Raw genomic sequence first — 137,097 nt, forward strand, 5'->3', positions numbered from 1 at the left:
GTGGCCGACCAAGATCGCCCATTCCACGTGGTGTGCGATGCATCCGATTTCGCGATCGGATGCGCACTGATGCAACTCGATCACGAAGGTCGTGATCGTGTGGTTTACTACCAATCGCGTCAGCTGAAGCCAGCTGAGCGCAATTACCCGGTACATGACAAGGAACTCCTTGCCATGAAGTATGCACTCGCAAAGTTTCGAGTGTATCTACTTGGGAGTAGACCATTCGTGGTCTACACCGACCACGCATCGTTGCGTACGGCGATCAAGTCGCCGCACATATCACAAAGAATGGCACGGTGGCTGTCATTCTTTGCTGAATACAACTTCCAGGTTGAGTACAAACCTGGAAGGTTGAATGTCGTGGCCGACGCGCTTTCGCGTCGACCAGATTATGCGGTACAAGAGGCCGACGCCAACTGCGTTGGCGTCGTCAGGACGACTACACCCTCGTCGTCCTTGCTGGACGAAGTGAAGGCCGCATACGCACATGATGCGGATGCGAAGCAATTGGTGGAGTACTTCTCCACACCTTCTGACAAGTCTCGTCAGAAGCTGGCCAAACACCTTCGTGCCCGTGTACACCGTTATCGTGTACACAATGGTCTGCTGCTTTACAGCGCAGTCGACGACAACGCAGATCGCATTGTCGTGCCGGATGATCATGAGCTGAAGCTCAAGATCATGTATGAGTACCACGATGCCCCGACATCGGGACATCCTGGCCGTGAGAAGACATATTTGCTTCTCACGCGTGACTTCTACTGGAGTCACCAGTACAAATGGGTACGCAAGTACGTTCGTGCTTGCGAGGTATGCCAGCGCGTGAAGCCTGCGCCCAACTCGCAGGCTCCGCTTCAATCACTACCGACTCCGTCGGAGTGCTGGCAGTCCATTTCAATGGACTTTGTTTTTGGTCTTCCGCAAGACAACAAGCGGAGGACTGGTATTGTGGTCTTTGTTGACCGCTTCAGCAAGATGGTGCATCTTGCTGCAGTACCAGCCGAGGTGACAGCCAAACAGACGGCATGTCTGTTTGTTGACCTGGTGTTTAGACACCATGGTATGCCACTCGACATCGTGTCGGATCGGGATCCGCGCTTTACAGCGCGATTCTGGCAAGAAGTGTTTACACTTCTTGGGACGCAGTTGTCCATGTCGACTGCGGATCACCCGCAGACCGACGGACAAACAGAGCGTGTCAACCGCGTGCTGGTTGACACCATGAAGAGCTACGCGCACTCGTTCCATCAATGGAGCGACTGCTTGCCGATGGCGGAGTTCGCCATCAACAACTCGGTGCATGTCTCGACAGGACACACACCGTTCTACGTGAATGCCATGAGGCACCCACGCGTACCGAGCGTACTCGGTGCGGTAGCTCCTTCCGTAAGTGGGGGAGGATATCCGGTTAATTCAAAACAACCGGATAAGCACGCTGATACAAGCAATGTATCAGCTGTGACGACTCGCGCACGTACTGCGCGCAGTCATGACGACAACAAGACAGTGTCTACGACGGGCGTAGACACTTTAAACGACAACGAACATCACGCGCAGGCCGGGCCTGCTGCGAACAAGGAGCACGAACTGAACCAGGGGTTCAGCTCGGATGCAATGGACTTTGTCCAGCGTCGACAAGCCGTAATTCGGTTTGTCCAAGATGCAATAGCAGCTTCTGTCGATCGACAGAAGCTGAATGCCGATAACATCGGCAGGGGAAACACAAATGAATTCAAAGTTGGTTCATTAGTTCTGTTAGCTACTCAGAACCTAGCTAAACATGCAGTTTCCGATTTCGGAGCAAGCAAGCTTGCTCCGCGCTTCATTGGGCCATTCACCGTGTTGGCGAAGCATGGCAACGCGTACACACTGGACATACCGTCCAGCATGCGCTTGCACCCAACGTTTTACGTTGGGCGACTGAAGCCGTACGTGCAGCACGAGTCACCTACGTCTGGTGACTCGCCAAAGCGCTCTCGAGCGCGGCGACGCGCTTCGAGACGCCAGAGAGTCTCGTCCCGACCTCGACCTTTACGTTCGAGGTCGTCTGCGCAACCTCCGCGAGCTGAGCCTTCAACAAGCTCAGCTCCTGACGCAGAGCAGCGAACTGCGACGCTTGGAGACGCTCAACAGCCTCCAAGCGAGACTCAAGGTTTGGTTGACCAAACCCGGGGCGTCTTCCCGCCCCCCCCACCCCCGTTGCGAGACGCACGCGGGGCAACTCGCTGGATCGTCCAGCGAATTGTTGGTCATCGGAACCAGACCCGAGGTCCGGTTCATTTTCGTATTCGTTGGAGAGGATTTCCTCCCCAACACGATACGTGGGAATCACGGAATGTCCTGATGGAGGACATTCCGGAAATGGTGACGGCGTACGAAGGCCGCCACCGCCACCTCCGCCGAAGGGCGTAAAACTTGGGCGAGCGCTGTAGTCGCCTACAGCACTCGGATAAGTGCTGCGATTATCCGCAGCACTAGAAGACGCCTGCGCCTGAAAACTGGCGCGCAGGGTCTTGAGGTCGTCAGGTACACACATGGACGTGTACCCGTTGACGTCCCGCTCGGTGATGCGTACTGCTCCGGGGTAGCAGTACTCACAAGCAGTGTCATAAGGCACTGCGCAAGGAAGTCCAATACCGACTGCACCATGGTGCAGTCGTTCAAGTTTACCACGCTTCGAGAATTTCTCGTAGCGCTCCCGCGCCTGGCTAATCCGGTCGCGATAGCCAGCGGGGTTCTTGTTGAAGTTTTCAACAAAGGCACTCCAACTTTGACAAAGTGCCTGCCACTCGGGCACTTTGCTTCTGCGAGAAGTCTTCTTGCTCGCAAACCATCGGAGCTCATGGAAGAGCCCGATGTAGTAGTCGCGCCTTTGATTCGTTAACGGATCAAAGTGTACTCGCTTCGCGACGTCATCGTCAACGATGGCGTTGCACGAGTACAGCGCGTACAGATTCGGTGGCGCGGTCGCACCGAATCGGCTGCCGATCTCAGACTGAGACGGCATCCACGGCTCACGCACTGGTTCAGTGCGCGAGGCCGCAACAGCAGCGGATGGAGTGGAGTCATCTCCATCCCGCGGAGTCGACAAGGCTCCAGCGGCAGCGAGCGGTGTTCCACTGCCGCTGCGCGAACGCTTCGAGCTCGAAGCGTTCGGGTCGTCCTCGCGTGGACGACGCAGACCCACATTGTGGTCAGTGTGGCCCGGAGACAAGATGTCCTTGTCTCCTTCGAGTTCCCCCTCCTCGACTTCACTTCCGTAGTCGAGGGGAACTCCCTCTCCACCCGGAGAGTAGATGCCCACTCCGGTTTCGACAGCAATGATCTTGCCTGTCTTGTTTCGGATGGCATGTTTCTCATGCCATCTCGAGTGGTATCCAGCAACAGAGAGGCGACTCTCTGTTGCCGCGCTTGTCGGCATCACCGTCGAGGCGATGCCAGTAGCGGTCGTGGCTGAGGCAGCGGCCGTCGTCGCCTTGGAGGCGACGACAGCACTTGCTGTTGCCGAAGCGGCCGGCGTCTTAGACGAAGACGTCGTTGGCGTGCTCATTGGGAATGAGCACGTGTTCTCCCGAAGAAAATACGGATTGACGTGTCGAGACCGGCACGTCAAATCCTAACGGGGGGATGGTGTAGCGGGGCTACACATTCGGTTCACCTCCTACCTTAGTGCAACATGCACTAAGGCATACATTCAGGTGACCACCACAGGGTGGTCCACATTCATAGCAAAAGGCATATGACTGGTAGAAAGTAACACCTTTCTACCAATGAGAGTCATTCAATAGATAGGGGTTCTGCCAGCCATCCAATGGCAGAACCTCTCATTAGAAATATCAGTTTTAGGAGGAAACCCCATTTACAATCAATACAGTTCTCATTTACCACCAAAGCTTCCGTTTGGTTCTTTTATCTAGGTTTAAGTATACTTGTGGATACAAGTATACAGAACTTAAGTAAATTACTCCTACGCTTCCTCCTACACGTGCGCACACGTGTAAGCTTAAGTAGTGGGTCTAAGCAGACCCATTACAGATGGCAACCCCGGCAACATCGCGCCGGCGACCACGGAGGGGGGAGAAGCGTCGGAGCTGCTTCGCGGCGTCGGCTGGACAAGCTGGAGGAGTCTCAGACCAAGCTCGAGCAGCGCCTGGAGCCGCCCAAGAAGGACGCCAAGGCCCTGATGGACACGAGCCTGTTCGCGTCGGCCCTTGGCCGCGGGTCCAGAATGCACATCGACTCGTTGAGTGGCACGCCGCACACGCAGACCCCTCGCAGGCCGACAGCGGCCCCGCAGTACTTCGGGCTGCGCCATGCGGACGTCAGGTCCCACGAGCCGGGCTACGGCATGTCGGAGCTGCAGAGGCTCTACGCGGCGGAGCACGCCGCCCAAGACGGACAAGGAGGGCAGCAGCAACCAGCGGCACCGGCACCAGCACCTCGGCAGCCTGAAGCTCAGCCGCCAGTCGTCCCCGCCCAGTACTAGTATCTGCAGCAGAACCAGGGCGAGGCGCTACGATACCCGGACGCCCGCCAGAAGAAGCTGGCGATCCGCCCGTTCGACGGCAAGGAGTTGTACGTCGGGCTGGGCTCAGGGTTCCTGGACTGGGGCAGGCGATTCGAGCGGCAAGTGGCGCTCGGGCAGTAGGCGTGCGACTTTCCGTGGTCAGAGGACGTGAAGGTAGACCTGCTCGGCCACTACCTGTCGGGTACGGCCGAGCGGTACTACAACAAGCAGGTGGACACGTGGTGGAACCAGTTGCCCACCCTGCAGTACGTGATGGAGCGGATGCTGGACGCGTTCAAGACCAACATCACGCCCGATCAAGCCATGAAGCTGTTCACGGCGCCGAAGGACATCAAGAGGTCATGGCCCGAGCACTACATGTATCTCCGAGGCCACGGGGAGCAGCGCCGACTACTTGGTGCTGAACAACATTGTTCAGTACGCCTCCCCACCGCTACGCACGGTGTTGATGGCCAAGGTGGGCCAGTCGCGGACCGACTACCTGCAGCACGCCGAGGAGCTCGCGCACTTCGCGCAGTCTTGGGAGCCCTCGGACGTGATCATGACCGCGCTGAGCCAGGAGTGCACGGAGTCTGCGGAGGTGTCGGGCGACGTGCAGCAAGGCACGTTACTGGACTTTCACAAGCGGCTGGCCCATCTCAACTACGATGCGGTGGAGCTGCTAGCCAAGGACCCGAGCTCAGGCATCTGCCTGACCGACCACAAGCATGTGAATTGTCTCACGTGCGCCGAGGGAAAGCAGACCAAGAACCGGCGGTCCAAGAAGGACACCGGTACCCACTCACCCATCGGCAGGGTGGATGGAGTCATCTGCTCAGACTTGAAGGGGCCGATGACCCCCAATTACCGCCTCGGCAACCGATACATGGTGAACTTTTTCGACTTCAAGTCGAACTATTGCCGCGTGTTCCTGGCGCGCACCAAGGACGCGGCGGCGAAGCTCTTGGATCATTTCCTCGTCTACTTCGAGAAGGCGTTCGACTGCAAGATCCACGTTCTGCGCACGGACTCCGGAGGAGAGTACGAGAAAGTGGACTTGTTCTGCAAGCGCACGGGCGTGGCCAGGCAGCGCAGCGAGGCGCGGGACCAGTCCAGCAATGGCAAGGCCGAGCGCATGCACCGCACCATCATGAACATGGAGCGGTGCATGATCTTTACGTGTGGGCTTCCGCTGAGGTTCTGGGGTGACGCGGTTCAGTACGCCGCGTACATTCTGAACCGCGCCCCGACCAACTCCAACCCAGGACGTGCGTCGCCGTTGAAGGTGCTGACGGGCAAGTCTCCGCCGCTTGGAGAGATCGTGGTGTTCGGTTCGCCTTGCACCGTGTACCGCGCCCCGCGCAAGAAGAACTTCGCGCAGCGCGCGCAGACGGCCATGATCGTGGGCGTGGGCGAAGAGACCAAGGGGTACCGAGTGTACTTGCCCAAGGACAGGGTGGTGGTAACCGCGCAGCACGTCAAGAACATCGAGACGCTCGACAAGGAGCAGAACCTGCAGGTGCAGAGACTCTGCCTGCAAGGCGACGAGACGCTTGAAGGTGACGAGGCGCTAGAGAGCGAAGCTCAAGCGTCGGTGGCTGAGGCCACGAGCGCAAGTGGCGAGTCCCCGCGAAGCACGGCGACGTGCCCAACGCGTACGTCAAGGCCGACAAGGAGGCGGAGCTGGACATCTTCCTGCGCCTGCCGCGCGGAATGGTGATTCCAGAAGACGTGCGTAAGCAACTGGGCGTGACCAACGACTGCGAGTTGGTGCTGGAGTTGCTGAAGGCTTTGTACGGCCTCAAGCAGGCAGCCCGCCTCTGGAACCAAGGCTCTCATCAAGTTGTGCTTCGCCCAGAGTCTGACGGACATGTGCGTGTACCACAGGCGCCGGGAAGGCGTCCTGGTGGCTGTCGGCGTGTATGTCGACGACCTGCTGGTCACGGGAATGCAGCAGCAAGCCGTCGACGCGTTCTTCGGCGAGCTGACCGAGCTCTCCATCAAGGACCTCGGCCCCGCCAGCAAGTTTCTCGGCATGAGGGTGTCATACGCCGAGGACGAGGGCTACGACTTAGATCAGGAGCTGGCCATCGAGGAGATGCTGCGCGAGCATGGGATGGGGTCAGTGCACAGCGTGCGCACCCCGATCGGCGCCGAGTGGAACGAGATCGACGAGGCGTCAGTTGAGCTTCTGCCCACAACTGGAGGAGATGGCGTGGTGACAGTACGCAAGTTCCAGTCGCTCGTGGGGAGCCTTATGTGTCAGGGCGCGTTGCACGGGCCCTGACATCGCGTACGCGGTGCACAAAGCGTCCCGACGCACCCACAGCCCCACGATGTCCGACGGAAGCTCGGCAAGCGCATCGCGCGCTACTTGGCAGGGACCAAGAGTCTGCGGATAAGCATGAAGGGCCATGGGGCTTTGGAGGTCATCGCGTACAGCGACGCGGACTTCGCTGCCGACAAGACGGACAGGAAGTCCGTGACCGGCGGCCTTCTCACGGTTGACGGGATGCCCGTGTCGTGGATCTGCAAGAAGCAGACCGGCGTCAGCCTCTCCACCATGGAGGCTGAGTACACTGCGGCCTCGGTTATGGATACAGAGTTGCTGGGCGTGCGCGAGTAGCTTGGAGAGCTGGGCATCACGCATGCCAGCCCGATGTCGCTGCGTGTCGACAATCAAGCGGCGCTCAAGCAGCTCGACGGTGAAAGCTCATCGAGCAAGGCGAAGCACATTGATGTGCGCATCAAGTTCGTGGGCGCGCTTGCGAAGCGCGGGGTGCTCAAGGCCGAGTACCTAGGGAGCGAGAAGATGCCAGCAGACGTCCTCACCAAGGCCTTGGAGGCACCGAGACTGGCTAACCTGCGGGACATCGTAGGTCTCCATTGAGACGAGAGGGAGGTCGCCGCTGCCGGCGTGGAGGAGTGTTGAAATCCCTCGGATCTGGCGTCAGGATCGTGAGGGATGGGGCGCTCTGGCGTCGGGATCCGCCGCTCAGCTGTGACCTGCATGACGACGGGTAAGTAAGGATAAACTAAGGATAGGCTAGCGATAACACAGAATATCACTTTCCTTTATACTCTGAAACGTGCAATTAAACATGCTGGAGGCCGTGTGTATCCCTGAATGACTGGACGGAATATCACCATACCGGTACCAATAGTAGCTTGTTTGTATCGCTCAAATGGCGCGCTTGGCACCATTCAAAACAAGGCACTCCCGTATGCTGAAGCAAACTTTGTGAGAATTATATTTTCTATTTTAAGCCACCTATTAGTCAAATCAAATGCAATATTAACCAATCAAAGTGATAAGCTGTAACGAAGGTCCTTTGTAGTTTGCGCTTGAGCAGAATCTTTGTAAAAGATCACGTCTCTGTCCGTAGGCCATATCTTCCGTTGACATGTGTGGCGAGGTCGATGAAACCTTTACCGCCCAGGGGGGTTCGTATAGCGCGCTCCAGGATTTCCTCCTCTAGGATTGAAGAGGGAAGACTTGTAGGAGTCAACAAGTATCCAAGATCTCACCGCGAAGCGGAAGCTTGGGTTCTTGGTGGCGTGGGTACCTTGCGGAATCCCTGTCGGCTCGTTTGTCTTTGACGAAACGGCACTTCACCGAGCAGGTGGCCTTGAAGTTGTGCCGAGCGTACGTTCACTTCGGGATGCACTCTCGACAGAAAGGCAGAGTGTAGTCTGGATTTCACACCCAGAGTATCGGGAATTCAGGATGCACCTTTACCCAGGATGCACCCCAAACACCAATAGCCAACAAATACAGAGTTATAAACAATACAAATAGCCGTCACTTATTCTTATCGACCCTTGGCCAGTGGGTCACTCGCTAGGCTCACTCGAGTCTTACAATTCAGACACCTAGTCAGTCCGAACACTCGTATAAATCGCGCACCACTCTCAATCAAGAGAGAAACTATCAAATAATATAGTCAGTCGATACACACAGCAGTTAAACTATCACTTCGGGGGACAACTGCTAATCAGTCACCTCAAATAGCAAGGGAATATGAAATGGGCAAACACCAGCACGCTAGCGACCCAACTAGGATATGAAATAGGTGGGTCAACCCAGGGTGCCGGAGCGCCTCTGGTCACCACCTAACTGGACTTGATGTTATGAGGTGGAGATGCCACAGACGACCCGTCCTTAATGGCCGCAGCGCCCCTTGTTGTATCGCGGTCGTAGTCTCGGGTCCTCCAGATTTCCGTCGGCAGGCTTGGCCGAATTCACTTGCGCAGTACGGGGTAAAACAAACTCTGTTGTTGGCTGTAAGCCTTAAACTATCAATTCTTTCTAGATCTCGGCTCTGGGTGATTTATCTTGATTTCACTATGGCTTGGGTCCAATTGTCTTCGCTTCAGTATGGTCTGGGTACATTGTCTTCGTAGCTTCAAAAGTGTCGACTCGACAGTTCTGCTGGGTTCTTTGGCGGTAGTTCAATTGCGTTTCACTTGATGACGTACCACTGTCTTCGAAGTCAAATAGTCAGTGGTCAACCGTCAAGATTCTGGTATTCTGGAGTCAGAATTTTGGAGTCAGGATTCAGGATGTACTTGACATCCAGACTCTTGGGGCTTCCAGCGCACGATTTGGGTGTTGGTAGTGGATGATCTTGGTTCAGTATCTTTAGTAGTCACTTTGAACCACAGCAAGATGAGGTACAATCTGAGATACGTTCTCAACTGCACTTTCCGCCAGGCTTTAGGCACTCATCGTAAGGGAAAGTCCGGGGGCTGGACATAATGCGGGTTTGCAATCGTGGATTTGTACACACACTTCCAGCCAGTTGGGCCCATCTGTGGTTGGGCGTAAGATCTTTCCATAAATCAGTCGCACTCCATACGTCACCCGTGTCGCACGGGTACAGCCGAGTCACATTCTCCATTTCATCCAATAGTATCCATGATCGAAATTTTAGACCAGAGTCGCGACGGCGGTGCGTCACAGAAAAACCAGGAACACTTCGTGTCACATGTGTACACCTTTTACCAGGCAAGTTGAGCACTTTCACAAGCAAAGCGATCAATCGAGGTTTTATTAATTCACCTAAAATAAGGTTTTATAGCCAAAGTGGTTTGGCGCCATATTTTTTCCAACCAAAGTGGTGTGGAAGCAACGTGAGCCACTCGATACTGGCAAAACCGCCCATGGTATCCATGCAGACACTCCTTCATTTTCGTGTTCACCTCCTTCCTCCCAAGCCTCCCCAAGCAGCTCTCCAACAATGACTCCGCCGCCCACGTCTGTGACGCCCCAGACACCGCCCCTTGTATCGCGCGAAGCCAAGCAGTTTGAGCGCAACAGCGCACAAAAGCGCGGAATCGACGCGTTTTTGGCTGGCCAAGATTGGCTGGGCGTTGCGATTAGCAATGCTGTGTCTGTCACTACTGCGCGGCGCATCGCAGCTAAGTGCAGCATCGAGCAGCAGCCCCGTGGCGGTGTGCGGACTGCGTGCATCAAGATGACGGTCGAGGTCATGTCCAAGCTCGAGAAGTACATCAATGAGCAGGCAGACATGACCATGGCTGTCATGAAAGACAGACTGCTGAGCGACTTGTCGGTGGACGTGAGCATCACCTCCATCCACCGCGCGCTGCACGGCATGTTGTACACAGCCAAGGGACTTCGAATTGAGAAGGCGCCATGAATAATGCCGTGAACAAGGAGAAGCGAATGGCGTTCGCGAAGGCATTCAACGCGCACGTGGCGGCCGGGGGGATGATCGTCTATCACGACGAAACGAATTTCAACATCTACCTGTCACGCAACCAAGGCTGGGCTCGTGTAGGCGAGCGTGCCGTCGTGACCCTTCCGGCGTCGAAAGGCAAGAATCTCCACGTTCAGTGTGGTGTATCACCAGGCAACGGGCTAGTATGGCTGCGTACATACGACGGCTCCGTTCACATGGAGGAGAATGCACGCTTTGTCGCGGACCTGTTCGCTGCTGCTCTCAACAGCGACGAGTACAAGGAGTGTTGTGTCGGCAAAAAGGTCGTCGTGATTACCGACAACGCCCCCGCCCACAGCCAGGTAGAGACAATGGCATGCGAGCAGCTTGTCACCGATGGGCAACAAGCTGGTTATCCTACGGCTGGCACCGTACAGCCCGATGTGCAACGCAATCGAAGGGTGCTTCAGCGTGCTGAAGGCGCGCATGAAGTTGCATCTCGCAGCCAAGCGGCGTGAGTTGCTAATACGAGGCCAGTATAACTCGCTGACTGCGAACAGAATGGCGCTCATGAAGGAGGCCGTAGAGAGTTGCAAGGAAGTCCTTACCCAGCGACTGGTCTGGCGTATGGAGCGACACTGCTTCAAAAACATTTTTCTTGCCGAGCGTGGGGAAGACATGGAGCTAAGAATGTAGTTTTGATATAAACCACTTTGCCTGACAAGAGTCCTTTTTTCGTTAAATTATTAAGTTGCACAAGCTGGCCAAATCCGTTTTGCTTGTGAAAGTGCTCAACTTGCCTGGTAAAAGGTGTACTCGGAGATGCATACAGATACTGCCGAGCCTTTTGAACACTCGATCAACAGATGCCCTCTACTAATTGTTATAGTCTCCATATCAATTTATAAAGGGTACCGCGTACCCACTTCGCATTCAAAGCGAAATTCGAAAGTCCCGCGCAGAGCGTACAAGCGCCATGCCACGCAAACCAAGGGCGTGTGGATATTAGTCAAGCAGAAATGGGAGATCGTTCTCACAGACCCTTCGCACTCGGAGCTTGTGCGTTAGGCTCAGTCTACCTTCTCTCGGTCGCGCCTACCCTCCCGGTCAAAAACACACCCCACAAGGCAGAAGACATCGAGCGCAAAACCCGCATGCATCATCGAGCTCGCCAATCTAGAGTGTAAACATGTTTACGAAATGTTTTGGACTTGCAATCGTCATAATCAATCACAGGACCGATCCCCAGATTATCCTGAGACTCAAACGAGCAAGTTACTTGTAGTGTGCCTTTCACTATTTAATTCTGCCACGATAATTCTGTCGTAGTGCGTTAATTCTTCCTCCTCTCAGCTAATTTTATGCTTAATTATGGACAGGCGGATCTTGGGCGATTTTAAGCATGTGGCGGGAGACTGACTAAAGACGGAATAAACTAATCCTTCCCGAATTAGAGAGAAACAGGGCCGATTGGCGGTTGGCCATCCATCGCTACACTGCCTTATCTCCATTGATGACATGTACATGTTAATTGCTGATCGAGGGAGTTAGGGGAATAGCTCACAATCGTAGGCATCGTTAGCACACACACAAAACAATGATAGGTCGGCTTTTTATGGATCTAATTCGGTCTGAATTAGCAAGCCACCCGCCAAAATGTTTGCAAGACAGAACGTAATTAAAGTAACCACATATACTCACAGCCGCGCAAGCAGTGACCTCATTGCAATACATCCGGTGTGATGAAGCATGGGACTCATCTTCCAGTACTGTATCGACTGTCATTGTCCAATTTCCTCTCCAGCCACCCAGTGTTCAAAGCTAAGAGCGGCTACGAAGCCCAACACACTCATGGACTCTCGCCATGTCGTGCTGGTGACCGTACCGCATGCATTGGTCATGTTTCAGCATCCACAGTCGCGAAGTTCGTGAACACACCCGATTTCCCTGCAACAGGTCATGCACTCACTGAAGATCGGAACGATGCACCGACCATGAGGCTGTTGAGAACCGGTAACTTAGCGAGCGAGGACACTGATGAGAGAATAATTGGACTCGACCAGATCACGAAAGCAGCTAAGTCGGCAACGGCGACGATTCGGCAAAAGTTGAATCTCCGAACCTGGCTGAAGGAGGGGCAGTCTGCTGACAACGTTGCCAACCTCTTGAATCTCGACGACAAAGTGGATAGTGTGCTGTCCAACCCCAACTTCAACGCCCTAGCCAAGTACATTTCCAAGTTTAACAAGCGGAACCCCGAGAAAAAAGTGTCGATGATTGAAGTGCTCACAAATCGCTACGGAGAGCCTGCTGTGTCGAAGATGCTCGTGGCGGCCAAAAACGTTGAGAGCAGAAAAGTGTGGGCAACTAAGCTTCAAGGCGACCAGGTTGCGGGCTGGATCAACAGTGAAAAAACTGCAGTCGACGTTTTCAAAATCCTCAAGCTTGACGATGCTGCAACGCTTCCATTAAAAACTCGGAATTTGGAGGCGTGGGAAAACTACGTGACTATCTTGACTAAGCGGAAGCTTGGGCCGGCGACGACCATGTTCGAGACTTTTCGAAACGTTTACAAAGATGACGGATTGGCAAAGTTGATTGAGACGTCAAAGATGCAAGTCGGCGTTGGACCAGTCGCCATGGATTTGAAGACCTCTTTATTTACAAGCTGGAAGACGGAAAAGATCACGAAGAGCACTATCAGCACCAAGATTTTCGGTCTGAAGAACGGTGACGACGGTGACAAGGTCACCAAGCTCATTATAGCCCAGTACAAGGAATACCTCAAGACAGGATCGCTGTACCTGGTCAAGGGCACTCGCTGAGTCCAAATATCACAAGCAAACACTGAAATCAATTTCGTCACTAAAATCCCGCGTCGATTCTCTTATACACTTGAACTTTGCGATTTGAGACAGAATCTTCTTCATCGGTTCCAGTAAAGCTACAGACCTCACGCGTATCTTCTGGATTGTAAACCTCGTCGGCGACGAGTTCGCAGGGGTCTCCACTCTTTTTTTTTATCAGTGTGACTATAACTACAAGACGTTAGAGGTTTCACTCTTCTCGAAATGAAACGAGATCCCGCACAACGCTGAGTGCAATGAACTGTGGCGAAGTCATGAACGAAGCTAGCAAGGAACACCAAGTAAACGCTACGGAGGAGGCTGCGGGGGGAGCTACAGATGAATATTCGGTGTTTTCCCTCGTAGCTCAAACGGATGATGTCGCTGAACCCGGAGCCTGCAGTACGCAGACGCGTACGAAAGGGAGGGCATCAAGACCTTCGATTTTGAGGCCGCGGATGTCTGGGGTGTCGGACTCCGGGCCATCGGAACCCAGACCGTCCTTAATTTTCGTTGTAGCTGCCGAGGTGGCCACTTTCTACGACGTGTTTGGGTTCCTGGGAATTCCAATGGTCGTCGTATTTTTCCTATCAGCCGCTTGGACCTTCACGCTAGCGGTGATTCAAGCAAATGCGAATGCTATGGCGAACAAGATCATGAACACCACGAATTTCGACAAGGGCGAATTCTGGCTGCTCCCCGAGCCGGAACCTGCGATAATCGTTTCCTCGGTGGTCTTGCTCGCACTTTTTGGGATCGGCTACACTGCGCTGGCAATCAACATGCTGTTTTTTTATCGCTCTCGGCACCCGAATGAGGAGAATCAAGCGCAAACTAATGCTTCCTATCTCAAGGAGGAAGCTGTACAGCAGCCTACCGCTGAAGCTGTTGTGACCAAGCGTGTTCCCAGGAATACGTTTGATCGCCTGATTATCTGGATGCAGGACTGGCCGGTTGATGTTCGCCAACATTACTATGTAAGTTTGATATTAGCAAACCTTGAGATTCTCTGACTCACGCATTGCTGTGTCTTACTTTAAATCGTAGACTGCGGCACTCGACCTACCGAAACTCATTTTCCAGAGTATCACGCTCTATACGTACCTTCAGGATGGATTTCCAACTGCGATCATATTTTGCTACTCTGTTTTACTACTTCTCAATTGGCTCGTGGCTTGCTATCGGAGTCAGCATTACGTGGTAGACCCAGACTTGACTATTGCCCGACTCTACTACACGTACGTCGCGAATGGTTTGTGTTTCAGTGCTGTGTTCCTACCACTAATGTTTTGCCCAACATTTTTGCAGCTTTGACCTCTTTTTCGCTGTATTTGCGCCCTTCGTGGTTCTCGTTTACTTTGTTAGTAAATTCCAATTTGATCGCGCTGAGTTCATGACAAGAACAGAGACTCTGAGTCCGAGTACATTCGACAATGTGGCTCGAATATTCGGAAATCCGTCCCAGATATCGAGCTTCTGCAACGCATTTCACTATCTGCAGTTTTCATCGGGCACAACGCTATTTTACAAATCGGCGCTGAATCTTTTATCACTGTACAAGTGGCGTAAAATTATCCTAACTCTGATAAGGAACCACCACGAGAGACAACTTGATCGAAAACGTAAAGCTCTCGTTGAACCAGTGTCAACAGATTTACCACCGAAAACGACAATCAGAGCTGCAATCACCAAGAAACTTTCGCCATGGGTGTTGATGTCGATATCAAAGCCGAAGATTGGGAAGAATTTTCTGCCAAAACTCTTGCTCTCACTGGTGTTTCTGGTGTGTGGAATCTTTACCTTCGTGTACTCGATCGGATCTGTTCACTCCACGACGAGGCTGTGCAGCAGGTATGACAAGTGCGTCGTTTCCAGCTATCAATGGAATTATGCCAAGGAGCACTGTACGTGTCTTGTGTTTGCGGACCGCCAAACAGAACCAAGAACATACGCTGAGTGGACAGACCCTACGGATACTACAGCCAACCTCGCTGATCTGGCCGTTGCTGGAGAACTACGAATTGTCCAAATCATTAACCGTGCTGTCCCCGAATTGCCAGAAGAGCTGAGAGAATGCCACGATCTCCAACAGCTCATTCTAGTCTACACTAAGACAGAGAATCTGCCAGAATGGATGGTGGAATTTTCTCATCTCGAATACTTGTAAGTGCCTCGTTATTTTGCATTGCTGAGAGTGTGTTAATCCTTCTGTATTCGTTTATGCCATTGTCATAGACACGTCGAGGGAGACTTTACCAGCAGAAGGCTGGAAACGATAGCGGACGGTATATTCGACAATATGCCGCATCTCGCGTTTTTGCACTTGGGGAGTCTCCCGAACGTGGAAAAGTTACCATCTCTATCCTCATTGAAAGGCTTACGCTATTTGACCTTGGCAGTGCTGGACTCGCTCAAGGAGATACCTAGCTTTGAGGGCCTCTCAGCAGTGAGTGACTTGAGTATTGTCCACGCTCTTCGTGCAGCAACCTTGCCTTCGCTAGAGCCTTTGACGAGTATGAAGTCCGTGGTGATTCGGGCCAGGAGTGCCGTGTGCTGCAATGGATTCATATCAGGAACGTGCAACATGACCGAGTCTCAGTGCCTACCCATTTCAGGCGAAACGTATCCACTTACTTGTACAGACGAGCGTATTTCAGCGATTGACAAGAAAACTCTGGACGCGGTTGAGAGTGCCGTGATTTGTCCCCCTTCGATTCCTCTCAACAGAGAATCATCTGCACCAAGCCGGTATTCTACGGATGAACTCTGCGGCGGCATTAAGTACAAGCAATGCACTCTTGGCGGTATGCAGGGCATATGTTACAATACGCGCATGATGGTCGTCAACTGTGAAACTACATCCGGTTATATTCCCATGCGCAAGCTGCAGATCGAGCGAGGTGTCGGAGAGCCATGTGACTCAGATTTGGAGGCGTGGCTTGGCTGTAAAAGTGCTTGACTATGCCTCTTTTTAAGCCGTAGAACCAAGCAGAGCTAGACTGCAGCCAGGAGATCTTTTCATTTGATGAACCTTTAGATCAGCCCGTGATTATTCGCTTAAGTATTATTTTTAACAAAACTATATATGTTGCATTGTATCCTGAGGAGGAGCATGCTGGGTTAAGACCAACTCCTTCCTCATTTGGTAGTTCTTTGCTTGTGCTGGATGATGACTGCCTCAACTCCCAAAAGTGGACTCGAGCAGAGAAAATTGAAACGAACCAATTCCGTTCACATTATTATGCCTCCGCAAACTGATCCAGGCGTCGTTGATCTTTGATTGATGAGAACTCGGCCGATGTCTCCCCAGTGGCCATCGGAGACATTGTGCCATCCTTCGTACTTCAAACCGACAACGTCTCTGGGTCTGAAGAATTCAGGGAAGACGCAAAGCAATGGAATCAGCAGGAGAACCCAGTCCTCCGTACATGCTACCAAGGTCGTCTCGATCTTCCTCATCAGCACCAAGGCCATCCGTTGTCCACATTGTATCTGTGGCAGTGGCCACGTGCTTGGCGTCATCCAAGTATTCGACAGATGAGCTCTGCAACGCATCAGATACAAAGAGTGGACTTTCAACGGAATGCAAGGCATTTGCTACAACACGCTGATGATGGTCACCAACTGTGAGCTTTCAACAAATTATATTGAAATGCGAAAGCTCGAGATCAAGCGCGGCGCCGGAGATTCATGCGAACCCGGGTTGTGCCAAAGCTGGGTAGTCTTTACAGTAGTTGGTATCATGTCCATCGTAAACGAATATACATTCTTTTGTTTAACTTTCTCGACAACTAATGGATGTAGATTCCTTGATGTTTAGTTAGCAGCTAATGGATGCACATTTTTTTCTTTGATTCGTTGAATTTTAGTTACCAGTCGGGAGGTTTCACGACGACGAACTTGGATCAGTGATGAAACCAATTCCTGACACTCGCCAGCCGCCGAGTTATATTCTTGGTTCTGCGGTAAAGAGCGAGATGCCAGGCGAGGATGAAGAACTACCACAAGAGCAAGTGGAGAGTGCTGGAAGCTTGGCGGGGGTGGACCCTGTTTCACTTTTAGTGTCTTTAACTGATGACGTTGGCGGCTTGAAAGACCAGCAAGGTGGAGATCCTAGTTCCTCTCCCAATCTCGAGCGGATCAGGCCTTCCAGACCGTCGATACTGAAGACACTCACGCCAAAAACCTCGTGGACGGGGTCATGGCAGGAACCAGGGCACGTCGTCCATATTGTAGCTGCAGAAGTGGCCACATTTTACGATGTGTTTGGTGTCCTCGGAGTACCCATGATCATCATGTTCATGGTTTCGGCTGCCTGGACGTTCATGACGGTTGCCATCCAGGTCCACGCCGACAGCATCGCCAATGGCGTCATGAAGACGACAGATTTCGATAACGGCGAGTTCTGGTTGCTACCAAAACCTGATACTTCAGTCGTAGTGTCAGCGGTGATTTTGCTCACGATTTTTGGGATTGGATACACGGGGCTGGCAGTCACGATGATATTTTTCTATCGCGCTGGTGCTCCAAAAGAAGGCGATGAATCGCTATCGAAACCTACCGACTCGACTGAAATTGCTACTGCCCAGGTTGTGACTGAGAATAAAAGGATTAAGGGGAGCGTATTTCAACGTGTTGTCGTGTGGATGCGCGAGCTGCCAAGAGATATTCGTGAACATTATTTCGTAAGCACACACTTGGTAGAGTAGAACTTATCGTACTTCTGAAGTACTAACGTAATGTATTTTGTCATGTAGACGGCAGCATTGGACCTTCCTAAGCTCGTGTTCCAAACCCTCACACTTTCCACGTACCTCCGAAAAGGATTTCCAGCTCCGATCATATACTACTACTCTGTTCTGTTGCTCTGCAACTGGCTAGTAGCTTGCTATCGAAGCCAGCGTTACGTTGTGGACCCTGACCTGATTATTGCTCGACTCTACTATACGTACGTACATCGTCGCTCAGTGCATACGCATCATAACTCATTTCCTTGTTCGTCTTTGGCTAGCTTTGATTTGTTCTTTGCTGTGTTCGCACCTCTGGTCGTTCTCATCTATTACATCGAATCGTTCGAGTTTGATCGCGAAGAGTTTTTTACTCGAATCGAGACCCTCCGAGCCGGCTCATTTGATGTTGTAGCTCGGATTTTCGGAGACCCGTCGCAGATATCAAGTTTCTGTAGTGCGTTCCACTACTTGCAGTTTTCATCAGGCACGACACTTTTTTACAAGTCTGCGCTCAACTTGTTGTCACTGTATAAGTGGCGCAAGATCATCCTGACTCTGATTCGAAACTACCACGAGCGACAACTCGAAAGAAAGCGAAAATCGTTGGTGCAGCCGGCGGAGAGGACGTCACGGACAGGAAGTATCAGAGATGCCATCACGAAAAGTTTTACAGGGCCGTTATCGACACCGAAGGTCGGGAAGCATTTCGCCCCCAAGCTCTTTCTTTCGCTGATTTTCCTGGTTACAGGTATCTGCATGTTTGTGTATTCAATCGGCTCTGTGAAATCGACAAATGATTTGTGCAGCAAGTACGACAAGTGCGTGGTTGCTAGTTACCAGTGGAACTTCGGCGAGAAACATTGCACATGCCTCGTGTTTGCCGACCGTCAAATGGCACCAAAAACCTACGCAGAGTGGACGGACCCTGAGGATACGACGGCTAATCTCGCTGAGTTGGCGACATCCGGAGAGCTGCGAATTATCCAAATCATCAACCGGGCTGTTCCAGAGCTACCAGAAGAGCTGAAGAAGTGTGTTAATCTGCAGCAGCTCATTCTAGCCTACACCAAAACACAGCACCTACCAGAGTGGATATCCGAGTTTTCACGCCTTGAGTATTTGTAAGTATCTTGGATTATCACACTGAAGTGTCGAATGTTTTCCCACTAACGAAATGTGTTCGTGGCAGCCATATCGAGGGAGACTACACGAGTAGAAGACTGCAAACTGTGGCGGACGGGATCTTCGACACGATGTCACATCTCACATTCCTTCACATGGGTGCCCACCCAGCTGTCGAAAAATTACCGTCGCTTTCGTCGCTCACGAGCTTACGCTACTTGGCCCTGGTAGGCATGATTTCACTCGAAGAAATTCCCAGCTTCGACGGTCTTTCGGAGCTCGGTGACGTCAAAATTGCTCAAGTGCCGAGAGTCACAAGGTTGCCGTCGCTGGAACCATTAGTGCAACTAAAATCGATGATATTGGCACCTCGAAATGGCATGTGCTGCAACGGATTCATATCGGGTACATGCAATATGACAAAGCCCGACTGTTTGCCGATTGCAGGCGAGAAGTACCCTCTCACGTGCACTGATGAGCGCATTTCGACGGCTGACAAGACCACATTATCCAAGTTTGGTGGTGCTATTTGCGCCGATGGATACTCTGTCGACCTTGCACTGCTAGCACCGAACAAACATTCTACTGACGAGCTCTGCAACGGAACCATGTACAAACAGTGTACCCGCTTCGGCTCGGAAGGCATGTGCTTCAATAATCGGCTGATGGTCATTAACTGCGATATTTCAGCCGGTTATATTGCTATGCGGAAGCTGCAAATCCAGCGCGAGGCGTGGGAGACCCATGCAACCCGGAGGTGGAGGCCTGGCTCGGCTGCACTTAGATGATTGAACCGAGTATTGAATTTCATGAAACAAGAATGCATTTAGCAGATTTTCATCTAAACACCTTCTTCTTAGTCTCGTCAGTAGGTGTTGTCGGGGCAAATTGCCTGGAGATGTTTAGCAGGCGTACTCACAACACCGCTTATGTTCAGGTTGCACCGAGGCAATGGTGGAGCCTGGTAAAATCTCTTGATGCCGGATCGGCAAATGTGGTGGTCGCATACTTCGCTTTGCCTTGAACCGGTAGGGTTAGAATGGAACGGGTAGATCTTGAAGGAACTCACTTTGTAGCATAGGGTGAGGTAGCTTGACATGGGGTGCGACTCCGAGATGCGGTTGATAGTTATCAGCTGATCCGCGCTGCAATCGGTTGTTGTAGCAGAAGAAATGGTGCACATGAGTACTACGAGTGTCAGTGTTTGAAGTAGTCGAGCAAAGAACATAGTAATTTTCGATGAGGGCTTTGAATTTTGCAACTGGGCGCCAATTGAAGAATGGCGTTCTAGTGCCACAACAAAAGTGTGAGTACCTTCATAAATACCCACCCATTCTTTGTCGAGCTCGGCCTCATTAATCGCCGATCAAGTCTGACTTATACTTGAATTTTTTCGAACCCACCTAGATATTTGGGCTGGTTTCCCTTCGGCCGACGGATTGTCGGCATCGAAGGCATGCAGAAGCCGAAGGGGGGGGGGGGAGCCACCGCTGAAAACGGCGTAGTCGCCGCGAACGATTGCAGAACGCGGCAGAAGTTTGACCAACTCGATTCTTTCGTGAAGTTGTACGTTCGTGCTTGCAACGTTGGTTAAGACAAGAGGTTTTGAGTAACTCAGAGTAATTCATCGACAAGACTGGAGTCATTGACAACTGTTTCGGTGGTACAGATCCATACTTCAGTCTGCATTCGCTCTTTGCTGTGGTAACGCTATGCTTTACTCATCGACAGGGTGTCGATCACGTGGTTGAGCTGTCCCACTGACTGATCTCACGTCTCCTCCCCACAGCAGTCAACAGCTCATAGTTTGACGGGATGATGATATGCCGCCACCATAAACACAAACACGACCGATTTGAGGCCAAACATTGAAGCTCCTGAGCATGTTCCCAGGTGGCAAGGGCCTAGCAAACTTCATGCCAAAAGGTCCACTCACAAAACTCTCATGGCTAGCCCAGTTACTCGACATCATGGTAGAATCACAGGAAGCTGACGGTTCTTGCCACACTTGTCTCGATCCATTGAGCGGGAAGGAATTATTAATACTTCAGTATGAAGAATCCGTGGCACGGATAAGAATCCCGGGTGGTCTGGGCGGGGCGTCCTTCCCTTTTAACTCTCTGCTTGTCCGTTTACATTGAACTCAAGCAGCTGTAGGTATAAACAACCATTTGTCTGGGCAACGCCACGAATGCCTCTCTTCCACACCGCTCCAGCCGCTATTCCAGGTCGAGCGTGCCACTGACTGACTGACACTGCCATTCCTCAACCGGCGAGTCTCTGCTTTGCCGATTGCAGGTCTCCAAGCTCGCGAAGCTCGGACCGTCTCAACCTCCCGAGGTCAACTTCATCGTCCAAGATGCCGACGAAGGGCGAGGTCAACAAGACGTGCGTGCAGGCCGTCCAGGCCAAAATCGCCCACCACTGGACCGTGCCTCGGAAGCTCTGCTCACCGGAGCAGTACGACGCCGAAGAATGGCTCTTCACCTTCTACCTCGGCAAGGACCGGTACTACTCCGCGCACTGCCTGCGGTTCTCTCGCTGGTACCTCTTCTTCGCGAGTTTCCTCGTCCAGTTCTGCATCGGCTCGTTGTATTCGTGGTCGGTCTTCAACAAACCCATCGACAGCCATGTGTACAACGACGCCAGTGCCGGACACGCAGTCAACGCGTTCTACATCGCGGTGGGCACGTTCGGCACGACGACGGCTATCATGGGTCCGTGGATCGAGCGCAATGGTCCGCGCTACGGCGTGGTGCTGGGCACGTCGGCATTTCTCCTGGGCCACGCGATTACCGCTATCGGCGTGGCGTTCAAGACCATCGAGGCCGTGTACGTGGGCTACGGTCTGTTTTGCGGCTTCGGCATGGGTCTCTGCTACATCGCGCCCGTGTCGGCGCTGCAGAAGTGGTTTCCGGACTACCGTGGCACAGCAGCAGGTTTCGCCGTCGCAGGGTACGGCGCCGGTGCTGTGGTGTGGGCGAAAGTCTACCGTCCGTGCATTGAAGCGGTGGGGGTGTCGTCGACGTTCCTGGTTGTCGGGTGTGTCATGGCTAGCACGATGTACCTGTGCGCTATTGTCCTGCGCACCCCGCACCTAGAGTTCACAGTCGGCGGACTGAACATCCACGGCGAAGCTGTGGACGAACCCGAGATGGCCACGGACCCCGTGGGGCTGGTCGCGTCCAAGCACCGGTACGAGTCTGCGGCGTCGGAGAACGACATCGATTTCATCATCAGCACGAACTCGCAGGTGCGCAAGCTGTCGCTGATCGACGCCATCAAGACGCCCGACTTCCTCTGCATGTACTTGATGTTCTTCGCGAACCAGATCTACGGCTTGGTGGTGCTGTCCAAGCTGTCGAACATGTGCACGGACATTTTTGGTCGCTCGGGCGACGAAGCGGCCAACATCGTGTCGATCAACGGCGTCTTCAACTGCTTCGGCCGGCTGTTCTTCTCGCTGACCTCCGACCTGGTGGCCCGCAATTTCAACGTCGAGCACGCGTTCGCGCGCAAGTGCGTCTTCTACACGACGCTGGTGCTGCAGGTGGTTATCGTCGGCACGACGCCCACTCTCATCCGCAACAACGAGTACTCGGCCTTTGTGGCGGAGATCTTCATCCTGACGGCGTGCTACGGCGGCGGGTTCGGCACGATCCCGGCGTTCCTGACCGACATGTTCGGCGCCTTCAACATCGGCGCCATGCACGGCCTGATCTTGACGGCGTGGTCCATCGGCGGGGTGGTGGGTGGCATTTCGTTCAACAACGCGTACAGCAGTCAGATTGCTGCGGGCGTGTCGATCAGCGAGGCGTATATCACGACGGTGAACAACATCTTCATCATCATCGTGGCTGGCGTGGGCGTGCTGCTGTTCGTCCGCACGAACCCGATGGATCGCTTTGAGCCTGGCTACCACTTCAGCATCTTTGGCAAACGTTTGATCAGCGTCAAGCGCCAGGAGGAGTCTCCGAAACGAGACCCGCTCCTCCAGGTCGTTTAAGCGCCTCGAAGACTGCGTGCTTTCGTTGGTGTTGATAGAAGCGCGTGCAGCATTGCTGAGGGGCAGTGGTGCTGATGTGAATGATGCGAACTCGTCTAGTATTAGCCTAGCTTGTCGCTTGTCGGTTGGGTAAATGTATGCTTCTGCTTTGTTTGCGTGGCATGTGTATGCTGTGGGTACCGCAGCTTATATGCGATGGTTTTGTCCAAGTAAAAAAGCGCACTCAGAATCTGCTTTTTATGCACGTACCTAGTACAGTAACTTCGTTGCGTGTAATAGCATGCAACTTAATTGGAATATATTTCGCGAAGATTTCTGGGTGTACGAGAACTTGTATTATTTTCAGCGTGATAGTTGTTTTCTTCACTTTCAGACGGCACGCTTACGACATATGACACGAACAGTGTTTGCATCTTAGATCTCGTTCTGAAGCAGATCCTCCTTGTCCGCGGCCGCCTCCTTGGGCTTGATGCTGATGACGCGCTTGCCGAACAGACTGTAGTGGTAGCCCTTCTCGAACCGGTCGCGCGGGTTCGTGCGCACCATGACGATGAAGATGGCCGTGATGCACACCACGATGAGGATCTTGTAAATGCTGTCCACGTACGCGTCCACGGGCGTGGTGCCGTCCTTGATGGCCGCGTTGTACTTGGCGTTGAAGCTCAGGCCTCCGGCCACGCCACCCAGCGACCACGCCGTCAAAATGAAGCCGTGCATGGCGCCAATGTTGAACGCGCCGAACATGTCCGTCAGGAAGCACGGGATCGTGCCGAAGCCGCCGCCATACGACAGCGTCAGCAGGAAGACCAGCACCACGAACGCCGAGTAGCTCTCGTTGCGGATCAGCGTCGGGAAGATGGCGATGATGGTGATCTGCGAGACCAAGCCGTAGTAAAAGAGGCACTTGCGACCGAAGGCGTGCTCGACGTTGAACTTGCGCACGATCACATCCGAGATGAGAGGGAAGAGCAGACGCCCCACGCAGTTGAAGACGCCGTTGATGGACACGATGTCGGCGCCCTGCGCGGCCGTCTTGCCGAATAGCGTCGTGCACATGGTCGACAGCTTGGACAGCACGATGAGCCCGTAGAGCTGGTTGCCGAAGAACATGATGTAGAGGAAGATGAAGTCGGGCGACGTGATGGCCTGGATCAGCGTCATCTTCTTCACCTGCGAGTTGGTGCCGTGCGAGTTCGGGTCCTCCATCGCTTCCATCTCCTTGGCCGTCGGGGTCATGATGGACTCGTACTCGTGCGCGGACATGACGCTCAGCTTCTCCCCGCGCTGGAGCGACTCCTGCGCCTCGCGAACGGCTTCACCGTGCATGTTGAGGCCGCCTACGTGGAAGTCGAAGTGCGGGTTACGCAGGCACACGGCGCAGCAGAAAAGGATGAACGCCATGACGCAACCGATCACTATGAACAGGTCGGGAACGCTCGTGGCGTCGATGATGGGGAGGTAGGCCTTGCCCCACACCACCGAGCCAGCTCCGTACCCTCCCACTGCGAAACCAGCAGCAGCGCCGCGGTAGTCCGGGAACCACTTCTGCAGTGCTGACACCGGAGAAATGTAGCACAGACCACTGCCAAAGCCGCAGAACAGTCCGTAGCCGAAGTACAGACCCGCGATCGACTTGGCGTGCAGCGAGATGCAGCTGATGATGCAGCCGATGAAGAACGACGTCGCTCCGAGCATCACCCCGGCGCGAGGACCGTTGCGCTCGATCCACGGACCCATGATGGCCGTGGACGTGCCGAACACGCCCACCGCAATGTAGAAGGCGTTGACGGCCATGCCCTTGGTCTTGTCGTCGTAGATGAGCAGGTCGATGGGGTTGTTGAGCACCGACCACGAGTAGAGCGAGCCGATGCAGAACTGCACCATGAAGCTCGCGCAGAAGAGGTACCAGCGGTTGAACTTGATCCACGGCAGCGTCATGTACCTGCCGAAGAGGTAGACGGTGAGCAGATACTCCTCGGCCGCGTCCTGTTCCTCGGAGCGGTGCTTGTCGGGCACGGTCCAGTGTTTGATGAGGACACCCGTGACCTTGTTGCTGCAGGACTTGGCGGGAGGCGTGACTTGCTGGACAGACGCGTCGGTCATCTTGGTCGCAGGAGGTTGGTAGTAGAAGGATGAATCCGTCAATTGGAAAATGAGACGGATTCATGTGTCTTCCAAGTGACTTCTTCGCTATTTACTAATGCCTGTATTTTGTTCTGTTGCGGTAGTGCTGCAGACACGGGATAAGAACACCATGTGGCCATTCTTTTATTCGAGCGTCGTACAATCGCTGCCAACTTCTCGTTTAATTCGGACACCTTTCACATGTTCAACTACCAAAGGGAAAGCGCCACGTGCAAACAACTCAGATTTTCATGATTTCCAGAACGCATAGCGGAATAAGCGTCACCGTATGGGTTCTCAGGGCGATTCAACGACAACATATCCTAGAATTTGTTTACCGTCTTACTTGCTGAGCAGCACGGTAAACTAGTACTCACCTCACACGTGCGATCGACACCACAGTCGACATTTATGCAACGAAACCAACGACTTACGCCGTTCGTGTCATATGTCGTAAGCGTGCCGTCTGAAAGTGAAGAAAACAACTATCACGCTGAAAATAATACAAGTTCTCGTACACCCAGAAATCTTCGCGAAATATATTCCAATTAAGTTGCATGCTATTACACGCAACGAAGTTACTGTACTAGGTACGTGCATAAAAAGCAGATTCCGAGTGCGCTTTTTTACTTGGACAAAACCATCGCATATAAGTTGCGGTACCCACAGCATACACATGCCACGCAAACAAAGCAGAAGCATACATTTACCCAACCGACAAGCGACAAGCTAGGCTAATACTAGACGAGTTCGCATCATTCACATCAGCACCACTGCCCCTCAGCAATGCTGCACGCGCTTCTATCAACACCAACGAAAGCACGCAGTCTTCGAGGCGCTTAAACGACCTGGAGGAGCGGGTCTCGTTTCGGAGACTCCTCCTGGCGCTTGACGCTGATCAAACGTTTGCCAAAGATGCTGAAGTGGTAGCCAGGCTCAAAGCGATCCATCGGGTTCGTGCGGACGAACAGCAGCACGCCCACGCCAGCCACGATGATGATGAAGATGTTGTTCACCGTCGTGATATACGCCTCGCTGATCGACACGCCCGCAGCAATCTGACTGCTGTACGCGTTGTTGAACGAAATGCCACCCACCACCCCGCCGATGGACCACGCCGTCAAGATCAGGCCGTGCATGGCGCCGATGTTGAAGGCGCCGAACATGTCGGTCAGGAACGCCGGGATCGTGCCGAACCCGCCGCCGTAGCACGCCGTCAGGATGAAGATCTCCGCCACAAAGGCCGAGTACTCGTTGTTGCGGATGAGAGTGGGCGTCGTGCCGACGATAACCACCTGCAGCACCAGCGTCGTGTAGAAGACGCACTTGCGCGCGAACGCGTGCTCGACGTTGAAATTGCGGGCCACCAGGTCGGAGGTCAGCGAGAAGAACAGCCGGCCGAAGCAGTTGAAGACGCCGTTGATCGACACGATGTTGGCCGCTTCGTCGCCCGAGCGACCAAAAATGTCCGTGCACATGTTCGACAGCTTGGACAGCACCACCAAGCCGTAGATCTGGTTCGCGAAGAACATCAAGTACATGCAGAGGAAGTCGGGCGTCTTGATGGCGTCGATCAGCGACAGCTTGCGCACCTGCGAGTTCGTGCTGATGATGAAATCGATGTCGTTCTCCGACGCCGCAGACTCGTACCGGTGCTTGGACGCGACCAGCCCCACGGGGTCCGTGGCCATCTCGGGTTCGTCCACAGCTTCGCCGTGGATGTTCAGTCCGCCGACTGTGAACTCTAGGTGCGGGGTGCGCAGGACAATAGCGCACAGGTACATCGTGCTAGCCATGACACACCCGACAACCAGGAACGTCGACGACACCCCCACCGCTTCAATGCACGGACGGTAGACTTTCGCCCACACCACAGCACCGGCGCCGTACCCTGCGACGGCGAAACCTGCTGCTGTGCCACGGTAGTCCGGAAACCACTTCTGCAGCGCCGACACGGGCGCGATGTAGCAGAGACCCATGCCGAAGCCGCAAAACAGACCGTAGCCCACGTACACGGCCTCGATGGTCTTGAACGCCACGCCGATAGCGGTAATCGCGTGGCCCAGGAGAAATGCCGACGTGCCCAGCACCACGCCGTAGCGCGGACCATTGCGCTCGATCCACGGACCCATGATAGCCGTCGTCGTGCCGAACGTGCCCACCGCGATGTAGAACGCGTTGACTGCGTGTCCGGCACTGGCGTCGTTGTACACATGGCTGTCGATGGGTTTGTTGAAGACCGACCACGAATACAACGAGCCGATGCAGAACTGGACGAGGAAACTCGCGAAGAAGAGGTACCAGCGAGAGAACCGCAGGCAGTGCGCGGAGTAGTACCGGTCCTTGCCGAGGTAGAAGGTGAAGAGCCATTCTTCGGCGTCGTACTGCTCCGGTGAGCAGAGCTTCCGAGGCACGGTCCAGTGGTGGGCGATTTTGGCCTGGACGGCCTGCACGCACGTCTTGTTGACCTCGCCCTTCGTCGGCATCTTGGACGATGAAGTTGACCTCGGGAGGTTGAGACGGTCCGAGCTTCGCGAGCTTGGAGACCTGCAATCGGCAAAGCAGAGACTCGCCGGTTGAGGAATGGCAGTGTCAGTCAGTCAGTGGCACGCTCGACCTGGAATAGCGGCTGGAGCGGTGTGGAAGAGAGGCATTCGTGGCGTTGCCCAGACAAATGGTTGTTTATACCTACAGCTGCTTGAGTTCAATGTAAACGGACAAGCAGAGAGTTAAAAGGGAAGGACGCCCCGCCCAGACCACCCGGGATTCTTATCCGTGCCACGGATTCTTCATACTGAAGTATTAATAATTCCTCCCCGCTCAATGGATCGAGACAAGTGTGGCAAGAACCGTCAGCTTCCTGTGATTCTACCATGATGTCGAGTAACTGGGCTAGCCATGAGAGTTTTGTGAGTGGACCTTTTGGCATGAAGTTTGCTAGGCCCTTGCCACCTGGGAACATGCTCAGGAGCTTCAATGTTTGGCCTCAAATCGGTCGTGTTTGTGTTTATGGTGGCGGCATATCATCATCCCGTCAAACTATGAGCTGTTGACTGCTGTGGGGAGGAGATCTGTGGACAGTCAATGGGCCAGCTCAACCGTGTGGTCGACACCCTGTCATCTGACGAAAGCATCTTTTGCTAGGTAAACAGCTGTCCAGCGTCCTTCTCCAATCAATGAACTGCTCCGAGTTACAGATCATCCTGTCCTAACTAATAGTTGCCGTGGACCAGACCACTATCAGATATAGCAATAATATCAGATAGAGGAGGACGGGTAAGAACGCGAGGATGGTGTCCTCTTTATTTGGCTTCTATACCTCGCGAATAGCTCCGTTAAATGCTCATTTGGTATTTTACCATGGGGAGGAAGACAAAGCACGTCGGCAACCTTACGTTTGACCACAAGAAGAAGATCTGTCTGTGGAAACGCGATTCTCCGTCCTTAACGCAGGAGCAACTAGCTGAAAGGGCGCAGCGTGAGTTCGCGCTTGTGAAGCAGCCTGTTCAAGGCACAATATCAGCGATCCTCAAGCAAAGTGACCGCTTCCTGAAAGTTCGGGATGAAGATCGCGAGACCAGGCGTGCTAGGCCGCTGAACTTTCCAGAGCTGGACGAGGCGCTTGCTAACTGGGTGTTGCATTGCCAGGCTCGCCGCATCATGCTTGATGGCAACATGGTTAAAGCAAAGGGATTGCGTCTCCTGGAGAAGCTAGAAATCGCTGAGGACCAGCGAATTGGATTCTCAAATGGGTGGCTTCAATCATTTCAAAACCGACATGGTTTTAAGAGCTTTCGTGTGCATGGTGAGAGTGGATCAGTGGACACCTCCTCGATTCCTGATCAAATCAAGCGCCTCCGGGATGTTATCAAGCCTTTCGCGCTGGCAGATGTGTACAATTTTGATGAGTCGGGACTGTTCTACAAGTTGTGTCCTGACAAAACCATCGCAGCCCGTCAAATCGAAGGTGCCAAAAAAAGCAAGACTCGGATTACTGTGGCACTTGCGTGCAATGCTGATGGCTCCGACATGCGCGAACCATTCTTCATCGGGCATGCCAATAAACCAAGATGCTTCAAGAAAAAAACTGGTGAACAACTGGGCTTCCAGTACCGCAACAACAAAAAGGCGTGGATGACTGCCGTGCTGTTTCGTGAGTGGCTGCAAGCTTTTGATAACAACATGGAGAACCAAATGCGCAAAGTGTTGTTGCTGCTCGATAATGCGTCGTCGCATATCATTACGGGACTGGAGCTTCGCAGCGTTTCCGTTCATTTCTTACCCCCCAACACTACCTCCAAGTTGCAACCATTGGATGCAGGAATAATTGCTGCACTAAAAAGACGCTACCGTCACCGCCAGCTACAACATGCCCTCGATAAAGAAGAGGAAGGCGTCGACAGGGACATTTACGCAGTGGATCAATTGCTGGCAATGAAGTGGGTAAAGTCATGCTGGAGAGAAATCAAGGGGGATCTTGTCCTCAACTGCTTTCGCCACACAAAGTTGATACTTGGACGATCGTCTTCGCGTCGTTCCTGCCGGGAGACTGACGAACTGATTGCTGGTGAAATTGTGTCGTGCATGCAGCGTTTGCGAATTCGTGACCCGATGCAGATTGACGAATTTATCTGCAACCCCGCCGAGGACAACACTGAAATAGAAACAGTCACCGACATGGAGCTATTGGACGAGTCATCAGATGCATTCTTCATCGAAATGTCATCTGGGGAGCCACTGCAGGAAGATGAGAGTCACGACGACGACCTGAATGTCGAGGGTGATTCGTATGAAGAAAACACTGAGCAAAAAGTGAGCGCAGTGCGCAGTGTTATCTTCATGCTTGCTGATCATCCAGACTTGGAAGACAAACTCATGAGAGATCTTCGCTCCCTTCAAAGCCGAATGCGGGAGCAGCTCAGACTGGAGAAGGAGGAATCGATGAAACAGACTTCAATCACCAGATTCTTCATGGCCAGTAGCCAGTAAAGGGCTCAAGAAGGGACTTCTAGATGCGCCTTAACCATAATATTGCTCATCAATTTTCGGTCGATGTGATATCAAGTTTAACATTTGACAGGGATATCAGCTGTCTGTATACTACTGACTGGGAACGAAGTCGGTGGATTGAAACCATATCATTTATAACAGGATATCAGCGATGAGAGGGACCAATTAGGACAGGATGATCTGTACTATGAATTTCTCTGTTTGACCTAGACTACATGCAGGAGCACCACTTCAGGAAAGAATGCCACATTCTGTACGACGAATACGTTCGATCGCACTTACTACGCCGTTTCCAGCAGCGGTTCCTCCTTCTTCGGCTCCTGCTTGCCCTTGATGTTGACAATTCGTCGGCCGAAGATGCTGAGTTGGTAACCAGGCGCGAAGCGATCTGCAGCGTTGGTACGCACGAAGAAGAGGACAACGAAGCCGACAATAACGATGACGAAGATCCGGCGCACCGTGTAGATGTAGGCCTCGTGGATCTCCCAGCCATCGGCGATCTGGTTGCCGTACGTGTGGTTGAAGGTGATGCCGCCGACGACCCCGCCAATCGACCACGCAGTCAGGATCAGTCCGTGCATCGCGCCAATGTTGAAAGCGCCAAACATGTCGGTCAGGAAGGCTGGGATGGTGCCGAAGCCACCGCCATAGCTGGCTGTCAGGATGAACACCTCGGCCACAAACGCACTGTAGTGGTCGTTGCGCATGAGAATCGGGATGGTGCCGAGGATGACCACCTGCGACGCCAGCGCGTAGAAGTAGAGGCACTTGCGAGCGAAGGCGTGCTCAATGTTAAACTTGCGCACGAAGACATCGGATAGGAGCGGGAAGACCAAGCGGCCGCAGCAGTTGAAAACGCCATTGATGGAGACGATGTCGGAAGCATGGTCGGCCGACTTATTGAAGATGTCCGTGCACATGCTGGAGAGCTTGGACAGCACAATGAGGCCGTAGAGCTGGTTGGCGAAGAACACGACGTACATGCACAAGAAGTCCGGGGTTTTGATGGCGTCGATCAGTGACATCTTGCGCACCAAAGTGTTGGTAGCGGTGGTGGGCTCCACGATCTCCTGTACGTCTTGAGCCGTCGGCGTCATAATCGATTCGTACTCGTGAGCTGACAGGACGCTGACCTTCTCGCCGTGGTGGATGAGTTCGTCTGCCTCGTCGACTGCTTCCCCGTGGATGTTGAGTCCGCTCACGACAAAATCGAGCTGGGGCGAGCGTAGCACAATGGCGCAGACATACATGGCAAACGCCATCACACAACCGATGAGGATGAACATGGACGACAGGCCCACTGCGTCAATGCAGGGGAGGTAGACCTTGGCCCACACGACCGATCCCGCTCCATACCCTCCCACTGCAAAGCCCGCAGCGGTGCCTCGGTAGTCCGGGAACCACTTTTGCAGCGCCGACACGGGAGAAATGTAGCAGAGCCCCATCCCGAAGCCGCAGAAGATGCCATAACCGATGTAGATGGCAGCGATTGCCTTGAAATGCACGCCGATGGCCACGATGATGTTGCCGATGAGGAACGACGACGTGCCTAGCACTACACCCGCGCGAGGACCGTGTCTCTCGATCCACGGGCCCATGATCGCTGTGGTCGTGCCGAACACACCCACTGCGATGTAGAACGAGTTGACGGCTCGCCCGGCTTTGGCGTCGTCGTACACGTGCAGGTCAATGGGTTTGTTGAGGACGGACCACGAGTAGAGCGACCCGATGCAGAACTGCACCAAGAAGCTGGCGAAGAAGAGGTACCATCGCGTGAAGCGCAGGTATGGGAGCGAGAAGTAGCTGTTGTTGCCGAGGTAGCAGGTGACGAGCCACTCCTCGGCCGCGTCCTGCTCGGCGGTGCGGTGCTTGGGTGGGACGGTCCAGTGGCCGGCGATCGCGGCCTGAGTGGTCCTCAGACACGACCTCTTGGGCTCCGAATCGACGACACTGGGATCTTCCACGCCCATGGCGAGAGCTTGGCGAGCAGGGGCTGGTTGAAAGGCGGAGGTGACGAGGTTTGGCTTGCGGGGGAGCAAGCCGATTGAGGAATGAGAGGAGGCTTGGCCCAAGTAGGACCGACTCCTGAGCGACGACGATGGGGCTCGCCATGGACTGCTAGCAGGCGATCAATGGCACTTTAGCACCCTCACGTCCGACTTCAACGTGATGGATGCCAACTTCAACGATCAAAAGCGATATATTTTGCGTTTCGGCTGATGGCGGCGACTTGAAAGCTGTTGAATCTGGTGCGAACGGATTTGCACGAAACCTAGTGCTTTGTATTGCGTTGAACACCCTCTGTGATTAAAATCCGTCGCGGTAATGGTGGCGATTAAAACGAGTTGAAGACACGTGAGACTATTTCCAAGACGGTCTTGGGGATCGAGTACAGCGCTACTGCTGTGCTTCGTATGTATGAGATCCCTGGCGAGGAGAGCGATTTAGAGCTTCCAGCCAAGCAAACATTAGCCCTGTACTCGTGCAGGAAGCCTGCCGTAGTTTTACGAGTGGGATCGTCTAACCTTTCTGCCAGCGTTCGAAGCGAGGGGATGGACCCGTCAACAGGAAGCGCCGGTAGAACTTGCGCTTCAGGCGATGGCTGCCGTGAATATCAGAGTCTATGGTACGGTAACTGCAATGCCTTCCTTCCTGAACCCTGCCGTTGGCTTTGCGTCGATCGTTCGGGGCTCTCTGGTCAGCACGATGCAGCGATCGAGAGTGGCGACGTGGGTCTGGTCGGGATTGAATGAGGCATTCTCGTACCGAGCAACTCGATGCCAACGTTGGGGCCACGCCGCTTTCCGGTGACCACTTTTCACGTTGCTGACGCTCGTGGGATTTAACACGAGGTGATCATGGCCATCGTGCGAAACGCAAGGCGATTAATGCCATCCTTGACTCAAATGTGTCAACGAAAATGCTCATACGAGGAAACGCAAGCTGCCTGCCGCCGTTTAACACTCGAGTCGAGCCGGCGCACCGCATCGCTACCAAGAGCAAACACGTCGCAGAGGGGCTACAATCCAATGGCGGGCACAGTCATCCTTGGCGTGTGGTTGCGAGCACACAATCCTCCGGCGCTCCACCGGACAACCGCAGCCTACACATATCGGATAGGTCTGCGAGCGTCGTGCATCTAGAGGTTGCAGCAAGCAAGGGAAGAGCCACACCAGACAAGAGATTGTGTCTCCACTGCGACTTCTCGATCTTGCTAATAGCCGTCTTCAACAAAGACCTCCAGAATGCACACAACCATTTTCATTTACTTTGTCGGCAGCTATCCATATACTACGATCGTCGTTTGTATCTTAGGCCTCGCTCTGAAGCAGATCCTCCTTGTTCGCGGCCGCCTCCTTGGGCTTGATGCTGATGACGCGCTTGCCGAACAGACTGTAGTGGTAGCCCTTCTCGAACCGGTCGCGCGGGTTCGTGCGCACCATGACGATGAAGATGGCCGTGATGCACACCACGATGAGGATCTTGTAAATGCTGTCCACGTACGCGTCCACGGGCGTGGTGCCGTCCTTGATGGCCGCGTTGTACTTGGCGTTGAAGCTCAGACCTCCGGCCACGCCACCCAGCGACCACGCCGTCAAAATGAAGCCGTGCATGGCGCCAATGTTGAACGCGCCGAACATGTCCGTCAGGAAGCACGGGATCGTGCCGAAGCCGCCGCCATACGACAGCGTCAGCAGGAAGACCAGCACCACGAACGCCGAGTAGCTCTCGTTGCGGATCAGCGTCGGGAAGATGGCGATGATGGTGATCTGCGAGACCAAGCCGTAGTAAAAGAGGCACTTGCGACCGAAGGCGTGCTCGACGTTGAACTTGCGCACGATCACATCCGAGATGAGAGGGAAGAGCAGACGCCCCACGCAGTTGAAGACGCCGTTGATGGACACGATGTCGGCGCCCTGCGCGGCCGTCTTGCCGAACAGCGTCGTGCACATGGTCGACAGCTTGGACAGCACGATGAGTCCGTAGAGCTGGTTGCCGAAGAACATGATGTAGAGGAAGATGAAGTCGGGCGACGTGATGGCCTGGATCAGCGTCATCTTCTTCACCTGCGAGTTGGTGCCGTGCGAGTTCGGGTCCTCCATCGCTTCCATCTCCTTGGCCGTCGGGGTCATGATGGACTCGTACTCGTGCGCGGACATGACGCTCAGCTTCTCCCCGCGCTGGAGCGACTCCTGCGCCTCGCGAACGGCTTCACCGTGCATGTTGAGGCCGCCTACGTGGAAGTCGAAGTGCGGGTTACGCAGGCACACGGCGCAGCAGAAAAGGATGAACGCCATGACGCAACCGATCACTATGAACAGGTCGGGAACGCTCGTGGCGTCGATGATGGGGAGGTAGGCCTTGCCCCACACCACCGAGCCAGCTCCGTACCCTCCCACTGCGAAACCAGCAGCAGCGCCGCGGTAGTCCGGGAACCACTTTTGCAGTGCTGACACCGGAGAAATGTAGCACAGACCACTGCCAAAGCCGCAGAACAGTCCGTAGCCGAAGTACAGACCCGCGATCGACTTGGCGTGCAGCGAGATGCAGCTGATGATGCAGCCGATGAAGAACGACGTCGCTCCGAGCATCACCCCGGCGCGAGGACCGTTGCGCTCGATCCACGGACCCATGATGGCCGTGGACGTGCCGAACACGCCCACCGCAATGTAGAAGGCGTTGACGGCCATTCCCTTGGTCTTGTCGTCGTAGATGAGCAGGTCGATGGGGTTGTTGAGCACCGACCACGAGTAGAGCGAGCCGATGCAGAACTGCACCATGAAGCTCGCGCAGAAGAGGTACCAGCGGTTGAACTTGATCCACGGCAGCGTCATGTACCTGCCGAAGAGGTAGACGGTGAGCAGATACTCCTCGGCCGCGTCCTGCTCCTCGGAGCGGTGCTTGTCGGGCACGGTCCAGTGTTTGATGAGGACACCCGTGACCTTGTTGCTGCAGGACTTGGCGGGAGGCGTGACTTGCTGGACAGACGCGTCGGTCATCTTGGGTCTGGGGTGGTGGAGAGGAGAAGGAGACCGGAGCAAGAGCGCGCGACGCCGCCAATTGGAAAGTGAGAGACTCGATAGCACGCGGCGGAGCTGCCTGCACGGTGGTTCCCTCGCGCTTGTACAAGGGACGCAGGCACGTTGAAGCGATACAAGCCGCCCGGTCTCTGATCGTTAAACCGGTCAAGCGTGGTGCGATGACGTCGATGGGGTGTACAACTTGCACCTTGCGTGTCAGGCGATGCCAGACCGATTAGCGGAAGGCTTCGCTTGGGGGGAAATCAGAGCCCGGCGCGGTGACTCGGTCAACTTGACCGGCTGTGGACTCATATGGAATCCATAATGGATCGGTGCGGGACAACGCGCGATTAAGCATGGCGGGGTGTTCATTTCGCTGAGTGCATTGAGTGCATTGCACTCGCACGTCGACTAGAGTGACTTTCAGCAATGCATGCAGCGCTTGAGCCGGGAAGTCTATCTCGCCGAGTCTGAAGCTGCGCTTCAGCGCTGGTATCTTCATATCCGCCAGCCGTCGTTATAATATACTTTGGCTGCAAACAAATTGACGGCATTTTTCAGACCTTTCGTGGGGATTTTTGTTTTGCTGGGGGAAAGCATCCTCGTTCGGGCAGTGGTTGAAGTTGCCTTTACCTTTCTATTCAGTTTTAGTGGTGCGTTGTTTTTGCGGCACACCGTTTAACAGAAGTGCTTCTGCGATTTTAGCAAAGGCAGCGTGCGCCGACGGCCTTGGCCGTGACTGTCCTGGTTGTCCTTGATGCCGGGCGCCAGGAGAATCTTCCGGCAATGGAGTCCGGTGCCATCGCCCATCGACACAATGCCCACAGCGCTTTTGATGGAGACGTTTGCGTGGAGCAAGGGGTGCACGTTGCTCAGTCTTGTGCTTGAAGTTTGACGACCGTTCTGGCGGTCGATCGAAGCTTGCGTGTCGGCGGATGCCTCGAGCACAATTGAACTCGCTGTACGGTACGAAGATCATCGGGGCCTGATTAACAACGTGAAGGAGGCCGAGAAGGCTGCTTCGACTGCACGATGAGTTCCAGCTGCTGGACGCACGATTTTGAGCTCGTGAAGGCGCCTCGCACGGAGGCGCATGGATATCTAGTAGCACGTTCCCTCGAGCTGAGTCGCCGTCTGCAGCTCACTTCGGCCGACAGCTTCAAGGAGGCCACCAAACCGACCTAAGCCGGCGCTAATGGCTGGCGATGGAGGCTAATCCAGTTGAAGTTGGCACGGCATCGGACTCGCAGCAGCACCACCTTCGTGGCTTTGCACAGATGGTCCTGGCATTGACATCGCCTCGAGTATTTTTGTCGTCATGGAAGTTGGTGGCAGAACCGACGTTGGTGAAAAGGCGCCATCCACCAGACCCAGGCCATGGAGCTCACGGCGGATATCATCAAGCGCCGAAGCGGCCACTATGACTTGAGTTTGGTCGCACTACTGGACGTCTCCCAGATGAGGATCCGTCGCCTGGGCCAGCTCGAGTCCTGCTTGAACCTCCTTGAGCTCAACTTGGCGCACAACGAGGTACATTGGCCCAGTTTACTGGACTCCGAAATGACGCGTTAAACTGACTGCTTGCTGCCAGCTTCGCTCACTGGACGGGCTGCCCTCACTGCCGCTGCTGCGCTGTCTCCATCTAGCGAACAATCAACTCACCTCGCTTGGTTAGTCGGCGCTACAATTGATCGAGAAATATCTGGCTAATTAGCGTCTGGTTCGCAGACAATTTGCCGTTCTTGCCGTTGCTCGAAGAGCTATCTGTCGCGGTAAGACTTGGATCCCGTAATGAAAGCCCACGTCAAGTTTCACATCGAGTTTCCGCGCCCCATGTGTGAACAGGACAATCAGATCCGAAGCTTGGACTACACAGCCTTGGCATCGAAGGTTGGACTTCCCCGCATTTTTATCCGGCTAAGTAACTAGCCACTGATGACTTACTGTGCCGATGTATGTACTCTAGCTACCAAGCCTCCGAGCTCTCAACTTTAACGGCAACCCTCTAGACAGCAGTGCCAGTGCAAAGGCATCGAAAGCGTTCCCTGACTTGTTCATTCTGAACGGAGAAGCGCTCACGCTCACGCGGCTTCTGGAAGAGATATCTTCCGATGACTTTGGCAAGTCTCCAGCGGACGACGCGGACATTGTGCAAGAATCCATCGAACTCGAATACGCTCAAGGTCTCGACGTGACCCAGGACGACGACATCGGCGTCAATGCGTTCATAAGCGAAAGCACAAGACACCTGGAAGGTATGTGCAGATTGTTTTTCGAGACTGTCAATCGATTCAGCACTGACACACATACAGAACTATTGCTGCGATGCAAGCAGACGCTGGCAGCGAGCGAACCAGAACTCATATTCCCAGCATCACCAGGCTTATCAAACGCCCCCCAAAGCTCGTAGCCAGTAGCCCAACACACAACAAGGCGGAAGTAGTACTTCAGCCGCCCATATTCGAGAGGTCTTACACGAATATCAACACCGTTTAGTAGAAATATGAGTCGGTTGCATCGCTTGTCGATAGAGGCGGGTAGAGTCAGCTTTCACACACGCCGTAGCATGTCTTCCTCGCTAGTTGCTGTTGCCGCCCCTGGACCTGCTGCATCGAAGATGGATTTACGACACGTTGGGCACGTCGAATTCACCAACAGCCACTCGTCCACGCAGTCTTTGTGGAAATGATGTCCGCAGGGTAGCACGCGCAGTGACTGCGTCGCCTCGTAGTCGTTGAGACAGATACAGCAGCAGGCGTCCTCAGGTGGGAACATATTGGCCATGTATGTCTTGGTCTCTAACTGATCAATTAGCTGCATAACAAAATAAAATCAGCCTCCACCTCACCACAAAAGTACAGAACCACAAATTCTACCTCCTTGGTGGCTCCTTTTCCCCTCATGGGGTCTTGCAACCGACTCAGCAGTCGGATGACACAGGGCAGACAAAAGCACAACACGGGCAGCAGCGCCAGCAGCAAAATACAGGGCAGGAAGATCTTGGCGTACGAGATGACGATCATCCAAAGCGCCAACTGGTACATGGCAGACCCATCGTCGCAGCGCGCGCCGTCACTGATGACCCACATATTGCCCACGAGGAACCAGAAGAGCCCGGCCAGGTCCAACCCGTACTTGAGCTGGCTGAGCGGGGCCATGTAGTTCTCCCGCAGGCGGATGGCGCGGTTGCTGCTGGCTCCGTTCAAGTAGTAGAGTGTCCACTCCAGCAGCAGCGTGAGCGCCAAGTGGACGGTGTGCAGCAGTACCCAGATCTGGATGCGGTAGCACAGCGTCTCGTTGCGCCAGTGCAGCGCCATGACGGCCACAGCGGCTGCAATTTGCGGCGTGTTGACCAGTGAGATGGCCCACATGATGAGCCGCGAGTTGCGCGCGTCGCGGGCCTCCTGCACGCTGCTGTTGAGCACGTTGAGACGCACGGCGTGGGCCTCGTCGGGCGCCGCAGGGCCGCTGCCCACGCCAGCAGACGCCAGCAGCCGCGCACGCGATGGAGAGTACAGTGAGCTGTTGCTGCTGGGGCCGGAGGCGCGCAGAGCGACGCTCTCTTCGTTGCTGGGCATCGGCGCGGAGCTCTCGGGCATGCAGGAAGAGGTTCTGAATTGAGAAATGGGTTTGATTTATCCGAGATTTATTTTAAGATTTTGTAGGGCTGCGGGTTAGCGAGTTTTTGGCCAATCGACAAGCGGTTTGCCTAGTCGAAGTGAGAGCGAAACCTGGGCGATTGTCTTAGCGGGCCGTGGAGATTCCAAGCTGCAGGGGAGGGGAATCTGCCGTGGTGAGGACGCTCGACAATTTTGATCTTGGAGCTGCAACTTTGGAGGCGTTAGAGGCTGCAGGTCGGAAGATTGGCATACAAGGCAACTTCAACTTGTGCGTAGCCATGTCAAATTGAGTGTAGCCATCTCAAGCCTTGTTCAAGGTTGATAGGCACGCCTTGTGTGGCGCTTCCGAGTGTCTCGTCACATGAATTGAGAGACAATGGACTGCGAATCTACAGGTGTCGAACCCCAAACACCAGCATCAAGCCGTTGGGCCAGCAAGAATAGCGAAGCGCGATCAAACCAGTTCAATCCAGGCAGAGTTTTATATTTTCATCGACGATCTCACACACACACACATGAAGACCAAATGTAGCGCGGTTTACACGCTCGACACGTTTTCGCTGGCTGTTTCGTCTACAGCCCGGCGTGTTTGTGTTTGTGTTTGTCACTCGCTTGTTACACGAGGAAGAGCAGCAGCGAGTCGACTAGCGAAGAGCCCACCGAGTTGCCCGTAACGCGTTTGCGCTTCTTGAACAGCAGCGTGGTGGGCCCCTGGATGGCGCCGAGTTCGTTGCGCACCTGTTCATACGACAGGTGCTGCAGGTCCTTCTGGCCGATGGCCATGAGCAGGTCACCCGCCGCCGCGTTCTCCAGTCCAGGGGCAGACTTGGTGTCCGTCACATTTCGGATCGCCACAGTGTAGCCGTTAGTCCGATTGGTCTTGTCGTTGCTCTTCATGAGGCCCTTGTCGTCCTGCGTGCAGTCGCGCAGCTGCAAGCCAACAGCGCCGCCACTATATTGAACCGTGTAGAACCCCTTGTCATCAGCGTTCGACCCAGCGTGGGGTCTGCCGCTGTTCGAGGAGGTCGACCCAGCGTGCGGTCTCCCATCATTGGACGAAGTCGACCCAGCGTGAGGCCTGCCATCGCCCGAGGAAGGAGGCGTCGACATCGGCTTGTCAATGCGAAAGCTCTGTCGCATCGAGATGGGCATCGGCTTGCGCGTGGGCGGCAGCCCCGCTCTCGAGCGCGACTTGGGTCGCACATTCAAAGGCCGCTTCAGGAACGGAGGTCTCAGAATGTCTGTCGCTTCTTCCGCTCTGTCGCTTGACGAGGAGGTTGACTTGGGGCGCGACAACGGCTTCAAGGGGAAGAGCACGCCGTCCTCTTCCGACGAGTCGGAGGCGGTCTCCTCCGCCAGCCTCGCGAAGGTGAGACGGCACGGCCGCGGGAACTCCCGCAACGTCTGGATAACGTCTTCAAAGCGCATCTCGTCCAGTCGGGTGGCCTCTCCCTGGTCGCTGTCCGGGGCGATGGCGACCAGCAGATCGCCCAGCACCGGCCTGAGGTTCTGGAAGGCCGGCGAGATCTTGTTAGGGTCGATTCCCGTGATGGCCGCGTGCAGCGTGCACGGATCCATGGCCAGCGACACGCCCAGCGGCGTCTGGAGCGCCCACGTGAACACGTAATTGTGCGCGACATCCTCGATCCTGGCGGGGATCTCCTTCTCTCGCGACTGAAAGCGCAGCGTAACCGGCAGCTTGGCGCGCCGCAGGACCGTGACAAGCTGGTCGAAGGCCGTGACAGGCTGGATGTCCTGGGGCTGGTCGGGCAGCTGCAGGTCGAAGGCCACGAGCACGTCGCCCACGGCCACGGGGGACGCCAGCACCGCCGGGCAGGCGGTGGGCGGCACCTGGCACACCACGGGCAGATCGTTCTCGTTGGGCGTGAAGCGTAGACCCAGCGCGTCCTGGCGCCATACCACGTCAAAGTGGTCCACGGCGGAGCGGTCCATGGCGGGGCGGAGGAGTGGCGGACAGCGGTCTTATTGCAAAGTGAGGAGGCACGAAGCGATACTGAAGCGCGGTGTAACGTGCATGCCCATCAAAGATGAACGCGTTATACGCGAGTTGCCTGTGGGATGGAATACACGTGTGCACCACACTGTGGCTTATCCCGCAGGTGCTTAATGAAGGCAAGTGAGCGGGAGAAAGGCGGACCATTTGGACCTATGCAAGAGCATGCGTCTTGCTCGGAAAATCCACTGCCGCGCGAACGAGACTTGCTTGGGAGACCATGACTTGCCTCGTTTCAAGTTGCCGCGCGGCCATCCAACTCAAGGCGGGAATGAGTGATCGCGGCTGTCCCCGAGGTTTCGTGGCTAACGGAAGGCAAGATCGACGTCTTTCCTTATCCGCCAACCGACTATCGCTGTCCTCAAAGTCTGACGTTGCCGAGTCGGTTGTCAACATGTTCATGTACCTAGATAAAGCACCAACACGTCTGTCGTTGCAGGCTCCAAGTTCGCCGAGGACATCTGGCTTGAGGTGCGTGTAGACGACGAAAGGACAAGCCCGAGCAAGTTGTCGATCGACATTTGGCTTGGCAACTAAAATAAAACATACCATTACCACTTCAACTATCGAGTGTAGCCATGTCGCTCGGACTTCAATCGTACATGAGACTCCGCCATTGCCAGTGCACGATGCTGTTGACGAACTCGGAGATCGATCGCCGCTGCGCGAACGTGAACTGCTTGTTGCTGGGCTCCTCGCGACGGCAGATCTCCACTCGAATGTCGGCCTGGACCTCCTTTTCGAAGCCGCCCTCGCTGAACTGCTCGCTGATGTCGAGACTAGCGCTTCTACTCGAGCTGTTGGTGTTTTCGTCACCGCTGACGCTAGCAGCCCCATCTTCTGCTGCTTCTGGCTGAACCGGTAGGTCCTTGGGGGTGATAAACGTCAAGTGGATGATGAGGTCAAACGTGTCTGGACACAGCAGAAGCAAGTGGCTGCTGTTCTCGTCCTCCTCCTGGAACTGAAACTCGCGCAGCTGGTCCGCGTAGATATCCCGAAGCCGCAAAGCCAACTCCTGCCAGCAAACGCCGGGCACCCGCAGTAACTCGTCTAGCCGCGGGTCAAGCGACTCCAAGGGTGTGCAGATGGACAACTTCAGACACTCTTCCAGTTGCTGCGGCCCCACGTCCACGCGGAACAAATCAGCCGGCAGCACCAGCGTGCGCGCAACTTCAGCCCCCGGTCCGCGGGTGTCGTCAAATAGTAGTCGAGACCATAGCAGATCTCGCTCGTAATGTTGGGCGGCAACGTGGAACAGTTCTCGAGTGAAAAGCTGAGCTTCCTGTAGCGCACGCTCCACTGGCAGCACTCCGTTGCCCACTCCAAGTGCTGAAGGCGTGCTTTTGAGCAGCAGGAGCTGGACGGAGTCCTTGTCAAGGGGTTTCTTAGTCAGCGGCTGCGTTGTAATTACCAGCGAGTAGCCACCCAGAGGCTCCACCTTGCGGTACTGCCTTGATGGTATCGTAGATGGAGGCCGATGGAAGAAACTTCCCGACGAAGAATGGCACACGATGGCATCTGGCGTACCAAACTGCAGCAGATCCAGCACCTCATAACGAGACCCGTGGCAAGCAATATATCGTAGCAAAATCTGTACCAAGATGGACTCGGCGCAGTCTGATTGCAGCAACGTCGATTGCAACTTCACTGTTTCCATGCGGATCATGCAGTTGTGCCAAAGCGAAGACAAAGGTGCTGCTGACTTCTGCACTGCAGCAGTGGCCACTTGCTGGTGAGCAGCTTGCTTCAGTTGCTGTTTTAAACCTGGCCGGCGCGAAAACCTTGAAGGTCGCACGGACGATCGAGGACCGCCACTACCTGGTGGGGGTGTGATTGCTGTTGAGACCGAGGAGGCTCTTGGCCTATTCAACTCCGCCGTTGATGTTCCCTTTTCAGCAGCAAGCTTCTCGCTTGTGACTGATGCACCTGGCATCGATGAACTGGAGCTCATGGGTTCCTCAGGTGGATCGGGAAAGGCATGCAGAAAGCATTGGAGTCCTTTAACAACGTTTTGGAACGTAGCTGCTCTCTTCCATGCCATTGGAGGAGTCGCCACCAATGCATCACCTTCGCTGAGATGCTTCCCCACGCTGTGGCCAAGGCCACTTTGGCCTTCATGAAAATCACTAGCAGCACTGATCCACTGAAGAAGGTGTTGCTGGAAGTAACGAATGGTAAATCCGTAGATAAGTGCCTGTGTCTGTAGCTGAGCACGCAGCCACGAGGTCACACTCTGGATCCTTGCTCCGGAAGCGGCAACACTTCGCTTCCCAGCCTTTGCTGCCAAACGATTTTGGAAGCGCAAGTCCTGTTGCTCCAAATCGTGCACACTCACGAGCACCGCGGTCAACCTCACGCCTTGGTGGTCACATTTCACTTCTAGCACCACGATGGTCGGCGTGTCGGCGCTGTTATTTTTCGGATCCACCTTCCACCCTCCAGCTTCAGCGGCAGCTCTTTCCGGATGATAAAAGTATTCTGAAAATCCCTCCCCGCCTGATATCCCGCCATCCGTTGCAGCACCGTGATCAACTGGGAACGCGCGGGCATGAGTTCTGCTCGTATTTATCGTACGAAGTTGGCGGAACCCCAGGGTACGTAAATGAATCGCGTATTCCTTGTAGAATTCGCTAGCCACTTCGAGACGCAAAGGCTCCAGGTTGGCAGCAACTTGTTGCTTGATCCCCCGAACATCCGCGCCAGCACCTGCACCCATACTAAGAACCGTGTGTTCCGTATACAGCTTTGCCACAGAGCATTCGTCCTGATCAAACACAAACTCCCGCTTGTAGCTGAGCAGGTGCACCAAATCCATGCATGATTGCATCGCCCGTAGTCGAGTGTTTGCAATTCCTTCTTCAGCGGAGTCAGCCATCGCGATCGTTTCTGCAGCTACCCAGCGCTCCACAAAAGCAGCTCGGAAACGCTGATGCAACAGCAGATGCCCACACGCCACAAAATTTGCAACAACATCCTTTGCAACAGGTTCTTCCATCTCTTCATCCGCACGGAACGACGCCAGCCGCCCCAGCAAATTCATACCGACCGTGTGGCTAGTCGATCGTGTTTCGAACGCCTCCCACCGCTTTTCCAGTGCTGTGCAAAAGTAGTGTAATGGCGCGTGGCTCTTCTTAGGTAGGGCGCCCTCTTCTTCATCCTCTAGCTCCATAAAATGCAGTCGCCGCTCACTTGAAATCTTCGCAGCCCACCGTTCTGCATCGCCAGGGAACAGAAACCGAGGTCCCCATGCACACTCCAATCGCTTCTTCCACGAGCTATGAATGCGACCTGGGTCAGTCGACGTTGCTTCACTGCTGGATCTGCGACTAGTTGATGACCTGGTTAACGGCAACCCAGATGATGAAGAAGACGAAGCTGTAAAATCACCCGGTCTAGTATTTCCGGACCCTCTGCGAACAGGACGGTTCGCTCCACTCATCGAGTTCTTTGTCACCATTGCACCAGAATCATTTCCAGAATGCAAATCTCCATGACTGCCATCATGAGCCGTAGCTGCATTCGAATCAGTTCCATCTGCTGATGAATGCAGACGCGGTCCTTTCGTGATAGATAGCGGCAAATCCCATGGAGCAACGTTATCTGCGCCCGTGGACGCCGATCCAGAGTTGCTACCTCGAGTTGCACTGACACCCGGCCCACCGCCTACCCGACCAGGGAAGCCGCCGCCTCTTGCCCGCGCGCGCGCCGCCATTAAGGCAGTAGCCGCTCCCGCGCCACCTCGCATTCGTGTTGCGACATCGTTCCTACTTCCACCAGGGTACGGCATCCCAGGTCCAGATCGTTTGCTGGGGGACGACGATATGCTATCGGAAGCGTTGCTGCTGCTTACGATACCCCCACTCTTTGTTCTCCCGTGAATCTGGTTTCCCATGAGGTTGGCTGGGACTTCTCCACTGCTGTTCACACTGCGTTGCGATATAGTTGGTCCTGATACTTCTCGTGACAAATCCGGGATACTTGGAGGCCCCATTGGCGTACCCATGTTCGTATTACTTTTCCCCCGGGGTCGTTGATATTGGGAGTCGAGTGCCTCAGAAGCTGATTGAGTCTGAGCCTCTCGTAAATATGTTCCCAGTGCAAATCCATCAATTGAGCGCAAACGACTTGCATCAAGGACTCTGGGAAACCAGTCACTGGACTGTAAAATTGACAGCACAGGAGGGCGATACTCGATGAAGTGCACGGCAGAATCTTTGCATAGCATCGCAGTACTTTTACTCGTGCTCTTCCCAGTCCGTTCCGTTCTTCCGACGGTCAGGAACAAACTGCGAGGCTGCAACACAATCGAACCCACGGGGGCCGCAGCTGAAAGGCCCGATTTCTCCAGCAGCAAACTGCGCAGAAGCTTTTCGCGTAGCATAGTCCATGTAAGTACTCGCGCCACATGCGCCGCCAGAGCTTCCACCAAAGCCGTGCTCATGTTGTATCCGTAGAGTTGCAGTCCCTTACTCGTGGAGAGGTCTACCACATAGTAGAAAGATCTCTTCACCTCCTGAGCTGCGCTAGAACCCGATTTCTGGTGATGGCTGTTGCTATTGGGATAGAGCAGAACTTCCCGCTCTGAAAAGCTCGCGTTCTTGGGCAGGTATGGTTGGTGTGACAGACCTCCCATTACCCCAACCATAGACGAAGAAGTTGTCGACGATACAGAAGGTGCCGTCGGTATCTGCGAAATCATGTTCGAATCGGAGCTGGCACCAGTTGCCGTCCATGTAAGCGGCATGCGACCGGAGACTGAATCCAAATCTGAAATCTCAGAGTGAATCGAATCTGTTCGCATTAGCGGCTCAATGTGATGCAGCGCCGAGCTCATCGAGGCTGTCGTTTCAGCATCAGAGTCGCTCGAGTCCTGACCATCATATGCATCTGGGTCACCAACATGCTTCACCACCAATCGATAATCCTCGGCGTACGGTTCACTTGTGCACGAAAATATGTGCACACTATCGTGGCGATTGGTGACACTCTCATAAGTCGCCGACACTTTGGACTTAGCATAAACTGCTGGACGAAGGTGGTGAGGTAAGCAACTCAAAAAGCTTCGCACCTGCGCAACAGCGTTTTCGAGATCCCAGGGTGCAATTGATACGCTAATGCCCAAATTTGTGACAGAGGACGAAGGTAGAAGGCACGCGTTCTTGAAGAGCGACACCAAAGTATTCACTTCCGCTGGCAAAGTAGCATGAATCCCAGATGGGTCCGGCGCATCCACGTGAATCTCGTCACTCGTACTGTTGTCACTGATGACAGTAATTTGCTGCTGTGGCTGCAATTTCCTGATTATCGCTTCGATATGGTAGTCGTACAGCGCTTCATCTAGGAATGCCTCCACAACCTGACTCAATTCTGTTGAATGAATTGATCCACGAATCCAAACTTGACATTTCGCGACCAGTGCAGTGGCGTCTTGAGTATTTTCACCTGTCATGATATCTGGGTATAATGCAGCGAGTCCAGGGATATCCTGCACACGCTTAACCTTTTGGGTGCCATCAGAAGCAACGCCCTCTTTCCCTTCACCTCCAGTTTCAGATTTGGCGGGGCTACTACGCATAATATCGACTCGCATGAGAGCAAGTCCCTTGCCCACTCTTGACATAAATCCTGGTGAAAGTCGCAGGTCCGGATTCAAATTGAAAACGTACGACGCCTGAGCCACAATTTCAGGACCTGGAGATACAGCTGACGACTTCACAGCACGAGGAGCAGTACTCTCTGCATCTGGTCCATTCATTGTGGAGAAGAAGATGGGAGATTGAGTGGCTGCATCGAACACAACTTGGTGTTTATCGTGATCTTGGCAGTTCTCGGCAAGCGCATTTTGGTGGCGGCCGAAGTATGCAGGATGTAGCCGAACACTGTCATTCAAAGGCACGGAGTGTTTGCCCTCTTCACTTATTTTCTCTTCGTCATTTTCTTGAACGATGGTCCTCGAGAACTCCTCTCCAGAAAGGCTTATTGTGCTGCCAGCAGATGCCAAACTTCCGCGCCGTGCCCTCCTATAGGATCCACTTGCTGAGTCTCGCGCATTTCGCACGGGTACTGACCCACCGGTTGGGACAGGACGAGCATACGGGGATAGTTTTAGTGTTTGTGACAAGTAGTGCAGCAGCTTCGAACATTCAGCAACGTCACAGGGCAGAATGTATTCCACCGTACTCGCTGGTTGGGCTGCTGGTGGGCACAAGAATGCCAGGTCAGACTGAGTTAACTGGAACTTGGTGTTCCGCGCCAGTAGTTTCATCAGCACAACCTGAGTAGCTTCATCCAACTTTCTCTCCAGCAAGCGACACAATTCGTGCGTGACTTCTTCACCCGCTTCAGATACGCCAAATACCTCCAGTCGAATCCCAGGCACCCCCACAGGTGTTGTCGCGGTCGTAGAAGTCGTCGTGCTGGTACTTCCTCCAGTACTCGATCGTGCAAGACCATTGCGTTCTTGACGATCTTCAGCTGCTTGCTCCTCCACAGCAGAAGTGAGCGCAGTATCATAATAAATGCTGATCTTCATGTAAAACACGTGTCCGTCGCGGTCACGATACACAAATATGTGGCGCCGATTGTGCACTTGAAATTGCTCCAATGCTGAAGTACACAGCATATTGAGCGCGAAGTTGGGTGCTAAACGCTCGTGAAGCTTAAAGAATGCTGAGTATCGCAGGTCACACTCAAACTGGCCAGGCCAGAAAAAGCTAGCTTGTTTCTTTTGGCCATCTTGGGTACCCATCGGATCCAAGACGCCCTGAGACCCATTTCGCCTTTTCGGTGAACGCGGGCTTGACGGTAAGTTGCCGTTGGGCGGGAGTAGGAGTCCATTGCAAGTGCGCGTCTCATGAAGCTGTAGCAAAAGCAAGAACTGGTTCACACGGCGACACACCGCACGCACCCCTAATTGAAGGCGAGTCAGAATTTCTAGCCGGTTGAACTTATTTGGGTGTCCCTCGAAGCGGTCCGGGTGGTGAAGTCGCAAGCTAATATGATCGTCCCCCAGCTCAAAGTAAGCCCAGTAAGGGATCTCAAAGCTTGTGTTTGATCTGCTCTCAGTTTCCATTTCGCCAGCAGAAACGTCCTTCTCCACCACGAAGTACACGCCATTGCAGTGATGAACATTAAGCAAATCACCCTTCTCGAATTCTCGCTTGAACAAGTCAACAGGGTTTACAGGGGTTTCTTTACTCCGAGCTACAAATTCCAGCGGGTATTTTGCTTTCGTCACAGCATCTGCAGGCAAGTCATCAAACAGTCGCTGCACCAGTGAACCAATTGCCGGTGTGATCTCGCTTGCCGACTTCAAAATTGAAAGTATTTCAACGCTGCACCATTCCTTTATGTCTTTTCGCACTCGAGTCAGAACTTGACGCTGGAAAAGGTGCAACGTAGAAAAGTTATGCGCTCGCATAGACGGCAAAGCGTCAATTTTGCCTTGGCCATTGCTATCCATTTCAAATGGCATCTGAGGAGCCACTAGTCCACCATCAAACGCTCGTTCGTTCGGCAAAGTTAACGTCACCAATCGCAAGGCGATGCGACCCAAAGGGGTATCCGTATATGACTCAGCTAGCTGCGTGACATCAGCTGAAGTCGAACTTCTCCTGGCCCCCTGGTTTGTTTTCATGGATGCCAAGAATGCGTTGAACTCCTCCTGGCGACTGGTTGGGGATGAAAGTTGTGTCTGTACAACCATATCCTTTCGCATATCGTCGTACGTCGCAGTACTAGAGGATCGACGTAGTATTTCAGACTCAGGAGTAACTCCCGAATCATGCGTGTCATCGGAATTGGATCGGATATCGCGTGAGCTGCTGAGCACGCGGCATTCGAACTTGAAGAAGAAAGGTACCGAGAAGCTGGATGTCGCCACCGCTACTTCTTTATTGAACTCGGCATCCTCTTCAACATTTCCTTGATGCCGTTCACTGCCCGAGTTTTCTTCAGCAGTATTGACCACTGGAGGTGGTAGTTCGCGCCCCAAGCTACCACGCCTGCGTCGTACACGTTTCTCACCGCTGTTTCTCGCCGCCTCCGAGTCAAGCAGCGAAGGCTCTTCTGAAACAATGTTTTCACCTTCACCAACGCTACGACTGAGTTCAGTTTTGCCGGTCGCTTCGTCAACAGGTTGGTTCCCCACTCCTTTTTGCCTTCCCACAATCGTTTCGCCCTCGCCATCATCTGAATCCTCCATGAGTATGTGCAAGTCGTACTCACTCGCAGATAGGTCCTCGTAATAGTTTTCGTTGCCTGTGAAGTAGTAGTACTTCGTACCAGCAATGGGGACGAAAACGCTCGAAAGGATCGTCTCAAATGACTTCGTCAACTTATCTTTCAAAATATCCACACCAATGCCGGCAGACACCACCGCAGCAGCTGCGGGGCTGAGTGGGGGTATCTTTTGCGACGCAGCAGTCTCCATCATCCGATACAGAAGCGTGATGTCAACATCCACAGGTACTTCGATGCAACTTGACAATGCCTGCAGCAAATCACTATGCTGAACAGCCCCACCTTCACGCAGGGCCATATAGACACCACGAGAAAAGTTGTGCTCGTGTGCTCGCTTAACTTTTTTGCTGAACCGTCGAGACGCGAGAGTACTATCAGAGCTCTGTCTGATGTGCGAAGTCCCACGCGAGTCTGATGGTGACTGTGCTGGAGGCTTATTCCACAGTCCGCTCCGATCAAGTGGTATCGCAGGATGGTCCTCTCGCTTTTTACCACCCCGTTTTGAAAAGAATAACTGCTTGAGAATAGTGTGAGGCAAATCCGCACGATCCAGCATTTGATTGCTTCTATCATGTAAGTCCGTAGAGAGTCTGGTAAGTGAGCACTCGTAGAATGCAACTTGAAAGAACCCCGAGCCCAGATCACCATTGGCACTTTCAATTAGCAAATGAAAATCACAGCCATACGACGCGCGACGACTGATTTCTTCACAAAACTCGTGGTCTTCTGGGGTAGAGGGGAGACGGAGTTTCTGGAAGTCACGCCCGTAACTTTTCTTTTCATCGCGAGACCCCTGGAAATGCCCCATTCTCCATGACTTGTAGCCTTCGCGAAAGCTGCGACGGCGTTCTTGATATAGCACAATATCGTCTGCAGATACTGACATCCGCACCGCTCGTGATTTCGCTCCATCTTCCTCTGCAGCTCGCACTGAAAACTGCTGCTGTGAAGAGGCGTTGCGGTCCACTTCTTTTCCAGGTGCTTTTCGTGGCAAATTCAACCTGGTATCACACTCAAAATTGGTGTCTTTGTCAGCATTGCTTGATGCAGGTACTTTGTCCAAAATTTTGTTTTGTAACTTCAGGGTATCCAGCGAAGGAAAGAAAGCCAAAACCACGCAATCTTCGCTCACAAGCTTAGCAAAGCATTTCCCTTTACTCAGGGCGTGATGCGGTACACGGTCTTTAAACGTCAAGGCTAGATGTTCCTTCAGCCACAAGGGTAACTGTCCATCCATGCCTTCTCTAAAAAAGGGATCATCTTCAATGCCGTTATTCCTTGACACTCCAGCTTCTTCCACAATATCTCCATTGTAGTCGGTCCATGATACCTCACAATCACTCAGCCCTCTTAGAGTAAGCTCAAGCATGGAATAAAGATTCTCGTTAGCTGTCGAGAGCGAAGGAGAAAGCTCGACACCTTTTGATTCCCCCAGGACATTCGTAGAAGGTTTGTCATTCTGAAGGTACATCAGAAAATGTTCTGTTGACCTTGTCGAAGTAGCAAGAAGTCTTGCTGTACTGAACGGAGGTAGGATCATGCCATTTTCAGCCGCCAGTTGTCGATCCATGTTCCAGTTGGAGCCAACAACGCCGTCAACATCCTTGCTCATCTGATTCAGCAATTCAATGTTCTCGCGCAAATTAATAATACAATCAAATGTATACAGGCACGAAAGGAAGTGGCGATCACTCTTGAAAATGTAGCCACGAATTAAATGCAGCAGCTCACTTTCGCCGAGATACATAGATTCGCCACTCCAATCAATACTTACGTCCTCCTGTTCCATTGACTTTTGCTCGTCTTCCACTGATCCTGTTGAAGAGGTAGAAACTCGGTCAGAGGTTCCTCGGGGAGTGCAATTTCGATGCGCTCCACGACTCTCATAGTTTTCAAACGGCGTGCTGTGACCGATGGCTTGCTTCAGGCTCCAGTGAAACCTATCGTTATTATCAACTTCATCTGATAACCGTGTCTTTACAATGCCGTGCTGCGGTTCCATCCAGAAAGAGGTCATCAGGCAGGTATCAGAGACTCGACGGAGCGCATATTGCACCAGTGCCGTTTTCGTGTGTCCCTTCTCATCTTCCATCAAAATCTCCCTGCCAAAAATTACACTCGCGACGTGTGCGCCTTGTCCATCATCTCCTTCCTCCATCTTCCAGTCCAAGACCCAAAATCCACAGCTAATACGGGCATCGTGAAGCCGCCGCATAACGTCCAACAACGCCGCTAAGTTCGCTACTTCCCATTTCCAACTAGAGTGCCACACATACGCGCCGAACACCCGATGCAGCTGTAGCTCACTACCCCCGCAGCATATACTTGATGGCGGGATAGCACCAGCGTTCTTCTCGGCCTCCAAAGTTGGGGATGCTACGTAATAATCAAAGGGACCAGGCTCCTGGTCAATTCCGTGGAGTAAGAGGGTGTCGTGTGTAACAAGCAAACGACTCAGCATGCGATGACAGAGAATGACAGGCGTTTCCGTCAGAGATGACGAGAGCAATTTGACCGGAGAAGGAGTCACAGCTACTTCGTTGATCCCGGCAAATATTGTGCTTTTCAAATCATTGAGCACCTGCCGACGGGTTGATGCTCTCGTTGCGAAGAAAGCCACGTGAACAGCACACAGCGTTTTGTTCTTGAACTCGATTCGCACAAAGCACAGAGCAGCTTTGCTCTCTTTGACACTGCTGGCGTCTTCACCGTGGACAACATCCTCTCCCCCGTTACTATTATGGTTGCGTTGCCGGCGCCGCATTGCAATCCCTCCAGATGCCGTAGAAGAAGAAGGTGACGCCTTGGCTCTCGGAGGGGCATGGATTTTATCCGCAGCAGTTGGGCAGAGAAACTTCAGGAACAAATCCTGCGATAGCTTTTGCGAACACCATTTAATAAGTATCGCGACCAGCGGCTCAGCAAGACTCTCAACTCCGATAGAAATGTTTCCACTGTTCGTACCATACACATTGGCGCCATGATTATGAATCATCCCTTGCGACGAGTTCCCACCACCGTGCAAGTGAGAACCTGCGTTGCTGCGCTCCACCATACCATCCATCTCATTCCGATAAAATAGATCAGTGCACGCATCACTTTTGACGACACAAAGGATTTCAAATCGTTCCACAAAGAACCAGCGGTGCCACAACACAGTAGAAAGCTCGCCAATAATGTTGAACACCGGGTGTGAGCTTGTAATCTTTGGAGTCACAGACGCCGACGACGAGTTTGAACTTGTCCCGAATGAGAACTGATTGGCAACTGAGTCACTGGCCTCGCTGATGCTAGCCGTCGCAGTCATCAAATGCAGCAAGACTCGATCAACATCCTGGACATTGCGGATAAAATCGTGCACAAACACTGGTGATGCCCCAGGTCCACGGTCTGCAGCACTTGCATTTCGATCTCCGCCTGCTGAAGAGCGTTGCCTCGTATCTTCGAAGGCGCGGAGAAAATCAGCGTAGGCCAAGATGTTCATTTTCACGTACCACTCACTCCACGCTGTTCTCTGATCCTTGGAGAATATATCTGATGTCTTTCTTACAGATGATGACGAAGCTGGGACTTTTAAACCTTGGCCACTCGTTCGCCGACCCGTATGGGACGTTGAACTACTGTTCGTTGCCGCCAGCGTTGTTGTGTTCTCCGTGGTTGTGGAAACAACATATTCAAGCCACACGTTTTGCTTCCATTGCAGCAAGAACACAATCAAAATCTTAGTGACTTCGTTTGAGGGTTCATTGGGAGTGCTCACAGCTGCATTGGCACTGTTAACATTGCGTGGAGAATCTGCGTTCGCTTGAACGGGGCCTAATACCGGCTGCTGGTATGTCTTGACATAAACCTTATTGATGGAGAATCCTTCGCAAAGCCGCGCCTCCACGATACGATTCACGTCTGCAAAGATGCGATATTCATGCACCTTTTCACGCCACATACGATAAGGACGGAGTGGCAGCAACGTTCTACCATCAAAAGAAGTGCTATCCATCTCGTTGAGCTTCACCACTGGGGCCGAGTTGGCGTGCACGCTCGACTTGCGAAGGAAACACGCATCCTGTAACCCCATCATCTTCTTGACAGTATTGCTGCTTGCACTCGTGGTGCCATAACAAGCTTCGTGAATAGTCGCATAGTCGAACACTGTTCCACCTGTGTACTCCGCAACGAATCGCAGCAGATGCGTGTCTGGCACGAAGCCGAACGTAGCATTAAGCTCGTCTTCGCCACCACCTCCAATGCGCAAGAAATGGCACTGGATATCGTGACGCACGAGTTGCATCAGCAGATTATCGTAGGAATAGGCATCCCGTACGTCCATGACACCATCCGTGACGAGCACCATCATCGGCGCGCAGTCTGCCGGCAATGAATTGAGTGCAAACACTGCGTTCTGCAAGATCCAGTCGAGCGAGGCGGGCGTCGCATTGCCCAGATACCCCCACTGACCCCGCTCCTGAGCTTGCGACGCCCAGTCGTTCTCAATGAGCTGGAACCGTTCTTTAATCAGCTGCAAGAAGCCTGCCGCGTTCGACGGCGTGACGATGTACCCCTGCATGAGTACGCAGAGTGACTCCACGAGAGCTCCCTGCACCAGTACCGACACGTGAATCTCCGGCGTGAAGGCCACAGCTCCGACCTCCATCGGCCGCAGCAAACTCCAGATAAAGAGCTCCACACTCTCGTACAGCAGGTCCAGGAACAGCCGTCCGGATGACGGGTCGATGGACAGGATGGAGGGCGACGCGTCCAGACACAGTACACAGCGATAGCGCTTGAACACGGCGGCCACGCGGGTGTCTGGCGTCAATTGTCCCTGAATGGTGGTCGTCAGATGCAGCACGGGCCTCTTTGTCCCGTTGGAAGTGCCCTCTTGGGGTTTCTCCAACCCGAAGACATCCACCGGCTGCTCGTACAGTACGGCGGCGACGCTCATGCCCTCGCCCAGCTCAATGGGTCGATTCGAGGTCGTCTCGGGCATCTCGGGCGTCTTGGAATCCTCCTCCGGATCGGAGAACGGCAGCATCGCGAGCGCCAGCTGCCGGAAGTGCCACAGAGACAGCGTCGTATGGTTCAGCACGTTCACGTCGGCGCCCGAGAGCAGCAGCTCCTCCACGCGCGGCGGCGCGGCCCCAGGTGGAGCCATGCTCAGAGTGATGGCTTCCGCTTCCAAAAAGTGAACTATCTAGGGTTAGATATCAGGTTAAGTATCATGTTATTTAACCAATATCATTTCAAACAATAACTGTTTAATTACCACGTATCTGCTATTCACCGAAAGATCAGCTCCTTGGACGCCATGGGCAAGGTACGTGCACTCGACGCGCCGTGTTCTCCACGCTCTACACACGGTCTGACTCCTCTTTCTTGTATGACCCCCACCAGGGCAAGAAGAAGCAGTCCAAGAAGGGCCACAAGCGCCACGCGCCCAAGCAGAACGGCGAGGCCAGCACCAACCTCACCGCCAATGGCTCGCTGTCCAATGGCGTGGCCAAGCGTCTGGACCGCAGCAAGCAGCGCGCGATCGTCAGACGCCTCATGACACAGGCGGATCAGCTGGGACTGCAGGTGGGGGACAAGCGCTTCGTGCTCTCGGCCAAGTGGTGGGAGCGCTGGTGCGAGTTCGTGGGCTACGACGACAAGCAGGACGCGCCGCCGGCCGGCGCGGACAACTCGCCGCCCAGTCGCATCAACAACCTGCCGCTGCTCCACGTGGGCGTGGACACGTCTCTGGACGATCTCATGGGCGGCCCACTGCGCCCGCAGTTGAAGGAGAACTACCACTATGTGCTCATCCCGCAGGAAGTCTGGGACGCACTGGTGATCTGGTACGAAGGAGGGCCGACCATCGCTCGATTCGTCGTTGAAGTGGGCGACCCGGAGCTCGGAAATGCCTTCAATTGTGTGCAGGTCTACCCGGTACGCTGTCGGTTATGATAGATTGGTTAATTAAGGGACTGGTGGATTAAATTGGCTGTTTGTTGCATTGCAGGAGCAAACGGAAGCTGAGGAGCCGGAAGTGACGACGAATGGCACGAAAGACGACTCCACGCAAAAGAAAAAGGAAAAGTCGACGACGGACGCAAACGAGAAAAAGGACGACCCAGCGGTAGCCAAGTTGGCTGTGCAGCGGAAACCAAGCGCTGCTTCCAGCTCGATCCCGAAGCTCTGTGGAGCTTGCCGAAAGACTATAGGATCGCTCAAGCGGTGCGGTAGTTGTCAACTTATCTGGTACTGTGGTGAAAATTGTCAAAGAGCCCATTGGAAGTACCACAAGGATGTGTGTCGCTCAACGCTCTCTGCTGAAGAGAAAGAGGAAGAGATTCTGCACGGCTTGCAAACAGAGCGAAGGGGCAAGATGGGTCTTCGCAACCTGGGAAACACGTGCTTCATGAACTCGGCGTTGCAGTGCTTGAGCCACGTGGAGTTACTGACACGTTATTTCTTGAGTAATCGATACAAAAAGGATCTGAACCGCGACAACCCGTTAGGAACGGGCGGCAACCTCGCTGAAGAGTATGATGGTTTGCTGAAAGAGTTGTGGTTTGGCACTGTACCGAGCACATCGCCGGCCAACTTGAAGCGTGCTATCAGTCGTTTCGCTCCCCAATTCTCTGGCTTCCAGCAGCACGACGCGCAAGAGTTGCTTGCGTACATTATCGATGGTTTGCATGAAGATCTGAATCGCGTCAAGCACAAGCCGTACACTGAGGTGAAAGAGTCGGACGGTTCCCAAGACGATGCTACCGTGGCGAAGGAAGCATGGGGACGCCACCTACTGCGCAATGACAGCATTTTCGTGGACCACGTTCAGGGTCAGTTCAAATCCACGGTTGTGTGTCCACTTTGCAACAAAGTGTCGATTACTTTTGACCCGTTCAATTGTATCCAACTCGAGCTACCCCAGCAACAGAATCGCCAGATCGAAGTCATTTTCGTCCCTACCGAGGCAAGGAAGCCCATGACCCGGTACCTCGTTGAAGTACCTAAGAAGGGAAGTGTGCTCCTGCTGAAACGGGCCCTAAGCAAGCTCAGCGGCGTGAGTCCTAGCTCCCTGTTGGCGGCTGACATTTACCAGTCAATGACCTATCGCATTATCGGGGATACAGAGCGACTAAACCGGCTGCGTGAAGACGATCGTATTCTCATGTACCAAGTGGATTATATGCCAACAGAAGAACCAGTGCTGTACGGATTCCTTTACCACCGAGTGGGTTCGACTCTGACAGGTGACCCATTGCTCTTCGCCTACACTGCTTCATCTACCTGTGCCGAGATGCTGGAGAAATGGAGCGCGTTGTTGAGCACGCATGTCTCTCAAGCGTCGAAAGCAAAAATCCCGAGCAACATGCTATCTCAGTGCGTGTATTTAACCGACCGTGATGGCGTTTACTTGCGCAACGAGCCTGTTCCTCTTGCTTCCGACGCAAAGTTTTCGGATTTCGCTACGCTGCACGATGAGGATTCGCCAGACGAGCTGGTGTTCGCTTCCGTTGCCTGGTCTTCATCGATGCTATCCTCGTCAGCGTCTCCTCGCCCTGACGTCGAGCAGATTGTCAACCACGAGAGCATGCGCGCGAAGGCAGGCGGGTCCCGCGCGCACGAGGGAATTTCTTTGGACGACTGTTTCCGGAACTTTGTGAAATCCGAGACCCTCGACCAAGCAAACTTGTGGTACTGCAGCAAGTGCAAAGAGCACCGGCAGGCGCGTAAAACCATGGAGATGTGGCGGCTGCCTGACGTGCTGGTGCTATCGCTCAAGCGTTTTGAGTACCGCAACGAAGTTTTGCGCGACAAGCTGGACGTGTTCGTGGATTTCCCCCTGGAGAGCCTTGACATGTCTCCGTACTGTCTTGAAAAGAGCAGCGACAAGGACCACCTTACCTACGATCTGTTTGCTGTGAGCAATCACTACGGCAGTATGGGCTTCGGCCACTACACTGCGTTTGCCAAGAGCTGGAAGGACGGTGATGGCGAGATGTTCCCAGGTTGGTACTCGTTTGACGACAGTCTAGTGACGCCGGCGATGCCCAGTCAGGTCAAGTCCAATGCTGCCTACATTTTGTTCTACAAGCGCAGGAACCTCCAGTCAGAGCCAAATCCTGTCAAAGCGCCCAGCGTCGAGCCAAAACAGACCTAGTGCACTAAGTTTCAATTCAAGCGTTGGTCACAGCACGTAGGACATATGATCGTACGCTATGAACAAATATACTCACGTTTTTAGATGCACAAGTACGATTTAGAAGCGGTACAGTACCGTGATGAGGCTCGTTGTGGGCAAACGTCCGCACATCCGTCGAAAGTACTCGGTATTTGCATGGTGTGTCAGTTGTGTGGTATCTTCAGGCCATTTTCCCACTCATCAGCGCCGGCGCCGACGGCGGGCGCGAGCGAGCAGACCATCACGTTCCACAACGAGCAGTGGACGGCGGAGGTGGCGCGGCTGCTGCTGGAGGTGGACGAGGGCTGGGTGGGCTTCCGCAACGACGCGGCCTGGAGCTGGTGCGACGAGACGTACGCGGTGTTCGCCGCCGTGTGCCGCGAGCGCCAGTGGCCGTGCAACTCGGAGGCGGCGTGCGTGACCATGATGCACGCGCTGCGTACGGGTGCCATCAACATGCAGCTGAGCAGCACCACGCGCTCGTCCGACGGCTGCGCGCAATGGTCGCTGGCCGAGATGCGCGAGCTCGGCGCGCAGATGAAGCGCGTGGTGGACGGCAAGAGCCCCACGCTGCGCTGGGCGGCCCAGTTTCTGCGTTTCGTGGAGGCCATGAAGGCCACAGATGTTAGCTATCGCGTGGAAGACCGCACGGTGGAGGACTTTGCCGCCCGAGCGGGGAAGTATGTTCCCGAACCGATCTTAATGATGATTGACCCGAACCAAACGAAGGGCAAGACAAGATTAAAGAAGACAAGGAGGACACGGAGATCTCCGACGACGCAGCGCAGAGTGACGAGAGGACAAGCGGCGGCGATGAAGGCGGCTGAGCCGGTTGAAAGCGGCGACGAGCTGCTGGTGCCACGCAGAAATACGAGGGCCAATGCTGCACGCGCGACTACGAAGAAAAGAGGTCGCATCAGAAGTGAAGAATCTGAGAGAGATAGTTCGTATTACGACCCGATGTCGGAAGACGAAGTGGAGTACTGGGAAGACGATTCGGCTTTGCGCGAGTCGAGGCCAGAGGAAGACAGTCCACCTGCTACGCAGGAGCTAACGAGCCAAGGAGAATTGCAACCCGCAAGGGAACAGCTAACATCTTCCACAGTGGATCCAGGGCGATCTTCACTGCCTGAAACTGCAGTAGATGAAGAGAAAAGTGACGAGGCTACGGATCGGAGCGGACCTTCGTCCGCAGCGAGTAGAAAGCGACGCCAAGATGCACCAGCACAAAACCGAGCTTCTTCACGCAAAGATGCAGCGGAGGGTCAAGCAGGATCAGCGAATGGAAGCCAATATGGCGGCACACCAACTCGACAGCCGAGTCGCAAGTACCAGCGAGTCAAACGACCGACAGCCAATGACGGCAATAGCAACAATGGAAACTCCGAACCACCGCACGTCTTTCGTAGCCTCAATCCGTACGATAGAGTGGGGAAGCCATGGGGTGAGTTCGTTGTGGAGGTCCTGCTCGCGGAGCGAACTGCACGCAACGAAGACGAGCTGGACTATGTGCAGTTCGTAAGAGGCCTCTATGAGATCTGAGGCAGACCATCACTGGCTGCCGATCGCTGATTGCGAACGTACGTATGAGGCACTTAATCGAACTGTCCACGCCAGCACACGAAGATGATCCGCGTGCGGACGATGGATAAACCGATCACAAGAAATTACTCGAATTGCACTATCAGTACATTCCACGTTGTACATGTAGTTTCTAGCTTGGTCGTACGCCCTACAGTTGGTGCTCTCCTTTGTTGCGCCTGCTGCTGCCAGGTCGTCGGCTGTTGCCTCCCGATCGGTTGTTGCTTCTGCTGCCGGAGCTGCTACTGCTGGGCTTGCTGCTGGAGCTGGTTCCAGGTCTGGAGCTCGAGCTCGAGCTGGTGGCCGATCTGGAGCTGCTTCCGGGTCTGGAGCTCGTGCTCGAACTGGTGGCGGATCTGGAGCTGCCTTCTCGTCGCACGCTCGAGCCAGAACTGGAGCTGGAGACCGGTTGCTTGTTCTTCTCGGCTCGGCGCCGCGCCTGTGCGCGCTTCTTCTTCTTCTCGTCCTCGGACATCTCGTACTTGTAGAACTCCTTTTCAGCCGACGGCAGGTTGCCAGGCTGCGGGGAAGTGGGCGAGTTGCCAGTCTTGAGGCCAGCGATGCGGTTCTTGGCCAGCACCAACGCGCTCACAGCCTTGAGGCGGCCGGCGGACGCGACGGTCGCCGCGGTGGACGCAGCAGTTGAAGCCTTCTCCTTGCCCACGGTAGCGGCCGACGTGGCCACTTGAAAGGCCTGCGACGTCTTGACCTTCTCACGGCCCACGGTGGCGGCCACCGTCGCGCTCTGGAACGTCGTGGATCCCTTCATCTTGTCGCGTCCGACGGCCGCTGCCTCGGACGCCGCGTGCAGCGCCAGCGTACCCTTCTCCTTGCCGATCTCGGCGGCCGCCGCGCCCGCGAAGTAGAGCGTGTTGCCGGCGCGGTTGGCCATGCTCTTGAGGTTGTTCAGGTCCATTATGTACGGGCAGATGAAGAACACGGTTGCCTGCTTTTTCGATTATGACTCAGGTCACTGCAGCTCTGCCGTCAGCTGCTCGGGAGAGCATAATGAGATCAAGTGAGGCATGTTGGTAGAGTCTGGGCACGGGAACGCGCAAACTTTACTTCTGCAACGACTTTCACAGATTAGATGAAATTAGATGAGTATCGGGCGGGTACTGAGTATTAGGTTTTGCGAGGGGAAAGTATATGGGTGTGTCGTCAGCGTCAACTTGACGCCGTCAAGACGCAAGCGTGGCGTCGCGAGCGGGGCCCAAGCAAAAGTCGTGGGCTCACATCGAGCTCTGTCATTGACCATGGCATGTATGGCTTTATGCATGGAGAGTTCCCATGGTTTCTGAAAGCAACCCAAAAATCCGGTACCAGGCTTTTCGGACGCCAATGGATGGATCCTCCACGTTGCCGCCGGTGAGAAGCAATGCAGTACATGTACCGGTAGACATCGCAGCCCGTGATTCTCCCCCAGGAATCCTGCGTCGCAATGGACGTTGTCCTAGTTTTCAAGCTTGACTCGGTGGCGTACGCTGTCGTCGCGAGCCTTGTCTGTCTAGCTGCTCACCTAGGCAAAATTGAGATCACCATCTGCGCCGCTCAGTCGATGTTCTGATCTGGCCAGGGGCTTGAACAACTTGAAGACGCAGATGGCAATGGCCAAGTTCATTGATTGAAGACGTGGCCGAGTTCATTGACACTGACAGCGATCAAGTGAGTGAGCAATGCCAGTCGATTATCTATTTTTTGTATGCAGTCAGCCCTATCCACAATAGATCAACAGGTGAACCGCACGTCAACACTTCCCCTTCAAGCGACCAGCGAGCAGCATGAGCTCCACGCGGAGGTTCGTGGACCGGAGCGTCGTGACGTCGCTCGTGCCGCTGCTCAAGCGCAACCTGGCCAAGCAGCCGGCCCCGCGCCATGACGCGCCCTTCGTGGTGCGTGTTCACAGTCAGCTGAGACCGTCCACCCAGTCGGGCACCAATTGACAATTCCTGCTTGTTTCCCTGCAGCGCGCGAGTGTGGCGGCGGTTTTCCGGTGGAAGGAGAAGGAGCAGCGCTCGCTCGAGCTGCTGTTTGTGCGGCGCAGCGAGAATGAGAAGGACACTTGGAGCGGCCAGGTGGCGTTCCCCGGCGGCCGCCGACAGAAGAAGACTGAGATGGACCTCAGCAGCCTGGACGACGTGTCCGACGAGTGGACGGACTGGGAGTCACTCCGGGAGACGGCGCAGCGCGAGACCATGGAGGAGGTCGGCCTGGATCTGACGAACTCGTACGTGCAATCGCTGGCTGGATCGATTGAATAGACCTGACGTGCTGTTGTACACAGGCATGTGCACTGGATTGGCCACCTCCCACCGATTCAGACACATTTGCGTTCGCTAAGCGTCAGCACACAAGGTATGAGAATAGCGCAGATATTTCCTAGTCTGTTGAACTCTTTTGTTAACAGCTATTGCTGCTTCGTCTACGGTAGTCTTCTTCATTGACGCAGCAGCAGACGAGCACGACTATAAGCCGAAGCTGCAGGAATCGGAGATCGCGGATGTCTTCTGGGTGGATGTGGAGGAGTTCTTCAACACGAAGCGGTACCAGATCCTCTCATACCCGCTGGAAGACAGTCTGATGGGTCTGGGAATGCGTCCGCGAGTTCTGGCGTTGGCGAAGAAGCTGCTGGGTGACATGTCCTTCGATTGCATCTACCTGCCGAGACCAGATCATCCGCTGCCTGATGACGAGCGACTGCCTCGGCGTGAAGTGCAGGACTTTGTGCTATGGGGTCTGACACTGCGTGCCGTGGTGAACATCTTCGTCGCTGCCGGTTGTCCGCTGCCCATGCGTCCGGACGCGCAGCATTTTGACTCAAGGATGCTCGGAGACATCGTCATGTACTGCATGCGTTACCCGGACAAGGTAATCGCCGGCACCGCCACCATCTCGGCCATGGTGCTCGTTGGCGTTGTGTACAGCAACCTGTAAACACCAAGACTACATCACGAAATGGCTACAATACAGCGTCAGTCTTCCGAGGATTATCCCCTCTTTTGTGCCATCATTCACAAATACACATCACCCCGAAACTGATTTGCTCGCTTAAGCTGCAGGTGGCGCTCTTGGCTCCGTGTGAATGGAGGTCCCCGTTGCGTCTCCGCCCGGTCCAGATGGCGCATACTCTTCTCCATACACAGACGCATCTCCCACGACTCCTCCGGTTCCGATAGCGCCGCATTTGGACCCGCAACAGCCTCATGAACGCCGTCAAAAGCGCGCGTCGGGCACTTGTGCGTCGCTCTCGGACGCCATTGGCGCCAATCTGCTGATGCAGCTCATCCCCATCCGCTGGGACGGACCTGCGCGCAAGAAGGGCGACTGGCTACCGCGCTGGGACGACGTGTACCTGAGTCTGGACGGCGTGACGCTGCGTGTTTTCGAGTCCCGCGGGCGCTTCCTGGAACTGCGGGAGCTGGAACAACAGGACGGCAGTGGAAAGCCGCAGAGTGCTACAGTTACAGACAAGAAGCACTGCTACACGGTCACAGCCGTGGACAAAGAGGGCGTGGGTCGTCCGCACGGATTCTGCGTCAAGACGAAGGAGAAGAGCAAACCGCTGCATCTGGCAGTGGACAGCGAGCTGGAGCGTGTGCTGTGGATCCACTTACTGGGTGCGGTGGTGGAGCAGGTGCAGGACGTGCTGCCCAAGGCGCAGAGGAGATTGAATGCAGCGGGATCGAGCTTAGAAGCTTCACCAAGGAAGACGCTGACACTGTCGACGCCGAGAAGACCGAGAGTGCAGACGTTGACGTTGCTGGGGACGCCGGTTAGTGTGGAGTTGAACATGTTCTACGACGCGTGGGGGTGCATTCAATCTCGCAAGGGCAACTTCGCGTTGTTGATGCCTAGCTTGCATCCGAACATCACGCTGACGTCCAACTACCCGCCTAGCGTTCCTATTGCGGGGGAATATCACGGACTTTCCGGCGTCCTGGCGTTCTTTTCGAACTTGCATGGCTCCATGGATGTATCGCACTATGGCGTCGAGCACGTGGCACGTCGCGGGGACTTGGCAGTGGTGTCAGGTCGCGAGACTATACGAAGCGAACAGAGTGGAAGGAGATTCCGCCATTTGTGGAAACATGAACTGCGATTTGAGGCTGACGGACGTATTAGCCACATTAATATTCTAGCGGACAAGACGGCGGCGGCAGTAGCATTTGCCAATGGTGGAGGCAGTGGAGCTGGTGCCGTGACTGGTGAACCGAAAGGGCCAACACTGGCTGCACTCCCGCGTGAGCGCGAACCGCAAGCTAGCACATGCCCACCCGGCGAGATTCGTGTGGTCTGTATATCTGGCGAGAGTTTCCGGAGACGGAAACCTGCAACTGGCGGGGGCAGTGGATACAAGATAATTATTGGGCTGAATGAGTTCCCACACCTCACAACAAAAGCCCCCGGTCCAAATCGCAGCAGCAGCAATAGCAGCAGAGATGTGACTACGATGAGCACGGATGGCCTGAGTCGCGTTGGGTCCTGGAAATCGTACTCGACGCGTGTGGTAAAAAGTAGCGGCGGGAAAGGACCGTTTTGGGCCGAGACGCTGCACCTCGAGTTCTCAGGGGCTGTTCCTGGATCGACAGCTAGTTTATGCGTCGATGTGTGGAGTCTCGGGGTCATTGGAGACGAGCTTGTAGGCTGTGCCAAAGTGAATCTGGCGGAATATCTGGGCTCGTCGGAGGGCACCGAGGAGCAGATTGCATCTGTCGCTGTGCCGAAGTGGTTTGACATCTACCGAGCGGAGTGTTTCGAAAAGGGTGCTAAAGGAGGAGATACTCAGAGCTGTGGACGTCTGGAGCTTAGCATCAGCTTTGCTCCCTATACAGAGGAAGATGGTTCGTCAAGTGAAGACGCTGACGTAAATATGAGTGAAGAAGGAGAGCCATCTCGTGCTTCAACTGACGGGGGCACGCCGATCCAGGGTGGGCGAACACCGAGGCATCGCAAGAGCTTTGACAGGCTACAGGAATTGCATAAAGAAACGGGCCAAAACCGACGGGTTTCTGAGCGAAGCTCACACGCAGGAAGTGACCCCACCGGTGGCTTTGACATGGTGGATACGTCATATACCTTTGATAAACAGGACACTTCATCTTCATCAGACGAGGAAGAAATGTACACATTCTCGGTAGCGTCGACTAAGTTCCGCGTGTACCGGCGGTACCAACTTATACGCGCTATCGGACACGGTGCGTACGGGGTAGTCATTGCAGCAAGCGACCAAGTCACAGGCAACTCGGTGGCGATCAAGAACGTGCCCCGGACGTTTGATGATCTGGTAGATGCCAAGCGCATCGTTCGCGAGATTCGGCTCATGCGGCACTTGCACCACCCGCATGTTGTGTCGGTGCTGGATGTGATGCGCCCACCGTCGCTGGCCAATTTTGAGGACACGTACATCGTCACAGACCTCATGGAGACCGATTTACACCGAGTCATTAATTCGCCCGAGGCGCTGTCGAGCGACCACATCGCCTTCATCGCGTACCAACTGCTGTGTGGGCTGCGCTACGTTCACTCGGCGCATATTATTCACCGCGACATCAAGCCGTCGAATGTGCTTATCAACCGCGACTGCCTAGTCAAGCTTTGCGATTTTGGACTGGCACGGGGCATCGACCTCCGTCCAGTCACGCCAGCTAGCAGCGATGGAACCAGCGGCACCCCGAGCAGTCAAGACGGCGAGCCTGCACTGGATGAGGCTTTGACAGAGTATGTGGTGACCCGTTGGTACCGCGCGCCGGAGCTTCTGCTCGCGAGTCGTTACTCGACAGCAATTGATCTCTGGGCCGTGGGGTGCATTCTTGCGGAGATGTTCACGCGCAAGGCTCTATTCCCAGGCCATGACCACGTGCATCAGCTGCATTTGATCCTGCAGCTCGTGGGTAGTCCGTCGCCTGACGACATGGGCTTCGTCACCAACATGAAGGCCAAGCGGTGGATGGCGCGCCAACAGCAGCAGGAAAGCAAGTCGCTCAACAGCGTTTGCCCCAACGCACCCACCGAGGCGTTGGACCTCCTGTCGAAGCTGCTGCAGTTCGACCCGCGCAAGCGTATCTCCGTAGACGACGCCATCGCGCACCCATTCCTGGCGCCGTGCCGCGCTGATGGAGCTGAAATGGGCTCGGAGCGTTTGGCGGAGAGTGCCTTTGACTTTTCATTCGAGCGCGAGAACAAGAGCAACATGGACAAGAACACGCTTCGCCGCCTCATCTTTGAGGATGTTTGCCACTTCCACCCGGAGGCCACCCCCGAGTTGGAGCAGTTCACGCAGGAGCAGGAGCGATTGAAGCGACTTGAGGAGAAGCGGAGGAAAGAGGAAGAGGCCCAGGCCAAGGCGGCAAAAAGTAGAGCCGGGAAGAGCTGGGCGGTCAGCGTGTAGGCAACACTTCAGCATGCAATACAGGAGGTCATACCAAAGTATCAATAGACCGGTTCAGGTTGAAGCGACTCTCTTAGAGCATCTCCAGCGGTAGGTCTGCGTGGAAGCACTGAGCTCAATTTATCGGAGACTTTGATCGCTTGGCGGAAGGAGGCATCGGATCGAAAGAAAGCGTGGTGTTGGGATAGCGACGTGCAGCAGCGTCTTCTTGCGACAACATCACGACAGGAAGGTGTGGCAGCAGCAGCAACATCTTCCAGTCGTGCATTTCAAACGCTCAGACGACGAATGCGATGACAAACAAGCAACAACGCGAGTGCACCTGCCGGTGACTTCACTGCTGGACAAGCCTGATCGTCGCTGTGCTCGGAAGTGCTTGGCTGTTGGCTAACGCCCGGACACGCTCGTGCCACGCTCCTCAACGCCGGTACAATATGATGCGTTCGGGCGCACGTCCGCCACGCAATGAATCCAAGCGTGTGCAGTTGTCGAACAGCAGGCCCCGCGCAGTATTAATACTGTAGCATCTTAGCGGAGCTCTTCGTGCGCTCGCTCAACGGCGAAAGAATTCTCGCCAGTCTCGAGACTGTGGGCACGTGCCGCCTTCGGCAATTCGCAAGCTGCGGCTCTGCTTGGCAGGCGGCAGTCGTGAAGGCCATGTGACCCATTACATCGCCACACGCCACCGCGTGAACACGGCGCGGGGCCCGACGGCGCCGCGTGCAGACAACCTGCCTCGGCTCTGGGGGCTGCTTCGTCCCCAGACCGCGGCAACGGGACGGGCCCCCATGTTGAAGTTGTCGTCCCGTTCTGTACATTTGGACAGGCAAAGTTGAATTTTGGGTTATACCAGGTGCCAAGTTGAAAACTAGGTGCGGAGGCTTATCAGGTACGTTTGCGCTCGCCAGCCAAGCCTAAGAATGTGCGCAAGTCCAGCTGCAAGCCTCGGCACCCACAGTAAAGACATATTGGACCCATGCACTGGAACGTTGGCCAGATGCATGGCGGCGACAGGCCGTTTGCGCGAATACCAGCGGCACCTGGGTGCAGGAAAATCAATCCGCCCGAAGGGAAAATAATGTCGGAATCACAAACGCCGTTTCTGGTGCAGCGGCCCTCACTGTTCATGTGGATTTAGCACCACAAGCAGCAACCATAGAGCCCGGAGGTCGAGTCAAATCATCGTCACATCAAAACCACAACCCATTCTGCCCCAGAAGCGGATGATTTTCTGGGTCGTGCTGTCGCAACCGAGCGCGAGGCTGAATTCGCCGCACGAAGTGCATGCATGTTGTTAGTGCAGCGAAGAGTCAGTGCGGAAGAGAAACCTGCCATTTGAGTGCACTTGGCCGAAGAAGCAAACTTTGCAAGAGCCCCAGCGCCGTCACTACGTGTATTTAATACCTGCAATGCATCTAAACCATGATTACTGTGCGCCGCCATCTTGTCACCTGCAGCGCACTCCTCTACGGGCTCTTGATCCCGAAGATGGTTCGAATGAGTCAAACGCTTCCAAACTCCCGGCTTTTGTGTATTTTCGCCATCCTTTTTGGTCACCGACTCTTTTATGGCCGTAAATAGTCGCGCTGTCTGCCACCTCACTTGATCGAACTGGGGTCTCTCAGCCCGTCAGTCTCGCACTTGCGCCGCCCAGAGCTCCCAATTCGCCATCGCCATCAGCTTTGTACGTGGATTTGCACGCTCTTGGCTGTGTCAACCAACAGGCCGCGGTCCTTGAACCTGCTGACGGGGCTGCAGGTTCTGCCCTCCGCAGGCTGTTTTGCCAGAAACGCGAGCCGAGTTGTGCGTTTGCACACGACGCTAACCTCTCTCTTGCTGTGCAGGCATTCGCCGTTGTTGCAGCGGAAAACTAGGCCGCCGATCCACTCGGACACTTTTACATTGTGCGAGATGAGCTGTTTGTGCTGGGGAGACGCCGAGCGCACGCAGAAACTCAAGCAAGCGCTGCGCAGCCCCGAGAGTCTCTCGTTCGCCAGTTCCGAGCTGCTCGACAAGCACAAAAAGGAGAGCGACGCGTCTTCGGGAGGCCGCACGAGCTGCTCCAGTAGCCACGACATTTGGGACGACGACGACGTGTCCACGACCGGATCCAACTGCAGCGACGACGTCGCATCCGTCTCCAGCGACTCTCGCAGTCCGAAGAAAGAGATGACGGAACCTTTGCAGCTCGCGTTAGAGGCGTGTGAGGCCCATTGGAAGCAGAACGAGGACAAGACACAGCAACAGCCGCCACTGCCCAGTGGGTCCCCGTCCAAGCACAGGATGAAGGACTCGGAAGCCTACGTGAAGTTTGGACTGCGTAGAGTGATGCCCATTGTGTGCCCCGTGGAGCTTTTGCCACCCAACGAGTACGACCTGCGAAGCACCAACGGACTCATGAAATGCGTCAACGCGCTTGCACCGCTGCCGACGCCCGAGCAGCTGAGTGCCAAGCACTTGGTCATCAATGAGCTGCAGCGGGCGGTGGACATCTGGCTGCGCCGTACACTTGACGCGCTAGGCGACAGCGAAGCCCAGTCGACGACGGCCACGCTGCTGTTGGGAGGCAGCTGGCACCTCAAGGTCGGAATGGCCGAGTCGGATCTCGACGTTGTGGCCTTCATGCCGCACGAAGTGACTGCAGAGATCTTCTTCAGCTCCTTGTGCGAGCATCTCGAGCGAGAGGCGTCCGTGTCGGACCTCGTTGCGAGACGGAAAGCTGCCGTCCCTGTGCTGTCGTTCCAGCTGAGCGGCGTGCGTGTGGACTTGCTGTTTGCGCGGTACGCTCAGAAGCAGGCAGTGCCCAAGCACCTGCCATTCCTGCCCGGAGACGACATGCAGGTGATGCGCGGCATGGACGCGACCTCGGTCCGCTCGCTTTCGGTTGCCCGGGTGGCGTCTCTCATTCTGGAGCTGGTGCCGAACGCCAGTGTGTTCCGATCTTGTCTACGAGTGATCCGTCTGTGGGCGAAGCGCCGTGGCCTGTACTCGAACAAAGCAGGTTTCCTGGGTGGCATTTCGTGGGCTCTGCTCGTGTGCTTTGTGTGCCAAATGTTCCCACGCGCCAGCGTTGCTTCACTTGTGCACCGCTTCTTCTCAGTGCTGACATCGTGGCGATGGCCTACGCCCATTCTGGTGGCGCACCCTTCTAACGGTGGCAAGGTCGACAACGTCCAGTGGGATCCGCAACACAACATCCATGACCGGGCTCACCTTATGCCGATCATCACGCCGGGATTCCCCGCTGTCAACACTGCCGTGAATGTAAACATATCGACTCTGCGCGTGCTTCGGGAGGAGTTCGCGCGTGGGCAGCGCATTATGGACGACCTGCGCCGTCGCAGTCTCAGCCACCCGTCGTCGTGGAACCAGCTCTTCGCATCTACAGAGGTGCTTGTACGATATGACCACCACGTTGCTATCGAGCTGCGTGCTCCAAGCGAGGAGGCACTGGCCGAGTGGTCCAGCTTTGTCGCCAGCCGTACCCGAAAGCTGGTGGAGACCTTGCAGCACACGCCATCGATTGCCACTCTTCACCCGCTGCCAGAGCTCGTTCGACCCCAGGGACCCGAGCCAAACGAGAGCAACGCAGTCGTCGGCTACTATTTTATTGGCTACACCGTCAGCACACCGCCGCTGCAGCCTCGACGCGGAGATCGCAGACACTCGTCCGCTCGATCAGCAGTCCCCATCAATGCTGGCAGCGAGGAGCTAGCCAAAAACAGCGTGGCTTCGGCGATGCGTTACTTCCTCGCAACGGAGCTGGATGCCGCGGTCGAGAAGAAACCTGGCATGGAGGTCGAGATTAACTACCGCTCGTGGAACAACCTGCCCAATGCCATTTTCGCAGGTGGCCGCAGTGCTGCTGTTGGCGACCGTGCTAGGTATATTCTCAGCCAAGCGCATCATGTGAATCTTGCTATGGGCTTGGCTCGTTAGGGCTATGAATATGAGCATCGAGCTCTTGTGATGGATGGATGGAAAGCAGGAAACCATCAGAGCACGAAGAACGAGGGACGCGTGGAGATATTTAAGAAAAGAAAAAGTTTATGCAAATACAAACCACTCACAAATACTCGATCGATCAGTTTGCATTCACAGCGCGCAGACTCTTCAGCAAGACATTGCAGCCTGCCAGTCTGCCAACTTGGTCTCTCACTTGTTGCTGCTTCTCATGGCAAAATGCACCGCTTCTTGGCCCAGTTGTTTTTGTTCGACACTGAGACTTTATCGAGCTCGCGCGGTGCCTGACGGCTGTGCGACTGAATCACACGTCTTCGATTCCGCGCTTTCTCGGGATATTAGACGGATTGTTCTCTTTCACAAAATTGCTGCTTTCCGGCACCGGGTCCTCAAAATCCATCTCGGGGAAGTACGAGAAATCATGGAGAGAGTCGTCCAAGCTCGACGACTGCATCTTGCTGCTGCTATCCCTCGCATTTTCACCAGGGCTCAGACTGGCTCCAGGAGAAAGTTGTGTGTCAGTGACACTTGACGGACGAGATTCTGATGCCGGCAGAGCCGGAGTATGTGGTTCTTTTGGGGTTATGGTAGGGGCATCATACTGATACGTCGAGTTTTCGGTTTGGTTCACCACCGCATCGTCATTTTCCGTTCGCACTGGTGCGAATCCCGCAGATTCATATTCAGGTTTGTTGGAATTGTCTGGGAGCCTGTTTCCAACCGGTATCATTCCACTCGTCATTTGGGTAGGTGTATCCATCCTGGGTCCACTATCCCCAATTCCATGACCATCAACGGAGTTCTTGGCTTCCACATCTGCAAATATGCCACGTGAAGGCTGCCGTGAACTGTCCCCTCCACCAAAGACAGGCGAGGCCCATCGAGGCCCATTAAACTGGTTTTGTCGTGGGTCATTATTCATTCCTGCTCTGTTGTCTCGAGTGGGCGGCATACCAGTTGAATACGTAGCCACACTCGCTGTCACTGCAGGGGATGGTACAGACGCCACGACAGTCTGGGAACTTGTATTCATGTGTGGCATTGCTCCAGAAGACAGCACTTTTTGCACGATCGGAGTCACAGACATTTGCATGAAGCGGTCGATCGAAGTCAGCACGTCGAACTTCCGTGGCTGGACGTTTGTGGGTCGCTCGCTCAGAATGTTCAACACCATCGCAATATTCTGCATCATTGACTGGGCCTTCACATTGTAGAGCGAGTTGGGGGGTGCAGTGTTTTGAGCCAACGCTCGCTGAGCAGTACGCAACTGCTCCGCATACGAAGCTTTCATAAGTCGAATCTTTTCCCAGTATAGCTGCGGGTTTTCCCCCCAATCTGCGGTATTACCACCAGCTTGAGAATAACCAGCACTACTTTCGTTCGACTGTTGTGCAAATGGATGATGGGGCATCTGGTGCTGTTGATGCTGCGCAACTCGCGAATTGCTGCGTTCACGAGCTCGCTGCATCTCGGCTTCCACATTGGTGTTTTGATTGACAAAAGTACCATCACCAACCATGGGGGAGTTGTACCGGTATGGAGAAGATTGAAATCCAGGGCTTCCCATGTTGTTACCGGCATTCTTCTGGGCTGAAAGCTGGAGCTCCAGATGCTTTGCTTGACGCTGCCACTGCGCTAGAGCAGTTCGTTGGTTCCACAGCAGCTCTATCAACACTGACTTGTCTAAGTGCTGGATTTGAGCCGAAAACTCCTGCAAAGTCGACGGGCGTGAATGTGTGCGCATTGGTCCAGGTTGCTGCATTTGCTGCTGCATCGTGAAGTTGCCTAACTGTTGCTGCGCTTCCATTTGAGACAAAGTTTGACCGAGTGGAGGTGCCATGGAGAACGGGCTCCCCGCCTGCTGCAGATTCTGCATGTTCATGACGCGAGTTGGTGTGTTCTGATGCTGTTGTTGCATACTGCTTCGTCCATACCCAGGGTTCGGATTGTTCATCAGGTTCTGAAATGAGGTGTCCCCGCTCATAGACTGACGCGGTGTCGAGAATGACGACGACCGACTGCCATTGCTCGCCTGCTCCTGAGATTGCGCCTTCGCAAGCGCTTGAGCGTATTCAAAAGTGCGAGACTGGGTCATCTGCTGCTGCGAATAGCCACTTTGCATCTCGCTCGATACAACCGGCTGGGCTTGCGGGTTGCTGTCAAAACTCTGCGTGTCGCTCGCGTACACCGGTGGCGTGTTCGCCTGCTGTATCTCGAACTGCATGAGCTTGTGGATTTCGTGATCCATCGCCTCAACGTATTGACTCTAGAGCCAGAGAGCAGCACAACAACCCCGTCAGTGTTACGAACAGCGAAAAAGAAGAAGAAATGATGGCCAAGCTGAAATGTACCCGCGTCGCTGAGGCCTGGCACGCCTCCATCTCCACATTAGTAGCGATCTGGCGTATCATGCTGTCGTCCTGGTGCGGGTGCGTGCTCTGCAGCTGACGATATCTGCAGCATAAAAAACAACAAAAAGCAATCAGCATAGCAATAAAAATCCTAAACATTAACCAAGAATCTGCCCACATTCTCTGCAGATAATTTCGCCTTAGCTGCGTATCTTTAGCTGGAGGCAGCTCCTCCATCTCCTGTTGGTTCTCCGTCTTGCCAACGGCTTCAAGTCCTTGCGTCGCATCTCCCTGCTCTTCTCTCTGCTCTTCTTTCACTGCAGCAGCAGCCGCTTCCAGCGCGTCTGCCTGTTTCTCCTCTTTCTTCTCTGCCTCTTGCGCCTTCCGGGCGTTCCTGGGGCTTGCGCGGCGTCGGGGTGTGGCCACCTTCTTGCTCTCCATCGCGTTCTTCTTGGCCCTCGTGCGCGGCGTCGTCTTACGCGCGCGGGTGGAGCCAGGCTTCTTCTGCGACTGCGGCTCGGTGTCCGCGGGCGGGTCTTGCATGGGTGCGGCGTACGTAGGCGGCAACGTTGCCTCTTGGCCGGGCCTTTCCGATGTGGCTGTTTGGATCGTGAGCTATGGGCTTTCCGCGGCTTTTGGGCAAACCAGCCAATCAGAACGCGGCAAAGAAGGGATCCGATAGTTGAATGAATATGAAGCCGGACGGGTGACTTTTTGGTTACAGCTAAAAGTACTAGTTTATGACTGAACGCCTAAATATCACGAGAGCGGAGGGAGGTGCTGGCAGCTCGGGTGCGTGTGCATGTATCCAAGCGCTGGGAGCTGCAGGCAGGACGACGAGCGGTGGTAGTGCTACCGTGATTTGCGAAAGAAATTCTCAGAAGTATTTTTGGTCCACCCGTGTCGTCAGAGTGGTACTTGTCGACCACTATCCGCTCGACAATGGCTCGCGCTAGTCGCCGCCGCCGTCTGATAACTCACGCTCGGATCTGAGCCGCAGCTGCGCGAGACGTCGTTGCAGTTCGCTTCGGACGTGCAGGCGGTCCACGCGCTTGGCCTCGAGCTTCGGCTGCGGCACCGTCTTGGTGGTGAGGTGGATATCCTTACCAAACGTGAGCACCGATGTGCGGTCTTGCTCCTGTTTGGTCTTGTAGAATCGCTGGGCGAACACAACGACCGACCTCAGAGACGGGATCGCATCCAGCACAAAGGCCCGCAGCTCGTTCTGGTAGTACTCCTGCTCCCGCTCCACCATGCTAGTCGCGAAATTCCCATTCGCAGAGCGTCCGGAAAAGTAGCTTAGCTCTTCGACGTAGTTGCTTAGTATGTCCTCGAAGCGCCGGCGCTGCCCGTCAGTGCACGTCAGCAACTCCCACGCGACTCCGTTTTCCATGAATAGCTCGGCCTGGGCAGAGCCGTCATCAATGACGCATCGCACAGTCGCCCCCATGTACGTACGTGCCTTGAACACAGGATCCGATGGCGCCCATTGCTGTCGAGTCCACGCACAGTCTCGAGTGAATGAGCCAACTTGAGCTTCTGCATGCTTCCAACAGCCGCGCCGCTTAATGAACTGCAAGGCCTGGTGGCAAGTCCCGCATTTTCGCTTGAGCAAAACGTAGCTGATGTGCATCACTCCAACCACATATCGATGCAATCTCCGATCAACCAGCGAGGTATTGTACAGGTCGTTCAGGAAACTCGTAGGCATAGCACCATACAGTTCAGAGTCGCGCGGCACGGATACGTTGACCGCATTGGAAAGGAGTCGGGCTGCTGTGAAGTGGCTCCAATTCAAATACACCTTGTAGCTTGATCTAGCGATAAATCCTTGGAGCCGGGTAAGCTCCACGATACTGTTGACCTGCAACGCCCCCAGCAAACCAAAGCGTGACGCATCCACACGAATTTCAACAGTGTCCAGGTGCTGGAGGTCACGGAGATGAAGAATGCACAGCAACCGCCGGCTGGAATCTGCAATACTAGACCCCACGATATCGATTTCACGACCACGCTTCACACCGATTATTGCACTTTGTCCTACTCGACCAAGTGATCGCTGTGACGAGTCAGCCCGCCAGTAGTATTTCTTCTTCGTGATTATTCCAACCACGGATGTGAAATGGGGCTTGTGTAGATTTGGATCCACTGCCATCACAACTGGCCGCTCTTCATTGCTGACACCATCCTCGACAGGTTGCTGATATTGAGTTTTAAGTGGATGGTGTATCAAACTGCATACTTGAGATACTTCTTCTGACTGCCGGAGGAAAAATTTGAGAATACTCATAGCAACGAGTTCCGAAATGGATACTTTAATGGGCGTCTGCTTCACAATCTGCTCCGCATCACTGAAAAATGAAGCTATCTTGATGGGCAGCGAATCACCACTCACACGAGAGGCCACCATTATTCCGCTTTCATTTTGATCACGTTGCCGACATAACTCATGTACTTCACAACGTACTGATTGGTGATAATCGCACTCCAATTGTACTGGGATAATTTGGTCGCGCTTTCCTTCCATCCTGTACACTCGAAATGAGCACGTATCTCCGCTTAACTCGCCGCCATGTTTGCATGGAAAGTGGTGGAGAGCGTCAAAGCAAACAACGTTGCTGCTCTTAGCACCCTCCATTTTTACCACGTAGTTCCTCGATGTTTCAACAGCGTGAATTTCTGCGCTAGTACGAGAAGTGGACCGAGTTTGAGAACGTTGGACGATTTCAACTGCTTTGATACGATAGCAGAAACCTTTCCGTACGTGCCAGGTTCTGGATTCAGAGCTCATTAAAACATCAGCGGTATGCGTCAACTTCATAAACTGATCGGTTTGGAGCCCTTCGCCAAATGGACACACGATACCATGCACAACGCGGTATTCAGGCAAGAGACCAGTCGATCGAATTCCGGAGCGTCGTAAGGTGTCTACGTGGGTCACCATGAACAACAGCTCTTGCACTTCCTGGGTAGTTGCTAACGTTTTATCCTCCGGCGACGAGATGATGTCTTCATCAACGGGCATGGGGACAAATTCCAGATCAGCAGTCGAGCAGCTTACACAGCATATCCGCGGCAACTTTTCCACCCCACCGGGTTCTCGATTATAATCCTCAATGATAAGGTCAAAACTGTGAAATAAATACACGCCATGCTCGCTTTCAAAATGCAAGGACGCACCACCACCATTCAGCCGCAAAGGGATAGAACCGGTACGATCAAAAACTTCCAAATCTCCGCTATCGACATTCCCTCGAATGCACCCGAGAAGTAGACACCAATCAAAATTGTCTGCTGAAATTCGTACAGAAAGAGGATAGTCGGACGAGTCCGTTTCCTTTTTCGTCATCGTGTTCAAGTTGCTCCTCCCAAACGCCTCCAACTCACTGATTGTTACCACTCGGGTAAGTACCAGCTTTTTTTCTTGGGGTGATAAGTGAAGCGTGACACAGTCAGCTACACCAACGGAGTGGCATTTCAAAAAGAGAACGCCAAGTGTTGTTGCAGTTTGATCGTAACTATCGCACAGTGTGACCCCCAGCACCTTCGCAATAAAAACTGCTGCTTGCCGTCGTCTCAATCCTGAAAAGGACAGCAGAGCGGATTCATTCTGCAGAGGACCATCTATTTCAAACTTTAACTTTGCATCCAACAGCTCCAAAACTTCCAGAAGCCACATCGAGAGTGCAACAGGTTGACGGTGGAAATTGCCCATACAAGACCATTTCTTGATCGCCCTACCTCGCCGAGAACGAGTGTCCATAGCAAGACAAGGACCACCCGGTTCACCGTAATCAGTGATAGCAAGGTACCCCCTAGGACACAATCCTATCACTAGCTTCCCGCCGACAGGTGTTGGCCACCGAATAATGTGGGCACCATGCACCCTCACCATAGCGCCTTTGCGAAGGCGAACCAGCTCGTGTTCATACGGAAAACGAAATAGACAAACGATGATTCGAATGTCGTCGGACCCCTGTAGTTCAATACATTCATCCCACAGTAGCCTACACACTCGACCTTCATAATCCAAGAGCTTTCCGCAGCAGCGATAAGCCAACAGAGTTGAATACGCTTCCTTCGAATCGTTAATCCACCGCGCAATATTCTTTTGTGGCGATATCAGCTCCTCCCAAACCAGAACCGACGTCTCAAGTGATCCTTTTGTAGAACTCACACGCACCCCTGACTGATGCCCGTTTGTTGCCTGAAGTAGAAACATCTCACACTCTCGAGAAAGCACTTTTATCAAATCTGTAAGCAGCACGATTTTTCCCGGACGAAGAAATAAATGCCATCTCATACTGCTGACACCAGTGAACATAACACTAACCACACTTTGGGTCGCAGAGCTACCGGAACTCCGGTGATGCTCAATCTCCACGAAAAAATGGCTGCTTGCGCGATCATTTTGGCGTGAAATGGGACTCAGACTCGTCACGCGACCAAAAACTGCGTGAACGCGCTTTCGCTTTTTCTGCTTGTCAATTTCCACCAGTGCAGCCTTTTCTCCCGCCATTACAGTCTGCTTATGATCGTTATCAGCCTCACTTCTTCTCGATAGCGCTGCAACTGCACCCCATGGTTCCGTGCCGGAATACATCGGCGGGTCTTTCGTCTGGTAATTAGCTTCAAGCACCGCAATCACGTCCTCCTGCGTCCAATCTGCGTACGGATAGGTCACCGGTAACAGCGCCATGGGTTTTGCATCGTGGACCTCTAGAAACATTGAATACGCGGTTCTAACCCCGCCGATCGTCTTATCTACCAGCACCCAGCGCTTCACGAGCACCAACTGATCCGTCGTCAACTGGGGGTTGGGGTCCAGTAGGAAACTCGGCAGTTTGGAGTTGCTATCACATAAAAAAAATGTATCGCAAGTGTCCAATTCCTCTCCGAAATGCAGAAATCCCGTGAGCCAAATGTGACTGGACGTGTAGGTCACAGCGTCCGCAGTAGGGAAGTGCTGCGTCTCTACTGCTGTGGACTGCGACGCCCATCGGCGCTGGTCACAACTGCCAACCGAGTACCGCGTAATTCCTCGCTCAGCCAGAGTTTCTAGCGGATTTGCAGCGGATTTAGACTCTCGAAGCACGCGCAGCAACTTCCCAATACTCCAAAACTGAAGCGACGGGGGATCGGAGCAACCGGCAGCGATCTCTTCTGCTTCCCTAATGGGCGCAGTGAGGATGGATGCATAGCGCTGGAGAGAAGAAGGGAAACGTACCACGCCCGCTGCTGCTCTCGGAGCTGCTGCTTCACATGCAGCTCGTCCACCTGCCACATTGTCGTTGAATTATTATTAAAGCTACAGTATTTTAATACGAATTAAAATAAAACTTGAATTTCGAGCTTAATTTTTTTAAAGCAATCCCCCCTAAACAATAATAATATTTTTAGAATTTCCTTAAAATATTATTTTAAGGAAATCCTGCCACTTTTCGTAAGATATTCAAAGTTATATTTTCCCTGTCAGTATTACCCCTTTCAAACCAATATTCTATACCAGACAGAATATATATATATATATATATATCCGGAGTAATTTTTTGGGGGAGTCAATCGCTGCGCAGGTCAAGTCGTGCACAACTCGTATTTTGGGTCAAGTCTTGCGCGACTCGCTCTTTGGGTCGAATAATGATCACAAGTTATCACGGCAGACAGGCAATTATTTTTACCCAATCATTACGCAGTGATATTAAAACTATTTTTTTTACGCTTCCCGTGCAAATTATTGGTGTTATTTATAAATTGGGGTGAATCTTGCTTGTAGTGTAGCACAGTGTAATCTAACTGTGGCAGTGAAAGCGAGCGAAAGATGAGATGTGTGTGTGTGTGTGTGGGGGGGGGGGGGGGGGGGGGTATCCTATGTGCTGCTGTACTATCAGACAGATGCAAGTTTCTCTCTTTCAACCTTACCAAATCCCCAAAACCCGACACCAAGCCCCACTTCAACGTTCCTGTCTGGCACCATGGCTGCGCAGTTCGACCTCAACGACATTCTCTCCGACTCCGTCCACTCCAATGTGTCTCTCTACGAAGGCTCTGAAATGAGCGACGTATCATCGGGAGATACCGAGATCATACCAAGCCAGCTCTCAAGCTCTGAGTCACTCGAGAGTGATGGTCTTCAAGCTAAAGATCGTGAACTGGCCGATGGTTTTGAGGTTCCTGGTGGTGTTGAAGCTGTTCCAGGTTCAAAGTCGGTGGTGTACGACAGATATCCTTACGCGTTTTACCATGGAGGGTTCACCAAGAACTATCGCTGCAGCTCCTATCGACGCACCAACAGCTTGATGTAGCTGTACGGAGCGAGTTGTTGTGGGTCAAACTCGATTAAGGCCAAATTGGGTCAACTCTTTTAAGCCTAAAACTTAGTCTTATTTAGTAAAAGTTGACCCTACAGTTGACTCATACAAAGGCTCTACAAATAGTTCCTCATATAACTGCAATAATACGTATATTTGATACGAGGTAATATATATATTGATAGAGGTAAGTAACAATTTTTAAACTAATGTCGAGGTGGTTTTGGAGGTCTGGACCAAGTGCAAGCATACATACAATTGTTTTGGCATACACAATTAGTGTGATAGTACCTCCGCTTTGTGAAGTGGTCATGCATGTAAACTGGCGAAATGTTGGCAGACTGTGTGTGGTTAGAGTGAAGCACAGGATGCGGCTGCCGGTTGATCCGTGTAGCAGTGCTAAATTGACTTTTAATATGAAGTTAGCTCTTCGTACATGTTTCAAGTATATTTGTGGATTTACGGATGCTAGTGCATTTTAGCTACTACTCCGTGGAGATGGACGCTATCGACTAAATGCAGGAATTGTTGTCGACTTCTGAATCTTCAAAACCCTCGTGCGTCCTTCCTCGTCAACCGTTGCATTGCTTGTAGCTTCACGTGGTCTTTCTCGAAGGTCGTGACAGCAAATGACTGGAACCGAGCAACCCTGTGGCGATGTTGTGACAGCGGAATGTAATGGTTTAGTGCGTATCTCAGAAAACGTTTTGACCACGTTATTGCCCAACATATATTATACACATTATCTATCCACCCTTGTTATCATGATAAAATTTGATCCAATTTGACCAATCTCAAATTTGGCCCGCTAGTTGACCCGAGAAAAGGTAATGACCCAATTTGACCAAAACAAATTCATATCAGCTGTACGTGTCTCGACTGGGAGTCGTAGTTCAAGGGACGCACAAATCTGATTGCTTTCCAGAAATGGGTCAAGTGCCAAGTGAGCCACTATCTACTTTCGTCAATTGGAAGCAACATATGATGCTGGCAACGGATGACATCGGCGTCCGCGATGCGACTCTGACCCCGAGGGAAGTATGGCTGATTATCTGATATCGGTTTTACAGTGACGACGATGTCGTCGTCCAAGGTGCAACCAAAATTGATATGTTTTCAGATTCTAAAAAAAAATCTGCAAAAAAGAAATTTACCTTGTCAGCGATTTCATCCACGAGGATGACAGCAAACACGTCGATCACACCAGGTCGGAGGGCTTTTAAAACCCGATCCAGAAGGATGCGTTGCTTGATCATTTGCGTCTGAGTGCCTGCTCCCAATGAAAGAGGTACCCGCCGATCTTGACCAGTGGGAACCGCTCCACAACTGCGTTGATAAGGCCCCGCTCGAAGTCGCAGGTCACCGATGCTGGCTCTAACAGTCGTCCAGTCTGGATGATCATGCAGTTTAGCGCATTTCAGTACACGTCTTGGTGCTTGGAGTCCATGGGGTGAACATTGCCGGTACTTACAGATCCACGCCAGGATCACGCACCATGACGATCAGACGTTGGCTGAACGGCTTGGGGGCATCTTGAACGTAGACAGCAGCGCCCGAGTAGCGGAGAAGACGGATGAGCTCGGGGTGGCCAAATCCAATAAATCGATGTTGTCCACACCCAAAAGTGTGGACAACATCAAACTGGAGGAACGGCCGCACGCCGGCTAGACCACGATCCGCAACGGAGCGCTCTCGATGGCGCGGAGGGTGTCGCCTCCAGTGACTTGGGCTCTTGCGTACTTGGCTATCAATATCGCGGGCAGCCTAGCGATGGTGTTGAGCGGCACGCCTGGGTACTCTTACCGAAGGCTAGCCATCATCTGCTCCCACACCATTCCAGGCGACACAGAGAGGTACGCCAGGCAGGCGATTGCAGCCCGAGCTGCATCTCGCGGCGGACATCCGTGACTGCTCGTGGCATCTCCTCCCGGCGCGTGTGGTCGTTGCGAGCCCGGACACTCCCGTCCCGGATGATTAGACGAGCCTTGCATCCATCCCGGGATCAGGCGCAGACCCAGTAGGCGCTCCTGGTCTCCTTAACCTTGCGCTGGCAGTAGTAATTGTAGCGGTTGTGCTCCATAGTAGAATGCGGAATGAACTAGATCCACGGTTGGCCCGCTTGTAGTTTGAATGGCTCCAAAACTCCGAAGATTTTACTTGATTTGACTATAGAATGGTAAATTATCTGGTGGCAGTAATTAAGGTCGAGTTTAGAGCAAATTATCTAAATTTGGTCATTTACATTATGACTTTTAGTGCATTTTAGGTACGTTTTCTACTGTATCTTGAGATGGAGCCTTTATATGACGTCCAGCACAGCACAGCGCTAAAGTTCTTTCGGTTCTACTTCACCTATTACGACGATGAAGTTTTGCATCGAGTGATTGGTTGGGCGCATCCACCACTGAAGGGCAGGATGAAGCAGCGTCAATCTCCATTTTCATCGACGCGACCTACCGATGTGTACCGACCTTGATCTACCAATTGGTCATTGTGATGATGTACGGTCTTATTTCGGAGCTCTACCTCCATCCCTGTGTGGTATGTACTGGTATCTGGAAAGACGACTGAACTTTATAATCTCCTCCTTCACTACGTCTGGGTCGCGTCTAAAAAGTAGTTTGATCCCGCCCACGTTGGACACCTTCCACAAATAGCATAGGTTGGTGTCATGTCTGCTGCAGATATGCCGAGGCATATCGCCGCATATCGCTTCATGAGCCTAGAATCTGGTCCTACGAGACTCCCCTAGCCCTCGATTTATGCAGTGAGCCCATCTTAAACGTTTGTCTCGGAAATTGTATACTTTATGATCATCATCATTCTACCGTCACTCTGCTGTCTTAAGTGCCTGCATTTATCTTCCGACACTCCGAGAAGTCGCTCACTCTTCAATCTGCCGTGAAAACGAGAAGACGCAACTGACTGAAGTGGGTTCAAACAACTTGCTGTATTATTATTTTATGCCCTAATGCTAACAAATGCTACTTTCTGCAGAAATCATGGTGCACTTGAAACATTCGGCGATTCACTGGAGAGTTCGCTGCGTCTTGGAATCCTGCAGCGAGGAAGAAAATGTTAGATGGCGTAGGCTGTCAGGGCAGTTGGGCTCAGTTGTGGAAAATAAAGACTGACTGAATTAAAACTTGCTGAGCTCAGTTTCTGAGCTCCTACAAATGCATGCTGTTGCTCGAGTAGCCTCCTCGGCAGCCAGCCATCTTTTGTCCTACATGTCCAGCCGCGTCGCAGCTAGGACTGCAGTCTCCCAACCTTCGGCACCGTTCACTTGGTCCCTTGCTCCGCAGGGCCCCAGTTGAACCTCAACTTAATAGAGAACACCCCGCCAAACTTGGTAAGCTGCAGCGCGGCCAGCCGCGACGATAATTCCTGTGGCGGCAGTGTCACGACGTCGCTGCGCACGCGCAAAGAGCGCCGTCATCCCCGCCGTGAAGACGCTGCATCGTACGCCCGACCCCGAGTGCCGGCTGAGCAAGCAGAGCGTCGCGCTGACAACCCGGCCGGGCGTTTAAGCACTGCGCCTGTGGCTGGCGATGTGCGTCGTCCCTCGCTTCCTTCCGCCCAGACGATGTTCTGGCCCTCGCCCGTTGGCCGTGTCGCGTTGCTCATCTGCGGGAGCAGTACAACCCCATGGGTATCGTCTTCCCGACCGTGGCGCACTTCGGCTGCTGTGCGTGCACGTCCCCGTGCCACACCGAGACGTGCCGCAATGTACGGGTGAATGTCTACTGCAATATCAATGGATGCCCGTACGACGGTCTGTGTGGAAACGGTCTCGTGGAGTCCACCAAGCTGTGCATGATGCGCAACGTGCGCAAGTCGTCATTGTGACGGCGAAGGATATTGGCGCTGGTGAAGTCCTGGGCCAGTATCTCGGCGATATGGATCTCGTGCGCCCCTCCGTTCGTGACCGGCCTCGCAATCGCGGCTACCGCCTCGTCATGAAGATGCGCCCGGAGTCTCCCGCCTATCCGGTGCGCGTGGTCATCAACGCTGAGTTCATGGGCGGCATAATGAGGTTCGTCAACCACTCCTACAACCCGGTGGCCGAGTTCCGCGAAGTCTCTAATGGTCGACGCACGACTGTCGTGATGGCGACGACGGCCTTCATCCGCAAAGGCCGAGAGATCACAGTCGACTATGGCGACAATCTGTGGTTCGTTTGCCGCTGCGGCGATGAGCTGTGCCGCCACCGAAACATCCAGAACGAAGAGGACTCGTAGCAAGGGGTGGTGAGAAGCAAGGACGAGTAGGGACGACGTGTTGGTGGTTCGGCAAATGATAGGTAACCGTTCTCTGATTACATGCACACTTAATGAAGCTTTGTTGATGCTGACGCTCTTGCTTTGAGTATCTTAGCGAAAGGTTGCAATCGCTGGCCGTTCGTCGTTTTGGCGCCAAAGAGGGAAGCCCATCTCTCCACGACAGAATCTCAAGGCGCGTGGAAGCCGATGCAGTACACTACTTTGGCGTTTTCGCGCGCAATTTTCGCGCCACGAGTTTGCAGCCATCGCTTTCCGAGGAGGTTGTAGTCGTGGAGGAGGTGGAGGAAGCCACGTTTGCGACGGCAGCAGTCTCTCGTCTCGTAATTTCGCTTTTGCCGCGATTCCCGCAAGCTCCACGACCTGACACCCCACCTCCCCACCCCAGACCCTCATCACCTCTGAGCGGTACGCTGCGCTGCTGTATTATCGTTCTGGGGATTACTTGCTCACTGTGTTGGTGGTGCCTTACGCAGGTAGTGAAACCAACATGAAGCCCTAATTACAAGACGGCGGAGATCACCCGCCTCCTGAAGCTCGTCGAGGAGTATTTGCCGTTTGAAAAAAACGAGTGGGAGCGCCCCTCCGTGGCCTACAACACCAGCCGCAGCCGAACGTGGGCTGAGCGCGACCTGGACAGCCTGTGCCGTAAGTTCAAGGCGCTCTATAGCACCCGAAAGCCGACCGGGGCTGCTGAGATGCCCCCGCATATCGAGAAGGCAAAGTGGGGGAAACAAGCTATTGACAACAAGGCGAATATCGTCGAAGGACGGACGAGGACCAAGATGACAACGAAGGAAAAGACGAGCGCTTCGTGGAGCCGGACTTCAGCTTCGAACCCTACTTCAACGAGGAAGACGATCGCAGTGATGCAGTGCTGCTAGGCAGCGATCAAGCAGGCAGCACCAACAGCGGGAGTGACGAGACTCACTCCGGGGAGAGATCTGAAACCGCGGTTTCGGACGCTGGTATTTCGCTCAGCACTCTGCTTCCGAGCAAACCGTCGGGTGCCTTCGACTTGCAGCTTAGCGACGAGGGCCTGGAGGCGTTTGTGACGCCGAAGCCTGTACCTCTTCCTGCTGCACCAGCACCACGCCAGCTTCGCTCAACGGGGCTTCAAAAGCCGAGGGCTACCGAGTCAACGTCGCCGTGGCAGCAGCAACGTCGAAAGCTAACAAACTGCCGGCTGCGCGCGGATACGACCCCGGAACCCGCGATGAAGAAAAAGCCTACCTCCACAAACCTTCTAAGTGCTTCCAACCGCCTCGGTGGCGGCAACTTGTACTCGTTCCGGGACAGTGTCGGCTCCAAGTGATCGAGGGACGCCGGTGTCAATGAAGAGGACGAATCGAGCTTCGCCAAGGCGAAAACGCCTTCCGCGCGCTGAAGTCGACCACGGCGTTGAAGAAAAAGATGGCTGGCCGCGAGATCGCCAGCAGCAACATCGGCACCAGCACCTTTGAGATGATGATGCTGTTCCGTGAGGAGAGCGAGCGCAAATCCGAGGCGAGACGCATCGAGGAGGAACTGCGTCGTCGAGACGAAGAAGCTGCGAAGGACGCACGGCTGGATGCCGAGACGGTAGTGGAGGAGGAGCGACACCGCCAAGACAAGCTGCAGGCCGACGAACGCCTGTGCCCCGATAAAGAGGACGCCCGCGCACGAACGCAGGAGATGATCATGTTGATCGAAGCGATCTTCAAGAAGGAGTAGTAGCCGGAGACGCATGCAGAATTGAACCACGCGCGCGGTCACTGCAAAGACAGCACGGCTATACGCTGTGCATTGGAGCTCTAACGAACTACGGATCCAAACTCTCGGGGCTCATTCGAATGTAGCGTTTCACAAGCCAAGATCCCTGTTAACTCCAAATGCAAACGCGACTCATGTACATCGACGACCGAAGAGAAGTAGAAGGTGAAGAGTTACTTTCTAGCATCGGGACACAAGCTCGACACCAACGCTAACCAACCGCCCCTCAACAAGAAGAACAACGAAATCTCAAAAGTAGTTACACAAGAAGAAGTGTATGCTATTCAAGGTGTACACGGAGGAGGCGACCTTCACGTGCTTTGATTAGCGCACCTACACCGACAGCTCCATCGCACCGCTGAACGTCAATCGGATCTGGGAGATCCCCACGGTGCGGACCCGGTAGTTGACCAGGCGAAATATGTTGTTGAGGCGAAGGCCCCGCACGGCAGGGTCGGAAAGCAGGGGGAGGTTGAGCCTGCTGTAAACCTTCTGCATGATTTCCATGTCCCACTCCGCAGCCTGGCGTACAACCGTTATGGCGTTGTGTAGTGTCCTCATCGAGCTGCGGAGAGAGGGCACAATCCGGTCAATATCCCCGTCCTCTAGAGGGTCAGTATTCGATCCGTCATGACTGTCGAGTAAGGAACACGGACATTCATGCGTGGGTCCGGGCACACGGCGGGGTCGAGGAGTTTCATACGGAACCCCAACGAGGTGTCCGAGTCGTTCCACGACCCCGGGCAGTTGTGCTTGCACCAAATGATGCAGCCATCCGCGGCAAAGCAGATGGTGCCCGTCACGAAGACAGAGTGCAACCACCCGTTGTACATTGCATTCTGGAGATCAGGGTTGGACGGCTGCATCACCTACATGCACCACCAGAAATACACACATTAGCTACAACAGTAAGGTTAATATAGCTACATTTAAATTCTCACCCGTACATGTTTGCCGTCTATAAAACCGAAGATGTGCTTCAATAGCGGCTCGCGTGCTTCCACTAGCTTTTCCAGCCGGACTTGCTGTGCTGGGGACGGAAACGAAATCCGGGCCGGGGCGAACCCCTCCAGCGCCTTCTCGGCCTTGCGCAGCGTCCTAACAAGCGTTGCAGGGGGCAAGCCGAACAGCATATGAAGGGTGCTGTTCTCCATTGACCCCACGTAGAAACAGAAAACCAACCCCACTACTTGATGGAGGTAGCGCAACTTTGGCGGGCGCCCGCGCGTTGAAGGCCCCCGAACAGTGAAGAACCCCCAGAATCTTCGCAACAAGCGGAGAAACGTGGATCTGACGCAGTCTTAGAGTAAGTTAGGCACGTACAATCGAAATGGGATACAACATGGGCTTGCCTTGTCAAACTCGTGGCGTTGAGGAAGTTTGTGTCGCTCGCGGATGAGTACAGCGACACCCACGCCGACGCGTTCGGCGGGTCCAGGCACTCGGTGGTCAGGTAGTGCCTGCTCCGCATGGCGATCCTCCAACCCTCCTGAAGCAACCGTTTATGCACCTCTACGCGCGCCTTGAGCAATTCGGTATTGTGCCTCACGAGCACTTCGGTCAGACACAGCATCATGTCCATGTCGTACAGCGGGTCCAGAAATTCAGCACCCCACCCAGTTTTTGTTCCATCGATAAACTTCAACATGAAATGGAAGCAGTATATTTCGAGTTACCTTCTACGAGTCAATACTTGGTGTGACCTCCACGCTGGTCCAGAACTGCCTTGAGTCTCTTGGGTATTGAAAGTACACATCGTTTTACTACCTCATCATCAATGCTAGTCCACATTTTTAGCAACTTGGTCTTGAGGTCCGGGATCGACGTCGCTGGGTTCTTGTGCAGCTCCTTCTTCATAATAAACCACAAGTTTTCGATGGGGTTTAGATCGGGACTTTGTGGAGGATGGCCCAAGGAAATCAGTCGCAGGTCGCGCAAGCAGCCAGCAGTTAGCTTAGCCGTGTGAGCTGGTACATTGTCGTGCACGAATAATGTTTCTCCAGATAGACCGAGAAGCGCTTTCGTAATCGGAACTTCTTTCCGCAGCAGACGCCGGTAGTAGTCGCACGTCACGGAGCCTTCACAGAAGTGCAACGTTCCGACACAGTCCGCTGTGATTGAACTCCACACCATCAGAGACTTCCTGCTCAACTTGTACGTCGGTATCACGCAGCAGGCATCAAACTCCTCGTGTGGCCGTCGCCATACCGACACGCGCCTTGACGTGCCGTGAAGCTCAACGGAAGCCTCATCGCTAAACATCACCCGGTTCCACCAGCTTAGTTGCATGTTGTCGAACCTTTTGGCGTAATCTAACCGAAGCCGGCGGTGCCTTCGACTCAGAAACGGTTTTTTTCCCAGCCGATCGGCCGTTCAAGCCTGCCGCGTTGATGCGGTTGCGGATAGCCTGTTCGGAGACTGACTTGTTAATCTCCTTCAACACCTCAGCAGCGATGGCAGCCGCGTTCTTGAAGCGGTTCCGCTCAAATTCCCGTATGATGCCGGTCATGTCGGTCATCGGTTAGTGTAGGGCGTCCTTTACGAGGAGGCACCACAACGTGCTCATGTTTCTTGAAAAAATTAATGACTGAACGAACACTGTCTCGACGGATATCTAGCTGTCTACCGATTCTCCGACTGCCGACCCCCCCCCCCCCCCCCCCCCCCCCCCCTTCCACTTCGAGATCACACGATCGCGGAGATCTTGTGAATACTGCCGTCGCGGTCCATACGGCATTGCTGCAAATTACAAAGTGAGTTGATCGTGGCTGTGTCTACCACAGATTCATTGTTAATCCAAATGACTGGCTATCGAGCCGCTTCGCGTTGATTGGCGGAATCTTAGTTAGCCAATTAACGCACGCAAACCGAGCCTTTCGGAGAAACTAGTTAGCTCAGCAAGTTGCGGCTTCGAGCTTCGAGCACAGAGCCAAGAACGAAAGTGGTTGCCTCGCTGCGGAGATGTTGAAGTTATCGATGGAATAAAACTGGGTGGGGTGCTGAATTTCTGGACCCGCTGTAGTCGTCTTCCATGGCAGCAGGGAGGCGGGAAACTTTGAAAGTGAGGTCGAGAGGGGGAACACGGAAGGATTGATTTTGCCCGCCGGGTGTCCGTACACAAGTGTCGCGTTTAAAGTCGAGGTGCAGTTGTGTCCCGGGGCCCTGGGCTCTTGTCCCCGGACACAGTATATGCATTTACAGCATTTGTGGTGCCGGCTTCGGCCGATATGTCGCCTTTTTGTTTTTACCTGTCTTATCTGCTGCAGATATGACACCAACTTATGCTTTTTGTGGAAGGCATCCATTGTCTGTGGTATCGATTCTGCTATGAACAAGGCTGTCAAGAACCAGTTTCCAGATTCTAGCATTGGGGCTGCCTGTTCCATTTCAACCAAGCCATACGATGGAAAATGCTCAAGCTGAAAATCACCGAAACTGAAGCAGGTCTGGTCATGCGCGACGGATGCATAGACCGACTAGCCGTGATTCGTCCGCGCGACATTGCTTTTCGAGGATTTCCTGATGTGCGGAGCATGGATAACTTGGTTTCACTATACTCAATGCTTGGCTGTACATACAAATGTGTGGGTGGATGCCCGCATTTGGCATGACCAGTTTATTGATGGAGTCTAGGCAGAGTATACGTCTACGACACAAGCGGAGCCCCTTGCCCTATACGTGGACATCTTGAAGTGTGAAGTTTCCGATGCTTCAGCGGAGGCAATGGCAGACTGGAGCACAGAGCTGGTTATGTTGCCTAAGAACAGTACGGCCGTGTTGCAGCCTCTTGGTGTTGACATCATGGGGCCCTTCAAGAAAATCTGAGAACGTTAGCACTGTCGTACGAGCTGTCCTGCATCAAAGCCCATGGTCACTTGCCTCTCCGAGATCGTTTGCTTGCTCTCATGAAGGTTCCTGCTGCGGAGAAGCGCAAAATCGTCGTTGCGAGAGTCGTGAAAGCCTGGGAGAGTGCCAGCGACCATTATATTAGCCGAGCCTAGGTCTCTAGTCACTATAACGATTAATGACAGAGCTTTCTTCAGCTGACTTTATCTCATCAATGTTGCTGTGTCTTCCGATAGACTGCTTAACCGTCAGTGTCACATATTTGAGTCGTACGCGCTTGCCATACAAGCAAAAAACCTTAAGCATCACATCAATTCGTCGTAATCTGTACTTAAACATTCACCTTTCAAAACTTTATATTATATTTAAATATAAATATGAAAAAAATTGATTTGTGAGTGATATCACATGTGGCGAATTCGAGTCTTTGTTGGGTCAAACGCATGATCAATTTGATCCGACGGTGACCCAAAAGGCGAGTTGCGCACGACTTGATCTACGCAGCGTTTGACCCAAAAGGGATATCTCCAGGCCATATTCAGCATGATAATTATCGGGAAAGTGTCATACGAATATATTTCCGCATATATATTGAAGTATACCCGTGTATGCGCATAAAACAATACATACCGCGGTGAGGGATCTACAATATCAATTAGTATAAATTAAAGAGAAAAGAGGTGGCCAACAAGCCTTCAACAAAAGAAATGGAAGGCGTAGAACCGAAAAAACGCAGACGGCGGTGGCGTCGTCCGTAGGGAAACACGGCGGGCGTGTCGGGGGCAGGAGTAGTGCGGAGATTGACGGTTGTGTCGGATGTGGGAGCAGAGCTGGGTGGGGAGGGGCGTGACAGGAGCGAATGAGGTGGACGCTACACGGAACCTAGCAGTGTTGGTGGAGACGGTAAGATAGCCAGACACGACGATTAAATACTCAGAACACCGACTAATATTCGACCAAGGACCAGAATGTGCTCATCAACACCGGTACAACAGCTGAACCGACGATTTGTAGGCTGATTTAATAATTGAGCCATCGTGCCAACACATGATTAGCTAATATACAGCCAATAATTGGATGGCGCGTATTGCGCCAGCAACGACCACAACAATCGCGCGGCGGTCAGAGCTCAGTAATGGGCGTCGGTTATTTTAGCGAGCTGCTGGACCTACTCGATTATGGAGACTACGGACCACATCTCTCGCGTGTTCGCGCTGAAGAACAATGGTCCACGCGCCAAGAAGGGAGGACGCCCACAAAAACATTACGATTGATAAGTGCGTCAAGCTGCCCGCGCCGCCGCCACCGGGAATTTCTCCGTGGCCGAGTTGGAGTCCACGTACGAGTTAGGGTGCTCGGTGCGTACGATCCAGAGACTTCTGTCTCGTGTGGACTATCTAGTCTACTCTAAAAATGGATCGTACGCTACCGCTAACTAAAGAGCACAAGCAAGAGCGCCTGGAGTTTACAGAGAGGCTCTCGTCAGTGATGCAGAAGGAAGTGGTGTGGCCCATGATCATCTTTTCAGATGAAAAAAGTTTTACTTGGACGGGCCCAATTGCTACAAGTTCTACTGGCAGGACCTGAGGCGGCCCGCGCGTTGGTACATGAACCGACAGAATGAGGGAGAGTCGCTGATGGTGTGGGGTGCCTTCGGGATCAAGGGTAAGTCGGGGTTGGTGGTGCTGAATGGGCGCCTTAACTCCAGCTACTACATCCACACGGTCTCGGAGCATACGCTCCCATTCGCCCACAAGAATTACGGCATCGACTTCTTTTTCATACAGAACAACGCACCGATCCACGCAAAAAACAAGAGGGAGATGTTCTTTAAGGAGGTCGGCGTGACCCTCCTGGACTGACCGGCTCGTTCCCCCGATCTAAACACGATCGAGAATGTTTGGGTCATTCTGACAAGGAAAGTGTACAACCACGGCAAGCAGTACAAGACCGTGCCCCAGCTGACATCTGCGATTATGAAGGCTTGGGATTCCGTCCCAATGAAGAAGCTGCACGATGTGATGGACACGATGCCGTCCCGTTGCCTTTAAGTGGCTTGCTAGAACGGTGACACGACTCACTATGAAGAGCAGGACCTTCATTCTTGATAATAGTGAAATCAAGTCAATTTTTGCCCCAAACTTTCGTATTGCGACTTTTCGACGAGACACTGTGACCCTCACTTACTGTAAGCACATCCTTTTCTATTGCATATGCATTGGCCTATCCTAATCAGCATGCGACCCTTAAAAATACCATGCGACTTTTCGTGGATCAGGCAATCCAGAATTTGTGACCCTACTTTAATTTGCAAATGTTTTGAGTGGCTTGCAGATGAACACTTTGGCGCCAACTTGGACGGATTCAACGCGCGCACACTTTAGGTTTAGACTCTGGGGCCTAATGCCAACAAGCAGAACACTTACACGATCAAAGAAAAGCGGTATGCTCTCCGGCTGGCATCGGAAATCGGCGCGCAGGCAACTGCTGGCTCTCTAGGCTACCCCAGATGCACGGTGTATGACTGGGTGGCTCAAGCGGACGCCATCTTCAGCTTAAAGGGTGCACAGACGAGCAAAACGCTAAAAGACCAGGGGCGCAAGGAGACAATTCCGTTCTCGCATGGACTCCTAACGTTCATGAAGAACATGCGACGAGATGAAGAGGTAGGCAACCGATTGTATTATTAATACTGTTTACGATAACTAACTCGCCTGCTAGCCGTTATGTACTACCATGATGTTCGAGTATGTAAAGTTCAATCACAGGCGTTGGTTTAACAACTACGTGGCTGGTAAGAAGAGTTTAGTATCCGCTGACAATGCTATCATGGTCTTGCTTCAGCGCTTCTCCAAACGGTATCTTAATTTTGTTTTAACGCTGCAGTGTGTGTTTTAATTATTATTATTATTGCTAATATATTTTTTATGCGATGTTAGTAATGGATTTACAGTATAAATCGCGCAGAAGCCGTCTGCAAGCATGAAAAAAATAGGCATAAAGTTTGCAATTGAGTTTTGGGGCATGCACGAAGTCCGCTATGCGCCAACGATGATCTACGACGTTGATGAAACCGCGATTTACTTTGACACGCCCCCCAAGCACATTTTGGCAGAGCGTGGTCGAAAAGGCTCTGCCTAAGTGAAGTGCACCGAGAAGCATTCAGCAAGGCTGACTGCGTACCTAAGGATCCGAGCGGATGGTACGTGGATATTTACTGTTGCTGTTTTACTGACAAAATATGCTAGTATGTCGTTTTTAATGTGTATTAACCCTTTCGTGAACACGCGTCTTGATGCATGTTGATGCAAATCTAAAAAGTCCATAGAACGCGGCAAAATGCCGCGTTTTGACGTGGTGATGGGCGCTCCTGCAAAGTACGCTCCTTGACGACGTGACACTTGCTGTTTCATTTTACGGTAAGTCACCTATAGAACGTGGCAAAATACCGCGTTTTGCATCGAAATATCCACATCGCTGATTGGGCAAAAACTGTGCGTCACCGATTGGTCAAGATCGACCAATCAGAGTAATGAAAAGCGATGAGTTCCCAACGTCAAATTTCCCATCCCATGTGGTATCTGAGGAACGTAGACGTGTAAATCGCGCGCGACCGCAGTCCAAAGGCGCGATTCCGCGCCACTAATTTGGAGAATGGCGCGAAATCGCGCCCACCAGTCTTCACCTTCCGGCTGTAACATTGCCAATTAGAGCCGCTCATTGATCGATATAGTGAGCATACGTCTGCTAACGTCGGCCTACTGAATCACCGTTGCCAAAGTGGTCTCACAACTCATCGCCCTCCTTTTGATACATAACCGAGCATATATATTGTTCTCATTATTCGACAGGTCCAACCGAGCATATATCTTGATCTAAGTATTGCATCGAGCAGTTCGAGCCAGTGACAGATCCATTCGTATAATTTAATTTACAGTAAATGTTTGTACACATTAAATGTTAGGTTCGGTTGGAAACGTATCACTTTCGAACCTCTATCAATGATACTATGTGCGACAGCCAGGAGAGCCGTTCATTTCCTGATTTTTTTCCTGCCTGACATGCCGGGAAAACGTGCGCTGGCAGACGCACAGAACACCACACGAAAGCGACGCCGGATACGACAAGAAGCTGGTGCGCAAAGCAGCCATGCCAGCGATTTGGCGTCAACGTTAGACTATCATGGTGTGTGGAGAGAGCTGAAGGCGGCTGGGTGGACGTCCAAGCCGCCGCGCGGACTTGACAACAGATATCGATATGTTCTCCCAGACTGTGCTGCTAACGGACGAGAGGGCCATGATTTCCTGCTTGGGGAGGAAGCTGTGTTGAGTCACTTCGTTCAACACTGTAGGTACCACCACTTCCCTGCAATTACGTCAAAGTTGGAACCTGAGCAGTATGGCTACAAACTATGTATATGCAGGTAATCCACTTGTTGGTGATGGCAAGGGGTTACAGCACACCGCGGACGACGATTCAAGGGCTGACAACCGTAGCCAGTACGCGCTGTTCACGTGACAGATCGTGGTGTTGGTGATGATGTTGGCAGTGTAGCTGTTGGTGGCGGCGTCGATGGTGGTGGCGGCGTCGATGGTGATGGCGTGGCGGATGCTCCTGGTCGTGGACGTGGTGTTGCGGGTGGACGACGGTTTGCTGGACGTGGTCGTGGCGACCGTGCTGCTAGTGCGCAAGCTCGTGCTGTTGATGGCGGCGTTGATGATGGTGGCGTGGCCGATGCTCTTGGTCGTGGACGTGGTGAAGACGGTCGAGCTGCTAGCGTGTCAGCTCTCGGTGTTGATTGCGTTGTGGACGGAGGTGGGACTACGAATGCGTTCGGTCCTGACAACGGTCGGCCACTTACTGTTCCCAGAGCTGGCGATCAGGTCGCCTTGGCAGCTCAAGGTAGTGGTCACGGCGTAGTTATGGGTGGTCACCAGCGCGCAACAGGTCAACCGGTTTTTGCTAATAGCACGTAACACGAGAAAGCGCTCTTCGCGCAGATCGAAGCAGTGCGACCCCAACTACATCGACTAGCGCCACAACCAATACCACGCCTCGCAGTAACACCCCAACCACCCCAAGTATTGTGAGCCTCTTGCTGAAGCAGCTGGTGGCATTTTCGCCATCAAAAGAACCGTGGATGCAGAATCACAAAACCAAGATTTACAGATGCGTAGGCACCGCCTATATAGTGGGTCGAGTATGTCGTCGTGTAAAGAAACCGAAGAGCGGGGCCATTCTGCAAGTTATGTGGCTCGATACCCAGTTTCAAAATGCAGTGGAAGCGCTCACTGTAGCAACTGTACAACGGGGTATCGATAATTACCAGGCCCTGATGTGCCTACCCAATAAGCCGGCATGGCGTGATTTGACCGATACGGTGGTGGAAGGGGAGCTGAGTCTGGATTTGCCACTTGATGAGCTCGAAATTGCATCTAATCAAGAAGACTACGAGTTGTGGGACTCTGAACGACTTTTACCAGCGAGTCTGTCAGAGGTCGAGGCAGTGAAGAGTATGCGTTTTGAGCCCGAGATGGAAATGGAAGGCCCCAGCGACTTGTACACTCACCCCGATGGCAGCACTACGACACGATTACTTCCCGAATACAGCAATTTGTTTGCCCATTCAGCCTCTTCAAGTTTTTTTGCCTACATCCCAGTATACTTTTGGAAGCAAGTTGTCCTAGAGACGAACCAGTATGCAGCTACCAAGGAGGTTCGAATCACAAAAGCTTTCACGATGGAAGAGCTTATGACTTTTCTCGGCGTCATGTTTTACATGACCCTCACCGACAAAGGAGAATATTCTAACTACTGGGGGCAACAGACTGAAGACGCGATATTTGGTGGGGCATCTACTAGTTTGGACACTGTTATGAGTCTGCGTAGATTCAAGTTGATTCGCCGCTGTTTGTGTTTTCGCGCTGAGCCTGGTGCGGCGGTTGAACGGGACCCAGCAGCCCGAATTCGACCATTGCTAAATCTACTCAAATGTACTGGTGGACGGTATGTTGAAGTAGGCCGTGATCTGGCTTTAGACGAAGCCACCATTGCTTGCCGGTCTCGCCACGGACGGCATCTCATTGTCTACAATTCACAAAAGCCTGGAGGAAAGTATCATTTCAGAATGTACGTGGTGTGTTGCTCGACCACATGGATCGCTCTGAATTATCGACTGCACTGCAACAATAGTGACATTGCCGATCGCCTGCAGCACGTGGTGACCCCAGCAGAGATGCAACAACTACGCGAGGAGTTAGATGATGTTCAGCAAGTGCGGAAACATGTACTTGAGGTAGTACGGCCCTACTTTTGTTCCTGGCGAATAATTAACATGGACAATTACTACACAAGCGTCCAATTGTTGATGGATCTACGACTGAAAGGAATGTACGGACGAGGAACAGTGCGAGGGGGAAGCAAGCATTATCCGAAGCACACCATCCTGCAAAAAGAGGAGGCTGTTCGAGGTGATTATCAACAGTCGGTTGCTGTGGAGCATAACGTGCTCGCAGCCTCATGGTGTGACGGCAATATCGTGACAATGGTCACGAATGCGGATCCCTCCACCACAATGACAGTGACGCGACGAATCGGAGTGACAAGTTTATCGTTCCCTGCTCCAAGCTGCATCTCAGCGTACAACCAAAATATGCAAGGTGTTGACCGGTTAGATCAGATACGTGCACGATTTTCACTTGCCGACGGTCATTCCTACAAACGCTGGCACAAAACGTTGGCGCTGGCACTCGTCGATATTGCGCGCACAAACGCTCATTTGACACGTCGGATGGCAATTAATACTTCAAGAGATCGAGACCCCCACAGAACGTTCCTTACCGAGTTGGTGTCTGAGCTCATTTCGGGAAGGTGGAAAGAAGCTCCGGGTGACGCCAGGATGGCTTTTGGAAGTAGCATCGCTATCGAAACAGTAGCAACAGACACTGTTACTCCACCAAGCAGTGTTTACGCTGTGGCAAGAGTTCCCAGCCCTCTAACCCAGTGTGAGGTGATGTCTTCGAAGCAATTATTCAAGGGCAAGAGCAGAAGAAAGCGAGAATGCGTAGTTTGCCGCTACGAAGGCAGATACCCGACAGGGGTAACCGATTACTGTCTTACCCATTCGGCGAGCCTTTGCAGGGTTGCACATGGCGACGCCAACACTCCATTCACCTGCCCACAGAGGACTTGGACGTGCTGGGATAAGTACCACCGTTTCTATTTTCCAAATGAACTCTTCAGCAAGAATGGAAACGTACGCAGGTCTTCATTGTTGGCCACACGCAAGGCACAACATCAGGCCGCTGACAGCACTGTAACAGGAAGGTCATCTGAAGATACAGCGTGCCAGCAACGTACCCCACACCAGCAAAGTGCGTTGAGCCAGCGATGTACATCAAGCCAACAAAGTGAATCAACCGTCCAACGTACATCGAGTCAACAAAGTGAATCGAGCCAACAGGGTGAACCGATCCTTCAACGTCCGTCGATCCAACAGTGCCCAAGAAGCCAGGCAATTCCTTTCAGACAGCCAAGAGCTTCAAGTGAGCAACTTATACCAAGCCATCAAAGCCCAGAACCCCAACAGAGTAGGGTTGCGCGGCAAAATTTTCAATAAAGCATCTCGATCTTCCCATTCAGTGTATCTATCTTGCTTAAACTATAGTCAATGAAACATCGTTTCAAAGGCACGATCTTCAAATTCAGTGTATCTATCTTGATTACACTATAGTACATAGAGCATTCAAATACAAACTTTGTAATTGATGGGAAAAAATATTCGTTATGGCAAAACCTCGGAAATCCAAACGACTCCTACAGTACCTACTTACGCTTGAAGGCGACGAAGTTGATCCACGTCGCTGACTCAACCTGTCATTTGCTGAGCGCGAGTGAAATAGTCTGCTACGCTTGCTACATCGTTATTGACGCCGTCGAGCACATACGCGACCGCAATCTCATCGAGCGCCACAACCTTTCTCGGAGTGATCTACAGTGCCAACGATAGCCTGCCGACGATGCATCACCTCGATGGAGAGCACGTTCGACGCGACAAACAGAAGCGCTGCACGCTCCAAGATGCGGTGGGGCTCCGACATGAGCACCGCTGCCACATCTGTTTTGGGCTAATCTACCGTTCTCATCGTGTAAATATAGATCAGGACCGGCGGGGACTTCCAGCTTGCTGGACCGGTCGTAGTTTTTGTTAGTGCCCACTTGGCACAAAAACGACTTCGGCACGATCCACGGTGCCGCGGACAATAGCGAGATGTAGATATAACCAGACGCGCTCTTCGCATCAGGCTTAGCTCCCGTTGAACGACGAGGTTTGCTGCTTCATCGAACAGGAAATCATTTAGGAAAACCACTGTCGCGTCTTGAAAGGGTGAAGTCGTGGAAAGAGGCGTGTCCAGCACGTTTCCCTGAAGCAGGATAACTTTATGAAGTAAGAGCGTCCTAGATGCATGTGTACGCAAGCAAATTCCGCCTCTGCTGACCAACTCCGGTCGTTTTTCGATACCCAAACACTGACGTGCATTTGTTTGGATCGCAAACTGAGCAACAACATTCCCCAACCCAGCACCAACGTCAAGAAAAACGTCATCTTGTTGCAGGTTTCCAATCATTTGAATCACACTCGAAACCGCAGCAGGCAGCAGCTCGCCTGCGTTTTCATCAGTCTTTCCAGCTTGTTGTCGTACTTCAACTGCCGATACAACACTGAAAACATCACGCACCGTTTGCTCCGCTTGAATTGGTGCTAGAAGTTGAAAAGCGGTCGTGGGGGAGCTGATACTCTCACTGGGGAGAAAAAGCAGCGTGGGAACCGCGCAAGATCCCTACCGTACGTACGCTTTAGCGCACGAAGTCGGCGCTCAAGCTCTTGAGCTGAACGCTTCCCCCGTATGGCGCGCGCCACGTCCTTCCATTTGACTCGCTTGCCCTGAGACTCGTACTTGAGCACAAGCGCAACGAGCCTCTTGTTTTGAGCGTCGGAGAAACTGGTCCGCATAGCAAAACAGAGAAAGAGAAATAGCTAGCATCACACTTGTGTTCTGTATGGTAAATAACAACCCAAATGCTGGCTTTGAAATTCCCAGCCATCAAAGCAGCATGCGAAACGCAAGACGCACGTCCGTTATGCGTCATGCAGCAACAAGCTCAACGCAAAATTTACATCAAAGTGGACGAAAAAGATACGCTGTACTACAATATTCTCGATTCAGTTTCACTAGTCGAGCTAAAATGATGCAGAAGTGGCACCTAACCGCGTTTGGCCAAAGGCCTGATTGGCTAAAATCAAAACAAGGCAGGTTTTTATAGAACGCGGCATTTTGCCGCGTTTAAGGAGGTTGGTTTCCACCCTCTTTTGTAAAACATCTCAAACGAAAGGGTTAATGATTATTTTGGTAGGAAAAAAATTGCCGCTCCTGTTTATCGTGAAATACAAGCCCGGCGGATCGATACAGAAAGAAGAACTTCAAACGTATCCACAGGGCCAAGGGCATGTATAATGCGTCCAACAAAACGGCTGGATGGACAGCAGAGTATGGGGAATCTATGCTAAAGAGCTGCTAAAGTTCGAAATAGAAACCCCTTCCGTCCTTCTTGCCGACAGCTTTGATTGTCATGTGTCGACTGAGGGACAGGAGGTCATTGCGAGGGAGGCTAACGCCACCTTAGTCCCGCTTCCTGCACACAGTACCGCCGTTTACCAACTCTTGACGTTGGCGTCATGGGGTCTCTAAACACAATTCTGTGGGCACTGTGGCTAACTGACTATCGCAAACATTTGGTTACCGCCAGTGAAAAACGACCCGTTTCAATTAAACGGACAATTAGAGCCGGGACATTGATTGACTCTGAGTCAGTTGCTAGTAGTTTTAAAAAAGCAATCCCAATGTACCCAGAAGTTGAAGTTTAATAGCATAACAAATCATTTTCTATGTGCCAGTTTCTGTCCAAAGTTAACCAAAGTCAGTACTCTTGTTATAGTTTAGCCAATCGAATCAGCGCATTTTGATAATCATACCTGTCTATACACTTGCCTGGGTGTTCCAGTGCCAGCAAGTGGCGCGTTTCATTGTCGTTGTCTCCATCCGCCACATCTGAAATACCAAAAAAATTGAGAACCATTTCTTAATGACCTTATGACTTCTGCCTCTATTATCCCGTTTCTTTACACCTCTTGCTGGCAGCGCTCGCCCACAGCTCATTCACTTTCAATTTTGCCATCTACTGTTTTGGTTCGACTTCGCGCTTTTGGCCGCTTTCAATTCCTCCGGGCGGGGCTACGACAAATGCAGTTACAACGCCCAGATTAGTGTTGCGGTACTACCATCCAGAGTTTGGGGAGCGCTAGAGCACAGATCTCCAAGGCATGGTTGGAGATTGCTCATCCCTTCTTAGATGCGGTCATCGGTGGCTCTTGCTGTGTTTGCACCATGTTGTCGTGGTGTGTCGTAGTCTACAATGTAGTATTTAACCATTGAGCTTTAGCGCAACGGTTAGTTAACCAATATGATAACGTTGCATCTTTTGTTGCATTTAAGCTCAAACGTCTTGTGCTTAATCTACTTCAACCTCAGCTCTATCCTCCACTTCAACTTGCGCCTTATCCTTACACCTTGAGCATTGGCTTTGCACTTCAACCTCAAATATATCTATTATCTCTGGGTGCAAGTGGTCCAACACCTAGTGAGGTATATTAAAACTCAAGTTCTTTACGCCCATAAGATTCCTGTGTTTCTCAAATTGAGTTTAAGGCAGTACCATTGTGAGGGCATCTGCTATCATATCATTCGTGTTGCAATATGATACTACTATTCTTCCCTCGTTATGAACTTCCCTAGCATACAGCCTTTTAATATCAATATTTTTCATGGATGTATGATTAGCTGGGTCCTTGATACTATTAACTGCTCTCTTATTACCAACATAATATAGGCTCAGTTTGCTTAAATCCCAATTCCTCTAGTAATATCCATAACCACTCATTTTCTTTAACGCTTTCACTGGCGGCTATTAGTTCCGAGTTTGCCGTGTGGAGACTCACTGCAATTTGCCTTGAACTTTTCCAAGTAATTCACGCATTCGCAATAATACTCACATACCCAGTTATTGGCTTTCTGTTTTCATTAGCATTCGCGAAGCTCGTGTATGTGTACAGTTCATATATCATTTCTTTACTCTTTCCGTCGAATACGAGACAGTACATCTACGTTCTTTTCATATGATTTAGTACTCGCTGGACAGCCTTGTAGTGGCTCCTATTATAGCATGACACAATCTTACTCATTCTCTGACAGTATTTGCTGTATCAGGGCGTGCACCTCTCACATGATATATTAGAGACCCCACTAATCCTCTATAACCGAATAGTTGAGCTGATATATGCTCCGGACTTAATTTCTCCTCTTATTTGAGGATCGCACTTGTTGCTTGAGGAGTTGGCTCTGTGGTACTCTCACTCATATCAAATTTTTGTAGTAAGTCCATAATATACTTGTACTGCGACATACTGAGAATCATATTGTCCCGGTCCCGCTTGATCTCCATCTTCAAAAGATAGTGAATGTCACCCAGGTCATTCATAGTAAATCTCGAAACCAATTTGGCCTTCACCTTTTGCACCAGTTTCATATCACTCGCAGCGATAGTAATATCATTCACGTAAACGCAAATGAGTACTACATGTGTCACTCCATTTACCTCCCACTTTGACGATACAAACAGTACTTCTTTTTTGCATCGACAAAATCCTGTGCTTACCAAAACCTTATTCAAGAGCGCATACCATATACGTGGGGCTTGCTTTAGTCCAGAGTATATATGGTAAGCACTCTTTTTCAATTTGAAGGCGCGGAACGTGTCTGTATGCCTGAACCCGTGTGGTTGTTGCATATAATTTTCCTCAAATAGTGACCCATTAAGGAAAGCAGTAGATACATCCATTTGGTGGACATGAAAGCCATTTATAGTTGCTATGCCAGTAGTAGTCTCAATGATTCATATCGCGCTACCCGATAAAATCTCTCATCAAAGTCGACACCGTGGATTCGAGTATTTCCCCTTGTAGCTAGCCTTGCTTAAAACCGTTCAACAGTGCCAACTGGGTTGTACTTCACATCAAATACCCAGTGACACCCTAATATTTTCGTCCTTTCGGTAAATGTACTACTTCTCATGCACCATTGGCTATTAATGCCTGATATTCAGTCTGCAATGCAGTCTCCCAATGTTCGGAATGCGTCCCTCGTCTTCTTTTACCGACCTTGGAATTGGTACGTTCAGTCCTGTCAATCTCATAATCGACGTACAGCATTGATACAATATAATCCCTGAGGCGAGAGTTCGCTTGCCTTTTGCAACGACTTCGTGGCATAGGGGGGACAGATACACGTTGTCCCACAGCTCCCACTGTTTATGTACCTGTCGCAACCTCCACTTCCTCATTGTCAGCTCGTAGTCGCTTTTTGGGCACTATTGAGGGTATGGAGGGTTACCGGTTTGGTATCGGTTATTGACCGTGAACCGGTTAACCCGAACCGGTCCAATCCGAACCCACGCCGATTACGCCACTGTCGATTACGCCACCTGTGGGTACAAGATTGTAGGTGCACGATGGGCTTCGACGTGGCGCTCTCTCATTGGCTGAAGTAACTCAGTATCCAGTAAAGAATCAAGTAGTGTGTATCCAGTAGGTCTAGAGTAGCGAGAAGGCTAGCGAGCTAAAGACCTCAATCAATCACTTTCGAATCTTCGTTCTACCCCTCAAGTGGTTTCCAGTCTCCGCTCCGGTCTCGCCCAGAGTGCTGCCCTCCCTCCGCTCCGTCAAGCTTACGGTGTCAAGATCCATACCTTCCATCAAAGGTTTCTAGCCCTCCTTCACTCATTTGCAAACTTGCTTCACGACAGTGACCTCAGATGACGCCACCAAGCCCCACTCAAGCGCCCACCACCACGTTCAAGGCATTTTTCGGTTGGTGCAAGCTACACCTTCAACGACGCGGTTGGGGGAGACTTGATGAGGCGGTCGCCCGCTATTTGAGGACTTGGGGGCTCAGCTCAAGCAACCCGTCCTCAAATACCGGGAGCGCAATCAAGCGACTGCTCGACGCTGTACCAGAGGCACGCATCACCAAGGCTCGTCTCACCAAAGCGGCACTGCAAGGCGACGATGCGGGTGAGGAAGAGTGGGTCCTACCAACTGGTATCGACCTAGCTGGCCGCCCAACCTACTACACCTTTGCCCGACCAAAGTGGTGCTAGTCCAATCCAATGTGGTGGAGTAACTCATAATTTTGGACTTTAATTTCAACATTTACATTATATTTTTGCCCACTTCACAAATATGCGAGTACTGGACCAAAGTGGTCTAATCGCAGTCCAACGTGGTGAAGCGCGCTAAGCCAACCACTTTGCGCGGGCCATCGACTTTGGCGCGAACGCCAAGCCGCTTCGCGCGCTTTCCTTAAGTCACTGGCGGGGAGTTCTCCACGTGCTGAGCCTCATCGCTGATTCCCCTCACTTCTGAAAAGCCTCCTTCCAAGCCAAACCTCAGCCCCCCTCCCAACTCAAGATGCCCAGAACTCCGCACCCTGCGTCCGCCAGAGCTCGCCTGCTCGACGCCTATCGCTCCGGCGACGACTGGATGCTGGTGGCCGCCCACAACGGCATCCCCCCGACCTCAGCGCGTCGGATCGTTGACGGCGGTCATGTGGAGCTACGCCCTCGTGGTGGCGCGCGCAGCTCCTGCACCAAGTGCACACCTGAGATCGACAACTGCACGTACACCCTCAGTGCGATGAGGGACATGGTCAGATTCGACTTCGGGGTAGATCTCAGCACCTCGACAATCAGCAACAAGCTCATTGGCAAGGTTTACACCATTAAGCAGGTAACTTTATCCTTCACGCTATATGTACAACAATTATTAACCGCTGTATGTACTCCGCGTCGAGCCTATGACCTGTAACAATAATGCCAACAAGGAGAAGCGAAAGACGTTTGCTAAAGCGCTGCGGCAGCACATGGCTGCAGGCGACTTTATCGTCTATTACGACGAAACCAACTTCAACGTATATTGCAAACGCAGCCAAGGACGCGCCAAGAAGGGGAAGCGGGCTACTGTTATACTGCCTCCGTCCAAGAGGGCCAACCTGCAGATACAATGCGCCGTTTCAACGGAGGTGGGACTGGTGCACTACCGGCTAGAGAAGGGAAGCATCCATATGGATGTAAACGCCGGCTTCGTCGACGAGATCTACGACAAGGTCAAGTCCCCGATCACCTACGTTGAGCACTTCCAAGGCAAGAAAGTCGTTGTTGTTCTGGACAATGCCCCCGCCCACAGCCAGACGGAAGAGCGCGTCGAGGAGCATGACGATCTGGTGCTACTGAAGCTGGCGCCGTAGTCGCCCATGTGTAACCCCATCGAAGGTAAGCACATTTTGTCTTTCTGTATGCGCTAACATACTAACACTATGCTACAGGGTGCTTCAGTGTTCTTAAGGCCAAGATCAAGGTCGATCTGGCCTTGTCCCGTGAGGAACTGGTTGACATTCGTCCCCGTGGAACGATCGCGGTCGCACGAATGGCGATACTAGAGCGGGCGGCCAAGCGCTGCATTGACTGCATGGACTTGCGCCTCGTCAACAAGATGGCACTGCATTGTCAACATGCGGTGGCTGCCGCGGAACGCCTGGAGAATATACAGTACGGCACCTGATCAGATGTCTGCCTCGAGAATCCACTTTGCTCTGCGTATTCGCTACTTTGCTCTGCGCTAGTAATGAGATTTTTGTCTAATCAGAATTTCCGTTTTCAATTTTTTCAAAAATCCGTATTGGATTGGACTAGCACCACTTTGGTCGGGCAAAGGTGTAGATGCGCGCTATACTAGATGACGTGCGTGTCAACAGGAAAACACAATTTCTGACCGTGTGGGAGCCTACGCTGGAACCCGCAGCAAACTTACCAACAGAAGAGATCAAGAAATACAGGCAGCGCAAGTGGCGCAAGGTTGAAAAAAAACATATATCGAAGCAGAAGCAGAGGAAAAGTAAGGAACACTAACCCAGATAAGTAGGAAAACTCTTTTATTAAACTGATGACCACCTAATACCAAGCTAATAAAATGTTGCACATCAAAATGTTGTGGCCCATACATGCAATACATATATACCAAGTTAATTCCCTAGCCATCAGCTGGAGCAGTACAGGGGGCAAACCCTTCAACATGCTCCGCACAGGCTGGGGAATAACTGGCACACATACATTACTGAAGTACGGGCGCCGCCTTGCTGCCACGCGGGGCCAGACACGCCGCGCTGCTTGCTTGGTCAAGGCTTGTGGGGTTGCCGGAAGTTTGGAGAATGAGGATGGTGGGGTCGCGGCAGGCCGCAGTATGGATGATTCCCGTGGCCTGGCTGCGTCCACCAATCTTATCTGTGTGGCACCCAATTTTTATGGGTGCCAACCGCATGTCAGCGGGTGTTTCTCCTATTTTGTCAAGTTTCTTGAACTGGCCGAACGGCGGCCCCAGGATACTCCAGTGTGTTGTAGTCAGGCGCTCCCACTGCAGAAGTAATTCGATTACGCCTCCAGCATCTCCGAGCCCGAACGTTTGCTCCAATTCCTTCCAAATGTCGCAAGGCTGATTCCTGGCACATTATTCTCCAAACCGCCCGGAAAGACGTTAGGCAGCGCCTGGTTGAACAGATTCTTCAGTTCAGCATAAGCCCTAGTCCAGTGTTGGTAACACCAGCGCAGATCTTTTGCCTCCTGTTGCGTCACCTCCCCTTCGACCGTGATCACAGACTTTTCCGGTGTGTTTCCAGGAAGTCCGTCTTGACAACCGTAGCCCTAGGTTGGTCCTTTTCCAACAACGCACGCTGATAAGCTTCGTCTAGCGTCTCAATGTGCGTCAGCACTTTGTCCTTCCATACGGTGAAGTCCTCTCCATTGAACTTTTCCAGCCCCAGGATCTGGCCACTTTTCGTGTGTCCTTTTCCCATGGGTTTACGTCTTAGTACGTATCTGAAATGTTAAGCCTTTTGTTTAAGCCGTCAGTTCGGAAGTGAGGAGGACATTCACGGCGGGCACTTTGTCACGCGTCCTCCTCTCCACTAACATTCCTTGGTAGCTTTGTGACTTACTTAGTAAATACCCTTATAAAATAAGATGTCTTCGGTTTTTATATTGGTTATTTATTTGACCAATCACATAGCCTCTTAACAAATGCTTCCCTTCAAGGGTAGGCGCAGACGCACAACACTACATAAAACAACATTGTTCGCACGTTACAACTTTTGTTTTTACAATAAACAATTTATAGAGAGAATATTTCAGAAATTTCCGGGTTTTACAGGATTTTGTGTTGCTGCTTACTCGTTATCGTATGTCAAGTCCACTGGCTTGTTCTTGGAGCCATCAAGGTGGTTCTAAAGCAAGAATCGCGTAGGAAACTCCACTGGGTGAAAAGGTCCATCATCGTCGCTTGATGATTCATCGGCGCCGTCTTCGTCGTCGTCAAATTGAACACTCGAATCTGATTCGCTAAAGCTCATCGAAATAATCGATGAAATTGGAGATGGGTGGGCCATCTGATTCCGATATTGCTTTACGTTCAAATCCAGACGATTCTGAGTCTGGTGACGATACTGAGGGCGAAAACTACTCGGATACTCCGTCTAGGTGACTCGGGGATCTTTCATGAATGAATTCGATGAGCCGTAGCCGCTTGATCAGCCGCATCGCGAATGTGAAAGCGAGTTGCAAGGGTCCTGGAGTGCGCTGCATTAAAACACAACAAGAACAGCTTCCAAGCTGCCTATAATGAAATAAAAATTATATTTTCTGCATTTTAAATGTTCTAAGTGGTATCGTTCCGGGTAGAAAGTACCCAATCACGTTTACAGCTGAAATTAACCGAACGTACACTCTTCATATATAGCTGGAGCTAAAATCAGTGTTGAAAGTAACGCTCCTTCATACGATATGAAGGCGAGGGGGCTATCAGCAGTTCGGCACAATTTGTGAGTAACGCAATTCATCTCAACAATATTATTATAGACAGTAACGCAACCTCATTTATCGCTTAAACTAAATCCAACTTAGAAAAAGTTGCTGCACGTATTACATGTCAACGAATTCCGGCATCCTTGGTCGGCGTAGCGATGAAAAGCCCCACCTTTCATCGTTCTCCGTGTTCGAATCGGATTCGGAGACCAGCTCGCGGCCCTGTCTGATCCGGTGCAGCGGGGTAGTCAGCATGTCCATTTCGCGCGCTTGGCGCTGGGTCGTCTCTTCAGCGTCGAGAAGTTGTTGATGAAGACGCCGGATGCCGTAGTAGGCATCATTGATGGCGAAGAGGATGTGTCTGAGTGCACGCATGGCAAATGCAAAATGAACATCGTCTCCGTTCCGCCGAGCAGGCATTTCATATAGAACATATCGTCAGATAAAGTATAATGTTAACTAATGTCTATGTAAAATTCTAGTCAATTTCCTAATCGTGCACTTCTTGCCCTTTTGTTTCTGTGCACCCTCATTTGAACGCTACATCCATTTCGTACAGCTACGAAATCATAATAGCCATAGGAAATACAATATATTACTCATGGGGAAAAAGCCACCGGTAATACAAAGTAGCCGGTGGCGACATGAAAAGAAGTTTCTCCCGTATTACAATTAATCCTACATACTATTAATCCCACAGACTTAGAAAGTGGTCGCTAATGCCATAAAATAAAATTCCCCCTGCTCTCTGCCATCTCCAGACACTTTAATATCTCAATCACAACTCAATGTCCTTCGTTCTACTCAATCTCTTCCTACGACCTCACTGGTTACCTTTTTACAGAGCTGTGTGGTGAGATTTGCTGCGTGCATTGGATGATTAGGTTCTGGGACATGCAAATGACTTTCTGACGCAACGCCCAATAACGCTGTTGAAGGACACATTCGTTATCCGGGGGGATAAAGCGGTGGCGTATGGCTTCATTGAAAGCTTCCCAAGACTTGTTTCTACCCGCCGCACTCGATTGAAAATTGGCGATACCAGTTCATAGTAACCACCTCTAATGGCATAAGATCATGATCAGGAATTGTGTCGATCCCTCCACCATATGTGGATGATAGTCAACGTAGTATTGCTCGATAAATAAGATGCAGAGCTCTAAGTCCTCCGTGATTTTGCCTTCATACTATGTTTGGATGTTTGTTGTATGTCCATTGCACAAAGCAACAATATCATGCCGTCTAATGCTACAAGGAAGTCGAATATATGATGGCTAAGCTGATCGTTCTTCTGAGCGGTCGAACGCTCTGGAAATGTCGATCGGAATATTGCCATCAATCTCCCAAGTTGGCTCGGGCTAGCCAACCCACTTAACTCAGTATAAATATAGTGTGCTCTGATATATAGGTCCCACTATCTGAGGTGCTGTATGCAAAGAAGTTAGGTAGAACATCAAGTTGCCGATTCATGGATGTTCTGAGCTCTGTGATTGGTAGACTTCAGATTGTTGATCGTTGAACCAACGTGTATGGCGTATAATACGTCACAATATAATAAAGGAGGCTTAACCACGCGTTTGGTTGGGAGGCCTTCGGTCGAGGAAATCAATCACTTCTGGGTTTCCCCGCCAGCCTCCAGCTACCTTCTCACCTTTTCTTCCGCCACCGCAATGTCAGCTTGATACAATATTACGTTTGAGTAAGATCAACTAGTTCACAGAGAAAAACATAATTGTGGGCCTTTTGTTACAAGAATTGGTAGATTTCCTCAAAGTATTAAAACAAGATTCAAATATTGAAATACAGCGAGAGCCAATGTTACAGGAATATTTAGCCTTAATATTTTGGACAAAAATTCAGGTTGAAGCAGTTAGCACCGTGAATCCCCTTTAGGTACGAATATCGCCTCGCGCATTATTGAGCACAAGTTTACGGCAGCAGCATGCGCACGGAAGGCTCGAGCGCGCGCATCAAGAAGAAGAAGCGCTCGTCGGAACGCTCCAAGCGTCACGACAAGAGCGCGGACGAAGGAGAATGGAAGCAGTTCACGTCCCCCGACGGCCACCCGTACTTCTACAACGCCGTGACCAAGGAGAGCAGGTGGGAGCTGCTAACAGAGTCCGTCCGCTCCGAACACCGGCAGGCTACAGGGGGCAACAAGCAGGTGATCCTAGAAGAAGAGGAAGATGAGCCACTAGAACAGGATCCTGGCTCTAAGAAGGACAAGAAGAAGCGTCCCAAGGGTGTGGCAGTAGACAAGCAGGAGGCCAAAGACACGCCCAAGTCCAAGAATGCTACGTTTCAGAAGCTACAATCGTCGCTGGAAGGCAGGTTTAATGCCATGAACGGTCCTATGATGGGAACAGGGCGGCCACCGCCTATGCTGAATGTTCGACGGTGGGAGGAGGACTTTGCAGGAGGAGCTACAGAGTCAGAGACCAAGACGCCGTCGCTAGAGGAGCAGTATGAGGCCGAAACGGTGGGAATGAGTGCGGCGGAACGCCTCCGTTTCTTGAGGAAGAAGCGGCAGGAGAATATGATGACAAAGAGGGAGAGCGTGTCAGGAGACGACTTTATGGCGGAAGTGGCGAGCAACATGAAGAAGAAGGAGGCTATACGCAAGCCGCAGGAAAAGAACGGCGGTGATAAAGTGTTGAGTTGGAAAGAGAAGGAGGAGGCAGAGGGAGAGCGCAAGCGACAGCAGATGCAGGCAGAGATGGAGGTCAAGGAGCAGGAAGAGGCGAGGAAAGAACGCGAGCAGCAGGCTGCTATAGAGCGAGAACAACGTCGGGAACAGGATCGTGCTGAACAGCTTGCACTTGAACAGCGACGCGAGCAAGAACGGAAGCAACAGCAGGACGAAAAGGATATCCAGAGGCAGCAACCAGAGGAAAGGCAGAAGGAAAAGAAGCAAGTGGAGGCTGTCGTTGATGGTGAACTCGACGAAACCAGCTCTGAGCATGAGATCAGCAAAATGGATGTTGCTGAACCAGGTGCACACGGTCAATTAAGTAGCGATGTACTGCCCGGTGATAGCTCGGGTGTATCGTCACCAGAGCGCGTTAACAAGCACAGGAGGCGAAGTCGGGAAAGCAAGCGCGGGGGCTCGTTTTTTGTCGCTGAGGAAAATGATGATCAGCAAATGAGCACTGAGCACGAGCATCCTTCAGCGAGAAGTAAGCAGAGTGTCGTATCTGAGGATATTGCAGATGCGGTGCTGGACGAGAAACAGCGTGCGCGCGAAGAACGACGGGCACGAAAATTGCGAGAAAAAGAGTTATCTGTCTCGTTATCGAGAGCGTCAGTGACACCGGAATCACCAAGTCGGAAATCGATATCCAGTGCGAAAGATGAGTCCAGCACCCGTTCAGCCAGCAGCATTGAAGAAACTGAAGAAGAAATAAGGGCGAGAGAGAAACAGCTCAGACGCGAGAAGAGGCGAATGGCCAAGGTTGAGGCAGTATTGGCAGCTCAAAATCTGGGGGAAGGCGGTGGTCAGGGCGATGCGCACCATAAACGAGATCGAAAAGGAAGTCCTGGTGGTCGCATGGAGCAGCATGAAGATCAAAGCAGTAATAGCACTAATGGATCATGGCATGCTGGGGCCTCCATGAATGGTCAACCACATCCCGGCCAAGTGCAACTCAGCGGCGGAATGTATGCCCCGTATCCGTACATGATGATGCCGCCTCCGCCACCTCCGCCGCCAACCCCGTATGGATATTACTACCCATACATGCAACCACCGCCAATGATGTCCATGTATCCTCCAGGTATGGTTGGGGTGCCACCAGGATACCAATTAATGCCCCCGACACCTCCGTCCTCATTGAATGGCATGGGGGTTCCATCTGCGATGGTGCCGTACGGCGCGGATTCGACGCCTTTTAGTGCTATGTATGGCCAGCAGCCCGATCCGGAGTTGAATCGATGTGAATGCTGCAAAGGCATTGGCGTCGGTCTAGTCGAAAAGAATGGTGTGTGTGCTCATTGCAACCGCCTACGGCTAGCTTTCATTGTGGACTCGGCGCAGATGCGGCAGCGGTGCTCAGTTTGTGGCGGATGGGGGTTCCAATTGCTTCAAGCGAACGGTATGTGTGAGCATTGCACTCGGCGGATTGCCCAAAAGTCACAACGGAAGCTTGTCACCGAAGCTCAACATCGTAGTAGTTTGGCTGCGCCACTTGCTGCGTCTGTGCCTGTATCTACTCTTCCTCGGCGGAATTCAACTGGAAATCCTAAGAATGAAGGCCTTGACGATATTAACTGGGATAAGTCTTCGTCGGGCGACTCTGACTGGGATGATTGACAGGTGAATTACGACGTTCGGTTCAATATACACAACATTTTGGTGCATTGGTGCAGTACCGACCAATGCAGCAGCTTGCTAAAGCCCCGCTCACTTCATCAAATTAATCGTTGGGCTTGTTTTCGTCGCCATTTTATTACGCTCATGTGTTGGAATCCTACAACTGCTCTTTGGGTTTCGTGCTTCGAGTTGCATTCTCTGATCCATCAACGAGCCTCCGGAGAGACTCGCCGCCATTCCAGCGAACTCGCTTACAAACTGGATCAACATACTTGTTTCGGTCTATTTTGTGGTGCTGCATAAGCAAATGGATGCTTCTGTCGATACTAAAGAGCGGGGTTGCCGAGGCACTGCATCGATACCAAAGTTGTGTCTATAATGCTGAGGGTGTGCTTAATCGCGAGCTTCTTTGCCTTCGCTCGTTCGAAGCGGGCGTGCCTGCTGTTGCGAGCCGGTGGCGGGCGGCGACGCTTGGTTCTCACGATAGCGATTGTACACGATGCCGCACGTGAAGATGGCTTGCGTCGTCAGCAGGATGTTCCATCGCTGGCCCCACAGGAAGCTTTTCAGCGTCACCATCGTCGTCGAAATGTGGGGCTGCCAGCCAAAATTCAGACTGGGCGTCAAAATTCACTCTTATATTGTCAAATTTGCGTCATCAGACATGGACGACGACTGGCGCGAAGATGGCAGCCTCCGGGGCTTGAACGGCGGCGGGGGCGGCCAGGGGAAAGCTCGAGGCAAAGGTAAAGGGCCGCAGTTCACGCGTGTGATCCCCAAGTTCCTGCAGAAGTTCCACCAGCCGCCCGCCATCCAGGCCAAGTTCGCGACACTACCTAAGCCCGGCGAAGACGAGGAGGACGAAGGGCTAGACGAGGTACAGCAGGCCGCGCTGGACGAGTATCTGGCCAAGAAGGAAGAGAAGAAAAAGGCGGCAGAAGGAGGAGAAGAGGGTGACGCAGACTCAACGAAGAAGAGCAAAAAGACCGTTGGGCAAGCGGTGGTGCAGATGGGCAAGGCCAAAGCTTCGGACGCTACGAAGAAGAAGAAACGCAAACGCACAGATCGACCGACGCTCAGTAATAAGAAGCTGCTCTCGTTCTCCATGGATGATGAGTGACGTTGTGGACTTGAGGGCTGTATTATATTCGTCTGGCGAGCTCCACACTCAGCAACAAGGGGCACATAGGGAGGTTATTACGCGCGTGGAGGAGGCCTGGATAATTTGCTGAGTCAGATGTGTCGCCTCCGCTTGGGTCTCCTCGGATTGCAACACCAGTAGCGCATTTGTGACGTTGAAAGATATGAAGAAGAGCAGAGCCAACGCTAAAGTCGCCGGGTATGCAAAGTGGACGTCCACGAAGCCGAACGAATGCGTGAGGAAGATTGCTTGAACGAGGCCTGCCGCTGAGTATGTGACCAGGATGCTGCGTCGCTGCCAACACGTGAGTTGTATGGGACCAAGCCACATTGCTACGACGGCGTATCCAATCGAGACAAATGCTACAAACTGCAGAATACAAACACGAGTGTGTGAGCTTTGATGGTTTCCTGGTGCAATCACGTCGCAGAGTGAGAAGATAAGGATATTACATACTGCTTGCATCGCGCTGAGATTCTGCGCTACGCCTGCCTTGAAGACTGGATCTTGTTCGCAATGCATCAGGAATTCATTCAGCCAGTTGCTGTCGAGAATGTCGGTCCATCGTTCAGGTAGAAACGTTGATGATCCGATTGGAGAAGAACTTGTTGCATTTTGCTGCGTGAAACAAGCAGGTCACGGGTGAGTGAGGCTATGGATTCACGAGAATTCGGCATGGCAACTTCCTTACGGTGGGATCTTGGCTGAGTAAGCCGAATTGCTGTCGTACAAGTCCAGATCGAGCCTAAATGGCAAGGTGGACAGCAAATCACAAAGATGAGTACGATTCTAGTGAGCAGTACCAAGTTTTGGGAGTGTTTGCTACCTTGCTCCAGGGAGTTTCCTGTTGAGGTGTCTTCTGCTTGTCATTCTCGCCCGAAATTTGGATCACTCCTCCATCGGCACTGTTGAGAAATACCTCGCGGACCTCCTGTCCACTGCCAGCCTTTGTGCTCACGCAGAAGCATGTTCGCATCGCGAGCACAACAACCAGGAAGGCAGGTAGGTACTTCATCACGCGTGGCATCGCAAACTGCTTTTGAAGGAAGAAAAATTGTAACGGTAACGCCAGAGCTAAATTTGCTGCTATACTGCAATACCCACGAAGTAGACTGACTCGGAGATAGTATTTGTATTGTATGACATCTATGGTATGTAGCTGTAGTGCGCTCTCGGGCACACTTTGGAAGTAAACAAGTGCGGCGAAATTTTTGCTGCATTCTACACAATGTGCTTGACCTCCTTAGAGTCTTTGCTGCCTGTAAGTGGCAGAATCGGGTCAAGGTGGCTCTTACGCCACTCGGGGGCTTTGCTGTACACGTAAACGGACCCGTTGACGAGGATAGCTCCGATCACGAATTGGCCCGTAGGCATCTTGTCAAACACAAACACCGACATGATGACCGAAAGCACCACGGCGATGGATGTAGCAAAGGCCTTCAAAATGTTGTCGGCGTATTTGACCACCACAGCTGTAAGAAGGCCGCCAAATGCGCTCATACAAATAGCAGCCCAAACAACCGGTCTGTAGCCATAGAAAAAGCCGCGACTCACGATCGACTCAAAATCATTGAACACCAGACCACCACCAGACAGCGCCATTCCGAGGAAGCACATTTGCACGTTGCGTTCCCAGAGCGTAGTGCTCGAACCGCTGCCTTTCAGGATTTTTTCGAAGTACACACCGGCGAAACCGGAGCACACGCAGGCTGCAACAACGGCCATCAGTCCTTTGGTGGTGCTCTGTCCGGTATTGGCAGTTGCTGCAGCACTCGCTCCATCCCCATCCAGTTGCACCAGTGCGACGCCCATCATGAGCGTGACGATGGCGCCCCACTGCGTCAACAGCACCGTCTTGCGCAGCATGACGACGGAGAAGATGGCGGTGGTGAGGATCTTGAGCTGGTACATGATCTGGAAGGTTGGTGCGTCCAGGTTGGACACTGCCACGTATTGTAGATTGTTCTGCACCACGTAGAGCATTGCCGGTACGCTCACACGCAGTAGCTCCTTGACGTTGGTGACGGTGCGGAAAGATTCCCCCATGCGCTTCCGTCGCTGCGGCTCCTTGAGCGCATTGAACTCCTGCAAATAGTCGAACCCAGTCAATTTACAATATACTCCATAATAGACAAGCAGAACGGTTGCAGACGCACGTGGGCGAGCACGACGAAGCACGTGGCCAGCTTGAGCGTCTCCCCCATGAAGACAGCAGTGGCGGGATTGAAGCGCGGGAAGTTGCCGACCCTCGAGAGCCGCATGAGGATGGCCAGTAGGCTGTTCTGCACGCACAGCACACAGAGACTCGCGTACTTGAGCGCCGTCGGGGAGAGCTCCATGCTTGGCGGCGGGTGCGACGCACGACGTACGTGGAATACTGAACTCTGTTGTCGTCGGTGAAATATTGATGTACGCCACATCACATCCCTATACAATAGCCGAATCTTCCTGTAAAAGAGCTGGTGCTGGTGCCGCCAGATAATATTGGCGGGAAACCCACACGCACGAGGAAGATCCACACCTTGCGTGGCGCTCGTAACGGCTCAACATGGACATCCGCTCGTTTTTCCAGAAGAAGCCTCCGAGCAGCATCAACGGTGGCAAGAAGGCGGCGACACCGGCCAAGCGTACGCCCTGTGCTCTTCTGTGTTGATGTGTCCTAGCGACTGACAAATTTTTAATTGCGTTGCAGCGGCCAAGCGATCGGAACCAGAACCGACGCCTCCGTCGCGTCCTGCCGCCCGTCGGACCGCCAAACAAAAGGTGGTGGTGCTGGACGACAGCGATAGTGACGAAGAGGTCATCACTAGCAAGCGCAAGGCTCCAGCCAAGAAGAAGAAGGCAGACCCCGACTCGGACTTTGAGATGCTGGCCAGCGACGATGAGGTGAAGCCCAAGAAGGATCCAATACAGCTGAAAAGGCTGCGGCGCGCTGTAAAGGAGGAGAGTGGCGACGACGAGGAGATGCCGGAGGTGAAGCCGAAGGTCAAGGCGGAGAGCAGCGGAAAGCCTGCAACGTCGTCCTCTCATTGCTCTGTTACGGACGACTCGGAGGCAATTGTGAAGCAGGAGGGGGCGCTGAAGAAGGTACCGGCGCCGTGCTCGGGCTGTCTGGACGGCAAGACGTTCGCGTTCTCGGGACTACTGGACAGTCTGTCACGCGAGGACGCCGTGCATCTGGTGAAGAGCTGCGGTGGGTCGGTGACGAACAGTGTGACGCGCAGTACGAAGTATTTAGTGATTGGCGCCACGTTGGAACAGGGTGGTAAGGTGACAGAAGCAGCCAAGTACAAGGAAGCGGTGGCTAAGAGTGTCCGTATCCTGACACAGAATGAGTTTTACAATCTCATTACTGAGGCCGCCGCAGCTCAGCAAGCTCAGGACTTAGCCGCAGAAAAACGGAGGATCAAGGTAGAAGCCGCTGGCGCGAAGACCACATCGACGAAGGGCAAGCAAAAGCTAAACTCGTACGTTTACTTATGTGTGGGTTTGAAGCGGAGACATCAACGCTAACTGGTACTGTATTTGTGTGAGGCACTGCAGATCGATCAACAATGAGCTGTGGACTGACAAGTACAAGCCCCAGACGCTGGACCACATGATTGGCAACATTGAGCTGGGACGGAAGTTGAAAATGTGGCTAATGGACTGGGAAGCGATGCATGTGAAAGGAACCAAGAAGATTCCGTTCACGACAAAGTTATCAGAAAACCGCGGGGCTAAGACCGTGTTGCTGTCAGGGCCTCCCGGTATTGGCAAAACCACAATTGCGAATCTGGTTGCTCGCGAGTGTGGTTTCGAGTGCACCGAGCTAAATGCGAGTGACACCCGCAGCAAGAAAATGCTGCAAACTGGGCTTAAGGACGTGCTCGGCACCCAGGCTCTCCAATTTGGTGTATCCACAGGGAAGTCCAAGGAGAAAATGCACCTCGCTCGTCGCGTGATCGTCATGGACGAGGTCGATGGCATGTCTGGTGGTGACCGCGGTGGTACTGCGGAACTTATTCAACTCATCAAGAAGTCGAAGACTCCCATTATTTGCATTTGCAACGACCGTCAGAGCCAAAAGGTGCGCTCGCTAGCAAACCACTCGTTTGACTTGCGCATGCGTCGCCCCACCAAGATTCAGATCGGCAAGCGCCTCATGGAGATCGGCTTGAAGGAAGGACTGCATATGGAGAAGAACGCCATTGAAGAAGCCGCCGATCGCTGTGGCAATGATATCCGGCAATTGCTCACGCAGATGCAACGGTGGCGGCTTACCACGACGAAAATTACGTATGCAGACATGGTGAACCCGTCCTCTCAGCACAATAAGGACGAGAGTTTGCGGTTGAATCCGTTCAGTGCGACACAGCAGATTTTCCAGCGCGATCTGTCCTTTGACGCGAGAAATGAGGCGTATTTCGTCGACTACGATCTGATGCCTCTCATGGTTCAGGAGAACTACATCCAGAGCATCATGAACAATCGCACATCGTCAGACGAAAACCTGGAGGCGGCGATGCATGCGTCTGAGTTCATCTCGGAGAGCGACCTCTTAAACACGTATGTTCGAGTGGAACAGCGCTGGGACTTGCTCACCAAGCAGGCAGCGATGAACGTCGGTGCCTGTGTGTACTCGGCTGGCTTCATCGGTCACCCAGAGTTTTCCAAGTGAGTTGTTGCAGGGTCATTGCGGTGTAATTGCATTGCTAATTGCTGCGGCCATATTGCTATTTGCGCACAGGTGGTTGGGAAAGAACTCGTCCGCTTCCAAGTCGAAGCGCTTGCTGAGTGAGCTGTCTGTCCGAATGCGATCACACGCCTCCGGTTCTCGCGAAGGTTTGTGCTTCTGTTGGCTGTGATTGTCTCGTTGCGATGTGTCCTTGACTCAATCTACTGCAACGCAGTAATTCGTCTCGACTACGTGCCTTACATGAAGGAAATCCTGCTGAAGAAGCTGTTGTCTGGGGAAGAGGTGCATTTATTCAGATATATCGCGACGTTGCCTTCTACGAGGCTCACATTTGTATTTTGTGTGCGTTGCACAGAACATCCACGAGGTGATCGAGCTGCTTGACGAATGCGAGATCACTCGCGAAGACCTGACGGAGTCGATGGAAAGCTTCAAGTTCCCTGGTGTAAAACGTCACTCCTACTCGGAGCTCGACTCCAAGGCCAAGACGGCATTCACGCGAATGTGCGATGCGCTCCTTTTGCTTTCATTCACCCTGGGCATGTGAAACACTCACCTGGATTGCTATGGCTCTTTCTTCTGCAGGTACAACAAAGCATCGCACAAGTCACAGGCGGTGGTAGAGTCTGTGCTCGGAGCCACCACGATCAAGAAAGGACGAGGGAAGGCCGCCACCTCCAAGGCCGATGATAATGGACTCCCACCAGCGTCCGACGCCGAAAGCGAGCCGGACGACGAGGAAGAGTTGGATGTTAGCAAGTTCCAGAAGAAACCGCGCGGCGGCGCGAAGCGCAAGGCTCCGGCTGCAGCAGCCAAGAAGGCACCCCGCAAGGCGCCGGCGAAGAAACGCCGCACCTAGGTGGCATTACCGGCGTTGTAGCTGCGGTAGATAGCGTGTCGATAGTTTTGCGGCTTATATGAGTTGATATGCACAAGTCGAATTGATGGCACTAGGTTGAGCTGGCCCCAGCGTTTCGCTCTGCTCGGACGCACGGATTCCGCGCTAGACCCTGTTGTCCACCGAGAGGAGAATGACCGCGCCAGTGGAAGTCGTTGAAGATGGTGCTGCTGTCGGTCTCAAACTCAACGAGGACCAGCTACGAGTCGTAATCTACGACTGCAGTCAGCCAGCTTCTTGCTACCGCTCGACTCAGTCGATTCGACAGTCGAGTTAATGAGGCGGAACAGAATGTGCGTCCTGGACAACTGCAAAATACCTCCGCCTACAGTCCCAGCTTCCGCCATACCAGAACAGCAGCAGCAGCAGCCTCCGTGGACACTAACACTAACCTAGGCTTAGTGTTAAGGCTGCCTTCAGTTTCCCTGAAGCCCGCTCGCCCCTGCATGCCGCTCTGATTTTCGCAAACTTGTATCTCCGCCACATACCTTCCTCCCAGTAACTGCGTGCGACAGCGTGGTCCCGCAGACTGCTTCCTTCCAGGGACCAGACGGCTCCATCACCCAGTACTCGGTGCATTGCGGCCTCCTTGCTTGCCTTCCTGAGGCGGACGTCATCCCCCAGATGGCTACTTTTCGTCAATGTGGTGCGTCACCAGTTGGTCCGGCTATGTACTGCTAATGTCTTGATTAAAGTATGCAGTGACGTCACCCTTGCGAAGGGGCGCAAGCGAGTGACGTCACGGTCTCTGACGCAGCCATTTTGACAAGCTATCTCCGCCCCACGATGCTCAGCGACTCCGGAGCCCGCGCCCCGGGATCTTCTGCGTGAAGCGCAGCCACCACGGCCTTCCTCGGACCCCAAGCATTAGTTTTCGGCCCACCTGCCTGCTCATGCCCGAGCACCTGAGCACCTGAGTGATCTGACCCCCTCGCGGAAGCGCTGCCACGGGCCCCGCTCCTCTGGCTGCACCGCCAGACTGGCACGCACGTCCTCGAAGAAAGCGAGCGAAGCGCAACGAAATCAGAAATGAGTGACATCGCTGCACCGCAGGAATGCGGTGGTCCGCCGGGCTTGCAGCAATGCATTGCGCGTTGCCGCTCTCCTCGTTTTTGTATGCCGGACGTACGTCATTCGCCCGTCCCCACCTGGGAGCCGTCAATTCGATGACGCGCTTCAGGAGCGCTTACAACCAGCCTTGACGCTGTGGCTATACTGTAATTTCAGCGAATCACTCGTCGGATCCGCGATTCCGGCACTCCCATTGGCCGAAACGGCGTTTCAACAACTGGCAGGAGTGATGGTCTGTCTCGTGGCCGCTGGTGCCCGGGCATTCCGCGCTTGCCCACCAGCGAACAAGAACGAAGCAGCCTCTCGCCTCCCGCCCCCGCCCTCTGCCCATGCCTGGCCATTCCACAACTGGAGCTGCAGGGGAGACGACGCCCGACACGCAAGACATGGTGGCCCAGGAAGCAGCGACAACCGACGTCGCGGCGGTGACCGACGCGACCCGCGTGCGCCCACGCAGCGACAGCAACCCGCTGAGCTACTCGAGCATGGAGGAGTACGTGCGTGTACAGAAGGGCACGCGCCCCATCACGTCGGTGCTCATCGCCAACAACGGTATCTCGGCCGTCAAGGCCATCCGCAGCATCCGCAGCTGGAGCTACGAGATGTTCGCCAACGAGCACGTCGTGACCTTCGTCGTCATGGCCACGCCCGAGGACCTCAAGGCCAACGCAGAGTACATCCGCATGGCCGAGCACGTCGTCGAAGTGCCCGGCGGCTCCAACAACCACAACTACGCCAACGTGTCGCTCATCATCGAGATCGCCGAGCGCTTCAACGTCGACGCCGTCTGGGCCGGATGGGGACACGCCAGTGAGAACCCGCACCTGCCTGAGACGCTCGCACAGACGGAGCGCAAGATTGTCTTCATCGGACCCCCGGCGAAGCCCATGCGTGCGCTGGGTGACAAGATCGGCTCCACCATCATCGCGCAGAGCGCCAAGGTGCCCACGATCGCCTGGAACGGCGACGGCATGGAGGTTGACTACAAGGCACACGACGGCATCCCTGATGAGATCTACAACGCAGCCATGCTGCGCGACGGACCGCACTGTCTTGAGGAGTGCAAGCGCATCGGCTTCCCTGTCATGATCAAGGCCAGTGAGGGCGGAGGCGGTAAGGGCATTCGTATGTGCCACGAGGAGTCCCAGGTGCTCAGCGCCTGGGAGGCTGTGCGCGGCGAAATCCCTGGCTCCCCCATCTTCGTCATGAAGTTGGCGCCCAAGTCGCGTCACTTGGAGGTGCAGCTGCTGGCGGATACCTACGGCAACGCCATCGCGCTCAGCGGCCGTGACTGCTCGGTGCAGCGTCGCCACCAGAAGATTGTCGAGGAAGGCCCAGTGCTCGCCCCCACCCAGGAGGTGTGGGAGAAGATGATGCGTGCTGCCACTCGCCTTGCACAGGAGGTCGAGTACGTCAACGCCGGTACCGTCGAGTACCTTTTCAGTGAGGTGCCCGAGGAAAACGGCGACTCGTTCTTCTTCCTGGAGCTTAACCCGCGTCTGCAGGTGGAGCACCCTGTCACAGAGATGATCACCCACGTGAACCTGCCCGCCGCTCAGCTGCAGGTGGCTATGGGTATTCCGCTGCACTGCATCCCCGATGTGCGTCGTCTGTACAACAAGGATGCGTTCGAGACGGCCTCCATCGACTTCGACACGGAGAAGCAGAAGCCGCCGCACGGCCACGTTATCGCCGCGCGTATTACGGCTGAGGACCCGAACGCCGGCTTCCAGCCCACGAGTGGTGCCATCCAGGAGCTGAACTTCCGCTCCACGCCCGATGTGTGGGGATACTTCTCGGTAGACTCGTCCGGTCAGGTGCACGAGTTCGCTGACTCGCAGATTGGCCACCTGTTCTCGTGGAGCCCGACCCGTGAGAAGGCTCGCAAGAACATGATCCTCGCTCTGAAGGAGCTGTCCATCCGTGGTGACATCCACACGACGGTGGAGTACATCGTCAACATGATGGAGTCCGACGATTTCAAATACAACCGCATCTCCACGTCGTGGCTGGACGAGCGTATTTCGCACCACAACGAAGTGCGTCTGCAGGGTCGCCCGGACCCTCTGATGGTGGTCCTTGTCGGCGCTGTGTGCTGCGCTTACCAGGCGTCAAACGCGCTCCAGGAGGACTATGTCAGCCAGATTGAGCGTGGTCAGCTTCCTCACAACGAGCTGCTGTCTCAGCAGGAGTCGCTCGAACTCATTTACGAGGGCATTAAGTACAACATCAAGGCGTGCCGCAGTGGTCCCATCCAGTTCACACTCTTCTGCAACGGTTCCTACGTGCAGGTGGAGATCCGCACGCTCTCGGACGGTGGTTTCCTTGTCTTGTTGAACGGCAAGTCGCACGTCGCGTACGCTACGAAGGAGGCCCAGGGCCTGCGTCTTGTTGTCGACAGCCACACGTGCGTGTTCACCAAGGAGTACGACCCCACGCGCCTGGTGACGAACACGGCCGGAAAGCTGGCTCGCTACCTGGTTGACGATGGTGCTAGCCTGCGTCGCGGTATGCCGTACGCTGAGATCGAGGTGATGAAGATGTACATGCCGCTGCTTACCCCGGAGGCTGGTACCATCCGTCTGCTGAAGTCCGAGGGTGCCGTCCTGGCGCCTGGCGATTGCATCGCCACCATGGAGCTGGACGATCCGTCGTGTGTTAAGAAGTCCGACGTGTACATGGGCAAGCTCCCGTCGTCGGAGAACACGAACGGAAACAGCACCAAGTCCATGCACAAGATGCGTAAGGCGCTGAGCGTGCTGAAGAGCGTCATGCAGGGTTACTATGCCCCTGAGGATCTGACGCAGAAGGCCCTGGTCGACCTGTTCCAGGCCCTGAAGGAGCCTCTCTTGCCCGTGGAAGAGACTAAGGAGGCTATGTCGTCTCTGGCTGGTCGCATTCCGCTGGATGTGTTCGCTAAGATCACGGACAAGATCCAGACGTTCAAGAAGGCTCTGTCGGAGGAGCCTACGGCTACCCATGAGTTCAACGTCGCTGAGGTGGCTGAGATTCTGGATGAGCACAAGAAGACGCTTTCCACGGACCGCCAGCGCTCGGACTTTGAGGCCTCTGTGTTGACGCTCCGTGATATCGCCACGAAGTACAAGCACGGCCTGCAGTCTGGCGAAGAGGCTGTGCTGACAGAGCTGATCAACGAGTACTTCACGGTGGAGACTGTGTATGCGAACTCGCACAACATCGAGGATGTGGTGATGGCGCTGCGCCAGCAAAACTCGGCTGACCTGAACAAGGTTTTCTCATTTGCTCGCTCGCACAAGGCGCTGGAGTCGAAGAACAAGTTGCTGCTGCAGCTCCTCGCCCAGATGTCGCGCAGCACCCCTCGCAAGTCGGTGAAGGCGGCGGCCTTTGTGCCGCTCCTCGAGAAGCTTGCTACGTTCAAGGAGAAGCAGTATTCGCTGGTGGCGCTGGAGGCGCGTCAACTTCTGATTGACAACAAGATGCCGTCGTACCGCGACCGCCTGAGTCAGGTGGAGAAGGTGCTCAAGGACTACATCGCGGACGAGTCTTCAACCGACCTTGCTGCTGCTTGTACGATTCTCCTGGATCAGTCGCAGCCGCTCTTCGACTTGCTTATTTCGCTTCTCGACCATGAGGACCAGAAGATCCGCGAGTTGGCGCTGGAGCTGTACGCCCAGCGTGTGTACCGCTCGTACCTCATTGAGTCGATGGAGACCATGAGCTTCAACGATATCTTTGCGAAGACGTTCCAGTTCAAGTCGCCTGTTGTGGATGCGCTGGCGGTCGGTGTCGCGCCTGCCGAGAGCTACGACGACCTGGCGAGCCTGCTGCGCCGTAACAGTTCTGCGAGCTCGCTGGACCTGGGTGAGCACAACACGGAGGAAAGCAGCGAGGAGCAGGAGCCTGCTGAGAAGCAGCTGGCCAAGCCGATCGAGAGCTACCAAAAGATCTCACCGGACTTTGAGCGTCACGGCGCCATCGTCCGCCTTACGAACGTGGAGTCTTTCCAGAAGTCGTTCACGGACGTCATGACCTTGTTCCCGCTTGCGAAGAAGACGTTGTCGGTACGCAAGGACCCGCTCGTCAACGTGCTTCACGTCATTCTGGTGGACGAGCACTCCGAGGAGTCGAGCTTCCTGGCACAGTCTGAGGCTTACCTCAAGTCGGTGGACCAGGAACTGCGCGCGCACAACATCCGTCGTGTGACGTTCTCGGTTCGCCCCCAGAATATCGAGAGCATCACGGTGCACAACGCCGACATGGCGCTGTACCCGAACATCTACACGTTCCCCGGTCGCCTGAACTACAGCGAGGACAAGATTGTGCGTCACATGGAGGCCCCGCTGGCCTACAAGCTGGAGCTGCGTCGTCTGCAGAACTACAGCGTTACCCCGTTGGCGTCCGAGAACAAGAACGTGCACTTGTACCTGGCCAAGATGAAGGAGTCCGACTCGCACATCGTCACCGACCGCTTCCAGCGCATTTTCGTGCGCGCTGTGGTGCGTCAGCTGGACCACGATGGCAGCGGCTCTCGCTCCCAGTACGATGCGTACCCGGGCCCCGAGCGCTCGCTGGTGGATGCTTTGAACGCCCTGGAAGTAAACCTGGCCAATCCTCTGGTCAAGAAGTCGGCGCTGCCGACGAAGAACAACCACGTGTACCTCAATATCCTGCCTCAGGCGATTGTGGACCCGCAGTACCTCGAGGGTGTGATCCGCATCCTGGCGTACCGTTACGCCGAGCGTCTGGAACAACTGGGTGTGTCTACGGTGGAACTCAAGATCATCGCGCGCTTCAACAGCGAGGCGCCGGCGATCCCTGTGCGCCTCGTGGCCGAGAACCCCACCGGCTACGTGGTTCGTGTGCAGGCGTACGTCGAGGCCGCTGGCCACGACGAGCCTATCTTCACTTCCATCGGCGATGAGACGCACGGTGAGCTTGATGGCATGCCGGTCACCACGCCGTACCCGGTTGTGTTCCCGTTCGACAAGAAGCGTCAGATGGCCAAGGTCATGTCCAACACGGTCTACGTGTACGACTTCCTGGAGCTGATCGAGTACAACCTGTTGCGTCAGTGGCGTAAGTACGTGCAGCAGCGCACGCGTGGCGGCGCAAAGATCACCATCCCGAACCTGCTGATGGAGACGCGTGAGTTGATCCTCGACGCGACGGGCAAGTCGTTGACGGAGACGACGCGCCCGCGTGGCCAGAACGACATTGGCATGGTGGCGTGGCTGCTGACGCTGTACACGCCGGAGTTCCCGGATGGACGTGAAATCATCATCATTGCCAACGATATCACGTTCAAGGCCGGATCCTTCGGTACCCGCGAGGACACACTGTTCGACCTGGCGTCGAAGCTGGCTCGCTCGAAGGGCATCCCCCGCTTCTTCTTCTCGGCGAATGCTGGTGCCCGCATCGGCATGGCCGAGTCCATCAAGGCTCTGTACAAGGTGAGCTGGAAGGATGAAAACAACCCGATCAAGGGTTTCGAGTACCTGTACCTGGCGCCCGAGGACTACAAGGTTGCGTCGGCCGAGGGATCTGTCAACGCGACGTTGCTGGTCACCAGCACGGGTGAGGAGCGCTACGTGCTGAACGACATTGTGGGTCGCGAGATCGACCTGGGTGTGGAGTGCCTGCGCGGCAGCGGTACCATTGCTGGTGAAACCTCGCGTGCTTACCAGGACGTGTTCACACTGACGTACGCCTGCGGCCGTAGTGTCGGTATCGGTGCCTACCTGGTCCGTCTGGGTCAGCGTACGGTGCAGAACGCCACACACTCGCCGATCATCCTGACGGGCTATCAGGCCCTGAACAAGCTCATGGGTAAGGACGTGTACACTTCGAACGACCAGCTGGGTGGTGTGAAGATCATGCACACGAACGGTGTGACGCACCTGACGGCGAAGAACCACCTGTCCGGCATCTACTCGATCCTGGAGTGGCTGAGTTTCGTTCCGGCGGTGCGTCGCGGCCCGCTGCCTATCCGCGATGTGACGGGACTGGACGAGATCGAGCGTACGGTGGACTTCTGCCCCAAGGACAAGAGCACGCAGTACGACCCACGCGCGCTGCTGGCCGGTAAGGTGGACGAGACCTCGGGCAAGTGGGTCTCGGGTCTACTTGACAAGGACTCGTTCCGCGAGACGCTTGACGGCTGGGCCAAGAGCGTGGTCGTCGGCCGCGGCCGTCTCGGTGGCATTCCGTGCGGTGTGGTGGTCACGGAAGTGCGCACGTCCGAGAAGATCGTCCCGGCTGACCCAGCGTCACCGGCGTCGCAGGAGAACCTGATGCAGCAGGCTGGTCAGGTGTGGTTCCCGGACTCGGCTCACAAGACGGCTACTGCCATCAAGGACTTCAAGGGCGAGGATCTGCCGCTGTTCATTCTTGCGAACTGGCGTGGTTTCTCCGGTGGCCAGCGCGACATGTTCGACGAGGTGCTGAAGTTCGGTGCTGCCATCGTGGATGGCCTCGTCAACTACGAACAGCCGGTGTTTGTGTATATCCCGCCGTTCGCTGAGCTGCGTGGTGGCGCGTGGGCCGTGGTGGACCCCACCATCAACGAGGGCATCATGGAGATGTACGCCGACCCGCAGGGCCGTGGTGGTGTGCTGGAACCGGCCGGTCTCATCGAGATCAAGTACCGCAAGAAGCAGCTTCTGGAGACCATGCACCGTCTTGACGGAAAGCTGAAGCAGCTCACTGCTCGTCTGGCTGAACTGTCGCCCGAGGAGAAGGAGGCCGAGGGCGCCAAGCTCTCGGCAGAGATCAAGACCCGCGAGGACACCTTGCTGCCGATCTACGTGCAGGTGGCTACGGAGTTCGGTGACCTGCACGACACGCCTGGCCGCATGAAGTCCGTGGGCTGCATCCGCCAAGTGGTGTCCTGGTCGAACTCGCGCAAGTTCTTCTACTGGCGCCTGAAGCGTCAGCTCGCGGAGTTCACTCTGCGCCGCCAGGTGGTGACTGCGAGCGCTGATGGCCCGCGCGCGACGACGTTCGTGGGCGCGGAGCAGGTGCTCAAGGGCTGGTTCACGGAGGCTGTGAACGGTGGCCGTGTGCCCCGTCAACAGAACGTGTCCGTGGCTGAGCTCTGGTCGCACGGCGACTCGGAAGTGCTCCTGTGGTTGTCGAGCGACAAGGAGTGGATCGCTTCGCGCGTGGCCGAGCTGCGCCAGGAGCAAATGGCCTCGCAGGTGGTGGATATTGGTCGCAAGGACCCCAAGGCTGCTGTGGCCGGCATCCTGGAGCTGCTGCACCTGCTGAGCGACAAGGACCGCGAGGAGGCCGTGGCAGCGCTGCGTCGTGGCTCCATCTTCCACAAGTAAGTTGTAGGAGCTGAAGCTGGGATAGTTTTGCAGGTGTGACGTGCATGAGTTAGATTAGGAAACAACGTGAATGAAATGTATCGCTTCATGAATTCATGGCTCTTGTCTTCACCATGACACCGGAGCCAAAGCAGAACATGAATCCAACGCAGCGACAATTGACTATGATGAGACTACCTGGTGCACACTCCCTCTGAACAATCTAAACGGAGCCTTGACGTTGCTTGGCCACCTCCTCAGCCAGCTCCTGGTAGCCAGGCGGACACGACATGGAGCGTTCCAGGCCCGCCAAGTCTGCCACCGATTTCTCCGACTTGCCCAAAATGCTGATGTCGTGGAACTTCGTAATGGTAGCCATTGGAGAGGCAATCTCATCCTCGCCCTCGCCAACAACCTCACGGGGCTCCTCGTCGTCCTGCTCTTCATGTGCCGGGGGAGGCGGCGGGATCGACTCGTCCTGGACCTTGGCCTTGGCCGCTAGCACCAACGAGCGCTCGTGCATGTACTCGCTCCAATCGAGCTTCTTCGGCTCGGCCAGCTTGCCCAGGTACGCCGAGTGCTTTCTGACGAACTCACGCACCTCCTTCTGAAGCTCAGCGCGCTGGCGCGGCAGCTCATCTTGGGTGGCCTTGTACGTCGGAAGAAGACGGTAGAAAAGGGGACGGACGGTCTTCAGCTCAATCATGCCAGCCTCCACGGAGCGCACGCCAAAGAAGGAGAAAAGAGGGAACGACACCATGAGCAGCATGATAGACGACCAATACCAGTCCGTGAACGCGACAGCAGCAGCCAGGTACATGAGCCACAGCAGCGGCACAGCCACGATGGAAAACTGAATCTTCTTGCTGAGAACGACGTCGCGCGCCATGACCTTCACCTTCGAGCCCTCGAGCGCTTTCTTCTGCGCAGTGTTCGCCACCGAGCGAGCCAAAAGACCCACAGGTGCATTCAGAACGAAAGACGGGATCGATGCCAGCAGTAAAATCAGCAGACCGTAGAGCGCAGAACCCAGCACGTCGTGGATGGTCCACCACGGGATGTAAGGCACCTGGTGGTCCTTCAAGCCCATCTTCTGCAGCGTCTTGTAGTAGTTGTCCAGCTTGTGCTGCAGCACCACGAGGTCTTCTTGCGCCTCAGGCACATCCTGCAGCACCTTGTATCCCTCAGCAAAGCGGCGGTTGAGGTCTTGGGTTTCCTTGGCAGACAGTCGCACTCCAGAGCGCTGGAACAGACGACGGGCAGTCAGCACCTCCTGCATGACGCCGTAGCTCGGCGTAGTCACGATCACCGATCGCATGCTCTCTTCGATGCGGTGCAGGAAGGTGTTGCAAGCAACGCGCTTGTCCTCCTCGTACTTCTCCATCAGCTCTTGGTCCACTGTGATGGGGGTGCCAAATTCCACCGTCACGCGCCCACGGAAGCGGTGGCCGCGGAAGTAGTTCAGACCCACAGGCACAACCGGCACGTTGATGTTGTACTTGTCCTTGACACCAAGCGCCATGACGGCAACGCCAGCCTTGAGCGGCAGCAGGTCTGTGCGGTCGTGCGAGCCGCCCTCTGGGAAGATACCAATGCAGTTGCCGCGCTTCAAGTGCGTGTACACCTTGGCAAACGTCACCGATTGGTCCACCCGCTTCAAAATGCCGAACGGCGTGCTCTCGAGCACCAGCTCGCCGCTGCCGTTCTTCAACGGCTCACTCAGCAGCAGCTGCGTGTCGTCCAGCACCTGCACAATCTTGACGGGCGAGCCCGAGTCCTTGACGCTCTGTCCCTGGAAGCGGATCTGGTCCCCAGGCGTCACCTGCTTGGTGAAGCTGGTGCCTTCGCCCTGCACAAGCCACTGCGGCTTGCCGCTGCTGGCCCCGCCGCTGGCAGAGCTCGCAAGGGTCACGGCCGCGTCGCTGGCGAGTTTGACCTGACCCACGCCCACAGCCACCGAGTCCTGGGGACGCACCACCGGGATGCAACCCATGATGCGGGCCAAGTGGCCCACGACGGGCATGTGCCACGACTTCTCGGCGATCATGAAGCCCACCTTGCGCGGGCTCGTCATCATGACCACGAGGCCGTCCACGAACTGGTTGGCGTGGTTGCCCGTGAAGATGACGGGGCCCTCGATGGGGACGTTGTCCAGGCCGATGAGGTCCACGCTCTTGAACGAGATGCTGAGGATGCTGTTGAGGAAGACGCGCGTGGAGCGGTAGATGACGTCGGCCGCGTTGTGGAACAGCAAACCCAGCATCATCCCCACGGACAGCAGGCCCCAGTAGAAGGACGGAAGTCCCAGGAACTTGCTGACGGCCTTGATGGGGCTGCACAGGAGTACACGGAGGCGGTTAGTATATCGTGCAAGAGGAAGAAGAGGGGCGAGAGGACGTACTTGAGCGAGTCCACGGCCAGCATGAGCAGCAGACACAGCGCCAGGAACTGCGTCCACGTGTCGTTGAGCACCTCCTTGTCGTGGAACTTCATCCTGGGATGTGGCTCTCTTCAGCGGCTTACGGGATTCTCGGACTGTGCGGTTGCTGGCGGATCGAGAAATGACTTGCTTCCAGAATGGAGCAGTTTCTCGAGCCAAGATCTGGCGCGTCACCGGAACAAACGGATAATTTCAATTATGGCCCATCGAGTCGAAAGTCGCGAGCGATCGGTTGTCCTGGTTGGAAAGCTGAGACGGAGGTGGCAAAACGCTAACCGGCAGATGCATTTTCTCTCAAACGTACACCGGCGTTAGGCTCGTCCAGAGCATATGGATATACTACCTACAAGATGCAGCTGGGTTTGCTATGTCGGGAACAAAATGGAATTGGAGTCCAACTCAATGCCCACGACTTGCAGCCATCGTTGTGGGCGTTGAGTTGATAAGTGTAGCTGTTGCCTTCGTCTTATACATCGAACAAATTGCTGAAGTCTGAAAAAATGCTGGTAGTGGGTCCTTTTTCTCGTTTTTGGTAGCCTACAAACTTCTCGTTGATACTGTAGCTACGGCACTGCTCAAATGTAGAATGCCAATCGAAGTACAAACAAACCGAGAGCTTGAGAGGCTGTGTTAAAGCTCAAATGATTGGCTGTGACCTTTTGGAGATGCTTAATGGTAGTCACTGAACTTCCCCAAATTCGGAAGCCTGTGTTCTATTCAGCAGGCGTTCAAAACGAGGTTTGAACAACGAGGAGCGAGAAGCGTAGTCTCTATTGAACACATGGCTAATATGCGGGGCAAGACGGTAGTACTAAGACTAAGACTAAGCATATTCTTCCCAGTCAGCGGCTTAGTAGTGCTAACAGGCTTAGTCGTCTGTAATTTTGACTTATTAGTACTAATTTCAGAGATGCCTCAACAGGCTCTCAACCCCTTATAAAAGAGCATGAGCTTGGTGTTCTCCAGCGTTCTCTTCTCCTGGATTAAAAAAACCCGGCTAAGAACTACCTTCGGATCCCGGACTCGTGTCCATCACGAACAAAATCTTGTAGGAGACGAAAATTCTCACCCAAAATAACACCAGGTGTTCAACAGGGTACTGCTTTCAAACTGTACCCAGGACGCGCAGCTACTGCTTTCAGCCCGCCTGATCAAGAGTGTGTCAGCGTCTGGCAGTGATTTGGAGCTCGTGTGTTCTGCGACAATTTCGCAGCTCCCTGGCGAGTTGGTGAAAAAGTTGCATCAAACAGGGGGAAGTGGCGTATGGAACATTGATCAGCTGTATCAGCCAATCAGTTTCGTTTCGCTTTGAATTGCATTGTTGTCCCTTCACTTCTTTTGGCTAATGCCATCTAAGACCTTGACCTTGTCGTCAGTCGCCTAGAGTTTGTCGGTAGTTTGGTGAGTAGAGAAAACGAAAATCCAAAGCTAATGCTAGCAAAGTTTGGAAGGGCCGAGGCTCATCGAACTGCGTTCCAAGAACGCGTGATCTCAACGGAGTATTTCAGCTATGAACTCGTTCCGACGAAGAACGAGCGCAATGCCAGCTACATGTAGTGCTACAGCAGAAATCCAGTAACGCGGATTTTAGTAGTCCTAGTAGTCATTTTAGTATTCAATCGTCTTACGTACCCCTCAACCAGCAACTAATGAATAATTACAGCTCTACTTATCCTATACCAGTTGCTATTTTGGAGTCCCGACGCGGACTTTTCTGCTTTATTTCCCAAAAGATCAAGACAACCGCAGCAATTTACCTCCAGTTTTGGCAGCTTCGTACCGACAATGGCCGAGGCCTCCAGCACCCCTGCGGGAGCCACAGCTATAGCCAGCGACGTGAACAGCCTGCCAATCGACTTGGCGGCGCCCACAGGCGAGAAACGCTCCGCTGCCGAGGCCTTCGAGGGCGACAGCGTGGAGGATCTGAAGGACAAGGAGACGACGCTGGACGACGTGCTGGTGTCCCCCGTAGGCAAGAAGAGCAAGCTGCTGGACGAGGAGCTGCCGGATGTGGACGACAACGAGGCGTTCCCCCTGCAGGAAGACGATCTGGACGCGGACCTGGCCATTGGCCTCGAAAATGGGGAAAATAGTCTGGATATGGACGGAGAAACCCTAGATGTGGCAATGGAGAACCAAGATGTGGAACAGGGAAATCTAAATATGGAAAACCAGCAGGATGTAGATGACTTGGCTCCACCTGAAGAAGAGGAGGAGAGCGAGCCGCCGACGTCCCAGAACAATGAAATTGACATTGTGGATGTGGATGAGGACGAAGAAGAGGAGGAGGAGGACCAGACGTACAGTCAGGATGCGGAGGAGGAGGAGGAAGATGACGACGAACAGGAGACGGCCAGAGCTATTTCCCGTGCACAGAACCAGAGAGAGGCTAGGCAGCTGCTGCTGCAGTTGGACGACTCGGCACGCAGTAAACTGTGTCTGACAGCACTGGAGAAGTACGGCGAGGAGCTGTTTTACGGACATGAAGATGCCCGAGATGCCATTTTGGTGGATGCTTGTACGCAGGATTCGGTACTATCGCTGATGCGAGACGCTATTCGGGTGAGGGATCTGTACTTGAGAGGATCGTCGGCTGCGGCCCCGGTGGAGTTGGATGATGATGACGACGATGAGGAAGAAGAGACTGGGGGCTATGAAGACGAAGAAGAAGAAGAAGAGGAAGGTGAGGAGGAAGAGGATAAGCCCGCTGGGTCGGACGATGACGATGAAATTGTTGTCATTTCGGAGGAGGAAGGGGGAGAAGAGGAGGAAGAAGCAGAGGACAGTGAGGCTCCGAACAGCACAAGTTTCTCACCTGGAAGTGAAGGCCAAGCTGGAAATGCATCGCACGCCGATGAAAGTGACGAGCAAGATGAGGAGGTAGAGATGGAGGAGAAGGCCCAACCTGCTGAAAGCGACGAAGAGAACGAAGAAGAGACTAAAGGTGACGATGCAGCACTAGGTGACGTAGGGGCAGCAGAGGACTCAGCATCAGAGGCGCACGCCACTGACACACTCACGTGAGCTCCACTGCCACTCCCGATCTTCCTAAGTTTTTATCGCAACGACAGAGGACACGACGTCGCGCGTACGTTTTGTCGTGTTTCTGCTTATTTTTCTAACTGTCTGTGGCACACTTGTCGTTGCTAATGATTTCCTACTAGCTGGCGTCAGCTTCGGCCATCACTGAGGCGGCCTCAGCTATCTTTTCCTCCTTAGTCTTGTGCTTGGTGACGCGCGCCGCGATGATGGTGATGTCATCTGGCATGCCGCCGCCCCATAATAAGTCGTTCTCCTTGGCAAGTCGTGCGAAGGGCGAGTCGCGCGTCCGGTCAAGCGACAAGTCGTAAGCTTTCTGTACGAGCTTGCGTGTCATGGTCTCAAGGTTGGGCTCACCGCGCACAATCTCAAGCAACACCTCTTCGTCCACGTTGTCAAAGAGTCCATCGGTGGCAAGAATAATAAGATCACCCTCGAGCACAGGTACCCGCAGCCTCATGCCGTTCTCTGGGGTTTCAAAAAGCGGCTTCTCGCGCATGGGTGAGTGCGTTCCGCTGGCCAAGTCATCCACAACATCGCTCACTAGATCAGCACCAGCAAAGCCCAACTGGAATGGACAGTTGAAGTAGTGCAGCTGCTGCGGCGAGCGGTACGACACGTGGGCTCCTTTTCGTCGTCCTGCAGGCGTCAGATCCTGGTCACGATTGGATATCTTACGCATCAGCGAGCCGTCCAGTGTACCACGCAACCGCGCAGTTTCGCGATCCGAAGTCTTGTCGCGAATAATTAGGAAGCCCGAGTCCCCCAAGTTGATACCGTGGAGTTCTCCTTGTTCCGGGTCCAGGGCGAGTACGCAAGCGGTGGAGCTGCCTACGATTTCCTTTTGAAGCACAGTTGACCAAGCGGCGTGAAGCACTTCGGAGGGGTCAATGTCGTGGTTCTTCGCGTACGAGACTTGTACTGCCTGATGCGCTGCAACCATGAGCTCCTGGGCATACTGACGTGCACTGACACCTTTCTCGAACCACGAGCCAACGCCATCAGCGACTCCCATCGCCAGCACGTCTACCGGTCCCTGAGTACCGTGCGTAATCGTCGGGACAGACGGCTCAATGTCGATGGGGCGATCTTCGAGAACCGGAGCTGATGCACCTCCTTCGTCTTCACCGTGTGGCACCATGCCCAGGAAGAAAGCGTCCTCTCCGCCAGTCTCTTTCTTCTGCGGGTGCGGAATCGACATTGCGAACGAGTGCAAATAGTACGACCAGTAGTTCGGGTGCGTATGCTTGCTGTCGTAAGGCAAACGCAAGCAAAAAAAATAACATAGCAACTCCACGTTAGATCCAGTCGGGAACCCCCTCATAAACGCAGCACAGACATCACGTACTGCTGCACAACGGTCTGGTCCAGCGACGTGTTTGCAGGGAGGCCCTTGCGCGGCAAGATCAAGTTGATGTAGTCCGACTTGGCACTGCACAACCATCATCAAATGAGACTCGGAACCCACAGCAAAATAAAAACTCCTGCCCACCTGATAGGATCAGGATTCAGCTGGGCGTCATGGCGGTGGATCAGCGACGCAATGTCCGTGAGCGACACTGTGCCCAACAACTTGTCTCCTTGCAGCACCGGCAGCTCCCCCACGCCTGACAGCGCCATCACTGCTCGACACTAAAAAGAAAAAAAACAGTCAGAAACACACTCTTCCCACGCCACGTCTCCCCCGTTCACTCACATCTTCAAGTGAATCTTCCGGCGACACATGTAGCACTTTTCGAGCTGGGATAGCGACTTCCGATACCTACGAGCAGTCCGTCAGCCTCCCTCCTTTTAACAAAGGTCGGGTCGTTCTACCTTCATGTTCCAGTCCGACCGCTTGCCCGTAGAGCGCATGCGCACGACTCTCTGCAGCGCCATGCGATTGGTGATGAGGCCCACAACTTGCTGTTGCCTGTTGACCACCACGAGCGCCGCCGAGTTCTCGTTCTGGGCCAGGCACTTGACGGCCTCGTCCAGCGTCTGGTCCTCGTGGATGTAGTTGGTCTGTTTGCTGCGGAATTGCTTGGACACTTCCAGCAGGTCGGCCACGCTCATGCGCGACGGAGACGGCAGCGGCTTGGCGCTCGAGTAGCCTCCCACGCCTCCTAGCAGCGCGCGGAACGGAGGCCAGCGGGCGGCGGACACACGACGCACGAGTCGCTGCATTTTGCCTAATGAGGTCGGGTGATAGCGAAGTGCGGATGCAAAGAGGATGGGAAGAGGTTTTAGCCTATGGGAGGTAGTATTTGACAGGATTTTGGACGAATGGGAAGCGATGTTGAAGCCGTTTGGATTGGTGATGGGTAACGCCAAAAAGATTTTGGGATTTAGAGTTTGGGAACGAAGCACTTTGACTATGTCCACCTCGAAGCGCTTAAGAGAAGGTAGCGACTTCAGCTCTGGCTGGAGCAGGACGATGAGAAGAGATACGACTGTCAGTTGAAGAATGAGGGAAGCCTTAACTCAGAGAAGAAAACCGAGTCATTCCGCAATCTGCAAAGCTAGGCATAAAACTTTTGTAGGAATGCAGCCAAACTGTTGGCTGCACCAAGTGAAGTGGTTGCTTGGAAAGTGATCATTGCTGATTCACAGCAACTCGCTCTCTGGTGTGGCGTTTGACCTCGTTGCCAATGTCTCCAGTAGGATAGCGAAGTAAGATAGCGCAAACAGTCGAGTCGAACGGATGACCACCTTGTAGATGTCTTCGTTATTCGCTGGAGCCCTTTCTGGACAAAAAAAATATTCAGGATCGAAAAGCACGAGGGGCCTATTACCAAAGCCTTCATCCGTTGAAACGACAGGTGTCATTGGCTTTTTAAGCTGGGTACGGCGCACCATTATTGGAAGGGCCAGTTTGTCCATGAACTCGTAAAGGATCTCTTCATGATGTTGTGTACGCTATCATACTGTAGACATTCTCCTTTCGTTCTTCTCGCCATTCAAGCGGCCAACATTCGCGTACAAGCACAGCATATTGAAATGAATGCATTCGTGCTGTTTTCTCAGTTTTACCGCCCCTAAGGTAAACGCCGAACGTAGTATCGACCGAAGTTCCTTTCACGTACATATACACCCTATATTAATGACTGTGTCGCCTAGTTCGTGTTACCACTAAGCTTACGTGTACATATCTTCTAAGAACCGACATCCATGTTTGCAGCATCAGTTCACCAGGTTGAGAGCTATCATTCATATTCGTAGCCTATGAATAGGCCGTAGCAGCTTAGCGAAAAATAGCGGAGCAAAACCTTGGTTGGTTGCATCGTCCACAACTTCCTCGACTCGCCGGATTGACAGAAATCTCGTGACAGCTCCACCATGGCAGACCCGAGCATTCAGATCGTCGACGGCGTGATCCGCAAGCTGCTGAGTGTGCAGGACAAGCCCACGCAGACCGAAGTGACAGACATCACCACGGACGAAGTGTTGCTGCTTTGTCGTAAAATTCGCACGGTTCGTACAGACAGAAATTGTGCTTCATCCCGAATGCACTTCTTTAAACCAATTGTGTTTTTGCGCAGGTCTTCCTGGAGCAGCCGCCACTCGTGGAAGTCCCATCGCCAATTAACATTTGCGGCGACACCCATGGTCAGTATTCGGACCTGCTACGGCTGTTTGAGATGGGAGGTTTTCCCGATGAGCGGAGATATCTCTTCCTGGGGGACTATGTGGACCGCGCCATGCAGAGTATCGAGACCATCTGCCTGCTCTTCGCGTACAAGATCAAATACCCGGAGCAGCTTTATCTACTGCGAGGGAACCACGAGTGTGCGTCGATTAATCGCATCTACGGTTTCTACGACGAGTGCAAGCGCCGCTACTCGGTGAAAGTGTGGCGCACGTTTGGTGACTGCTTCAACTGCATGCCTATTTCCGCTGTTATCGGAGGAAAGGTGAGCCTGTGCACTGATTATTTGAGAATCGCTGCGTTCTATCGCTCATATCGTCTCCATTGCTATCCAACGTTAGATTTTCTGCACGCACGGAGGACTTTCACCCGATCTGTATACGTTAGACCAGATCAAGAACATTCGACGCCCGACGGATGTACCCGACGAGGGTCTGCTGTGTGATCTGCTTTGGTCAGACCCCGACCCTGATAGTCAGGGCTGGACCGAGAGCGACCGCGGCGTGTCCTACATCTTTGGCACAGATGTGGTGGACCAATTCCTCAAAACGCACGACCTAGATCTCGTGTGCCGTGCTCACCAAGTCGTCTCGGACGGCTACGAGTTCTTTGCTGGGCGCAAGCTCGTAACAATTTTCTCTGCACCTAACTACTGCAACGAGTTCGACAACGCTGGTGCGATGCTAGTGGTGGACGAAAACCTTCGCTGCACCTTCAAAGTGCTTGCCTCCAGCGATAAGCGCAAACTATCTAAAAAGACTTGAGAAGAGAGGACCAAACTCGAGAAATGCGCTCGAAACCAAACTAACCAAGAACCTATACACAGCATCTCGAAGTTCTTTATTAACTGTTTGTGACATTCGTGTTCAACGGCGCTGCAGGATCTCTAGTCGAGTTAGTGCTGGTCGGGCATGTCGTTCGTCGGGCTTTGGCTTGTGTGCCTTCGAGTCTTCATCAAGTCCTTCGTCATACACATCTTGGAACATAAGTGTTGCTGCAGTCGAAAGCTGTATATTTGCTTCTTGATAGCTGGCACACACGCTATTTCGCTTCTGCGAGAGCACGGCAATTGCATCGGCTAGTCCGTAGTGTAGTTCAGAGGTGCCATCACCGTGGGCTCGAGCACGTAATCTTGCAAGCTGCGAAGTCAGAGCATTTGCCAGAGAGCGATAGGCATCAGCTCGATACTGCAAATTCTCGTATCTCTCGCAAAGCTGTACTAGAACATCGCACTCAGACAAGCGCCGCTCAAGTGCCTCCGCAGCTTCGCTCTCACTGTGTGCCTTTGAAATCGGACTTTCATAAACACTGACAATGTGTCGCTGCGCCAAAATATGTTGATGAAGGTCGCCTTCTTGCTCAGCGAGTGCACGTTGTTTAAGAAACACCTCCAGAGGCTGCATGGATCCCGTCCCGGAGCTCAGTCCAGCTGCCGCACCCTGTCCTTCGAGCAACAATAACTCCCGAAGTGCGGAGCCTAGACCCGAATACGCCATCAACTGTTCACCCTTTAGATCCAGTACGACCGCTAGCTCAAGGGCTTCACGCCAGAGCGGGATAGCTTCCACATACCGCTGCGTAGCGTTGTAGACGATTGCCAAGTTACGCAAGGCACGATGTTGAGCATGGAGATCTTCCTGTCGAAGCGCCAACGCAAGGTCGCGTTTGTGTGAGCGCTCTGCAAACTCAAACTTGCCCTCAACCAGTTGCGTGCAACCGGTGTAGCTGAGCAGCAAGCCATGAAGTTTTGCTAGCTCCGAGTCGATTGGCGGTAACGTGGTCTCCGACGCGGCGACGTCTTCAACTGTTGCGGTGTTCATCTCTGCCATTGCTGTAGCATCAGCCGTGGCTGCTGCATTCGCATTCTCGTGCTCGTCAAGATCGATTCCTGTGAACTCTTTCAGCTGGCCCATTGCAATTGAAAACTCAGCTTCAGCGGTGTGAAACTCGCCCGCATAATACTCTTCTTCGCCACGACAACTCTGCGCGAGTACACGAAGCGCATTATCGGGCTCCGGCAGTGCATCCGTTAGTTTCTCACTTTCTAGGAACATGTCTTTCGGTGTTTTTGGTGGGGGTGCGATAACTGGGACTTCAATCACAGCTGCAGCTTGGATGTCGGAACCAGGCATTGACGCTGTCTCTGGATCATTCTCTGTAGGCCCACTGGTTTCTGGTGGTGGCAGTTGCAGCTTTTGTTGTACCTCCTCAGGGTTCTCTTCGTCATCTTCGTCGTCACCAATGTCGTGCTTTACATTCACGTTCCGACCGAGGTATGCCAGCGCAAGACCCAAATGATACTTTACAGTCGCTTGCTGCTGGAAATCCTTTGTGTGCTGCGTGGCACGGTATGCGCTAGAAAACAAGCCGAAGGCACGCTCTACATCGCCCTGCTCGAGACAGTAGATACCAAGATTGTTGTGCGCCCGTGCAATAAGTCTTGGGTCCTGCACGCGATCTGCAAGCACAACAGCACGCCCGGCATACTCTAAAGCCCGTTCAGAGTTTCCTCTGGCCTTGGAAATACTGGCCAGCACTACAATAACCACAGTACATTCGTCGCCGGGTTAGCTTTAACGCCGCGCAAGAAATGTACAAACAAATTACGAAAACGCACGCATGAATGCTGTGCTTCCAGCACGTGTGTCATCCTCGGACTCCTCCTGGGGATCCACTGCTCCTTCGTTGGTTACCAGTTGTGCGGCATTTTCTGCGTCAGTGATGTTACCTTTGGCATGTAGGAAAAGCGCGTAGTTGGCTGTCAGTAGCTTGTCCACGGGTGAGCTGCCGGGTTCCACGGAAGACTCGTTTCGACCAAGTTTCTTAGCCTGTAGCAGGAAATTCATGGCTTCGCTTTGATTTCCAGCCCGAAAGTTTGTCACTGACAGCCAGTTGAGAGTATTCGAGCGCAACGACCCCAGTTCTACAGCCTCCTCTTCTGTTGATTTTCCTGATTCACTGGCTGGGCACTCCGCCTCCAGGCCGGTCAGCACTTGTTGGAAATACATACTCGCAAGCACAAACTCGTCGAATTCTGCGCACAGCTCCCCGAGTTGGTATTGTGCTTTCAACACTTGTCTCGTCTGGGTCGATGCACCCTTGGCTTCATAGGTAAGCTGCACGGTCAGCAGCTCTCGTAGCTCTCGGGTTTGAACCTCGAGCTGCGTCTGGAACTGTTGGCGCCGACGTCGGATGCGTGCTCTCTCCATGGAGGACAGAAAATAGCGTTGTTGGGGGGCGCGTCGCTTTGAACTAGCATGACACGTACAAGCAGGACTATTCAAGATCGATTAGTTCAAAAGATTAACATGATATGTAAGTCCTCTGCTACCCTACTGCTTAGAATCATTTTGCTACTTTGGCCCGACTCAGCTTGACGGCACGCTCGGCAATTTCCACCTTCCGCTCGTAGTTCTTGACCTCCTGCTGCAGTTCATACATCTTGGCCTTCTGGGCGACGTAGTCCAGGATCTGCGGCATGTCCTTGCTGGGCTCTGCCGACTGCTGGATCTGCAACGACTGCAAGCGGTGCATATCCTTCTGGTTCTTCTCCTCCACGAGTGTGATCTCCTCCACAATCTTCTCATTCAGCTCCGTCCGCGTGCGAATTTCGCCTTGGACCCACGCGCTCTCCTCCAGCAGCTCGTGGAGACGCTTCTTAAGGTTATTCAGCACTTGGACGGTGCTTCCCGTGGTCTGCTTCAGCCGCAGCAGCTCTTCGTTGCGCTCCTCGATCTTGGCCACGTACTGCTTGTTCTCAATCTGCAGCTGGTGGAAGTCTATGTAGTGGAGCGCGTCGCCCATTTCCTCCTTGTGTCGGAGCTGCGCGTCGATCTTCTGCGCCTGGCTCTTCAACGTGGCGTTCTTGAGCCTGAGCTTCTCCACGATCGCGTCCTTCTGGCGCAGCTTCTCCTCCATGTAGCGGATCATTTTCTCGGCGATGGTTTTGCCTGTGCGGAAGTTCTCGGCGCCCACGACGATGTCGCGTTTGAACTCGTACGCGTCCTTCTTGAGCTCG

At 53.5% G+C, this 137,097-nt stretch overlaps 30 protein-coding genes across 30 annotated transcripts in view; 14 read left to right on the top strand and 16 right to left on the bottom strand.

Annotated features, from left to right (window-relative positions):
- Positions 1–13,498: 13,498 nt before the first annotated feature.
- Positions 13,499–15,109, top strand: KRP23_11716 (uncharacterized protein; the record flags this gene model as incomplete). Its single annotated transcript, XM_067882285.1, has 2 exons — positions 13,499–14,017; positions 14,978–15,109. 2 exons carry the CDS (start codon positions 13,499–13,501, stop codon positions 15,107–15,109), a joined length of 651 nt encoding a protein of 216 aa, XP_067740553.1.
- A 1,908-nt stretch (positions 15,110–17,017) lies between these two features.
- KRP23_11717 (uncharacterized protein) lies at positions 17,018–19,680 on the top strand (the record flags this gene model as incomplete). Its single annotated transcript, XM_067882286.1, has 4 exons — positions 17,018–17,725; positions 17,798–17,988; positions 18,052–18,891; positions 18,960–19,680. The coding sequence occupies 4 exons, from the start codon at positions 17,018–17,020 to the stop codon at positions 19,678–19,680; spliced, it is 2,460 nt and encodes an 819-aa protein (XP_067740554.1).
- Positions 19,681–21,251: 1,571 nt separating this feature from the next.
- KRP23_11718 (putative MFS-type transporter YhjX) lies at positions 21,252–22,898 on the top strand (the record flags this gene model as incomplete). The annotated part of the gene is made up of 1 exon (XM_067882287.1): positions 21,252–22,898. The coding sequence occupies one exon, from the start codon at positions 21,252–21,254 to the stop codon at positions 22,896–22,898; it is 1,647 nt and encodes a 548-aa protein (XP_067740555.1).
- A 414-nt stretch (positions 22,899–23,312) lies between these two features.
- KRP23_11719 (putative MFS-type transporter YhjX) lies at positions 23,313–25,001 on the bottom strand (the record flags this gene model as incomplete). Its single annotated transcript, XM_067882289.1, has 1 exon — positions 23,313–25,001. One exon carries the CDS (start codon positions 24,999–25,001, stop codon positions 23,313–23,315), a length of 1,689 nt encoding a protein of 562 aa, XP_067740556.1.
- An 860-nt stretch (positions 25,002–25,861) lies between these two features.
- On the bottom strand, positions 25,862–27,508 carry KRP23_11720 (putative MFS-type transporter YhjX; the record flags this gene model as incomplete). The annotated part of the gene is made up of 1 exon (XM_067882290.1): positions 25,862–27,508. One exon carries the CDS (start codon positions 27,506–27,508, stop codon positions 25,862–25,864), a length of 1,647 nt encoding a protein of 548 aa, XP_067740557.1.
- Positions 27,509–30,313: 2,805 nt separating this feature from the next.
- KRP23_11721 (putative MFS-type transporter YhjX) lies at positions 30,314–32,002 on the bottom strand (the record flags this gene model as incomplete). Its single annotated transcript, XM_067882291.1, has 1 exon — positions 30,314–32,002. The coding sequence occupies one exon, from the start codon at positions 32,000–32,002 to the stop codon at positions 30,314–30,316; it is 1,689 nt and encodes a 562-aa protein (XP_067740558.1).
- Positions 32,003–33,343: 1,341 nt separating this feature from the next.
- On the bottom strand, positions 33,344–35,032 carry KRP23_11722 (putative MFS-type transporter YhjX; the record flags this gene model as incomplete). The annotated part of the gene is made up of 1 exon (XM_067882292.1): positions 33,344–35,032. The coding sequence occupies one exon, from the start codon at positions 35,030–35,032 to the stop codon at positions 33,344–33,346; it is 1,689 nt and encodes a 562-aa protein (XP_067740559.1).
- A 1,398-nt stretch (positions 35,033–36,430) lies between these two features.
- KRP23_11723 (Leucine-rich repeat-containing protein 61) lies at positions 36,431–37,463 on the top strand (the record flags this gene model as incomplete). The annotated part of the gene is made up of 6 exons (XM_067882293.1): positions 36,431–36,583; positions 36,645–36,723; positions 36,782–36,825; positions 36,899–36,943; positions 37,020–37,308; positions 37,366–37,463. The coding sequence occupies 6 exons, from the start codon at positions 36,431–36,433 to the stop codon at positions 37,461–37,463; spliced, it is 708 nt and encodes a 235-aa protein (XP_067740560.1).
- Positions 37,464–37,603: 140 nt separating this feature from the next.
- KRP23_11724 (E3 ubiquitin-protein ligase) lies at positions 37,604–38,652 on the bottom strand (the record flags this gene model as incomplete). Its single annotated transcript, XM_067882294.1, has 2 exons — positions 37,604–37,867; positions 37,930–38,652. The coding sequence occupies 2 exons, from the start codon at positions 38,650–38,652 to the stop codon at positions 37,604–37,606; spliced, it is 987 nt and encodes a 328-aa protein (XP_067740561.1).
- A 636-nt stretch (positions 38,653–39,288) lies between these two features.
- Positions 39,289–40,626, bottom strand: KRP23_11725 (uncharacterized protein; the record flags this gene model as incomplete). Its single annotated transcript, XM_067882295.1, has 1 exon — positions 39,289–40,626. The coding sequence occupies one exon, from the start codon at positions 40,624–40,626 to the stop codon at positions 39,289–39,291; it is 1,338 nt and encodes a 445-aa protein (XP_067740562.1).
- Positions 40,627–41,279: 653 nt separating this feature from the next.
- KRP23_11726 (KICSTOR complex protein SZT2) lies at positions 41,280–54,080 on the bottom strand (the record flags this gene model as incomplete). The annotated part of the gene is made up of 1 exon (XM_067882296.1): positions 41,280–54,080. The coding sequence occupies one exon, from the start codon at positions 54,078–54,080 to the stop codon at positions 41,280–41,282; it is 12,801 nt and encodes a 4,266-aa protein (XP_067740563.1).
- A 153-nt stretch (positions 54,081–54,233) lies between these two features.
- On the top strand, positions 54,234–57,074 carry KRP23_11727 (Ubiquitin carboxyl-terminal hydrolase 10; the record flags this gene model as incomplete). The annotated part of the gene is made up of 3 exons (XM_067882297.1): positions 54,234–54,242; positions 54,320–54,853; positions 54,927–57,074. The coding sequence occupies 3 exons, from the start codon at positions 54,234–54,236 to the stop codon at positions 57,072–57,074; spliced, it is 2,691 nt and encodes an 896-aa protein (XP_067740564.1).
- A 177-nt stretch (positions 57,075–57,251) lies between these two features.
- On the top strand, positions 57,252–58,637 carry KRP23_11728 (uncharacterized protein; the record flags this gene model as incomplete). Its single annotated transcript, XM_067882298.1, has 1 exon — positions 57,252–58,637. The coding sequence occupies one exon, from the start codon at positions 57,252–57,254 to the stop codon at positions 58,635–58,637; it is 1,386 nt and encodes a 461-aa protein (XP_067740565.1).
- Positions 58,638–58,827: 190 nt separating this feature from the next.
- Positions 58,828–59,568, bottom strand: KRP23_11729 (uncharacterized protein; the record flags this gene model as incomplete). The annotated part of the gene is made up of 1 exon (XM_067882300.1): positions 58,828–59,568. The coding sequence occupies one exon, from the start codon at positions 59,566–59,568 to the stop codon at positions 58,828–58,830; it is 741 nt and encodes a 246-aa protein (XP_067740566.1).
- An 889-nt stretch (positions 59,569–60,457) lies between these two features.
- Positions 60,458–61,610, top strand: KRP23_11730 (uncharacterized protein; the record flags this gene model as incomplete). Its single annotated transcript, XM_067882301.1, has 4 exons — positions 60,458–60,568; positions 60,644–60,903; positions 60,961–61,031; positions 61,108–61,610. The coding sequence occupies 4 exons, from the start codon at positions 60,458–60,460 to the stop codon at positions 61,608–61,610; spliced, it is 945 nt and encodes a 314-aa protein (XP_067740567.1).
- Positions 61,611–61,758: 148 nt separating this feature from the next.
- Positions 61,759–65,064, top strand: KRP23_11731 (Extracellular signal-regulated kinase 1; the record flags this gene model as incomplete). Its single annotated transcript, XM_067882302.1, has 1 exon — positions 61,759–65,064. The coding sequence occupies one exon, from the start codon at positions 61,759–61,761 to the stop codon at positions 65,062–65,064; it is 3,306 nt and encodes a 1,101-aa protein (XP_067740568.1).
- Positions 65,065–66,631: 1,567 nt separating this feature from the next.
- Positions 66,632–69,003, top strand: KRP23_11732 (Poly(A) polymerase gamma; the record flags this gene model as incomplete). The annotated part of the gene is made up of 3 exons (XM_067882303.1): positions 66,632–66,637; positions 66,690–66,748; positions 66,909–69,003. 3 exons carry the CDS (start codon positions 66,632–66,634, stop codon positions 69,001–69,003), a joined length of 2,160 nt encoding a protein of 719 aa, XP_067740569.1.
- Positions 69,004–69,331: 328 nt separating this feature from the next.
- On the bottom strand, positions 69,332–71,921 carry KRP23_11733 (uncharacterized protein; the record flags this gene model as incomplete). Its single annotated transcript, XM_067882304.1, has 3 exons — positions 69,332–71,293; positions 71,379–71,481; positions 71,557–71,921. 3 exons carry the CDS (start codon positions 71,919–71,921, stop codon positions 69,332–69,334), a joined length of 2,430 nt encoding a protein of 809 aa, XP_067740570.1.
- Positions 71,922–72,330: 409 nt separating this feature from the next.
- Positions 72,331–72,828, bottom strand: KRP23_11734 (uncharacterized protein; the record flags this gene model as incomplete). Its single annotated transcript, XM_067882305.1, has 1 exon — positions 72,331–72,828. One exon carries the CDS (start codon positions 72,826–72,828, stop codon positions 72,331–72,333), a length of 498 nt encoding a protein of 165 aa, XP_067740571.1.
- Positions 72,829–106,528: 33,700 nt separating this feature from the next.
- KRP23_11735 (Reticulocyte-binding protein 2-like protein a) lies at positions 106,529–110,015 on the top strand (the record flags this gene model as incomplete). Its single annotated transcript, XM_067882306.1, has 3 exons — positions 106,529–107,579; positions 108,534–108,563; positions 109,558–110,015. 3 exons carry the CDS (start codon positions 106,529–106,531, stop codon positions 110,013–110,015), a joined length of 1,539 nt encoding a protein of 512 aa, XP_067740572.1.
- Positions 110,016–110,063: 48 nt separating this feature from the next.
- Positions 110,064–111,063, bottom strand: KRP23_11736 (uncharacterized protein; the record flags this gene model as incomplete). The annotated part of the gene is made up of 4 exons (XM_067882307.1): positions 110,064–110,405; positions 110,493–110,654; positions 110,728–110,781; positions 110,863–111,063. The coding sequence occupies 4 exons, from the start codon at positions 111,061–111,063 to the stop codon at positions 110,064–110,066; spliced, it is 759 nt and encodes a 252-aa protein (XP_067740573.1).
- A 194-nt stretch (positions 111,064–111,257) lies between these two features.
- Positions 111,258–112,375, bottom strand: KRP23_11737 (UDP-galactose translocator; the record flags this gene model as incomplete). The annotated part of the gene is made up of 2 exons (XM_067882308.1): positions 111,258–112,121; positions 112,193–112,375. The coding sequence occupies 2 exons, from the start codon at positions 112,373–112,375 to the stop codon at positions 111,258–111,260; spliced, it is 1,047 nt and encodes a 348-aa protein (XP_067740574.1).
- A 209-nt stretch (positions 112,376–112,584) lies between these two features.
- On the top strand, positions 112,585–115,573 carry KRP23_11738 (Replication factor C subunit 1; the record flags this gene model as incomplete). Its single annotated transcript, XM_067882309.1, has 7 exons — positions 112,585–112,663; positions 112,729–113,503; positions 113,580–114,692; positions 114,766–114,860; positions 114,929–114,996; positions 115,070–115,218; positions 115,300–115,573. The coding sequence occupies 7 exons, from the start codon at positions 112,585–112,587 to the stop codon at positions 115,571–115,573; spliced, it is 2,553 nt and encodes an 850-aa protein (XP_067740575.1).
- Positions 115,574–117,012: 1,439 nt separating this feature from the next.
- Positions 117,013–123,993, top strand: KRP23_11739 (Acetyl-CoA carboxylase; the record flags this gene model as incomplete). The annotated part of the gene is made up of 1 exon (XM_067882311.1): positions 117,013–123,993. The coding sequence occupies one exon, from the start codon at positions 117,013–117,015 to the stop codon at positions 123,991–123,993; it is 6,981 nt and encodes a 2,326-aa protein (XP_067740576.1).
- Positions 123,994–124,195: 202 nt separating this feature from the next.
- Positions 124,196–126,465, bottom strand: KRP23_11740 (Glycerol-3-phosphate O-acyltransferase 1; the record flags this gene model as incomplete). Its single annotated transcript, XM_067882312.1, has 2 exons — positions 124,196–126,305; positions 126,374–126,465. The coding sequence occupies 2 exons, from the start codon at positions 126,463–126,465 to the stop codon at positions 124,196–124,198; spliced, it is 2,202 nt and encodes a 733-aa protein (XP_067740577.1).
- A 1,732-nt stretch (positions 126,466–128,197) lies between these two features.
- Positions 128,198–129,436, top strand: KRP23_11741 (uncharacterized protein; the record flags this gene model as incomplete). The annotated part of the gene is made up of 1 exon (XM_067882313.1): positions 128,198–129,436. One exon carries the CDS (start codon positions 128,198–128,200, stop codon positions 129,434–129,436), a length of 1,239 nt encoding a protein of 412 aa, XP_067740578.1.
- Positions 129,437–129,572: 136 nt separating this feature from the next.
- KRP23_11742 (Protein phosphatase PTC7-like protein fig) lies at positions 129,573–131,617 on the bottom strand (the record flags this gene model as incomplete). The annotated part of the gene is made up of 5 exons (XM_067882314.1): positions 129,573–130,701; positions 130,800–130,883; positions 130,944–131,083; positions 131,148–131,213; positions 131,267–131,617. The coding sequence occupies 5 exons, from the start codon at positions 131,615–131,617 to the stop codon at positions 129,573–129,575; spliced, it is 1,770 nt and encodes a 589-aa protein (XP_067740579.1).
- A 1,152-nt stretch (positions 131,618–132,769) lies between these two features.
- Positions 132,770–133,843, top strand: KRP23_11743 (Serine/threonine-protein phosphatase PP1-alpha catalytic subunit; the record flags this gene model as incomplete). The annotated part of the gene is made up of 2 exons (XM_067882315.1): positions 132,770–132,904; positions 133,421–133,843. 2 exons carry the CDS (start codon positions 132,770–132,772, stop codon positions 133,841–133,843), a joined length of 558 nt encoding a protein of 185 aa, XP_067740580.1.
- Positions 133,844–133,945: 102 nt separating this feature from the next.
- Positions 133,946–136,288, bottom strand: KRP23_11744 (uncharacterized protein; the record flags this gene model as incomplete). The annotated part of the gene is made up of 2 exons (XM_067882316.1): positions 133,946–135,615; positions 135,697–136,288. 2 exons carry the CDS (start codon positions 136,286–136,288, stop codon positions 133,946–133,948), a joined length of 2,262 nt encoding a protein of 753 aa, XP_067740581.1.
- Positions 136,289–136,424: 136 nt separating this feature from the next.
- The window catches only part of KRP23_11745 (Coiled-coil domain-containing protein 113), a gene marked incomplete at both ends in the record, with an annotated part of 1,017 nt that continues 344 nt past the window's right edge, over positions 136,425–137,097 (bottom strand). The window contains one exon of the mRNA XM_067882317.1: positions 136,425–137,097. This exon is cut by the window's right edge and continues 344 nt beyond it. Within this exon, the coding sequence (XP_067740582.1) occupies positions 136,425–137,097 (673 nt within the window).

This window comes from Phytophthora ramorum (genome assembly GCF_020800215.1).
Source record: "Phytophthora ramorum isolate Pr-102 chromosome Unknown Phyram_PR-102_s0012, whole genome shotgun sequence".
Taxonomy (NCBI): Eukaryota; Oomycota; class Peronosporomycetes; order Peronosporales; family Peronosporaceae; genus Phytophthora; species Phytophthora ramorum.